Below are 144,179 nucleotides of genomic sequence, written 5' to 3' on the forward strand. Positions count from 1 at the left end.
GTGTAACACCTTTGTGAGACATTTTATTATTAAGAGTCTTTCAAATAGATTTGGATCTAAAATAAACCCTAAAATGGATGTAGTCTTGGTTGCAATTCTTGTTTAGGATGTGATCTAGAAACTGCTGAATTTTCTGAAGACTTCATATTGACTGTGTTGAGTTTTGATCAAATAGTTGCAGAACTGGCTCATATCCTGATTTTTGGTGCCCCTATTATTTGTATTCAACAAGAGATAGGCTGTGAAATTGATGAAGAGCTCTAGTTGCACATGCAAAACTAAAGGACACTTTTGGAATGTTGAATTTGGTGATAAATTCTTCCAAAAGCTTTGGCTCACACAAGGACTATCATGATTATTTTATTACTCAATGCCAGGTTTGCTATTCCCTTAGCCCATTTGATCTTAATGAGATCCACATTGCAAAAACCCCATGCAGTCTGTAGGGAATATATACAACCTTGCATGTTTATTTAATGTTGCTTACTTCAAGACCACTTAGGATAAGGAGAAAGAAGAAGGCTTGGTTCCTGCATGTGTAAAAGTAAAGGCAGATACAAGCTGTGTCAGGAAATTAGGGGCACACTTGGAATTAATTAGTTTCTGTATTGCTTTGAGAATATTATATGCTGGGCTTGAGGAGTGCTGCTGATGTCATCTGCCATGAAAGCACAGCTGGAGCACAGCGTGAAGGCAGCAAATCCCTGAGACAGAATCACACTCTTGGTATTTCAGCCACAGCCACGTGCAGTTTTCTGGGAACTGATGCTGTCTTACAGACAAGGAAGTCACTCTGGAAGCAGAGACGCAGTTCTGTCCCCATAGGCAGGAGGGATTCCTGCACAAAGGCAGGGCGGCCTTCAGAGCTGATGTGGCATTGCTGTCCACTAGTTTCCACACACTTGGCCAAGCCATGGTCATTTGTGTCTGCCTGCACTTGCACACTGACATCTGCATAAAAAATGAATACTTCTTGCATCAGGGTTACAGAGATGTCTGCATACCTGAGCAGTACAGAGGTCCCTGCAAAGTACCTGTGGCAATAGGATAAGGCTGGCAAAAGGCAAGAAGGTGAAGAATGAGAGTCCAGGTTTACAGACAGAAAGGGAAGGCTTTGATTTAAATTATATCACTCCAAGTCCTGCAGACTTCCTTGCAGATTGACTTGAATGACAGACTGGGAACTGAGCTTCAAGTGGTGGTCAAATCCCCACTCGGCATGTAAATCCTAAACCAAGCACCCTCTCTGTTAGAGTAGATCCTAACCAAAGAGTGAGAAATCCCTTGTTAAAACGAAGGCTCACTGTACTGATTTTCCTGATGCTGTCATAGTTTAAAACTTGGAAACAAAGAAAAAGGGGCCAGTTTTAGGTCAAGCAGAGCTCAGTATATATCAGAATTAAATAGGCTCTACATTTGTTCAGGGCAAAATTACAACTGTAGGTGCAGATCAGTTTTTCCCAGTGTTGCCTCACATCTTGTTGAACAGCATACACCTTTCCACTAACTCCCTTTTGTTGTGACACTACTATTTCCCAAGTTGCTGTCATGTGAATCCCATCTGTGTAAGACTGGATTTCTTCTAACCCCAATGCAAACAAGAAGCTCTTGCCCAGGATGCTATCCAGAATGAAGAGGTCTCTGCAGAAGTGGGGGCAATGTCCTTCTGCTCCAGCCTTTTTGTCTTCTGGATCTTGGGCTAAGCATTCTCCATACTATAAAGCAAAATGCTGTTAAATTCATGATATTGCAGCTGTGAAGCTTTCCCTTTCCCCATTCCTTAGTAAAAGAGCAGCATTTCACCTGCATGTACAGCTCAGTAAATGCAATGTCATCTTTCAGTTGAAATTTGGCTGCACTGTGAATTGTTTTGCTCTCTTTCCTTTCCTGCACAGCTGGAAATGAATCCCTCTCCAGTCGTTTTTGGGATGGAGTGAAGAGTGGAGAGAAAGGAAAAAAAAAAAAAATCTGGCAAGAAAATTGCTTGTTCTAGATAAAGTGAAGTAAGCTGAAATTAAACAAGGCAGTGTCACCTCTTCAGGGATAAGCTGACGCTTGCGTCAACTTTGGACGGGTGGAACAGCAGCTAAGGCAGGGGAAGCGTGAGTTAGAAATCTTCAGCAGTTTGGGGAGAAAGGGAGTGAAGGCTGACCAGTGGTTTGGGCACAGGTCTGTGAAACATGTATGTACTCTCAGCACCCTAAAGTGGGGGGACAGAGAGAAAGTGCCCTCGTGTTTCACGCAAACTACAGCTGACCCCTCATTTGCTTTCATTAGAGTGATGATGCTGTGTCTGGGTGCAGTAGTGCAGTCACTTTCCTCCCTCCCTGGGAAAAAGGAAAAAATTACAGCCCTTAAAAGGCATTTGGTACAACTGCAAATGATGAGAGCACGCCATTTGAAGTGAAGCTAAGATGCACAAGGCTTCTTCTGAACCACAGCCTGATACTGCAAACAACTCAGAGGGTGACTCAGACCCATGTCTCCTCCCCATCACCACCATTAGGTCTGCAGAACAGCTCTGCACAGGGCTGTAAACAGTCACCTTTCTCCCCCACATTTCATGATGCTTTCAGAGGAAGAAAGGTCAGACCATGAAGCCAGCAAGGTTTTGTTCGGGTTTTGCTTTTGGAAAGTATGCTGTGGGTTTCTGTCAGGCTGGAAGTTTTTCCACAAGTCATCTCAACAGCCTGCCTGCTGTCTACTTCCACCAGACTGCTCATTGCAGACTTCGGCTTGAACATGTATTCTGCTACCAGCTCAGGAAACCCAAAACTTCCTACAAGGGTTTTAAACCTACAAGCAGCAGAAGCCAAACCAGAAAGCCAGAAGCAGTGGCCTAACTATGCTGAGACTGCTTAGAGTAATGCTAAGTGACATCAGTTGTGAATCTTCATGAAGATTAACCACCCACCTCCCAAATACTTCACTCTCCCCACAAGGCAACTTACCTCAGTGAGGGCTAATAGAAAGCGGTGTGAGGAGCTACAAAGAAGGAAAGACAGGTGGAATTTCTTTTTAAACAACAAAAAGGGGAAAACCTGTAGTTTGTGCAAGGCAGGATACAGAAATTAATAGGAAATTCCTAAGGCTCTAGAGAGCCAAAAAAATGCCAACTCAGACTTCTAGATACCAAACCAGGCTATTTTATTCTGTTTGACAGTATACTACATTCTTATTGGGAGAAATGGTATCATATATGTACATAGTAAAAATGTTGATTTGAAGCTAAATAGGAAAGTGTATCACAGCTGTTCACTCATACAACAGCTCTTTAGGCTGGAATGGTTTTCCTTGCAGTGAACACTTGCTCTTGGATCATACACTCTTGCTGAATGTATGATGCTTCCAAAGCCTGTTGGAGGAGAATAACACAAGAAAAGAAGAGGAAAAGAACAGAGTATGAGCAAGAGTCAAACACAAAAGCCCGGTCTAAAAGTGCTGGGTTTTGCCCTGTCTCTCCTGTCCAGGCCATTTCAAGCAGTGAAGGGAGAATCAGAAAGTTTGTAAGTCAGAGGCTTTCCTTATTTAGACATTAGGATCTAAACTGATTTAACACTGTTTACTTAAAAACACCCACCAAGCAATACTGACACAGCTCTCTATGTGGACAAGACCTACAAAAAGAAGGAAGAATATGATAAGTATTAGTCTTTAATTAGGTTTCCCACAATACAAAATCCTTTAATAGTCAAAGAGGAGGGGAAATCAGAGAGATCTTGAAAAGGACTGAGATTCTTACTTCAGTTGACTAGGCTAACAGGATGTAATGTACTATACAATGTTTTCTTGTCCTTCTTTAGAGAATATGCCTCACTCCATCCCAATGGGCTCTTTAATACCCGCAGCTGAGCCATCTACTATTGATACAGCTACTAACTGTCATAGCATTTTAATAGCTTGCCTCACGTCCTTCAATATTTCTATGCCCAATTCTGCCTGTGCACCTCAATGGGAGTGACAGTAGGATAACCCTCACAAGGAAAGGGAGAGAGTTGCAGAGAGCTACCAGCACCTGCAACTTTACATCTACAGATGATCTCTTCACCCTGGGGTAGTGGTTTGCTAGAAGTTTCTTCTCTTAGTAACAGCCCCATTCTCTCATGTTGACTAACTTTACAGCATCATTCATAATTTCATCTACATTCTCACGTTTATGTTTTCCTCAATAGTTTTACTTCCTTCTTTCCCAAAGCTCTTCAAACAAACCGCTATCTCCCATTTGCAAGCAGATCAACATACCCACAAGCCAGTATAGTCACATAATGATAATCAGAACTTAGAAGAAATCTGGCAGTCACTAACAAGCTCTCTCCTGAGTGTCACCCCAGTAGGAAAGGATAGGTACTTTCATCAGTGACCCACATGCAGCTGACACATCTCTTATTTCGGGCCAAAAGAAACAAATTTACACTGCACCACAGAATGTAAAAATGGCACCGTGTGATGGGGTTTTTTAATTCTTTCCCCATGGTCTTAAAATCCTCGCTGTATTTGCAAGAGTGCTTCAGACTTAAAATTTCACAGACTATTTCAGTTCCTGTATTGTCACCCAAAAAGCAGTTTTACAGGTGAAACTGTTCAGCAGTCACAAAAGCAGAAAATAAGTGGCTTCACCCATATATGTGTAAGGAAATGTTTTTCTGGCAGTAACTGCATTTCCAATTTGCTGTCACTATATGAGTGCCACCAGGTTGATGTCCAGTAGAGGGCAGAAATCGACACAAGGTTCACTTAGTGCAAATTTGATGTATTTAGGTTTTGCCAGAGCTGCTCAACAGAGATGGACCCAGACCAAGATTTTGCATCTAAAGGAGATTTGAGAGAGTTCAGTGCTGTATATGAAACTAAAGTCAAAGTTCACTGCAGTAGCAGTGCTTTAAGGGAAAATTCTGCATTCATCCACCACCAGCCTTTGGGGGTATTGCAGTCTCAGTTTGAACTTGACCCCTGTCATTCAAGCCTCTCTCAGCTGTACAGTTTCTTGTTTCCAGAGATTGAAGCACACTTCTCATTACTTTAACATACTTTTAATTTTTTACACCTAATGCCAATATGTGGTCTGCATAGCATACTGTTCAATGGCCACCTTTGAGGGCTATGGTACTGGTAGCATCTAGATCATGATAAAACTCAAGAAATTAAAAAGAAATTGTATTTTGGAAAATAGTGCTTGTGCACAGTGAGCGATACAGGGGTGCAAGACTTTTTCATGCAAACAGCACCTCCCAGAAAGTGAAGTTACAATACATATGTGAGTTTAGGAGTTTTTCCTTCCCTTTCCCCATGGGATCTTTATCCCATGATCTTTGCTACCATCTCCTGTGTACTGGTGGTGATCCTGTCAGCCTTGCACCAGAAGGATAAAAAAGCCACACAGAAGATGATATTCCTACCTCCCAGGACTAGATGATGGCCTCAGAGAGGCCCAAGATACTCATAACATAGCTAATTCTCACTCCCTGTTCCCAGGAGCATTTCTGTTATAACCTGGTTGAAAAATATGCACAAAGGGGAACACTTAACTTGTAGATGCTACCTCAAGAAGCATGATTCTATAAATATTTTCCTACAGTTTATCACCATTTTCTAAAAGTTCAGCTGTTGTTCTTAATACTGTGTGTAATCTATAGTCCCTGTGGCCCTTGGTTTTACCTTCACTGTGACCTCAGCCTTGTAGGATTCTTTTTACAAGAGCACTCTCCTGTTTAGGCTTGGCAAAATATGGGATGAAAGACTAAACAATGCATTTGCTTTGCAGCTTTGATTTGGTGAAAATCTTAACTGCATCCGTTTAGCTGTTGTAATGGTGCCTAATGAGAAAATCATTAGCTGAATACTTTTAGCAGCTGAGGCAAGAAAATGCCTTCAGCCAGGAAGGAGAAAAAACAAACAAACAAACAAACAAAAAAACCCAAACAAATAAAACCTAAAATGTAGATGAGTGTCTAAAATATGAAGGAAAGGAACATTTTTCTGTTCCAGAGTATACACTGGATTCCTTGGGGAAAACAAGGAGGAAGCATCACACCCTTCAATAAAAATTCGTATTTCTTTACATTTATAATAGCTTTTTGTTTCTTGTACACACACACAGCTACTCAATGAGTACCAAAAGCAGTGATTACCGTCATGTATAAAGAGCAGAACTTTGGTTCAACAAGTCACCTCGGAAGGAAGACTGGGAAGAAGCTGTCCTTCAGCTGCGTTTCTACAGCCAAAACCTTATTTCTGACAAGCTTGATTGGCAGCGGTGTGCAGGCTAAGGACTGCCTCTTCTGAAATATTTTGCAGACCTATGGCCCTGGGGACATCTGCCTTTTGGAAGGGGCCCTGCACAGAGAGGCAGGGAAGGCACTGCTTCCTCACACCACAGCTCCACCCACAGCCTATAGCTCTCAGCAAATGCAATCTCCAATTTTAACAGGAAAACTGCTTGCCCTCCCACCAGGCCAAGCAAGTCAGAGGTGGGTGGGGAGGAACACTGCCCATATAGACTAATCTTTTTTTATTCTACTTGAGTGCATAGTTGAGAGCAAGGGTTCAAGGTTGCAGGTGCAAGCATGCCTGCCCTGAGAGGAGTGACCAACAGAAGCAACAGATACAGGAACAAGTAACTAACATGACCTGAGCTCTTGAGGACTCAGATGCACAAAGCTGCCTTGTGTGGTGCAAAGTCTCACGCTACAGTGTAGCTCTCTGTGTGGTAAGTCCACAGTGGCTTTGCAATAACCGTAAGCAATTGCTTGATCATATCTCATTTTGCAAATGAAAGCCATTTTTATTCCCTGGTGTTGGTAAGCAAATGAAATATCAGGTAATTTAGCAGGTGATGCTAGCACATTTGGAAACTCAAAATACAGAGTCTGAGAAAATGTAGAAAATTCATGAAATGTGACTAAAGGAGAGAGTTGTATGACATTATGTATCTCTTACTACTGAACTCAAAGTCTTCTTTCCTTCCTCTTGTGACTGTCAGTGCATTCTGTTATATATAAGGAGAGACCTCATCACTCTTTACAGCTCCCTGAAAGGACATTGTAGAGAGGTTGGTGCTGGTCCCGTCTCACAGGTGATTAGTGACAGAACAAGGGGGAATGGCTTTAAACTGCAACAGGGGAGGTTCAGACTGGACATTAGGAAAAATTTTTCAGAGGAAGAGTGGTCAGACAGTGGAATAGGCTGCCCAGGGAGGTGGTGGAGTCACCATCCCTGGATGTGTTTAAGGGTCGTTTAGATGAGCTGTTGGGGGATATGGTGTAGGGGAGAACTTTGTAGAGTAGGGCTGATGGTTGAACTCGATGATCCCAAGGGTCTTTTCCAGCCTGAATGATTCTATGATACCCTTAATATCCTATGCATACTTGCTTCCCTGGTTCACACCATGTGCTGAACTGGTCTGGTCCACTATTCACGCTTGAGTTGTGCTGCCTGCTCCCCTTGCTTCTCTGCCCCCACTTATGTATTTCACCCATCCTCTGGATTTTCTCCTGAACACAGATCTGAGTTCATGGCAGCCTCCACCTCAGCAGGATGTCCACTGGGGTTTGCTCCTACACCCATGGGCTGTCTACCTGGCTCTGGGAGTCTGCCAGCATAGATTATTTACAGGAGAGCAGCCTATTGTTTCAGGATTGCAGGAGCAAGCGAGAGCACTCATTTTCACTGTCACCTCCCACTTCCTAGGACAATTAGTACTACATTAATGACAGTTATAAGGGTGAGCTTCTTACAGTGCTGGAATGATCTTTAGTAGGGACAGACTTGATGACAGCAACCTCAAGAGGTCTGAAATACCACAGGGATCCTCTAATGGGATTCAGGAATGCCTTTATCCTCATTCACTGGCTGCAACTGGAAAGACATATGATTTTCATTTTAGCTAACTCTCCACCATTTCAGAGAGATATTTACAAGTGTGTAAACTGACAGAACAGCTCTGCAGAACAAAAGCTCATTGAAGTACCCCACAGCATAAAAAACCAAAATGCCACAATACAGGACGTACTAAATAACACCTGATGGAATAGACAAAACCAACCACAGAATGGTCTCATTCCTAATGCATGTGCTTTTGTGCATTTTTTTCTGGCTGTGTAAGTGGATTTGTGCCTCTTCAAGAAAAACCAGTGGAAGACAACTGCTGGGCTAAGGATCTACAAGTCTTTATTTAAAAAACAAAACAACAACAACAAAAAAACCCACAGATAAGTTGCTTTTCCTATGATCATTTTGTTGGATCCTACAACAGACTTCTAAATTATTTATATTTTTATTATCTTTCTTTTTCTGTTTTAACAGGTGTTCTCATAGGATTGCCATGGAATTTGAGCAGCATTTGTTATACTGAAGGAGACAGATGAAATAATATTCACATTTCATGTGGCCAAAGAAATGATAGGATATGTTGAGGAAAGTGACCCTACTATTGAGAACCTGAAGGTTTCCAAGTACAGTAATGAAAAGAACTAGAAAGTAAATTAGTAGGATTAAGAGGACGATCTCAGTTTGGAACAAATTAGGTTTATTGCATTAACAGAATGACTATGGTGATGTATCAGGAGGCCCAGGGACAATTTGGAATTGAAATAGCTCTCGGTGTCCAGAGCAACAAGGATAATAAATGCTTTGTGAGTTAGTCCTTTTAGCCAGTAGTAAGGCATGGAAGGAAAGAGCCTAAGTCCCATCAAATATTTTTCAAATTTTATTTAATTTTATTTTTGTAACTGGCTGTGTTTTGTCTATATAGCCAAAAGCTACAAAACTAGTCAAGATTGTTTTCAAATAATGTGTTGAAAGCACCAGTTAGGTCCCTCGCTGTAGGGGTTTCCAACCTTTCAGTCATGGCTGTTGCATCTGACTGTGTAAATATGGTATGGCTTGCTCGTTAGGGGCTAAAGTCTCTTGTTTTCTAAATAAATTCTGGATGCTCCAGACCTGACACTGGAGGAACCCAGAGCTCCACAGAGAAGGGAGGCTCAATCTGTAAGCTCACACTGGAGTTGGACAATACAGGACTTGGCCTCTGGCTGCTATCTTGCTGTTTGGAAAGACATTTAATTGTCCTTAAGCATTTTATTGTGAAGAATATCTTGAAATACTGTGATGGGAGAAGAAGAACATAGCAGGAGGAAACTTGATTCATGCATCCTTTCAGTAGCCCAGTGTTTTGGGAAAAAAAAAAAAAAAAAAAAAAAAAGGAAAGCACAGGGATAAAGGGGCTTTATTGGTCTTGAATTGCAAATAGCTCCTCTTCTATCCCCAAAGCCAGCTTGTCAGAACACAATTCTTTCTTATTTCATGCACAGACCTGGAAATAATACGAAAAGAAGTATCTATCAACCTTTGACACCTTTTCAACAGAGTACCATCCCATTCCAGGCCTGGCTACTGCAGCAAAACCTGACCTGATGCATGCTCGGTTGCTGAATGCTGTTGCAGTGGTCCTGAGTCAGTGCAGTACCTAAAGAAGATGACATGTGGATTGTACATGGGCAAGGCACTTCCCCACATCATGGACTTGTTAGGCAGGGCTTTTACTGCCCAGCACTCCTGCTCTTGCTTGTGTGGGAGGGGCAGTGGTACTGCTCCAGTGCTTGAGGGGTTGTGAAATGAGTGACATTACAGACTTAAAAACACTGATACCCTGCAGTGAAAGAGGTCACAGTGCTTCAGATAGGTCAGCTGAGCTGAAAATCTTAAGGGAAATCTTCCCTCTTAGAGACTGATAAGTACATGAATGGCTGCAATTTACTTAGAAATGTGCAGTACCTAAAGTAATATCCCTACCTAAAAAGCGGTGGACAAAACCACAAAATACTCTTTGATGTATGACATCACTTCTTAGCCCAGAGATGTACTCCCATGGGATGCTCACTGTGTGAGCATTGGTTATGCTTTTGTTTTGTTTGAATGTGGAGGTTGTGGATGTCCTGCTTTGTGCACACAGGTACACATGTGCATTCAGGAATATATACTTATGATTTGTCCAGCCTAGCCCATTCCCAGTAACCTGTTCAGCAGGAAGCATGTAAGTATAGCAGTGATGCTGGAGAATTTGCTTCCTGGAAGTACTGTGTTACTTTCGCTTCACATTTAGGCAAATTTATCTTCCCAAAGTGCTACTGGAAAAGTCAACAGAGGTGTCAGGGGTTGTATTAGCTTATGCTCTTTCAAAGCATTATTTGGCACAGCACAGCACCGAGCAGATAGTTGCCTTTCTGAGCCCAGCAGCACTGAATGTTGAACAGGAAAAGATAACTGAGGTTTACTGCATAGTTTTCTGTTTGCCATATTGGTAATACTTCTGTCAAGATAATGCTCTGTCTATCTCAGTGGTTAAATTGCCTTGTTAACTGAATACCAACCACTGTTAAAATAGTCAAAGTCACTTTAAGCTTTCGCCACCCAGAAGTGTTGATTTTAGCCGTAACAATCTGGTACCTAGTGAGACCATCAAGTGAAGGCACAATCATCAGCAGCTCCAGAGATATCTTTGCAGTACCCATGATAAGAGTTCACTGGGTGCAGGGAGCTGACTGCAGAACAGTCTCCTGCAGCATTTAATGGGTGGATTGCCAAAGGAGAGCACTGGGTAAAGAGCAGAAAAATAATATGAAGTTGCTCTTAAGGGTCCTTTCTCTGTGCCTGGCCAGAAAGCTGCAGGGCACAGTACTACCAGGGTCCTTTCTGCTGTCCCTGAAAGTCACTCAGAGGAGTTCATTTGTCTGAGACAGAAGGCACCTAGATCTAAAAGATAAGGAATGAATACTTGCACTGGCATGAATTTCCTTTGTAACCATGAGAAAGTGACTCAAGTCTCAATGAAGCAGTGTAGGATCTCATTAGAAAAATGTCATGGAGATAAGAAAGATCTCATGGAGAAAAAGCCCACTAGATGGTCAGGTGCTGTAGCAGTGGAAATGCAAAGTGAGAATCACAACAGGAATGGCCATGACTCATGAGAACAATGCCACCAAAGGATGGCAGATCTGGATCAAAGTAAGGGGGCAGTTGGAAAGCAAATCCCAATTTTAGATATAGTAATCCCTGAAAATGTTAACAAAGAATTTAAAAAACCTTTTCCATGCATTACCTCCACAGGAGCAGTGTTTATGGATAAAGCAGTATGTTTACAGCTTAGTGAAGTAGAAGCTACAGAGTGAGAATTAGACTGCAAGGGGATAATGGATCTCAGCTATCCTGAAGACTGTATCTATGAGCTTCTTCAGGGAGAAAATTATTGTTCCACAGGGTATGTGGATAGCACCCAGGAGACTGAAGCCTGGAGGCAGAGCAACAAGAGCTGTCCAGCTACCACTGACCACGGAACAGTTACATTTGTGAGGATAAGCACAAAACACAAAAGTTGGGGTAAACGTTGATCGGTCCTCCCTAGGAAAACAAAGCGTAACAATACAACCACTTGTGATAACACAAATCAATAATATTGATTAGACAACAAAAACCTCCTCTCATCTGGAAAAATATCCTTCTGTCCTCAGGCTCACTGCATGCTGAGCTTCTCACTAACAGATACACTGACACCCGTTTCCTTTTAGCAAAAGGGAAAGATACAGCTGTAAAAAGCTCAGTGATCCTTCTTAGTATTTAAAAGCTTCTAGGAATTTCATTGCTAAGATTCTTTTCCTTCTGAATATAAAATTATATTTCCTGGATATTTTTTTCATTATATAGCAGTATTGAGTAACTGTATTCATTCTGTTGTGTTCCCCAATTACTTTCTTCAGTAAAGATGTCTCAAAACATTTCTTCAGAAGTGAATCTCAGAATATATGTGGGACAAGCAACATTACCTTTCTCAGTGAAAAAATGAGGGTGTCATCACTTAGGGTATGGCTGGAATTAAGATTAATTTGCAGTTTGCAGAGGTCAGGGCTGTGAAGCAACAGTAACTGTGCCACTGCCAAGCAGATACACATTAAGTTTATGAGAGCAGCCACTAGATTTTGCAATTAAAAAATTAAAAATTTTGTTCCATACTGTATCGCTGGCTCTAGAACAAGCATAAATTTAGGAACAGAGTTCAGGAAACAGCAATCAGCATGCAGTCAGGAGATTGCACAGAACAAGCTCAGGAAAGTAACTGGTCTTACAGTAAAAAACAGAACCTATAGTAGGAACTCCCTTTGAAAGGTTCAGCATTAAGTTTAATGCTGTAGCAGAAGAGAGTGTGCCAAATAAACATAGTACAAAGCTGCTCAATTTCAAGACAGGAACTGCAGAAAATGAAGCAAACTGTAAAGCAAATTAAAACATCTAAGGCAGAAAAAAAAATATTAAAATTCTACAAGCAGCCAGGGAGCTTTTAAAAAATACTGTGTTAGAAGCCAAAGTAAATGGTGTGTCACAGCTCAAGAAGAAAACAAAGCAAACCAAGACCTTCATAGTTCACAGTCCATAGAAGTTAAGGAGCTTTCAAAAGGAAATTATAAGCATTTAAAAAATTGAAACGTTCCTTAAATGAAATTCAAAAAGAGATTGGAGCAGATTTACAGATGACAAGTCTGTCAGTGGGCTTTATAAGGCATAGGGAAGTGCTCTTGAATGTCCCCAACACAAGTGGGTGTACTGGTAGAGTAGTACAAGGGGAATGGGCTGCAAAGTGGAACCAGGCTTGCATGCTTTCCACAATTATGCTGCTATTCAGGACCAAAAACTCGGTTAGGTGAACCATTGACCTGAGATGGTAGCATATTCTTTATTTTCTTCTCTTACCCTAGTTTAGGTTTAATTTTCTCTGTATTAAAAACTACTGAATGTAATAAAAAACCCAACAGGAAATAAGTAGAGATATTTTTCCATGGTAGAAGTGCATCCCTAGGAATAATGCTGTCTCACTCTGATAACTAGTAAATTTGGGGTGAGAAAATTTGTTCCTTAAGGTAAAAGTTAAAGACAAACAGTAACAATGGCATTTTGAGATGCCCCCAAGCCTCACTCCCCCCCCCCCAAAAAAAAAAAAAAAGTCATTATAATTTTTTCCTAGAGTTTCTGAGAAACTTCTCTTAGTTTTCTGTCTGTGAATATGGACAAGGGTTAAGACAAAGGTTATATTCAGTGACACTGAAGGAAGGGGGTGTATTTGCTCTGGCATTCTAAGCTGCCCTGAGTAAATTTAGGTCAACAGCTGTTTGCTTTGTTGGCGATAAAATTGGGAATGTCATTTGATGGGTATCACTGAGGCAAGTCTGAGCCTAAACAAGGTGTTGGGTTTTAGTTAATGCTTGAGAAAGGCTTGCCAGTGGGAAGCAGACTTCAGATTAATTTAGGAAAAGGGCAATAGCTACAGGACTTCTCAGTGACAACATTAGGAAAGCCTTACCCACGAGGTTGCTAAATCTACTTTTGACCCAAGGATAGGGTAGGAGTGAGAGTGCAATCAAGCAGAAGTCTAAACTCTACAGGCAAATGATGGGTGGCATTTGCAAGTGTAGGCAGCAATAAATGTAGACTTCTGGCCTAAAGGTCCTTCAAGTAGAACAGTTAGATACTTAATTCTACTTCAACCTGTGCAATGCTGATTTTGGGATTAATTTTTTGATCTAGTACAGTGGGATCTAAAGAGCTATGGCATCAATGAGGAACAAACACTGAATTCAGGACAGTAGGTTTTAGCTTCCAAGAGACAGAAATACAAATTCCACTGGATATGATTGAGCTAAGTCCAAGTCCAGGGTTAGTCCAGGTACATTAAAGCGGAAGTAGAATAATGACAGTGAAGATGTTATGGGAAGGCAGACCTTTAGGTTAAGGGTTTGGAATGAGTGATAAAAGTGATCTATAGAGAAGAAATTACTCTGCAAAACTCATTTTGTTGACTAGTCTTCAAGCTACATTTAGAGTAGGTTTTTTCTTGGTATTGTAGGTTTGAATTTCAGTTTCCATTTGAGTTACAAAAAATGAAAGGTGTTCTGAGAAAACCATGAAGTTAAGCTGTGGCAGCTGCCAGGATGGTGTATTTATGTCTGAGAATGAGCTATTTGCCATAAATGATCCAGGAAAGAGAAAACTCACAAAATCCTCTTTTTAAAAACATGTCTGGGGCGCATGTGTTGCTGTGGAGCATCCCATGGACACAGTACGTACTCCCCATAAAGAAATCCCCATGCAGCTTTTCTAGGTCCTGAAGCAGTACTTTTAAACTGCAGTCAGAGGGATGGTGGTGCCTAACTCCACAAGGACAAAACTTGCCCTTAGTGAAGTACATCCTCAATAGTGAAAAAGGCTACACATCTTCATAATGGAAAAAAAGAGGGCGAAATTCCCAAAAGACCTGACTCTAGTGTTTGCTTTACATTTCCTAAAGTTGTCTTCTGCTCCAAAACAAACATGATTAACATGGTTATGATGCATGTCTGCACACAACTGGCAAGGCAAAATGCTTTCAGTTGCCTCTCTGCCAATCTGTGACTGCAGAAGATTACCTTACTTTTACATTTAGCTAAAACATGGTAGCTCTGTTGCACCTCTCTGAAAGCCAACCTTGTTATTTTTATAAGTGAAATGAAAGGAAAACCAAGATAACTCTAACATTCAGTATAGTTGTAGGTATACTAGAGGATAGGAATGCTTAGAGATTCATCATTTACCTTTATGGTTTGTATGAGTGGAGAGTACTGGTATTCTCGTCTTTAAATAGAGAGAAGCCTGGACAGGCCACACATTTCAGCATGCCACCTTTCCATACAGCCTTCTATTTTGACCTAAAAGTTCTGGTGTAGGCTTTGCATTTCTTCTGTACTTGTTTCCCATCACTTCATTTTAGTGTGACTGCAACAACGTGTTGAGATCCTTCTTGAAAGCACTGGTATCAAACCTGCAAAGATCTTAACTCTCTACTGGATTTATATACTCTCAAGAACTCTGCAAGCAATTATGTCCTTTACCATGTGACACAGCAGGTGAAAATCCCAGATTTTTAAATTCCTGAAGCCCTTATTTTCTCTCATTGTTTCGCTCCAGCAAAAAGTGGAAGTTTTAACCCCTTATCAACATCAGCATCATGAAACTGACCCATTCTCTTTAATTAATGCCTTTATTTGGCACAATTCCAGGGGTGTTTTGTTGAAAATTATTCTCCACTTGGCGGCATAGGGAATGTGAGTTGGATCTTCAATCAGTTTTTCTTGGTATTGAGGGAAAACTTCCATCTAGAAATTAGGATGAAGGGGCTGTATCTCCAGTTTAAGGAAGAGTTGCCCTGCTAGTTTGCCCTTAGTATCCACTTGAGTCCAGAGTAGTTCAAAGGTGGGCTGGTTTTGTAGAAGCTATTTCTGTTGAACAGGATCGTGCCATACATAAAGAGCAAAGGGATTTGAATAGAACAGATTTTTATTTTCTAAAAGAATCCCTTGTTTTTTGCAAAGGTTTTTGCAAAAGCGTCTGATGTGACTGGCACTCTGGCTATAAACTTTTAGGGCTAAATGGGGAGCAAGGAAAGATCCTAGAATGTATGAGTCACGAAGGTGCTCAGCTGTGGATTTTTAGTGGGTATATTGTGAGGTTGTTATTTTCATACTAACATTTTTCTTAGCACTCTCTCAGTGAAGCATTTCTTAGATAGAGGCTGCAACTACGTGCTCCTAGCATACCTCAGACTCTACAAGACTAATTTTGGAGGAAGAGAACCCAGGGAAGTAAAGAGAAATTTGGACTTCTAATAGGAAGAATAAACAGAATGCACTCAAAGGAGAGACCTCCCATGCTGGAAACCTGGAATTCTCCTAGGGGTTTCTGAATCTTTCTGAATAACTTCAAGATGAGGGTATGAAGACAGAGGGGGGAGTTGTTTCCATTAGATAGGAGCAATTTGTGCTTTCAGCCAAATTAGCCTTATAAAAAAGTCCAGCAAGGAAGTATTTGTATGCATCATCCCTAACCCATTTCCAGAGATTTAAAGAATCCTTAAGCATCTGGAGGCTTTAGTGCTTTTTCAACACAACTCAAATGTGTCAAGGCTGTAGATTACTCCAGGCCATACATAAATCTGTGCTGAAGTCAGAGGAAAGCCTGCTTTCACCTGTTGTGCAATTGCTGCATCTCCTCATTGAGCTATGCAGCAATGGGACATTAAATAGCATGAAAAGCACTTGTGAAACTGTGATTTGTTACACTTGTTACCTCTGACCTACTCGTAATTCAGTGCTGAAGGAATACAGCTCGCTCATGACCCTCCCATGAGTCTTCTCTGCTCTGTGTTTTGAATGCATGCATCTCTTTATTTTCTTAGTACTTCAAAATATTGTTGACCAGATGTAAAATATCAGAATATCACAGTCCCTACAAGACATCTTGTCACCTACTGAGGAGTCAGAGTCTGAAGATTGTCCCATCCTTTATTTGCTTGGAGTGTGTCTTACTTTGGAACATGAAAAATGTCACCTGCATTCCTCCCTGTTCAATTCCTCGTCTGAACTTGGGAGTTATGTCTGGATGCTTTAGCGACAAAACCATTATTTTTTATTGGCTCTCATTCTAGCCAGCACTCGAGGCATGTGGGGTAACTGAGAAGGAGCCATCTTCAATTATTTTCTCTGCTGCACAATAGAAGTAGTGTACATTAGCCAACACTTTGTTACTTTGCTCATGAAATCAATCCGATTCATACCAAAGTGACTGCATCATTGAGACAAACAATATCCTGAGAAACAGACTTCTAACCTTTTTTTGCATGAAAAAATTTGGGCTTGTTCTCCTCACTTCTGAGAATACTGAGACAACTTTGGCTAAGGTCATGCTCTTTGAAATACTACCTTTCTTAGCTGATGAAACAAAGAAAAATGAATGACTTCTTTGCTGGAGGAAAATGACACACGTCATAAGGAAGGATGTGTAGCATTCTGCTGGGTACAAGAGTTCTTCATGCTAACAAGTGGCAGCCTCTTCCTAACCTTCCCAGTTTTTGACTAAGGCATTTGGGCAGTTTTCATATTTTCCTGGTGTATTGGAACCCTGTTTCAATTCAGTCATGGCATGAAGTTACCTTGTGAAACTGTGTTGTGCAGAAGCAGCCTAGTCATGTGAGTACATAAGAAATAGTTATGCATGCATGCAATATGCAAAGCTTTGGTCTTTGAGCTGAAGATCAAGGAAGAAAGAAAGGAACAGCTTGCTTCTTCAAGAGACATAAAATAACTCCATGTACACATTATGTTCAGTGCAGAGTCATACTGGCAAAGAGTGTAGACTCCTGTGGTGCTGTTTGCATGAAGGACAAGCAGAAGAGATCTTTAAATGACTTCTGCTTGCAAAATAGAAGGAGTTTTTCCTTTGAGAAACAGTATTGGAAGATACAAGGACAGGCTGAGTGATTCAAAGCATATTCTGTTCTAAACAAGAGTTTCCTTCCGCTACTGACTGATTAAATACAATGGTTAAATATGGCAATCCAACTGCTTGAGGTTCTAAGGATTGCAAAGATTTAATTAAGTTTGGGATAATCAGTACTACAGCTGCAATGTGTAAGTGATAATTGGCCCTTGGCACAAAGCAGTGAAGCAAAGCAGGAGATGTTCCCTTTCTTTCTCCCTGTGATGGTTTTAAGCCCTGTCGGGACCAGAGACCACGTTGCTGTTGTCCCTCCCCCACCCTCGGACACAAGCAGGGCACAAACCCCGGGTTAAAGAAATTTAATACAACAGTGTAATAAACAATCTGAACAACAGCAGTAGCAATGATAACAACAATAAACAGTAATAGCAGTAAACAAGACAAAAGATATACAGAGAAATACTGCAATGGTTACAGACAGCCCCGTGCTCCCCGCGACCAAAGCCACAAAGGAAAATGTTCCCATGCCCGGACCTGACCTCAGCATGGTATGAATAACCCGGCTGGAGATCCCTTCCCCCTCTCTGCTGGGGAAACTTAACCCTATCCTAGCTGAACCAGGACACTCCCTCCGCAGCATAAACTTCCACAAAGTTACAAAACTCAAGGCCAAGGAAATATTCATTATGAAACTTGCTCACTTTTCCTTGTGATACCATGCTTGGCCCACTAAAGCCAATCTGTGGCTTATAGATATTGGCAATGCAAATGGTTGCAATGGCAGCTTTGCCTGTTGATTCAGGGCAAGCAGAGCTTGCGCTGGGAGGCACCGTCCCACTATTCCCTCAGTGTCTGCTGTCTGTATCACAACACACTGACAGAGGAAAAACATCCATCACAGCAGAACCACCCTCCATCCCAACTCCACACATTCACCACGTGTTTTCCTGCCTCACACTATGAAGACTCTACTGGGAGCATCTGAAAATGTTTCCTGTCCATGTTGGAGGAGGCAGCGGAGTCTCACATCCTTGAGTCACACTCTGCAAACTCTGCAAGAATCTCAACTGCTACTGACTTAGACCTCCAATGGTAAGCAGCACCAGCAGAAGGTTTGAGATAGCCTTTCTCCAAAAGTGTGGACCTTCTTATAACTGCCAGTGTGTTGATAAGGAGTTACCTATCCTGGTGCAATGAAGTGTTTGAAAAATGAATATGAGAGGCTGAGCATCACATCCCAAATCTGCTCTGGGGAATTACCAAAAAATCCAAATTATACCTTTCAAAATTGATGGGAAGAGGAGTATAAGATAGGTGCAAGAAAGCCTCCATGCCAATAGTGCTCTGCAGCCTAGCTGAATGAGAGTCGATGAAAGAGCCACCATGAAGGTATGGCAGCTCACCTGTCAGTTCTTTACGGTGAAGAAATCGGGGAGATGAGAGTGTCCTCAGGAGAAGCAGCAGACTGCCATCGTTTCTGACAGAGCAATGCAGACAACACAGTCAACTAACACCTACAATTTAAGTCTCATTTGTGTCTGGTAATATTTTATAAGCAGAAAATGAGTCTGCTATGTGAATACGGAGGAGTTACAGGACTCCCCACAAGGGCAGCAATATGGAGTGTGCTGCTGCCGTGAAATTAATACATCTGGCCTGCTGTCAGGTGCACAGAGAAAAAGAGGAGAGCAAGGATTAACTTTCGTGTGTTATTCTGGTGGTGGTCTGCCCCCAGATTTTCTCAGAGGCCTTTCAAAGCATTCAGACACTTAGTTCTGCACGTGTGACGGAGTCTGCTTGAGGTTGCACAGTAGTTTACACCCTTCCAGGAGCTACTGGATGTGTTAGACACATAAGATAATGTGTGATCACAGGTCACAGCCATGGAAAAACAGCTGTGTTCCATCACTGGCCAGAAAGGCTGGAAATTTTAATATGCTTATTTTTATATCTTCCAAATAGCAATCTATGGAGCCATCAAAACATGCAGCCTTTCTTCTTCTTCTGAGAACTTCTGATAACTTGGACACTGTGACACATAGTGGCAATGAGCTGCACCTAGGGACATATGTGCTATCAAAAGTGGAGAAGCAATGTCTCCTTGTAAATGATGTTGGTGCTCAGTCTCTTGTCTCTTTAGATTTGCTTCCTCCTTAGCTTCTGATTCTGTCTCTTCTGAATATAAGGAAAGGTATCTGTCCTCCCTGAGAAAACCTGCTTAAAGATTTCTGATACACACCCTTCTTTCCTTGGGCCTCTGGGAGGCAGCTATGTTAAGCTGAGTGAATACTGCAGATATCTTTCCCATTCTTAATTGCATATATTTCTTGTGTTTTCTGTTAGCTGTTACGGTACTACTGAGGTAAAATTTTTACCTTCTTGATGTTGCCTGCTAAGAAGCCAGTTTTTAAGGACATGCTCTTTGGCATAATTGAACCAAGCTTTGCTTGACCTGTTTTTTCTTTTTCAGGCATTCTGTTTTTATTCATTGTTCCTTGGAGGTGTTGTACAGTAGCATGTCAGCAATGAAGCCTCAGTTGTCTCAGCAACTATTGCCAAGCCACTCTCACCAGGATTTGTATTGTCAGGGCACACATTCATGGTCCATCCATGGCAAGTCGTAATATCAATGAAAGGGAAATGCAGCCATGTTTTGTAGGAGTGTTCATGCCAAATCATTATTTACTCTTTCTCTGATACAGCACTTCACTTTTCTCTTCCTTATTGTTATTAATAACAGCAAATGAGCTTCTCTAGGACCAAAAGACACTCCATAGCAAATATTTTTTCCAGCTATTTGGTGAGCTTTGAAAGGTAGTGGTTTGTTTTGCATACATCTACAACGGGCTAAGTGGATGTATCTGGCCTATAAAGTGCTGAGCCCATATCCAGGCTGTTCCCAAAACTTTGCTTGTTTTACCCCATGAGGTGCAACACTTGAAGAAAAATTTTCAGATTAAATACAGTTTATGACTCATTTCCAAATATTGTGGTTCCTGTGATCACATTTTGGAGCATTTTGACAACAATTCTGTGTTTCCAGTGTACTGGAGGGATTTCTTTTCTTTCTCAGGCATTATTGCTGAGCTCTGCCACGGTTTCTTTTAAGTGGTGGATGTCACATATCCCTGGCATTACTGCTAGGACTTTTCTGACTGCTGCTCTATTGTTTTTCATCTTCTCAATTGCAGGACTGAGACATTCCTGTTGGAGTGATATTAATGATATCTTGGCTAAGTTCCCATATTTCATTGGATGTTGTATTAAGGTGGAAGTAACTTTTTGGAAGTCCTGCATCTTTTACTTTTTTTAATCTTTTCTGTGTTGTTCTACCCAAACCTCAGAATGTTTTCCATCTTTGGTTTCAGTTGGCCCATTTCTTCTTTTGCAGATTATCACTTGGCAGAAGTCTCTGCATTTCCCCACTCTACTGCTGTTTCTGCTTCAATCATTAGATCTTCATTCACCTTTTTTTCAATGCTTTTCCCTGCTCTGACTGCTTCCTTGGGCACTTCCCCCTGCCTCCAGTTTTATACTGAGCTTTCCAGGAGTTCTTATTGCAGTGCTTTTCTTTCCTGAGAAGTTTTCCACGTGTCTCAGGTTCTCCAGTTCTTGCTCACTGGGTGTATCCAGTTGTTCCACATGCAGTTTGAATTGTGTGGTCTCTAGATAATGTCAATTATTCTTCCAATGTGCATTTTCTCCTTCCTCTCAAATCCATTCCTCAGTTAAGAAGGAACTTCTTGTAGCACTGTTTCCTTTCCAGTACATGTTCTGCCTTATGTTACTGCATCTACTCTGCCTTTTCCATGGTGTTTTCCCCCAGTCTCTAAAGGTTTATATCCTGTTTCAGAAGAAAAGTTGAGATTGTAAAGATGTATCCATACATTCAGTTAAGGATGTGGTTAGCATGGCATAGATCTGCTAGCACCTGCTTTCTTGCTGTGCCAAGCAGGTTAAGTTAGTGCCCTTTATACTGTAGGAACAAAAAGGTGTAACTTAGAATAAATCTGAATGTGGATACTGCATGTGATCAAGTATTTTCCATGGCTGTATCCTGTGGAGAATGTGGAGGTTAATTTCAGACTGGCCTGTACAGGTGAAATCCTCACACACTCATCGCTGTCTGGTGTGCTACTCCCAGCCCCCTCCAGATGAATTTTTAAAGACCAAATGGAGCCAGAGGATCTGACCCTCAAGGGTTTTTTCTGATTTTTATTTGCAGGAGCCTAGCTGCAGTGTTTGCTCAGCTCTCTCTACCATGCAAAACTGCTTAAAATAAAATCCCATATTTCTGAGAACTGACTGTTCCCCTTATTGTGACTGTAGGAACAACAGTGCAACATGATCTCCTTTGTCACAGAAATTATAATGCCTTCTGGCTGAAGGACAGGAGTTCTGTTTCTGCTTAATGGCTCCTCCTGCCAACTTTATTTGTGCTGAGTAGGGTCTTGCTTGGCAGATTCTGCTCTTGAAACCAAAAGAGGAACCTCAGAATGAGGAAGGGCAAAAGGATTGGTCCCACTGTTATATATTTATTCCTAAAGCTTTTGCTCAAAGTTCTGGACAATCTATGCAAACCGTTGTTTTGTTGGGGTTTTTTTAATAAAAATAAATAAATAAATAAATAAATAAATAAATAAATAAATAAGAAAAACAGCAACCACACCAGAAACCAGAAACCAGAGCACTGCATTAGGAATCTGTTCCATTAGGAACTCAGCAGGAAGGTGAAAAGTTTAAACAACTGAAAAACAGAGTAATAGACAACAGTTGGATATTGTGGTGCAGATGCATATGTACAAAAATATTAATGGGGTACATTGTCAAAGACATAATACCCTTAGTTCAGCTATATGTAAACAGGCATAACTCCAGGGGAATAAACCAAACTTCACCCACTTAAACTCTGAATTCGTCTTCATGTGTGTCTGTACACAGAATCTGGGTTTGAGAAATGAGGGATTTTACTTGAGCATGTTTCGATACATATGAAACATAAATCCTTTGGGTTTCTTTTCTAAGGTATATTTTTATTTCTTTCAATCAGGGCTGAAACAAGACTAGTTTCTTCATTCTTGCACTTGGTAGCTCCAGAGTCACATTTTCAATTCTTAGCTCTGACGGCTACTACATGCACAACTTTGAGCAAATCAATAAAACCCTCATTTCTTATTCTGGAATATAATTTTTTCTTCCCTCCTGCTCTCTGCAGGTCTTGCTTATTTAGATTGCAAGATACAGAGACTATGAGTTTCTGTTGTAGCATATAAGTATCTGGCACAATAGAGTCCTGATCCCCATGGATGGAGCCTGAGAAGCAAGAGAGAATAGGAGGTTCTGCTGCAGTAGAAATAATCTCCAGATCCACTAGTAAAGGACTACGATGCAGTGAAGGGTAAGCAAGCAGGTGAGCAAGAGACAAGCACTTGAGTAGCCATGAGTCACAAGAGCTTTCATGCAACCTATTGTTCACTTCAGCACTAGACAGTGCAACACAGTTTAAGATTAAACGATAGAACAGAGATGTGTAATTACTTCCTGGTGTTTTTTTTCAGCCTAGACACAAACCTTTAACTCTGCTAAGGCTTGGTTTTATTTATGCATTTATTTTTTGTAAAGGAATAATGGCTTTTCCACCCGTGCCAATGATGCTCCATGCTGGCCCGGTCAGTAGTAGATGCTTCTGTCCTGTGCACATTTCTCTAAGCGTTCTTGTTCTTGTCTGTAAACTACCTTGAAGAGCCTATTGCAGGCAGTATTCAGTATGACAGAGATGTTTATCAGATTCATCTTAGAAGTCATTTATACAGCCTAAACTGACTGGGATTTCTATGTAGACATAGATGAAGAGACAAAGGAGGGCAGTGACTATATGTACTTTAAAAGGAAAAGACACAAATGAGGAGGAGGAATGTGTCTCCTTGTGTGTGCACATTTCTGCTTCAAACAGTCACCTCAGCCTTTGAATGCCAGTTTGCTCTTTTTTCACTGAAATGCTCAGATACACTAATCATGTGTTAATCAAATCTTAACGTGAAATCTAAAATCAGACATAGCTATAGGAAAAAAACATGTCTTCTTACTGCTAGCAGGAGAGATGGGAGATTCTTTTCCAAATTTATGACATCACTGATGTCTCTAGTCTTTACAAAAAATGAAAGAGAAATATGCTTGTTTTTAAAACATTCATCTTAGAGGCGGTTTTCAGGTACCAGGAAAACTTTAAAAGAATTACAACTTATCTGTGCTTCCCCCTTATTCCTGTAGCATATAGATGACTGGAAGGTGGAGACAGCCACAGTCCTTGGACTAAATGGAAATTTTTTCTGTTGTCCAGATAACGTTATTTGCAAGAGGAAACAATGAAACCCATGGGATGATATTGCAGACAAAGGGCTTTTTATTATTATTTCATTATGCTAGATATTTGTTTTTGCAAAATTCAGTTTTCTTCCTGTCTTTTTATCAATTTCTATTTTATAAATTTAGAACATTATACAGCCTTCCAAGATTTCTGCTCTATGCCCATTTTTTTTGCTCTGTGTAATTCAGTCAGATGTATCTCCTTAGCACAGTTTTTCTGAATGGTGACAGCCAAATTAATGATGAGTTAGGGGAGTTAGAAAGATGGTGGAGTTAGATGACCAGGTCTGCATCTTTGGTGTTCCCAGTTCCCAGACTCAGGCTATCCATATCTCATGCAATTTGTGGACAAGAGGGATGTTTAAAGTGAGGCTGTTTTCAGATTTGCTGCAGGGTAGAAGGGGGGTTTTATGGGTTACAGCTGTGCTTATTTGATGGTTTCCTGGCTTTTTGCAGTTCTGCCACCCGCGAGCCATTGAGTCTGCCATTGCACAGCGGTGGGTGGAGCTTTTACAGAGCAGCTCCAAGCTGTGACATGAACATTTTAAAATCCTGTCATGGGCTTCATTTTGTTGTTGGAAATTGGCCTCCTTTTGTCACAGAGGCCCCTCTTTCACCCCCTTGTTCTGCACCCCTGAACCACACATATTGTCTTCCACATTGCTTGAAAGTCAGGTGCGAATTTCCAGTGACAGTTAGCAAAGTGAGGTGAGTCTTGTGGCTATGATGTCATCAAGGAGCTCTAATTCATGTCTGAAACATTATGGCAGTGAAATTCAAGTTTACACAGAGCTTAAGTGAAACCAGGACAATAACTACATCAATAGGAGAGGGTAGCATGGCATGTGGTTTGTAGTAATGACATCCAGTGACAGTTACCTTTTATGTCATTTGAAACTCAAATCCAGGAGTCACATGCTTCCAACAGCCCAAAATGTATAGGGTGGCAGTGTATCAACTGCATTTCTGGGTTTTTGGGGTTTTTTTTTAACTATAACACTCATGGGTTCCACTCAAAAATGGTGTTTTACTCTGCTAGAGACTGTCAAAACCTGGTCTCTGTCCCAAAGAATTTACTGTTCCTTTCACCAAGTTTTGAGTTGATGCTTTTAAATGGAGCATTTGAAAGTAGAATAAAAGACATTGTATCTTTTTCTGACTGCAGAGGTTAATTTCAGGGTTTTTCAAAGCTCCCCTCTGCACCCCATACCCTGAGGGACTCTGTTCTCAGTTTTAACTTCCTTGAAACCTCAGACCTTGATCTCCTCCAGAAATCCTGGGAGATGATCTGGATGGCAGCTGGTGCCCAGCTCATGGAGGGACTGCAATGTTGCACATGCCACACTCCTCCCTCGCTTCTCCTCCCTCCAGCCTTATCTCCATCACTTCTGGCTGATGGGAGATTCTAAGGATGGTGATTTCTTAGAATAAAGATGCTTTTTTTACAGGCAACCCTTCATTATCCACCTGAATATAATCTCCTCCAGATGAAATGCATGTGTGGGTAGAAAAGAAGCACATTTACTGTTCTTGGTAAACTCTGGGAGGCAGAGTGGAAACTAGAATTGGACGGGAGACAGAGATGCCTGTTCTCATCATGCTGAGGTTGCTAAAAGGAGTTCTTCCTGATCTGTAATGGGAGCATCCTTACTCTGAGAGAAAACCTGCTCTTTCTTCTACCCAGAGTCTACTTGTACTCCCAGCAAAGTTCAGTAAATAAATCCTTGGCGTAACAAAGCCCAAGCTCCTGACTCAGTAGGAAGCAGAATGAGGAAGTCCTGCTGCCTTTTATTCTTAAACCTCATCCCAGGGAGCATGGGTATTTGTTCTGCTGGATGAGCAGCGTGAGGAGGGTTGCAATTTGAGGAGCAGCACTGCGCTTGACTGACTGACCAAAAGAGCATCTGGAAACCACCTGCCCCAAGTCACAAGGAGTGCATTGCTCCAGGCTTCTCAGGAATGTGCTAAAATATGAGGGTGTATTCCTATTTTGAAGATGAGGAATTTTGTTGTGTCGCACTCCTTTCAAGTGCTAATGGGAGTGACAGTCTGTACTACCTAGGCATGCCGACAGTGGTGTGGACCACTTCATGTAAAGCTGCTTAACTTACGTTAGCTCTTTCCTGACACTGAGAACTTCATTTTAAACTCAACCACTAACTCATCATTACCTACATGACCTGTGTATTTTGGGGCTGTAACTGATTTCTGGAGTTCACAGAAGCTATGTGTGAATGACTTTATGGACGTCTTCTTGTTAGGTATTAGGTCTCCACAAAATGTAATCTTTCACTTACTGCAGTAAATAATAGCTTGCCTGAATCACACTAGGGACAAAGAACAGGTCACAGTTCAAAAGGCAAAAGAGAATTTTAGGGTCCAGAAGTGTTTGTTTAAGAATATATCCTTTAATGCAACAAATTTAAAAGCTATCCTAGCAAAGTTCATGAAGGTGTAATAAATCATGTTATTCAAAAAGCTTACTTAGCACATTATACAGATGGTTAGTTAACTTGTAGACACTACACATGATACCTCTCATAAATAGTTTTTATTAAGCATTTTGCCTCAGAATTTTTCAGATTTCTCACACAATAGGTAACTTCACTTACCTAGTGCTTAGGGGACCAGTAAACTCACCTTATCTGAGTTTCAAGAAAATTTGCTGCCAGACACCTGTGTTTATCCTTGGCTGTGAAGAATCCAGGGTGACAAGTGGATTTCACTTGGCTCATCTGGCTTGCACAACCACCTGTTCATAATGCTTAAATGTGCCTTGCAGAAGAAAGAGTGATTCTTGGCATTCTCATAAATGAAATCCTTCTTTCTCATCCTTGCAATCTGGTATTTTCAAACACACGTATATTTTACTGTGTGTAAGAAAGTAATGTTCGCTACTGGAATGAAAGATCTGTGACTAAAGCAAGTGCCTCATAATGGTACCTGGAAGAATTTGTCGGAAAAGTAGGTGGATTTCTGGTCTTTTTCAGGCTGTGAATCTTGTCCTGTAGTTCCCAGATGAATGGAAAGTGGCACAGTGACACTTCTGTTTCCAGTGATTCAAGTATTGTGCCACCTGAGTCAGGAGTCATTTCTATGACCAAGCGGTTGTGTCAAACTCTTGACTTAAGTAGTTCTTCCTGACTAGCAACAACCCCATGGCCTTTGGCAGAAAACAATATGGACAGGCCACATTTTAACAGGCCTCTACTTTAAGTAGCTTCAGTATGAGACAGCATGCATAATCTATTCAGCGGTAAGGCTCCCTGAATATAAAGTTGAACAGCCTTGCATCCTGACCTACTTTTTACTGCTCAACCTCAACATTTTACAACTTTTTTGAGAGTTTTTACTGTGAAGAAACCAACCAACCAACCAACCAAACCCCAAATAGTTTCAATGTATCCATGTAGACTGTAAGTGCTAAAGACCAAACTTCTGGTCAAGCATTCTGATGAAGTGCTTTTTCTAAGTCCATCTTCCTGTAGGGCAAATGCTCCTGCAATTCCCATTAACCTTCACTAGGTATATGGACCTACCTTAAAGAAAGAAAAAGTCTTTGTTTTCAGCTTTTATGCACAGCTGGTAAAATGGAGACTAAATTTTGGCTCAAGGTCTTTTATGAACAGGCTCCAGGACAATTCAAATAGATCAGCCTCAGGTGGTATGCTTATAGTTTTCCTGTTGCCTCTTATAAAGATATGTTTGTAAGTTGCATATTCCTTTCATTACATATACTATCAAATAATTTTAAAAATCACATTTCTAAAAAATTACCATTATTCAACTAATTTTAAGCTCAAATACTCAATTGCAGGTTGGTCTCCTAAATCCTATGGGGAGAAAATTAGTGCCTACTTTAATCACTCACTGTTAAATTTGCAATTGTTATTTCAATCCCCAAACTAGTGGGTACCTTTCTCTATTCTACTGTGTTGAATAGTAGTAGTAGTAGTAGTAGACAAAACCATTCAGCATGGCCTGTTTCTAATTACACTCTCATGTTTCCTCCTAATGAACAAAAAAATCTCCATTTCGTGCATTGCCTGTTAACCTCTGGAAAGGTCAGTACCTTGCTCCTGTAATGCAGCACACTTTTTTTCCCCTTCCATTTTAACACAGTTATTGCTTTCTGGAAGGCAGGATGTTTCTTGCCCAGTCTGATGTAGAATCAGGCTAGCCTTTTCATTCAACTTATATATTTGAAGGCTTAGGGAAAAGTAATTAAGTCTGACCTTAAGTGTAATGGCTGCCATAGACATTGCCTTGGCTACTTGTCCTTTGTGTGCAAAATTGATGACTGATAAAGCATGCTTTCCGTAAAAACACCTATATATTCTTGGCTTGAAGATCTTAAGCCATGGTAGAGCAAGGATTTGAATTTAGGTGTTTCTAGTCCTGAACAACCTGACATACATTACTTCGATCAACAGAACTATAGGAATCAGTAACCCATATTCTTCTGCTTACCAAACAGCTTCTTTCTGTCATGGGCCAAAACCCACAGTTTTGAGACAGGAAATTTCAACCAATTTAATTCATTTCTAATTAACAAGCTTCTAGTTACTGATTTTAGTATTAAGAAATAAAAACAAGTAAACAAACACTTAGAGAAACATCTCAGCTTTGCTCCTGACACATCTCCTCCTCTCTTTTTGCCCTCTTTACTCAGCCCCTTCAGTGATGTGATGGGTGGCAGAGGGGACTGGGTTAATTCACTGTTGTTCCTTTACTTTTGCTCTTCTCATTTCTGATTCTACTGCCTTATCATGGGGTCCTCCACGGGCCAGCATGCCCTCAGAGCTGTATGCCTGCCTGAGCCTCCTCCCTTCCCCTGCTTGGGCAACTCTTTGCTCCGCCCTAACTGGGAGGTTTTTCACTCCTGAAAGCAAAAATTAGAAACCAAAATCTGATGTGACCCCATGTTTGTTTTATCACATAGTTCAAAAGCCAGAACTGGAGCTATTACTGGTTTCTCTCAGTGCCGAGGAGGACACCATCAAGGCAGGCATGTCTCCAAAGATTTACCATGGAAATTACCAGGTCTTGCTCTGCACTTTGAACACCTTCTTCCTACTAAAAAGAAATGAGAACTGAGCATTCAGAAATCTTTGAAAACCACTATCTGAGCCAGCCAACTTCTGACAGCTGCTCAAAAAAGTAGATGTGACATCATGGAAGGTGTGATCATCTGTTAAAAATATGGGGTTAGACTTTCTTCAGATTTAAAGTGGCTTTAGTTGATGAGGTCAAGGGGTCTGTTCTCCCACTCCACTGGCATTAAACAAATAGCTTTCTACTTGTTTTTCATTGTAGCCCTTACTCTGCCTGCCCAGTGAAGGCAGCACAAAGGAACTACAAGAACATTTGCAAACAAATGCTGCAAATATTACGTCTGGGTTTGTAAACACAAGCAGTGATTCAACTCTAAATGGCAACAGATAGTGGCAGGCAAGTAGGCCTTCAATTATTAACTAACAAGGCTGAGCTGACCCCAAGACTTTCCTCCATGCTTGTGTGAGGCAGAGAGGGGGCATTTCACTGAGTGTGGAGCATCAGAAAGTGGTTTTGTGGCAGCCAGCCAGCAGAGTACTTGCAAGGCTACAGCAGGTGCATTTCTGGATTACGTGGGCTTTGCTCCCATGGAGGTGGGCAAAGCCTTGAGATGTCTTCATCACCTTGGCTCACTCTCCTTTGGCTGGAAACTGGATCCAGACCTACATGTCTGTTTCCATCTGGGATGCCCAAGGATGTCCTCTCCCTCCTATTCCCACAGCTCCCCTGTGCACCCCGTGCCTGCAAGCTGGGTCTTAGATACCCCACAGTGTCCCAGGTGGAACAACGAATGAGATGGTGGGGTGAATTCCATCCTCACAGCACACTTTCCAGGCTGGAGGTCAGGTCCTGACTTTAGTGTCCCTGAGACACAGTGCTGAAGTCCATGAGGAACAAACCACACAGAGCACCCCAGGAAAAACCTGTGCTCTAGTGAGGGAAAAGGGGTGCCTAGAGAAGTCTGCCAGCTCTGATACCTGATATCCCTGCCTCTCCCCATCCCAGCTTGCCTTTGTACTCCTGCATTCATGCTAAGGAGGGTGGACACCAAAATCTCCCTCTGCTTCCTGAGCTCTGCTTCTTTCTCAGTGTGGCCCTGCCCTAAAAAGCTGTATCAGAGATAATTAATGCCTACCAGCACCAGCAGAGGTTTGTGGAAGCTAGGTGAGAAAGGGGGCGGAGGGATCCCAAGGAACAGAAGAAAGCAGAGCGTGTCTCCAAGAGTCTTGTGAGCAGTCTGTATCCACATTCCTCTACTTTCCTTCTTTTTCTCCATTTATTTTATTTTTAGCTTGCTTAATGAGTACAACCTTAGAAGAACTGAAATTGGAATAAAAGAGAAATAAGAGACCTGACTTCATTTCTGGCCCTAGGGACTGGAGCCCCTCCAGCATCTCAAGGGCAGGTGTATAGCTGGAGCCCAGCCTTGGTAGGAAGTCTTTGCTCACTGCTAACCTAATATGATTTTTTTTTTTCTTTTTCCAGGCTCTCTGTTCAGACATGGGGATAGAGATGAGCCACAGAGGACAGAGGTATGTTTGTCACCTAAGTACACCAGGTCTGTATGTAACAAAGGGTGGCTGCAGAGTCACAGTGGAGATGCAGCCAGTGTTGGACTTAAGTGTTGGAGCTGAGTGCAAGTTTACAGAGGTGTGTAAACCAGAAAAATGAATGTGCCTGTGGTAACATACACAAGAATTGGATTCCTAGACTGCTCATTAATTAAACCTGTAGATCAGTAATAGGAATTATGTTTAATGAAGGAGGCATGTACTCTAGGGGAAGAGTGTATCTCCAGTGCCTGACAGTGTTCCTGTATCTTCACGTATCTGGAAGGAATTTCTCCCTATATACACACCCCTATGATTTTTTTTTGTCCTGTGTTTTCATCACTGGATAAACCCATTGACTCTAATGGAGTGTCACCTGGAATTAATTTTCCTGTCCCTCACAAGAATATATTGTCCATGGGTCCTGCATATATTATTTAAATGGCAGCACAAAGAAAACAGCATGAAATATATTCATCAGCCTGACTGCCAGAGGTGTTGCACACTTGCAGGTCTCATTTAAGGCCAGTGGAAAGTGGAGGATGAGAGGCATCTTCTCTTCTGCATTCTGAGGACTGAATAATTTATCGGAGGGTTATTGAAAGTTTTTAATGGTGCAATCAAATCATTATAAGCAAAAAGCTACAAAATCAAATTCAGAACAATGAAAGCATCAGTTCATTAATGGAACAGTTCCAGCCATCTGGCATTCATATGTTCTGCACTGGGGTTGTTATTGTGCAGACATAAATGACCCAATCTTACCTTCAAGCAAGAGCTTTCATTAACTAAATATATCCAAATTCTTTACTGTTCAGCTAATATTGCAAGTCCTGTCCTGTGTTTTGGAGGTGGGGTTTTTTTTTAGTTTTGTTCTGTTAAATCTTCAGTCCCACACCACTTCTCCTTTGGGGACATGCATGTTCCACCTCCCACTGTGGACATAGCACCTCTTGGAGAAGTTTTAGTGGTTCATGGTGCTGAAGCTTTGGAAGAGAGAGAAGGGGCAAATTATACTTCAGTGAAAATAACAACACTTAGACACTAATGATAAATACTGTCGCTTGAACGAAATGCAATTCTAATGTAGAACTGAGATTTTCACTTGCCATTATATTTTTTTTTCAAATGATAGCTCCAGTAACTCTTCAAAGATCTGACATTTAAAGAGACCAAACTATATGCAAAGTCATATACAGTACACAGGCATTCATCAGACTTTTTCTGAGCTTTTTTTTTTTTTAACCCTGTAAAGGAATATGGCATTCAATGTTTTGGTGCAAAAGTATCACTCAGTTCCAGGTGAAAGGGCAGAGACAGGATAAATTCTGTATTTTAGATGCTGTGTGTTAGCTAATGATCTCTGTTGGGGCAGGATTTTATACTTGCCAGACCTCACAGCTAGACCCAGAGGGCTGGGTGCTGGAGAGGCGTGTTAAAGCAGCGCACCCATCGGCTGCTGCTGCAGTAAAGCTCTCCCTTGTCTCCCTTCATCCTCATAAGAAGGGGAATTTCAGTCCTTTCATGCCAAACTGGGGCTCTATGCTTAATAAAGAGACAAATCAGAACAACACTCACCATCCAGTCTTCCCTCAACACCCTACAAACTATGTTGTTTCTTAGAGAACCTGGAAAACAAAATGCTGACCGAGTATCAATGTCCTGGAGGCTACTTGGGCTTTTAGGCATCTTGTATAAATGCGGCTTCCCCAAAACAGCAGCAGTGACCCAGCCCCAGGCTCCAGCCCAGGCACATCTTGGAGCCAAAGGACAGATGACACATGGGGCTGTTCAACGGTGCTGCCCTCCCGCTGGGGGATGTATGTCTCCAGCCTCCCACTGCGGCTTTCCCGGCATGGAACCTGCAGCCATCCCCATCCCTGTCTGTTGGGATTCTAGAGGGCTTTCTGTGAGAGAATGGACATGTGAGCAATCCTGCGTGAGAACAAGACTGATAAGAGCCCCAGCTGAGCAAGAATGCGATAAGGATGTGACCATGAATGAGGGGGGAGAAACTCAGAAAGGGTTGGGACAGAAGAGGAAGTTACACAAGGCAGGAAGCCTGGCAAGGCTGATGTGGCACTTTTTATCCAATCATAAGAAGGTTTAAAGCGCGGGCTAAGTTAACTGTCCAATCTTGAGGACTTGTACTGCATGTTACTCACGTGTGCGGGAGAACATTCTAAAAGGGCTTTCTTAGTTGTAATAAACGGGCATTGCTTGATCACATTGGTCGTGTGCGTGCTCAGCTCTCCTGCACCTGTCCTTATCCCAAAACATATAGCTCTCCCACTCTGTCTCACCTCCCTGGCAGTGGTAAAGCCACAGCAGTCAGCTTCCCAGCCTCGCCTCCCATAAGCCAGCCTCCCGCCCCCCATGTCACCCCCAAACAAGAACTGTACACTTCACACAGCCATCAACTTGTGTGCTCCAGCACATGATGCTACGTGGGTCGTAAGATTATTGACAGTAAAGCTGATGTTTATGGTTCTGTGAGTTTTTATTGAATTTGCCACTAATGCACTGAACTCCTTTGCACTTCTGACAGTAACTTTCCTGAAGTGTCTTACAAACCCTGGTGCAACCAGGACAACATGGACAGTGCAAGTGCCAGGACAAACCCAAAGATCCTTTCGCAAACAGCCAACATGCGGGTCTCTTGGACAGATGCTGCTCTCATCTCTGGCATTAGGCTGATCTAAACGGCCTGATCTATTCCAGACCTTGTCACGGAGATTATGGGGACCAACCATCTCCTCTGCTTTTTTGCGTACATCCCTAACCCTCAATATGCTCAAGGCACCCATGGGCACCCACTTTTCCTCCAGTCATGGCCTTGTAGTCCTGCTGTTAGGAGGCAGAAAGCCATGAAAAGCCAAAGCTTGACTTGCAGGAACAGTACAGTCATGCAACTTCTCAGCAACCAGCTATGCTGCAGATGGATTAGGATGAGCTCAGGTCCGAGCAGCATGAGGCCAAGCTAGGGAGAGAGAGACTCTGAATGATTAAAGCTGCTTTCTGCCTTGAGAGGTTTCCAAGTTTCAGAGCAGTTCATGGTTTGTAGAACGTTGTGCACTGCTGCTGTAAATACATAGCAGGAGGCCAGAAGAGACTGAACAAAGGCAGAAGCACTGCAATGGAACAAAGATGTCGTGGCTTTATATATAGGGCTGCGTTCTTTCTGTAGGACTTCTGATGTGTCTGAAGTTTCTCTGGAGAACAACGTGTTTTCCAACTGTGCGTAATGTTGCTGTTTGCTCAGATTCCTCTGCATCCTGTTCTGAACAGATACCCTACACTGGGCTTTGGATAGTCCGTATATAACAAATGAGCAAAAAGTCAAACTCCAGCACGCGCTTTATTCTGTGTGTATTGCTGGAGCTGTTCTTCGTAACATAACATGTGCTTTAGCAATGCACTACAGATGGTGATATTTTAGGAAACTGGAATATACTTAAAAGCTGATCAATAAAAAGTGTACACTGAAAATATTTTTCAAGTTCTCTAATCATTATTATCTCAGGTAATGCTGAAGCTTGCCATTCTTTTTCCCCCACCAAGATACTATTAATCATGGTCTCATCTAACACTTCCTTCAAAGCATCCAATGCCCTGAATGATTCGTGAAATTTCTAATCCAAAATCAAATTATCCACTGTTAAAAGAACACCACAGTATGCTGCATAGAGAAGTGACAGAGTGAAGAGACATCTTAACTGTAAATTCCCTGAATTTTTATTTTATAATTAAAAACACCAGAGGTACTTTCCAGGCCCAGACTGAAGAGGAATAAGATCTCTAACTGGGTCTGTATGACTAATCTTGCAGACACTGAGTTGAAACTGTATGAACACTGAGAATTAAATATAAATATATCAATGTGCATACATGTTAAGCATACTTATGATTTGAATTGATTCACAAAATTGAGCACATGCAACTTATGCATTTTGTTCTGGAAACAGACTTTTTCCAGACTGAAGGATGTGAAAACTGCTTTCCTATATAATGTGATTCAGTACATCTGTGTGTGATTACAGAAACACATTTCAGACTGTGGAGCAGCACAGTCAAGTCTCATAGAAGTTACATTCATTAAATTTTGTTGGTCCACATGATCTCCCCTGGACCTTCAATATTTGCCTGTTCCTAAGATTTACTGAAGATTTCCTATATTTTCTAGTTAGAGCAAGAGTGGAGGACTGAGAATTAATTATACTAGCCTTGAATAAATGACAAGTCACTGTTTCAGGGCTGAGCAAGCTTGCCTGAAGTCACTAACAGAAATCAAAGCAACTGACAAAACTTTGCTACTTTAACTACATTGGTTCACTGAAGGTAGACTCAGAAATCCTTTTTTTAAAACGTGTGTCATCATTTTGCCTTCATATAATTCCATCTCATGCACAGATCAGCCTTTCCCCATGAGCACAGGACTGCTATTTTCCTTCAAGCATCAGTAGCTAGAGTCACGCCTGAGAAGGTCCTAATGAGCAAATCTGAGTAACCATACTAGGTGGGGTGTTTCTATGGAGGCTAGGCAGTGGTAACTCCCAATTTGTGGATGCAGTAGCTCTTCCCTCCAAGTATCTTCATACCTGCACTATCCCACTGGCACACACTCCTGCATGCTTGGGGTAGTAGGTCTTGCCATGGAGATTTAAGTCCTACCAGCTCATCCTTTACCTGAAGCTTTGATTATTTTTAAGTAAATCTTGATTGTTACAGTCATATCTGGGCAACTGGCTGAGCATGAGACAGGAATTGTAGACACGTGCAGGCAGTTCCTGCCCCCAAAACCTAAGTAAAATATGGTTTATAATGCAGCTACATAAGAAAAACATATTGCCATAGCACTGGAGGAATCTTTTTCACGTTCTGAAGACCAGCTTTTCAACCAGTGGGTGATGAGAGTCATCCCAATTCTACCACCAGGAGAGGACACATGCAGTTTGAGCACACTGTTTCAAGCCTTCAGTTGTTGTCCAACCTGGATGCAGACTGCACATAGGTGTGAAACTATTAAGAACAGACACAGCGCTTAGTGTATGGATGCTGAACCAGTTTTTAGAGCTTATAACAGAACATGTTTCTGGCGAACGCTTGCAAACACTTGGTAGCTTGTTTTGGAAACAGAAGATGAAATCAAGAGTTTTCTGAAGTTAATGGATTGCTGAATACTTACCAGGACTTTTCAGCACGTTGAAGCCTAGTCTCTGTGCTAAATCACAGTGCTGAGTACAGAAACAAGATCTGGTGGTGTGTGGGGACAAAATATCTGTCTTCTTGAAATACATATGCATACACATACATAACTGGTTTGATAAAAAAAAAAAAAAAAAAAAAAAGTGTGCATCTGACTGCCTCTCCTAAAGGGAAAGAGCTCCTAAAAAGCCATGACAGCAAGAGATCTGCTCACACTCATTCTGAAAACCTTTCTAATGACACATTACCTGTGACTGATATAGCAGATATTGTCAGTAGCTGTGGAAGCCAGTGTCATCACTGTGTTGATGGTACAAAAGTGAAGATCTGACTAGAGGAGAATTCTCTCTGCGGCTTTCTGGCTCCTTAGGAAACACAATGAGTACTTTAAAGGGGCTTGGTCTTTCATTATAGGCTTTTGTATTGCTGGAGGCATTGCAGGCTTGTATAGCTGTAAGTAATCTCTGTAGAAACCTCTCTAGAGGGGTTAGAAACGCCTAGCCATTTCAGCCACGGAACACCAAGTGCTGCGCAGCATACACTGACTTTTCAGTTTGATGCATGCACATGCAAAATTGGCCTCTAGATGTTCCTGCAATCCAACTAAATCAGTCTGTTTCACGGTGAAAACTGATGGGGAGCGGGGCATGGAGAAGAAGTAACTTGAACCTGTTTTTATATAATAAAATAACTCTTCTAAGTCCGGAAAAGTATCCGTTGCGCAACTCTGCCCCTTTCCAGCTGTAAGGGCTTGATGAACCTACAGATTCTTCTCCAACTGGGGCTCCCGACGGGCTCCTGCCGCCGTCGGCAGGAGCTCCCAACACTTCTGCGAGAGGAGGAACGCGGCTGCTCCAGAAACGCCCGCGTGCCCCCGGCCCCGCAGCCCCTACCCCGGGCGGCCTTCGCCGCCGGCCAACCTCCGCTGCCAACACCGGGCAACCGCCAGCGCGCCGCTCCCCGCCACGGCCGGGAGGAGGGAGACCGGGCCCCCGGGGGCCGCCGGCCCCCCCGCACCGCCCCGTCCCCCCCGGCAGGGCAGTGGCGGGGTCCGGCAGGGCGGGGCGGGCGGAGCGGGGCGCACCTGGGCCCCCGCCCGGCGGAGGCGGGCGGAGAGGGGGCGGAGGGAGCCCGTCCCTCCCCGAGCCTCCCTCCCTCCCCCCATCCCTCCCGCCCTCTGTGCGCGCCGGCGGCGGCGCCGCGCTCCCTCCAGCCGCGCCCGCGCAGCCCCCGCAGGTAAGCGCCCCGCGGCCGGGGGTCCCGCCGTCCCCGCCCGGGAGGAGGTGTCCGCTTCCCTTTCCCCGGGGTCCGCGCCCGCGCCGCCTCTTCTTCCTCCACTTTCGGGGTGTTTTCTGGAGTATTTCTGAGACCGGTGCTGACTTCGGCGGGTGTGCGGCGCTGTAAGGGGGAGGCGCGCGTTTGCAAGCGGCGGGGTCCGACGGGGGCTCGTTAGGGACGGGCTTTAATGGGCTGTTGGCGTCGGGTCAGGCTGATATTTCTGCTGGACTAACATCTCTGAGGTTGGCCTGGAATAAGTAATGGATTAAGGGACACTAACAGCGCTGCCACTGTTCGCTTACTTAGGGCCCGTCCTGATTTTTTTTCTTTTTTTTTTTTTTTTTTCTTTTTTTTTTTTCCGTGAAGTCTCTTTGGATTTATTTATACCAAATTAAGGCAGTGGAAAAAGTCCTAACTAAAAAAAATGGTTTCCACCTCTCTCTCCTGACTTCCTCAGTCCTTTGGACGAAGAGCCTGCAAAAGTCAGATGGAGACTGTGTCCGTGTATCCGTGGTGCTTACAAAGGTAAAGGAAAAGGATAGGGAAAGGATGAATGACAAGAACAAGGGTATGGAGTATTAGAGAAGGACCGGGAGGGTGGGGAGCAGAAGGGAAGCTTTAGGACAAAAGCCGTTAGCAAACTGAAGTGAGAAGATAGAGGTGGAACCTGAGGGACCAAGTTTCTTCCTCTCACTCCTTTCTGCATGTTCTTTTTAAATAGCTTCACAATGGGACTCTCCCCCACCCCCCCCCCAAAAAAAAAAAAAAAAAAAGCTGCTTCCTATGGAAATGGGTGAAAAGTTTTCTGTATAGCCCTTTATCAGAAAAATGTTGGAATGTCAACTTTTTTTTTCTTACGGATTTCTCTGTAAAACAAACCCACACCTTTCCGATTTCAGTTGTCTGAATAAATTAGAAGTTGCTCAAATATCCCCTTGCAGTAGCCTCTGTAGGCAACTTGTGTTCCCAAAGTTGGGGAATTGAGGTAGCTGCAGCCTTTTACTACTAAAAACTGCTGCAACTGGTATCTTTTCAAAGAAAGTCTCTTGCATGCTAAGTCAGGTTTGGTGTGTTGTACCATTTGGTCTAAAATGAGTCACTCTCAGGTCTGAGAGTCATGTTTCAATTTGGCAGTCCCAACCGCGTGCCATGCAGCCTGTTACTCTTATGCGAGGATGGGGTATGCTGTAGTACTAAAATAATACGTTCTGGCAATTTAAGCAGTGGACTGAAGTGATACTCTATGTGCACAGGCGTTAAGTGAAGTTCTGTCCTGCAGCTTGCTAATACTGACTGTAGGCGTGCTGTATGTTTCTCCTTAACTGATAATGTGCTCAGGCTAACAAAGCAACTTGATAGGCCTGTGTTTTACTGTTATTTTTATTAAATATTAACTACACAAAATCAAATGCTTTCTGCAGAAAAGATTGACACTGTCTCATCCCATGGAGTTATACATGAGCTGTGGTTGTTCTGGCTTTTCAGCTGCGAATAACTAGGGAAATGTTATTTAGGAATTCTGGGAAACACTGTTTCATGCTCAGTATGGTGGTGTCCTTATCACACTGTATTACAGGTTACAGTAGTTAGACTCTGGGCTGCTAAAAACCCTGTTCTGGGAAGTTACCAGTAAGGGTGCTGGTTGGAGAGAGGAAAATACTGGCTGGTGTCTGCTTTCTTTTCTTCCCGTCTTCAAAACAAATATGAAGGGTGGAAAGGTTAAACAGCTTTTGAGACAAAACACATGGGAAATGCAAAATTGAAGTAATGCTATACTGTGTATGCAGCTTTAATTAAGTGAAATTAACATGTGGGTAACGGACAGTCTTACCATTGTGTGCAAAGATACTTAGGGCTGTGTGGTTTCCATCAGTAACTCTGGAAGATTGTAACTAAGATATAATTCCTTCTCTGCTAAAAAATAGGAGAACATAAAAATCTGTCTTTAAACTGTTCTTGAACTGTTACACAGTGAAACCCTGTGGAGAATCCAGGAGGGGGTGTTGAAGAAAGTGTTTTGCTCTGGAGCTGAAACTTAGGTAGGACTTATGTAGGGTTGGCTTTTACATTGCTGTGACGAGCCATTAATAACACCGTAATGAATAGTTAATTGTTTCTCAGTAGCCTCTCCATACTGAGCTTGCTTTGTCCGATATTCAGAGGTTTAAACCAAAAGGCGGGTATTTCTTCTGGAGTGGCTTTTGTGCTTGGGAGACCACCACCATCTTACCTTGGAGTATCCAGCAGTTTTGTGCATTAGCTCTTCGAGGTGAGCTACCTCCTCCAGATGTCTGAAGAGCTGGCTTTGAGCACCTCTAGGTGGTGACCTGGCAGCACTCGCTGAGCACTGTTACCATGTCATTTGCAGTGTATGTGGCTTCTTTATTGTGTGGGTGCAGGGGAAGACCAAGTGCAGCTCTGTCGCCAACAGGACTGGATGGGGAGCTCTCACAGCTGTTACTCATCGTCTTGGTGATGGTCCAAGGACACCTAGAATTTGAGAGCAAGAACAGGTTGTACCATGAGGCTGTTGTCCTTTTCAGTATCATTTCCCCCGCAAAATTAGAATCTGCTACATTCATGGGATTCCCTTGCTTTCATAAAGTGCATGTAACTTGAAGGATACTTAAATTCAGTTTAAATCCATCTAAATGGGTTGTCTGAAGTGCAACTGCTACAAGTAATGCTAGGGAAAAGAAGCGTACAACTGTTTTACTGAAATAAGGCTATTGCAAACAATATTTCATCCCTTCAGAATATTTACTTTGTGGATTATTTCTTTATATGTAGTGTATTTCACTGATTCTTCCTTCACAAAATGTTATATTCTCTTTTTTTTTAACAGTTCAGGAGTATAAAAATGAAACAAACTTTCAAAAAAGTAAACAGTATGGTTGCATGAAAAATAAAAACACAGGAGGTGCCAAAAGACAATGCTAATAGCTGGAAAAACTACTTGCACTCTTTTTTTTTTTTCTTTTTTTTTTTTTCCCTTCTTTTCTTCTTTAAGGTTGCTTTCCCTTCAGGTAAAGTCTCCATTTGAAGTCTTAGTATTTAATGATAATTTGAAGGGAGAACACTGCCCACTGCTCTCCAGAAAGATCCGATTGTGAGGGACTTGAGGGAGCAATGGCTTGAACTGGTAGTGATTATGTAGCATTCCATGTGTGTTTTTTGCTCTTCCATGCATCGCAAGGTGATATTGTATAAATGTGACACTCCTAAGTGGTGTAGCATTAGGGCTGAACTTGAACATCTTGTGTCCCTTAGTTTCCTTCATAGCTAACTGAGAAGCTTGAGGCTTCATCCATGGCCCATAGATGTCAATGGTAATATCTTTATCAGCATTGTATGGCTTTAGATCAGGCACAAGGCTGATAGGTTGCTTTGACAGACATACAAAATTATTCCTAGGGCAGAGGAAAGCTCTATCAAAGGAATAAGAGTGCCTGTTCTGCTTATATTTAAGGGAACTTGAATTTTGGTTTTCTTCATTTAGCATAGTCATGTAAAGCTTAGTTGCTTTAAAGCAAGTAGAAGCAAAGCCTTCATATTCTTGCACCTTCAGTGCCATACTGAGAAAATGATAATGAATATCTGAAGCAGGTTTGTTGCCTTGTTTCAATATCTAATGAAACTAAAGGAGAATTCTGAGATGTGCCTGCCTTTGTATATCCAGATCTCTCTTTTACTAATCTGTTGCTTGACTGTCTTCCCCTACACCCAAGCTGATCAGCAGCACACCAGGCTTGCAAATTCTTAGTCTCTGATTGGCTGAAGATTGCACTCTAGGAACAATTTTAATTTTTTAATGATTGGTGCCTTTTATTCTTGAAAATGTAGTTTATATTTCTGCAACATTTAGCACCAGTAGGGAAAAGAGCCTGTTTAGTGCCAGTTTGGGTAGTATCTGTGTGCCCCTGTCCCACATGGCACTCCATAATCATTACATTTCTCTAATGAGCTCTTGAAAAAGACCTTTTGAGGTGATTAAGGCATTGAATTTCTGTATAGAGGAACAGTAGCCTTGCTCAGATTAGTGCAAAGTCTCCAGAATTTCCTGACAGGCACAGCCTGGAGTAGTTTGTTAAACACATTTTTCTGTCCTGCATCTATTTCCTACTGGATCTGGCTCCTTCTTGACTCACATAATGTAGGCAATTACGTTAGTGTGCATAAACAGGTGAACACTGGTGCACTTACCCCCGGGTAGAGAAGTATTTCTTCTTAAAAAGAAAGCAAACCTTCCACTGCCTCTGACAGATGAAAACTGCCACAGACTTGCATGGCTGATGTGGTTCAAGGAGTCTGGGTGAGGCATGTGTCCCCCTGGCAGCAACACCACTGGGGCAGAGGAAACCATGTCCCTCCTCCTCAGGCCACTCCTGGGATAAATAGCCTGGACGATGTCCTTACAGTGTAGGGAGTGTTTTGCATTCCATGTGCCTTGAAGATTGTTGCTAATGGAGTAGGATAATGACCTGGCTGTTGTTCCTCCTTGGAACACAGTAGGTAAGCATTGCGCCTTGTCGTTTCCACCCATGGATAGTAGCATGTCTGCTGCTGAGGTGGTAATAAATGGTGTGGATTGGTGGCAGAAGAAATGCTTCCCATTGCAAGAATGGGAAGGCTGCTTATCTTTTTGGAGGAAACATGGTTTGGGAGTGCAGAAACTCTTTTGGTGAGAACTTCATTACAGTTTTGTGACGAATGGATTATTTTATTTTAATTTACTTTAACTTGAGAGGCATTGGAACTGCTTTTTTTTTTCGGCTTCCATGTGACTTATTCTAGATCAAATTTGGAGGTGCTTTCACCTTCTATTTAAAAATACAAACGTGCCAAGTATGCAAGCCTAATATTACCTTTTTGCTTTTGCTTCTGACTATGAATAACAGGCAAACAAACATCTTTTGAAGTAGATTTTTGAAACTGCTGGAAAAAGTGCTTATGAGTTTGGTCATATATGATGAACTTGAGCTCACTGTAATATGCCAGTATGAGGCCTACACACCATTTAGCTTTTTCTTTAGGAATTCACGTGCCACAGTGACCTTCTGATTAGGGTGAATTTCACAGGCACTCTCTAGACAGTACATCCATTTCTTTGCCAGCTCAAAAATATATTGCATACTGCAGTGCTTGCAGGAGCAAGCAAAAAAGTATTGGATTGACTTCAAAGGCAAGATCTTTCTGTACAAAAAGCTGGAGATTTTAAGAGTGGTAAAAATCTGGCAAAGAAAATGCATACTGTTTTTCATTGTAAGCCCCTTTCTCTCCCTGCTCTCCCCCCTTTTTAGGGTGTGTATGTCAAATACGAAATGGTGCCATTGTATTATTTATGGGTGCAGTTTGCAGAGACTTTTCTTAGAAGTTCTTTGGCCATTTCAGGATGATTGTTTTCAGCCTGGATGGGAAAATATATGTATAACTAGAACAGTATCCTTTTTTATTGTGAAGAATTCACCTGCAGCTTTGTTTAAATTTAAAAAAGGAAAAAAAAAGTGCTGGATGAGTATTGAATGCTTACTGCATAGAGAAATTTATATCTTCTTTGTGTGGGTGGGGTGATTATTTAAAAGCACTGAGTTTAACACGAATTCTAGCAAAGACTTCCTGGTATCTGAGAAGACAAGGGAGATGCTGTACAGGTCGCATCCATTTGTTAGATGGTTATGCTTCAGGTTGGTGTTTGCAGGAAAGGAGGAATCCTGCTCACTTCTCAGGAAGAAATAGCTACATACCTTGCAAGCATGGCAAGTGTTGTTTTGTCTGTTGCAGTGGGGCATTGGTAAGGGTCTGTAGCTGCTGGATTTCACTAAACGTTTCGTCACAGATAGTACAATCTGTTTCTGACCCATCATGGATATCAGACCTACAGGACGGTGTCCCAAAGCCTTGAGCCGCTGCTGGTGACGAAGTGAGGGAACCAGGGTGGCATTACAGAGCTGCAGCGTGTGAGGGGCAACATGCCTTCCCCTTGCCTTCCTGTCCCCAGCCAGGCTGAAGGTGTCACTTCTGGTGCAGAATAAAGCTCCAGTTTGTTTGCTGCTCATTTCTGAATCAGCTTCTCCAGCATCAAGCGAGGCGGAAGGGCTGATCCTGGGCCCGGGGATACTGCCAGTGCAGCAGCCACTGTCCCTTCAGCTCACAGCATAGCAACTTGTCAGGTGATGAGCACCACTGCTCTCCTGCTACTCTGGGGCAAGGAGAAGCAAATTGTTGAGCAGCAGTGCCAGCAACAGCTGCTGGCCCTCGACTGGCTGGCTGGAGGCAGGAGATCTCGGTGGAGGACTGCAGGTTAATATCTCAAGCCAACAACTGTGTTGGGAGGTCAGCTTGCCCCTCGAAGAAGTTGCCTTGCACTGGGAGGGATTGTGGTGGTAGTTATTGGAGTCAAGACATGGTATTTCTTTGGTTCTCGTGCCTGCAGGGAGTACTCACTGATTTACTTGATGGGATCTGTTTTCATGTGGCTACTGTGTTTTCACTGTGCAGCTGTGATGTCACTTCTTGGGTCCTAGCACCTTTAAGAATTGGTTGTTACTTTACTAATCATTTTCACAGTTACTTGTAACCAAATATGAAATACTAGCAAAGGCTGGGAGGGTGTGTGTATGTGTGTTTGTGTTTGCTTTTTCATTGACACTCCAGCTAGTAGAAGTAAATTACGCACTTTCTGTGTAATTGCTGTTTCCATGCTTATTGCGACAGGTTTATTTTCAGTGATTCCCTGTAGAGACTGGGTCAGTAGTTTTACAAGATATGTACAGTCCTGAGATGAGCTGCAGTGGAAAGATGTTGCTTTGATGTGGTAATCACACTGTAATGTAGGATGTAAAGGGGCAATTTGACTACTTTGCCTCAGGTTGTGCTTATAGGATTAAACTTCGTAGTACATTTCTATTATTTGCCTGCTAGTTTTGAACACATCAAACTAATTACTGAAGTACAAAAGTGTTTGGGAAATTGACAGGGGGATGTGCAGTGGACCAGAATAGATCCAGACTGATGACAATAAGCCCATAAATCCCAAAGGAGAATGCTGCATCATAAATTCTGTATTAATACTGTGTTACATGTCATTGACTATTGCACTTGGAAGATGTCTTTGCAAATGTATACACAGCTCTGCTGAAGTGTCCGATTTGGCAAATTATTAGTACAGGAGAATAACTTGAATATTCCCTGGATCTGTGCCAAGAATGTCCCTGGGCACTCCTGTCTCATCAGACAGAATCAGCTAAGGTACTGACAGTATGTTGTCCTGTATGCCATGGTAACACGTAGGATGTGCTAGGAGTCACATTTGAGCATGTGTTTACCATCCACATAATCATCAGATTCAGTCAAGGAGCATAGCCTTAACTTTCAGTGAAGGATTCTCTGGGGCATTCAGATGTTTCTGTCAACATGGCCCCTCCCTTTACAGCTATACTCTTGCAGGCACAAGGCCAGTGCTCTAACAGGGTCACTGCTCCTCTTGTCAAAGAAATGGGATTCAATGATTGTTTTTCCAAGATGTTGTAGTGGGGTAACCAACCTAGGCAAATTGATGTCTGGATTGGTATGTTCATGGAATAACATCTAGGATGTGATGTGTTGTACTTGAATGATACTGTTATAAATGCCTATCAAGTTTAGTGGTCTTCCCTTTTGCTGACGGTCCCAAAATGTGGCAGACATGGAGAGCAAAGCTGTGGAGATGAGCCATTTGACTTTCCCTGAGCATGGTTTCTGTGCGGGGCTTTGAGAGCTGTCCCGATGTGGCTGGCAATGCATCAGGTTCATTTTGTTCCTCCTAAAGCTTTGGATGGAACTGGTGAAAACTTATTCTCAGAGCAGTGCATTTCCCCATACATAAACCTTGCAAACTACAGAAGGCTCTTCTGAATTAATCTGTTTAGTCCTGTAGTCTTTCAGTTTATTGTTTACAGCAGTTGCAGTGTCCTATTTCAAACACCCCATGCAAGTGAGGCTGGAAGCTGACTGAGACTTCAGGGTATTACTGTGATCAAAGCAATGCTGGTAATTGGTTAATAGACTTAAAACAGGTCTCTAGAATTATTGCAGTTTTGCAAACAGTTGATAGGAATAGCATAGCTTAGTGCCTGTTTCTCCAAGAAGTATGATATTTTTCTGTTACCTGCCTTGGGTTTCTTAAGCTTTACATGCATCCTAAGAGGTTCAGCCTACAGAAAAAAATGGAGGGAGAGATGTGCAAGCTGATGAGAACCCAAAGACAGGAGGGAATTACATGATTATAGAACACATAAATGCCTTAAAACTAATATGCCTGAACAAACATTCCTGCTGTGGTCCTGCATATATCTGTCCTCAGCATCTTCTCCACAATGCTTCTTACGAACAGAAGCCAGTTGTCCAGATTTTAATGGCAAAGTTCTGGTCAAGTGACCTGTTTATCACTTTTTCAGTTGTCCTCTCTAAATTTTTTTTCAATATGATGTGAAGACTGTGAAGGAACTCTTGCTCCAATTATTGTGGGAAAGCAGTTGCTTTTTCCTTCAGGAGAGTGACACAAATCTTCAGGAAGGGCTTTGGCGTTGAAGCCACACCCTGTTCCTTTGTGCTTCAGCATTGGCAGGCATGTGGAAGAGGAGGGAGAGAAAATACTGACTCTCCCTGGAGCTACCAAGATGAGGTGGTTGTTTCTTGGTCAGTAGCAAACTCAAACGCAAAGCTGCTATGCATTTGCCTCCTGTAGTGATGCCAGAAGTCATCCTGTGCCCTGTATCTCCCCCTGACCATTCCATCTGTGGTTTGATTAACTTCTCTACCCACGAGACCCTGAAGTGGGACTCTTGCTTGTATAAGCTGCATCTCCACTAGAGGGGGATGCCAGTATAGCTATACTGGGAAGCTTTTGAGGACTGGGTTAGTTATGTTTTACTCTTCCCCCTGGCAGTGTTGTGTGTTGTGTTAAGTGGAACATCCTTTGAAGGATGCTACTGCGGAACCAAAGGTAGCTGGGACCCAGCAGTGGCCTTACGTAGCAGCTGACAGAGTAGCAGGCGTTGGGTTTCTCCAAAACAGTGTAAATTCTGCCAGCGTGCCATTTGTTTGTCTAGAATCATAGAATGGTTTGGGTTGGAAGGGACTTTTAAAGATCATCTAGTTCCACTCCCCCTGCCACGGGCAAGGACGCCTTCCACTAGCCCCAGTTGCTCAAAGCCCTGTCCAGCCTGGCCTGGAACACTGCCGGGGAGGGGGCAGCCACAGCCCCTCTGGGCAACCTGTGCCAGTGTCTCACCACCTTCACAGTAATGAATTTCCTCCTTATATCTAATCTAAATCTGCCCTCTTTCAGTTCAGAGACGTTACCCCTTGTCCTATCACTCCACTCCCTGATGCAGAGCCCCTCCCCATCTTTCCTGTAGCCCCCTTTCAGCACTGGAAGGCCGCTATAAGGTTTCCCTGGAGCCTTCTCTTCTCCAGGCTGAACACCCCCAACTCTCTCAGCCTGACCTCACAGGGGAGGTGCTCCAGCCCCCTCATCATTTTCATGATCCTCCTCTGGATGTGCTTGAGCAGGTCCATGTCCTTCCTATGTTGGGGGCCCCAGACCTGGACACAGCACTGCAGGTAGGGTCTTGTGAGAATGGAGTAGAGGGGGAGTATAAGGTTGGCCAACCCAGGAGGGGGCTGCACAGCAGTAGGAGAGACCAAAAATCAGACCCACCATGCCTAAGTGGGCTTTGTCAGGGTTCAGAGGAGCTTTGCATGGGCCTTTGGCTTTGGTGGGGTGCAATTGCAGGATGCCTAAAAAATCTGTTTTGTGGGTGTATTTCAGTACATTCTTGTTTTGTGGCCTGGATGCTTTGGACTGCTTAGTTTATTTGTGTAGCTGAAAAAAAAAGAGTCTTAGTGGTTCCTGAGTAATGCTTTATGGCTTATACTTTTGTTACAGAAAGTCTTAAGGAGGCTTTGAAGTGTATGTGCTTTTAATGTTTGTACCCATGCTGATGTGCGCTGAGTTTCAAGGGGAGTTTGAGGCAAACTACTACTTAGTTTTGTTTTTCTTTTTTAAGAATAATCCATTCCTATTCAGTTGCGCTTTTCTCCAGTAGGGTTGTTTTTTCTCCTTTCTTGCTCTTCAAAAGATGTGTAAAAGGAGTGTATCTCAACAGTGGGGAGACAGACTAGATAGTGCTTGTACACTCTTCTGTCATTGTATACAATAGAAATCTTTTTTTTTTTTCTGGTTTTACACTGATTGCATTCTGCCTCCTGACTTTTCATTTTCCACTTGAAGTCTTGGTATCTCCTAAATATTCCAATTGAAATATTTGTTTCTGTTGGGCAGTATGTATGTTGAGGACTTACTCAGCGAAGTTGAGTAATCACTGAAGTATGAGGTGAATTTACAACAACCTACTTAATTCATGTGGTCTCTTGTATGCACTAAAAGCTTGTCTGCTAAACACAACGCAGAGTTAATCCAAATCAATACTTAAAGTGAAATAGTCAAGCTGCATGCTAATCCTCTGAATTTACCTGCTTATTCAGATAAGCAGCAGCCTAAGTTCCATTAAACTTCAGTTGATAATTGAGAGGGGGAGGGTTGTAGGGAAAGGTGGTGAAATCTTGGTGTTTTGTTCATCTGTCTCCTTTCAGGGCATATTTCAGAACTGCTTTGTGTTCATAAATCTTGAATTGATGGAATGATCAGCATGAGCTACCTGAGGCCAAAACCCAGTACTCTGCAGCAGCCCTGTACTAAACACCCCTGACAGCTGCTGCGGCTCTCAGGATATTTTGGAGATTGTGTTACTTCCTGATCATTCCTAACAGTTGTTCCTCAAAAAACCCAACTGGTTGAGCTGGGATGCTGTAGATGGTAGGGAATATGGTGCAGACTGTGGGATAAGGAAGCACTTTCAATCTCTGCCAGGAAGCTAGTAACCAGCCCTGATTTTACAGCATGGGCTCAAATTCTGGGTGTATTGTCCTGAGCACACCAAAGACTCTTGGTGGGCAAGAAGTAATTACCTTTCATTTGTCAACATTAGGATTTTTGTTGTCTTGTGCTACTGGGTTTGTTCTCCCTCCATCGTGGCAAGATCAAAGGTGAGATCTTATTTCTGGGTCACTGCTGTCCATCAGATAAGTTTGTTTGTGGCCTTGGGAAAAAGCAGTGACGTGAGAATAGGGAATTTAAACCCTGTCATTAAGATAATTCTTTCTTATTGTCAATTTCTTTCAAACTTCATTCAGCTTAACTGCAAAATACAGCACTGCAGAAATCGCCTGGAGAACAGTCAGTTGAAGTGATGCAGATGTTACAAAAATATTTCTGAAGCAGCATGACTGTTATTTCTAGTTTGAGGGATTTATAAACAGTTACTATGTCTGCATTGGTGATGACCTGAACCATGTTAAGCTGATGCCTTGCAGTTTTTAATGTACTTTTTTTTGTGGGGGTGGTTGCCCAATTTCTATTTCAGATAAACTTAATTAAACTTCTGTTTGTGCACCATTGGTCAGGGTCTGTGTAGATCTATATTAGGATAGTACATTTTGCAATTTGGGGTTTGGGGTTTGGCATGTTTAATTGTGGACTTCCTTGGTTTTAGCATTTCCAGATTATTGTATTTTGTGGTGCTTCATTCTGCCTGAAGATTGAACATCTGCTTTGTAGATGCTGGGTGAAAAGAAGTATTTGCTTTAATGCTGGCCCCCCTCAAAGCTGTTTAGAGAATTGTGACATTCTGTTATCATCCAGATGTTTTTTATCTAGTGAAAGGAATATTGACTGAATGTTTAAATACAATCTTGCTTAAGAAGTATGCCAACATACTACTACTTTTCTGAGTTTCATACAAAAGGTATATCATGTCAGGTAGGGTTAGCAAATGGAGACTCCAATGCTCCTCCATTGCATTGGAAGCATTGAATTGTATCACTTTTTTTCTTCTCTGAAATAAACCTTGAATGTCTGTTTGTAAATTGTTGAGAAGATAAGATCTTACTCCTTTTCCTGCTGAGGAGCGATAGCTGGAAAAAAACAACCTAATATCTTATATGGTGATTTATACCTTGATACAAGTGACTTTGCCTGCTATTGTCTCTTTAATGATACTGATTGGTAAGTGATGAGAATGCACCGGGAGTTAAATTCTGTCAACTATAAGTGTGAGGCAATGCATCCATCTTGGCTCTGTGTTGTTAAAACTGCTTCTTGCAATCGCACTGTTCAGAATAATTTTAATGATGGAGGAGGACAAAAGCATGCACCATACTTGCTGCTTTTACACACACACACACGCATATGCACACACGATGCTGGCCACAGTTAATGATGCATCTTAAATGATGAGCTATCCATGGTGACTTTGATCTTTTCTCCCTGTTAGTTAACTTCTCCAAATTTAATGTCTGTCAGTAGATATAAACCATTTTAAAAGAGTTTGAAACGTGTTTTGAAATTACTTACTTCAGAAGTATTCAGTACTTTAGAAGTCATTATGATGAAAGTGCAGATTATGAAAACATTGTCATATGACAGCAGCTTCCTTGTGCTTGTGCTATAAGAGACCATCCACATTGTATTAACTTGTTTACATAAGCCTGAGCAGATTGGTGTTATTTTCCAGCAGTCAGTGTCTAGCTGTATTTTTCCCCTTTATTTTCTGGCAATTCTTTCTTGAAGTTTAGAGTAGTGAGATAATATTGAAATTAGATGATGTCATGAATTATTCCTCTGTAGTCTTCCTAGTTCACATTGCTTTTACTCGAAACAGAGAAACCAGAAATTCACTTTCAGGGATATCTTATTGTTCCAGAACTCACTAATTAAAAAAAACCCCAGTGGAGCCGCTGCTGCAGTTGTTTCTTGAAGCTAGTTGCTGTGGTTAGTGCAGATACTTTTAAAGGAATTTTTGTGTGTGGCTTGGTTGTTTTATCTTATGCTGACTTGATCATTCTGTTGAAGAAGCTCCTAATACACCTGAAGAATCATGCATGTACCAGACAGCACCCCTTGCATTAAGGCAGATGCTCACTCACTCCCCCAAGTTAGAGTAGGAAGAGGTTCTCCAGCCTTGCTGAGTGGCAAAGGAACAATCACCTCTAAGCAATCCTTAACAATTAAACATTAATGGAGGTCATTAGGAGAAGCTATGTTCCTGATAGATAATGGTTGAAATAAGTCTAGAGGTTCTGGATGGTAATGGGAAGGCAACCTGATGTGTTGGCTTTAAAGGAGGAACTGCAGGAATATGAGAAAACTGAGAAAGCCATGAGAATTTTTTTGACTTTTCAGACAAATGTCAGAAGAAGCTTTTCAGAGAACTAGGAGGCTTCAAGAGAAGATGAAGTATCATTTTGGGTTTAAAAAACAGCAAGAAAATGCTGCCCAAGAGATGGGTGTGGAATAGATAAAACATGGAAATAATCAGGAAAGGAGGTGGAGCAAGTGAGAGAATTGCACTGGATGGTGCGAACTGACCTAGGTCAGGGAAGTACAGAAAGGATTATTTAAAAGGACAAATACGCAAACTAAATGGAAGTTTTGTCCCATGGTAAATATGATTTCAAGTCTCTCTGTGTAGCAGAGAGAAGATATCCTATGTTTAATGAGGAAAAGGACCATGATTCAGTTGTGGACAGCATGGTGGTGGCACTTTTAGCAAAAATGTTGAGAGCTGAACAGAAAATGATGAGTGCCTCTTGATTTTATTTTGGTTTTAATCTCATCTGAGCAGTGTGCAGAGAAACCCAGAGTGCTGCTGCATGCCTTTTAGATTAGCCTGCTACTAATGTGAGTCCAGTTTGTACTATAACTGACATGACTTGGGGTGAGTGTGTTCATGATTTCATATTACAATGCCAAATACTGTGGCTTGTCCTTTCAAAATGTGTTTTCTATTTATTAGTAAAATGTTGCATTTTCTTCTGCTAGAAGTCAAAAAAGCGAAGATACAAATCCCCTTGAATATTCTGAGAGAAAGGAGTTAATTGTTTTGGACACAGAAGACTAGAAAGGCAGAGAAAAATCTTTTCCTTTTGTAACAGGATATTTATGTGCCTTAGAAAAGACCTCTTAAGTGAGCATCTTTCTACCACTGACACAGAGGAGGGAAGACTTTTATTTCCCCTTCAAGATGATCTTGGTTATTTCCATTAATCGGAAAAGAAGTATCATGATGGGCCAAATGAGAATCCGTTTTGTTTCCGTCAATGATGTAACATCATATCCTCAAATACCTTTTGCCATGAGTAACCAACAATAGGAAATCATGAGGGTACATGTTGCACAGAGAGCGGTGAAGAGGGTCTTTGGCTTCAGTGGGGTTGGACCTGTAGCAAATGCTTGGAGAAGTGGGAGTCCTCCAGCCTTCCTTGGCTGCCATTGAGGTCATCAACAAAATGCATTTGAACTTCATGGGCACAGAATCAGACTCTTGGTTTGTCAGAATAAGCAAAACAAAAGAAACAAAGCAACAACAAAACAAAAACCAAAAAACCCAAACCAACACAAAACACAACACCAAGACAAAAACAATTCCATAAAGAATTAACAGCTTGTAATTTTGGGAATAGTCTACTCACCAGTGAGCTTTCACGGTGGCCACAGCAAAACATCTGAATGTCCCTTCTGGGGATAAACATCAGAGCAGGTAAAAGGGAAAGGCAGACTTGTTACAGACGCTTGAACTGTCTGCCCTTTGGTGGAACCCAGTGCGTAACTGTGGTCAGCCTGCTTTTGTCATCCTCAAAAGGGGTGTAAGGCATGGTGACAGGCAAAATAGTGGCACACGGACAAGACTTCCCTGCAAGATAAATGCTTCAGGGTAGTATGCTATCTACTGATTTACTGATTTTTTTTTTTTTTTCATTGAAAATCTGCGAGTAGAGATTTTCTTTTTTTCTTCTTTTTTTTCTGCTTTTTGAGGAGGGATAGGCAGGGGCTCTGATCTTGCCCTGGTGGGATGACTGGGAAGATATCTCTCCTGACCCATGTGTTCTCTGTGAGAGTAGATGATTTCTCACAGGCAGCACCACTGCATAGCGGTACTATTGTTGTACATTAGTTCAGTGCATGGGAAATGAATAAGGGTACAGATTGTCTCTGTAATCTTGCAGTGATGAGGAAGGTACGGTTTCACACAACACTGCCTCTGCAAAGCTCTTGAAACTGTTTAGCTTGGGTAGGAAGGCTCCACCTGGCACATCTTTGCTAAACTCCTTGCAGGCTGTATTCTGTCATGGGACGATTTAGCAGCAGTTGTGTAGTACTCATATTATTAATTATTGAGGCCAGAACAATGATCTTTCCCTGATTAGCTACAGAGCTCCTATTCAGAAAGGTTTGACTGATGTCATTTTTTTTTTTTTTTTTGGAAGTACAGGCCGTGCTGTGAATGCAAACAACATAGATTTGAGACCCTCTGTTGATTATTGTCTTGTGGAAGAGTCCTACTGAATGCAGGGACTTTTTTTTTTTTTTTTTTTTCCAATTTGTGTTGAAATCATTGTTTTCTGGCCTCGAATTACTGCTGAAAACTTCATCATTTTTCCCTATGTAAGGAGGGCTAGCAGCTGTATTGTGCTTCTGAAAGTGAAGACTGAGGCAGTGGAAAATGTAAGTCTCTTCTGGCTTCAGGAAGTTGCAGATTTCCCTGGAGCGCCTTTTAAAAACTCCTAGAGGTGTACAGGTGTGAGTTGGCTGAAGGCAGAAGAGAAAGTAGGAAAAATTAGTTCATTTTTTTTGGTTTAGTGGTAGACTTTTGGACATTGTTTTTTTCATTTTTATTTGACCTCATTAAGTTATCTCTTGTTCCTGAAATTATTTTTTTTTTTTTTTTCCCTAAAATGCTTTTCAGGTGGCTGGGCAAGTTGAGGTTAAACTTCCCAAGATATTGTACGTTATTATTTTGATTTGGTTTGGCTTAAGTAAAAGCCAAATGCTCTGGACAGCCGTTGCTGTTCTCAGTAAAGCAATCTGAAAGGTGATAAACAGCTAAACATGCTGCTGTCCTGCTTTTGATGCTGTTAGCGACTAAGAAGCGATCACGCTATATATTATGTGGATTATATGATTTGGCTGACAAAGTGAAATCAAAACAGACATCATACAAACATAGAAGCTGATGTATTACTTATGTGGGACCATAGCAATAATAAAATCTCTGATTCTGTGGTGTATCTTTGTGACACTGAATCACTTCCAAGACGTTTGGGATATTGTTGCTCTGAAGTTGGAGCAGCAGTAGTGCAGGCACTACATGCATTGACATGTTCAGTGACTGGGTTAGATATGATCTGGGAAAGTTTTTGTCTTGCTTTTGTGGTTGCTGAGGTCACAAGTGCTCAGATGAAAAAAATCCCCACAAAAAACCCTAACAAACAGAAACCTGAGAAAGCCAGAAAGCAGATGATGCACATGTGGTAAAGGGAGGGTGTTTTTCAACAGCTGGAAGAGGGGATCTCCACTCTTGTAATCTAATTTGTTGGGGTATCCATGTTCTTTTACCCAGAGGTTTTGAGGCGGGTCAGACAGCGTGCTGGAGATCATATGGCGGGTAGCAATGGCCCTTGCTCTCCAGAGGTCTTGCTGGAGACTGTTGTCCTGCTTTCTCTCAGTGCTTAGGCAGGAGGCTGTCACAGCCTTCCACGCTGCCAACCCTTTTGCAGGCGTTTGTAAGCCTTCCCCTTTGCATGGGACATCCTGTAAACATATCTCTGCTAGTGTTTCTGCAGCTCCACATGTTAGGATGCAGCCCCCAGCTTGTTGGATGGAATATTACAAAATCTGATCACATTACCGTATAGCCAAAGAGTAATGGCAGGAGAGAGGGGTTCGTACCAACTGATTCTGGTTTTTGGGCTCACCAACTCAACTGTCCACTGTAGTTGCCAGCTTATTTATTATTAACAAGTTATTTGTTGGTGACAGTGAAACACTTTAAAATAACTCAGTTATACTTTTAGCATGTCTCTCTCCCTCCTTCCTCCCCTTTTAAGCCTTAATGATATTTTTTAGCCAGTTTCTTTGTGTCACATTGGAAAAATATGCTTTTTTAAATTGCTCTGGAAATGTTTGTGCTCAAACAGTGCATTACTTCACCAATAACGGAAGATCTGTAAGCAGAACTTATATGGATAGAAATCGATGCTGTTGGATTAACCCACTCAGCCTACAAATGTAAAGGTCTGATCTCTTAAACAATGTCTGCAAAGAACTGACAGTTACTGTCAAAGTGAATTAAACATTGATTACTGCAGAGAAATGACATTTCTCCACAAGGACAGGGATTTGATGGAAAAATGTTTCTGGATGGATTAACTTCCATTTGCAGTTTGGCCAAGTGTGTGTGCTGTATTTTGGGGGTGAGGTGTTATTTTCATAAGCATCTTTTACTCTGCGTAGATATTGCCTGTCTTGGTGCATGTGGAAAATTATTTTTTGCCCCTGTGTGATATGCTAGTGTAACAGCAGCATGAAAAATTCACCTTGTTTCCTGTGAGGATCTCAATTTATTCTGCAGAAGTGAATGAGTAGCTCAGTTTTATTGCGTCTTCAGTCTGTCATTGATCTCACTTCTCAGACTGAAAAATCTGACCAGTTTCTTAGGGCTGGTTGTAACTTTTGTGGTACTCACTCTTGCTAGTGGGAAAGGGCAGACACCATCAAGTATGTGTTACTCTGGGTTTTGGGGTTGGGTTGGTTTTTATTTTCCAATATTTGCAAGATAAAGATTTCCTATTGCTGTGTCTGAATCTTTCCATATGTTAGAAAATTCCAGTAAAATCTATTTTTCTAGACAGTGAAGTTGGCCTCCAGAAATGTCTGTTTTTACCAGCAGAGGCTGTTTTCAGGGGGATGATGGTTCTACAGCCAAAACAGGAAATGAAGTGATATTGTCCCTTTCCTCTGGCACTCCCTTTCCAGACTTTACCGCCCCTCAGTAAAACCTCACAAATCCATTTCCACGTTCATTCTTACAAAGAGCTTCCAAAATGCTCGAGATGCTATAGCTCCCTAGCTCTTTAAAGCAGTCTGTTCAGCGACTAGAATCAACAGACAGGAAGGCTTTGGGAGGAGTCATGTTTGTACAACAGGTCTTCACCTGGACAATGGAGGATAGTGTCGTATGTGGTGTCATAACAAGTGTAACTTGTGAGTTTGTTAGTTTGAAGGCATGTCGAGTAGTTGCACCCACTTCCTTCTACAAGGTTGTATATGAACAATGGTACCACCCAGTCAGCACTTGCATCAGTCCCTGTGACATCAGAAATAGATAATTGTCTTCCATACTATTATTGGCAAAATAATTTCCAACTCCAGCAATGTAATTTCTGATTGACTGCTGTTAAATCTGTTTAATCAGTACCATATATTAGATCTGTTCTGATACTTACTGCTATAGTAATAGATGGTGGATGTGACGACAGCCTTTATCCTGCTTTCTGGAGAGGGGTGTCAGGTGAAAGAGCCAGGCTGATACCAACCAAGCTGTAGAATTTGTACAGTAAAATGTGTGCATTCAAATACACACAGTATCAACAAAGTTTGACAGGGACAGTTACTTTTGCGCTAGCTTCCAAACTGTATTGATTCATCTGCTAAGGCAAGAGAAGGGCAGGTCTCTTTTCTGAGACATCTGAAATTTGACAGTAGGGAAAGAGTGTCATTAAGTGGAAAAAGGCTTGTTACTGTTGTTCAGAAGGACTTTAAGGCAAGAGCACAACAATGGGCCACACCATCTGTCTGGAAATCTCCTTTATTTTCTGCTTCTTTTGCCCAATATTGAATCACAGCTGTTAACTTATTGAAGTTCTTTTAATTGCTGAGCAAGTTAATGCAGGGCGCAGGAAGTTATCTTCATTTGTAGGCAGAACACACCCTGGAACAGAGGGGGCAGAATTGCAAGGAAATATGGATTGTAGAGAACATAACCACTTAAATCGGTTCAGCTTGTCCTTATGTTTAGGCGGGTCATCCAGTAAAGTTTCACATGCGTTATACAGCTCATTCTGGTTTGTCAAAGTACAGCACGTACCAAACTCACTTCAAGATTCAGCAGTCTGGTCCCTGACACAAAACAAGATGTTTGCTGAAATATCACTCCAGACACGCCATGTGCGGGAAGAGAAGGAAGGTCCTGAAGTGACAGGACAAAGAGCTGGTATGTGGTTTTTCCCCTCATTTTAACCAGCAGCAAACAGATGAATGAAAAAAAAAAAAAAAAAACAAAAACAAAAAAACCCAGAGTGCAATGTTCATGCAAACGATTGCTGAAACTAACTGAGAGAAGTCAATAATGACATCAGAGTTTGGATCACCTTTCAATTTCAGGGAGACCAAGAGCTTATCTGCATTTCTGTGCCGTGGTTTTCTCTTTGACGGTCTACAGCAGCTATCGTTTCACAGTTGCAGGTGTCTCTGCTCACCTATGAAATCACATTGACAGACCCGGGGTGTTTTAGGATTTTTTTATTAATTGCTTTAAATATATGTCAAGAGAAGTTTCAGTGTTTGAAGAGTCACTATAAAATAACTTTTTCTGAACAGTTTTTAGCTAGTGAATGGCTTTTGCATAAGTGTATCTGTACATCTACTGTTCAGAGTGACATCAGAGGTGGTAAAGGCTTTACCTAAAATAAGGACTCAAAAGAGGCAATATCTTTCTGTTAGGAATAGGATCTAGTGTTCTGTAACTTGCAAAAGAATATCCAAATTTTTGCAATAGTTCCTAGCAGTCACTGTAGTAAAGGAAGGATTAACAGGAAGGCCTCTCCTCTTTTCTTAGCAGCATGAAATTGAAACCAGTTTTTCTGCCTTTCACATTTCATTTCTTGTGTGCTAGAAAGTGTATCTGTAGTTCCTCTTTTATTAACGGAGTTGTTACTGGAGAGCAGAAAAACACCTCCATGAGTCCTTAGTAGGTAACTAAAAATTCATGTTTTCACCATCACTTTAACAAGTGACAAAATGAAGCAGTAGACAGGTCAAGTTGTTGCTGTTGGTTTTCCCTGAACGGTGTTCGTTTGCCTTTTTGCCTTGTATGGCTGCGACAGTGGGGTCATGCTTTTACTTGTGCGTTGAACAAACTAATGCTTACAAGCAGCCATTGTTTAGTGAAGTCTGCTCCTGGGGATGAGTGATGCAAATGATTACTTTTGGATGCAAGACTTCAGATGCCCCATGAAATCTAGAATGTCTCTGAAGTGACATCTGGAAGAAGTACCTTTATGTAAGAATTTTTTCTTACTTTCTCACCTTTTTTCATATTGTTCGAATGTTTTACTTTCCTTGATGGGTTTATGGGTCTTAACCATCTGAGATCAATTAAGACTTAAAACTGTACTCTGAGAAAACGTACTGAGATCAATTAAGACTTAAAACTGTCCTCTGAGAAAACGTAAGTTAGGCTTTTTATTCACCAGAGTTGTGCAGGGAGGGTAGCTTTGTTTAGCTAAATCACATTTAACAGCTTCAAGGTCATATGAAATCAGCATCTTCAGAGCTGTGTAATCCAGAAACTTGAAGTCTTTGAAGTCAAACTGTGGTACCAAAAGATGCTTTGATGGGGTGCAGGAAACCAAAGATGAAAGACAGCAACAATGCAGGACACCTGATATTGTCTGACACGGGAGACAGGCACGGATTATGAAAACCCAGTTTGCCTTTCAGTCCCATCACCTTACTCCAGCAGAAGCACTGTGTATTTGTGGGCCCAGATGAGATACATGGTGATGCAGAAGATTTTTGGTTATGCTGTATCTCTCCAAAATTGCAGAGACCATGGTGTACTGTGCAAGAAACTCAGGAGCAATAAGGATAATAATTTTTGTCATCGTAATGGATTTTTAGGAATCAGTTCCTTCAAGATGATGTTTTTGTGAGAAATTATTACATTTCTCTTAACTACTGACAGAATTGCATGGTTCTTCTTTTCTGTGGTCTCAGACAGCTGATCCAGAAGTCATGATGCTTAATCATAGCATATCAGAGAGCAGTGTATTTTGTTTGGTTAGGATGTGATCCTGCTCCGCATGTTAGATATGCACTACTCTGCCGAGTGTTGACTGATTGTTTTTATTCTCAGTTAACCTGAAACTCAAATGTGTTACCATAATGACTTTCTAAATGTTGTAGTTTATGGTGAAACATCATTTCTGAGAGGTGTGTCGCCTTCACAGAGGGTAAGAAATTCTGTAATCCGTAATATTTTTTTACAAATTTTAGATATAGATCCAAGGTGTTTCTCTAGTTTGCTATTCTCTATCTTGTGTCTATCAAAACAAGAGTACATAGAGTGGTATGTGCCTGTGACACCTGCAGTTTCAGTGTTTGGGAATGATATGTGTGAATCCGCTTCTAAATTTGGGTTTTTTTTCAACGCTTTGTAGTGCAGCAAGCCATCAAAATCTTATTAGTAAAAAGCCTCTCCTGTGCTTTTGTGTTTCAGATTTTGTTTTTAATAGAGACTACATTTTCTGTCATAATGCCCTTTAGTGAAGTTCATTTGAGGATCCTGTTCCCCTTATTTGCAGTTCTTGAAAAACATGGGGCTGCTCCCTGAACTCACACGGGTATTAAGTTAGGAGCCACCTTTGTTTGCTTGAATGGAGTCAGCCTGGTTTTGCACTGCTGTGAAAGCACAGTCCCCTCTGTACTTTATTATTGCTGAAGAAGATGAGGCGGGTTGGGAGCAGGGGTAGAGTACAATCCAACCTGTTTTCAGCTGGAATGCTTTTAGGAGCCTAACCAGTTGGCAGAAAATCTTAATCATTGTGTATGTCGTGCTCAGGAAGTTGAGAAGCAAGAGTTTGCAGAAGAACCTTCCTTTTCTTAGCCAAATGGAGGGATCAATACAATATAAGCAATAAAAATGCAGCTAGGTGCAGCGGGGGAAATGTGAAATGGCCGTAGGCTTAGGAACTTTTTACTAATTCTGCATTTTCTATTTTTTGGAGAGATGGTAAAATATTACTATAGGCATATTTCTCCTCATCTTCACTGAAGTGCTTGTTGGACTTTATAAAGTTAAGCTTTTTCTGACATTTGTGTTCTAACTGGAGTATACAGAGCTAGCTAAAGGCAAACAGACTTAAAATTTTTTTTCTTAGTTTTCCTTTTCTGCTCTGTGATGCTCCTTACTAAATATTACCATTTTCTCTCCTTTTTTTATGTGACAAACAGGGTTTTAAACATACCTCTGGTTCTGGTCTAGATAGTCTTCCCTAAAGTCTGCTTCATCTGTAAGTTTTTTTCCCCATCTTCATTATCCAAGAGTGGCAGCATTTCAGGATTAAGACAAGAGAAAATAAACTTTAAAAGAAACTAACAATGAGCTTCTGTAAAGTAGGTGTGGTGACAGCAGTGTCTTAAGTGTGTTTTGAGAAGAACAGAAACATAGGTTTTCTGAGATCTTGTTTAAGTTACATTTGTGACAGCTCACGAGAATGTGATGAAATGTACTGGTTGAGGATTTTGAGGCTGTTGACGGAGTTTTACTGAAAATCACTCTCTTGGTCAAATAGGAAATCTTCCCTTAGTCAGAAGAGCAGTAGTTTCAAGTTGACGCTGTTTTCTTCATCTGCCATGCACAGTGGAAATATCAGTGAATTTCAGAAACAGGCAAAACTCTGTTTCTGAAAAGAAAACAGGAAGCCTGAAGGATGTGTAGCTTGGTTCTTTGACTTCCAGTGAAGGCTTTCCTGGAGGAATACTAAATCTCCATTTTCTGTCCTCTCCATGAGTATAGTAGTAGAAATTTGGATCAAGGAGTGGAAAGAATGAAAGGTTACTAGCAAGAAATTAGTAGGAAAGAATAGGGGTCACTGGAAAGCTCTATAAAGATGGAAAAAGTGATCTTAGAGCTTGGAAGATGAGACAGCTACATGTGACGTAAGGCATGAGGGGATGTGTTGAAATGTGAAGCAGGCATTTCAAGATGATGCTTTTTAAGAAGGAGAAATCATTTCCACAGTGGCGTGCAAAGGCTGAGATTAAATGAACAAGACAAAAAAAAAAAAAAGACATAACTGACTCAGAAAAGCATGTGGAGTGCAACTTTCCTATGGCACTTATCTGTTCTTTCTTGGCTTGTTAAGTAAGTTTTGCCTTTGAAAAAATGAAACAGTGGCCAGGAAAGTTACTAGCATTGTACGTATGATTACACTGTGGTCTCAGTTTGAAAAATACCAGTTAGGTTTGGGGTCATTTTTGGTATATTTGTTGGATGCTGAACACACTTAGCGTGAGTGCTTTTCCACTGTGACTTAGAGAAGAGGAATTAGTAGATGCAGAGAGCAATAGGTGTCTCTCCAAAATTCTTTCTGTAGTGGCTAATATGTGGGTTGTGTTGTATATGACTGGCCTTATTGGCGGGGAAAAAGCTGCAGTACCCTTAGTCTGGAATTTTTAAAAGGCATTAATTTATTTGCCTTTTACATTTTTCTCCCCTTTTGTTTGGCTTTCTTTGTGCAAAGGAATAGAAACGTGGGGGAGCTGATCTAACTTTGACAAACATAGTTATGAAAATAATTTCATTCTGTTTGATCATCTGATCAAACTTTACATGGCAATTCAGTATATTCACCTACAGCAAATCTGCCTGTGTGTGTGGGGGTGGGGGTGGGGGGGGGACGACTATGGTCCAAATACACTAAGGATAAGAATGTCATAATGTTTATGTTAATTTCCTAACACAGAAGAAAAGTTCATGTGATCACCAAACTGTAAAGCTGTAATTGTTGAGGAAATAAATGTATCCTAAATTCCTGCAAGAATTCAGAGTACTCTTCTGTGAGGGTTTGGGAGAGTTTTCTGGTGTGACAAAAACCCAAAAACACAGTTCCAGTGCTCTGTAGGTGACCATCATTCCTTGCAAATGTCTACATGGTCTGTTCATTAGCCTTCTTGCTGAATTCTAGTTTGTGTGGTCAAGTGAATTGTTCGGCTGTTCTGGACCAAATACCAATGTGCCCTTCTCCTGCAAATCTGTTGTGAATGGTCACATAAGCAAGTTGTGTTGTGCAAACTCACAGTCTGGTTTTGTAGCAGCTGAGGGGCTTGGGAGTTGACTGCATACCCAGTTCTCTTGTTATTCTCAACAACTTTTTTCCTTTCCTACTAGGAGCAAATGCCAGCATGACTGAGGTCTGAGAAACGTGCTCCTGTGTTCCTGCCACGGGTTTGCAGGTGCAGAAGAAGGGTGCAAGGACAGCGGGGACATTTTGAGATACCATGGATATCCCCACCGATTTGGTGCCATCCTCCATGATGTCGCAACCTGAGGTGATTGAGGTGAGTAGACCATGATGAAACTGGCAGCTACACTGACTGAACCTTTTTCTTATTTCTTCATTGAATCCTATCTTTTTCTCCTGTCTCTCTTCTGAATTTTTCCTGAAATATTGTTAAGAATGTTTTTATACTTTGAGATATGACATTTCTGTGTTATACTACTATTTGGAGAAGAAAATATATGGCAAAATACAGATAAAGATAACTAAATCATAGAATCACAGAATCATCTAGGTTGGAAAAGACCATGAAGATCATCCAGTCCAACCACTAACCTAACACTGACAGTTCCCAACGACACCAGATCCCTCAGCACTATGTTGACCCGACTCTTAAATCCCTCCAGGGATGGGGACTCCACCACCTCCCTGGGCAGCCCATGCCAACACCCAACAACCCCTTCTGGAAAGAAATGCTTCCTAATATCCAGTCTAAACCTTCCCTGGTGCAACTTGAGGCCATTCCCTCTTGTCCTATCATTGTTACTTGGTTAAAGAGACTCATCCCCAGCTCTCTGCACCCTCCTTTCAGGCAGCTGTAGAGGGCGATGAGGTCTCCTCTCAGCCTCCTCCTCTCCAGACTAAACACCCCCAGTTCCCTCAGCCGCTCCCCATCAGACCTGTGCTCCATACGATCCCTACTGATTCCATGCAGGTGGTCCCTGCAGTATGGTTTGATTTTTACTGTGCCTAATGAACACAAAGTAGAAGGTCATAATGTGGTTCAGTTGGAATAATACCACAGGAAATTTCAGGTTCACTGTTCTTATCAGAAACCTAAAGTTTTAAGCCAAAAGCAGCAATAAAATTAATTATATACTTAAAATTACTAACAAACTAATCTTGCTTTTGGGAACAAAAGTGTATTAGTATTTATAAATATCTGATTTATTCAGTTCCATGTACTGAACACTAAGTACTTCTGTTTGTAGTATTTACTTCACAAGAAAACAAAAAAAGATGTTAATAACAGTCATTCCATCTCAGACAAGCATTATCAACATCCCTTTGACTTCACATAGACCCAAGTGTCTGTTACAATTTAAAACTTTTAAGGACATATATTTTTTACTGATGAGGGCACCACAGCTGATTAAGGCGCATGTCAGAAAATTGCAGATCTAATGTTTATTTTGTTTGTTTGTTTGTTTGCTGAAGATTCTTTGGCTCAGGAGACTGCATCTCTTAGCAGTATGCTCTGAGAAGGGCAATAGTTCAGAGATCCCTGGACCCTGTGAAGTTTCAAAAAAAGTGTCCACTAATAGGTGGTGATGTGAAACAAGCTGAATCCAAAATCTGCTTTGGAGAAGCTTCTTTGTGCTCTTCTCCCTCCTGTGTTTCAACTGGAGAACTAGTATATCTTAAAAGTATTTTTGTTGCTTTTAAATTCTCTGTCCCTGTTAGGGTCAGAGAAGAATTTTGTGTCTTTATAGCAGAACAGAATACCTGGAAGGAGGTGGATGCTACATGCTTGTGTCTTAGGCTGCTTGGCTGTTGCTGGACTCTTCTCCCTTTCTGGAGAAAGACTGCCGCAGGCCACCTCCTTGCATACTGTGAAAGGCACTTGCACCCCTGTCTCCATGGGTTCTCTCTTCAGACCCTTATGTATGAGAAATTTGTTTATCTAAGGATTGTTATTCAGGGTAAATGCCTTCTCGAAGGGAAAATAAGATCAACTGTGGTGCAAGAATGAGTGGAAGAAAAGCGATCACTTGTAAAGGACATGATGATCAGCATAGTCACCATTCTGTTGTATTTAGGGATGAATAAATACACATCCTGCTCTGCAGAGTTTCTGCTGAATAAATCCTGCCCTAGACTTGCATCACTTGACAAAAGACTAGAGATAAGTGGATGATTCTGGTCATTGACTACTAATCCAGACAGCTCTCCCCCCACACTTGGGTTTTAGAAACTGCACTTCAATGAAATTTGTTTTGGGAGCCAAAAAGAAATAGCATTAGGAAGCAGAGGAAAGACTGGTATCTCAGTGTGGGAGATTATGGTAGAAAATAGCATTCTCTCAATCTCATGTTTTCAGAGGGGACTTAAATTTGATATCCCTATGGGCAGACTTACATGAATGCATAAATTCCCACAGGTTTCAGTAAACCATTGTAGATCTGATGGTTGATACAAGTCTTCAATCCTATGTAAAGGAGTAATAGCTCCAAACAATCAGCTGCAAGCCACGTATATGTTTCTGAGGGTAAGGAAGTGCTTTTTAACAGGCAAGGACATAGCGAGATGCATAGCTAAAGAAACAAATAACTAGAATTAAATTACATTGAGGTAAAGCACTTTTCAGACTGGGATTGCATGGTCTTGCCTTTCATGTTTGTGTTGATATACAAATCGATTTTGGATATAGTTCAGAAAACTATATCCATTAAAGTGCTGCTTTTTTTTTTTTTGGGGGAGGACATTATTTTGCCTTTCAAAACTGAGCTGCAGTGGGCTGCAGAAGAGATTTAGACACTAATGTTTTAGGGAAAGATTTATTTTTTTTAAAAAACTTGGAAGTAGACTTGCATGCCTTCTACATGAGCTAGATGGCATCTCAGTTACAAAAAGTGTTTTGCTACTTTACTTTAAAATGTCTTTATCTGTAATCTTTTTGTATCTTTTATCTTTAAACTTTCCTTTAGCATTGCCAGAATAGTTGGTTTCCTTCATGTTTGGTCAATACAGTCTTAGAAGTAATTATCTATTTTGTATACACAGGTATGTATATGTGTGTGTATACATCTCAGTAATAAATATTCCTCTGCTTATTGTCAGTCCTTTAATTGCACAGGGCAAACAAAAATAGACTCTTATTTACCATGGGGGCGAATCCCAGAGACCTCAGCAGGACCTTTTGCAGTCCGAAGCCCACCCTGACAGGTTTTATAAATCCTGCTGATGCTTGTTGTGGCACCGCAATGAGGGAAGCTCCTGCTCATTTAATTGAAAATGGTATCTCTTTCAAGATTTGTCTTCTGAGGTAACAAAAGATAGACATTTTGAAAAAGTTTTTGAAAGTCACTTCTTGATACCAGGTGTGAAACTGTTAGTTTTAAAGTATTCTTTTTGCTAATGTGTCAACACAGGAACTGCTTTTGGTGCTCTCTATACAACCCTTTACTGAAGTAACACATTTTCAATAGTCATGTCTCTTCATACCTCCTCTATGCACTGATCTGTCTGAAGCTCTCTGCTCCAATCTTCTTTCCCCCCTAGCACCCTGTTACCAGACATAAGTAGTGAATAAGAATACAAATTTAAGCCATTTTAGTCATGTTTAAATGTGAAGGATAAGTAAATTTTCAGGGTAGTTTAGCTATCCATAGCTGAAATCTGGAATAGAAAACAGTTCTGGGACACCATTCACAATATGTCAAAGAAGTCAATGAAATAAAGCATATTCTGAAAATTTTTCGAATTTTTGGCAATGGGGTTTTATTGTAAGGCAGAATCTAGTGATTTTAGGTTAGATAAGCCATTCGGCTCTTAGAGAGAAACAAAACACAGTGGAACTTCTTGATTTTTAAGCAGGGGTTATTTTGTGGTACATGTGACAACTCCATACCTCAGCTATGTATAAACAACATTGTATCATAGAAACCTGATTAGTCTGATAATGCAGTAAGTGGAAAGTTAAATAATTCTGTAAGAAACATTTAGCATCCCAGAGGGCTTTGCTGTTTGCAAAAAGGAAACATAACAAGTGGTGATCTAAACTGATTAACGTACTCTGTGGAGTGATTAGTATCTTCTCTATTTGTGAATGGCATGAGATGAATTTTGCAGTAAAAGCTTTGAAGAAATGATTTGAGCTCCAGTTGCCTAATGAACCAGGGACTTCCAACAGTGCTTCAGAAATTCTTTACACAAGAAAACAACAAAAATTCATCATTCTCTCTTTCCTTTTGCCAGAAGTGGCTCCTACCAGCCAAATACTAAAAGTAAATGAGTACATTTAAATAACTGCCTTGCAGCTGTTCCAAAGAGAAATCCAGAGCATTTTCCATTATAGTGGCCTCTCATGGCTGTGTGGTTACCAGAGCCAAAAAGCATTTCTCCCACTCTGTGCCACTTCATAATTCTCTATTTTCCCTTCTTTTTGATTGAACTAGAGTGGAAGAGATTTAAACTATCCTTGCCACAGAATGGTCATCCTCAGTAGCTTTTTCTTCTTCATAATGATGCTTGAGAACAGACTCCTGTGGGGTGGCGCAGCTGTTCTCACCCCTTTCCCCCACAAAGCCCAACACAATTTGCATTTTGGATTTGGTGCCCAAATTTTTGCAGCCAACAAATGTGCTGATTTTTTTTCTTCCCTTCTAGGTAAGTAAATGAATTAACCTCTTTACTAAAACAGACCTCTGGTGGTAAATAAGGTCAACAAGAGAATAAAATGAAATGGTGAGGCTGGAAAAAACAGTTTGGGTTAGTAGTATATCCACCCAGTTAGAGGCATCAAAGGGGAAACTTAGATACCAGTGTGCTTTTATTTTAATATTCTTAGACTAGACAAGATTACCAGGAGTTCAAAATACATCTTTGTTTTGTTCAAGTAAGCATTATAGGCAGCTGCTTAGTACTGTATGAACAAGTTACTGATAGTGAAACCATTGTTGCCAGAGCCTTGAGATTTTTTTCTGTATTCTGTTTATATATTTCACAAAACGGTGCATCAAAGCAGAAGAAACCCAAACTCTCTGTTGTATATTTCAAGAAAAAAATGTATTTGTCATGATAAACAGAGGATAATCTTATTTCCATTTGGAAATCTCAATTTCCAGCTCAAAATGAAATTTGCTATGCTCATTAGCATAGTTTTGAATAAGCATTTTGCTTGTAGGCTAAAGTCTCCCAAATGCTCACTTTGCTGGTTTGCTTGATGAGGAGTGATGGAAGGTGTGCCCTGGAGATGGAAGTAGCTCCAATAGCTTACAGCATTTTTTCAGCATAAAATGCCAGTCTTTCAGCTGCTGGAGCCAAAACTTAATTTCCAGCTTGGCTCACTGAGCACCAAACTGGATCCAAAGGATGCATGTTGTAATTCATTATGGATGGAAACTCACTCAGGATGTTAGAGATGCAGATTATAGTGGGTTTTTTTCTTCTGTTTCTTGCATTCTGATGGCTTCTGAAGTGATACAGATAGGGGATTGTGTGCTGCACTTCTCTCCAGAAAGCTCTTCCCAGGACTGGGGTCTTTGGGGAAGGTCTGTCCTGCGCTGCACTCATCCTGCACAGCAACCTTCAGGGACTCACAACAAGTCAGATGTCTGGGTATGATGCTCAGGTTAAGGATAAAACAGGTAGCAACCAAGGAGTGAACTGGGCAAGATAATAGGGAAGCCTAGTCTGCATCATGACACAGACTATTTTTGAAGGTGTAAAAGGTGCCATATTTCAGTCATTAAATTAGATGATGGAATATAATTGCGTTCCTGTGTGTCTCACAAAGCCAGGAAGTATTGAGTCTATACCTGTGTTTGGCTAATGTTTGTGAAGCTCGGCTTGTCAGGAAAGCTCCCCCAGAAGAAAATGAAACTTCAAGAGCTTTACAGAAACACTTTTTACACTCTGTATGGGACATGTGGGCTCAATACGCGCGATCATGTCTCTCCTAGTGGCAAAGCCAATTAGCTTTTTTTTGCAATACCTCCACACTGTAGTGGTGGCCTCCCTTTGAGAAGCGGTTGGAAGACAGAGGTGGGACAGCAGAGAAGTGCTGTGTCATCTTGGAGCAAATCTTTAATAATCAAAGCGTTTAAGCCATCCTAGCAACATAAGGGGGGGGGGGGGGGGGGGGATGTGATGATGTAGAACTATGCCCTGATTCAAACAGTCTTCATTTCCTTCTTACTGAACTGAAAAGCATTCATCAGAACATGTAGGTAATGCTTGCGAGGGATGCAACTCATCTGACAATGGATCTGTGGAAAAGGAGCAACAATACAGCAGTGTTTGAATTATTGGGTAGGTTGCTGGAGGGACAATGTCACTCTCTGTCTTTTCTTGGATATTTCTTCCAATTCTTCTAGCCTTTTAATTTCCTAAATCTCCTTTTTCTTGTAGAATTCTGCAGTGAAATATACTTGATGTGTGCATACATGCTTCCTTACTGCAGCAGTAGAAAGTACAAGAAGTTGAAACCACAGAGCTGGCAACCTGGGGCCCTATTGGGCCAGCTCAGTATGCTCCTGACCATCACTGCTCTTCACTAATGCTCTTGTGTTTGAATAGTGAATTGCATGGCTCCTGATTTATCTATCCTGAAAATCTGTAGGTCCAAGTCGACATATTGAAGACTATAGTTAGCATCTTCCAGTAGAAAAGCATTTTCAAAGTTATCTGGACTTCCTGCTCTCACCCATTCCTTTTTCAGCCCATGGAAGCTATTTTTGAATTTGCTTTTGTAGTAGCTGACAAAGAATAAGCACTAAGGAAGGTCAACACCCTCCCTGGTTTTAGAGTCAGTCTGTAGAGGTCATAATCATAGCTTCCAACAGGATCTGTGCCACTTGTGAATTATACCTTCTAGCAGTAAAATTGCTTCTTTTTCTAGCATTGCTGGTGACTAGATCTCTTCGGTACACCAAGTGTCTAGATATCTTAGGTTGCCCTTTTCAGGTATAAATTGTAGCATACAGTGAACTTCTCAGTTCAGGTTCTAATGGTTGGGACATATCTTAGCTCTGAGAATCTGTAGTAATACAGTCTACTACGGAAGCATCCTTAAAATTACTGGATATGCTAGCTATTGCTTCATGATCCATAAGTAACGTTATGCTTTATCATGTTATAGCAGAGTTAAAGGGATCCCTTTGCAAAGAGGTTCATTTCCTCCTGTCTTGTGAAGGGCAAAATGAGTCTAGTGAAATGAAGAGGTGCTGTGACTGAACCGCCACATCTTATTTTACAAGGGTTTTTTTTAAGTCCATTGAACAATTACTTTGGGATATGCAGTTCTGAAAAGGGTATGTGAGAAGCAGTTGTATCTTGGTGGTAGGGTTTCATACTTCCATTGTACAGATGAAATTATATCTGTACATAAGACATAGTAGGCATAAGACTGTAATGAACCAGGACCCTTGTCTTGAGACTTTTTGATTTTTTGACCTAGATTTTAGGTAGATGGGTAGATGCCTACTCAGCTTCTACTTTTATCTTTAAAGGAAACATTGTCTTTTCTCCTTTATTTTTAAACCCCTTGTTTCTTTTGCATTCTGCAGTTTGAAGAATAGTTTGTGGTTTTCATTAGTGATGGAGAAATTTTTGTTGCAAATGGGTATTTTTTCTCATCTGTTACAACTTTACTTTCATAAACCCCATGGTTTTGCAGTTGTGGGTTGAGAAAGTATTTACATATTGATTCAATTATTTCTATACTTACTTGCTTATGCTTATTTTAAATATATTCTTAATTGATACCCTTATTTGGTGATTTTGAAGTTGGCAGTTCCCCAGACTTTTTCCTGTCTAGGCTTCCTGGTATGTTGGTAAACTTCAGAGTATTTGCCTAAACTGAAATCAGCGCTACTGCTTTACCATTCACTGATGCAGTAAATGTAAAGCTGTAAGACACCTATTGCTGTTTTGGAGTCTAGTCTACCATTCATGATTCTGCATTTCCTCTGATGTTTTCTGCATTTCTGGGCAGCACTGAGAATGATAAATACTATTTTGAGGATCCAAGGGTAGGTACCTTAGAATTAAAAGCTCATCCTGTATAGAATGAGTCTTCTCAGTCTCACAAACTTTAAGGAGACTGAATGCAAGTTGCATGACTTGTGCAAAATTGAGGTCTCTGGTTTGTACTTGGCATTTCATTGTATGCAAAATTGTCATCTTCCTCCGACTTCCTTGCCAAATAAATTGCTTTTCATCTTGTCCCTGTGTTCTGGGTAAGAAAACAACAGCATGTTGTGGTTAATTCAGTAAAGGGGGGAAAAAACCTGAGGAGCAGACTGTGTTCGGAAAGCTTAGGGTTAAAATATTCTTCAGAGTTTTCTTGGATATGGAATCATTTTTGTGGCTTCCAAGTTTTAAAAGCTCTGTAAAAGTCAGACCTTAGTATTCTAAGAATGTTCAGCTCTGTTTCGCTGAGACAAATAAATGCACTCATGCATACTGGGGGGGGCGGGTGTCTTTTTTATTTTATTTTTGTTAGGTGGACAGAGGAACTCTGCAAACTCTCAGGTTGCAGTGGAGTTTGTAAACTGATCCTTTACCCCTCAGGCACCTTGTGCTAACTAATGCTTCGTTTAGACAGTATCAATCAGTGATGTTTGAAAACTTTTCCACCCTAAACATCTCGCCATGCACAGTCCTCACCAGGTGGGCTGTCATCCTCCACCCAGCTGGCAGGATCCGGAGATGACTTCTCACCTTTCTGCTTCAGGCAGCCAGTGCCTTCTCCACTCTGGTCTCTTCCCTGAGAGGGGAAGGTGGTAATGGTCTGCTCACTCAAGGGCATCCCGTGGGCAAGCTGCTCCATGCCTTGGATCCAAATCCTCACCCCAGTCTTTAAGCTGTGATGGAGAGGTGGGGCAGCAGCAAGATAAATCAAGCACAAAACACTGGAAAGCTGTGTACATGGACTCTTCTTCCCAGTCTTCCTACTGATGTGGTCTCATACCATCAGGGGAGAGGAGACAAGAGGACAAGTATAGCAAATAGTGGCTGGAAAGGCCAGTGCAAGGGGACGTTCTGGCCACTGGATGACTAGGTGTTGACTGCAGAAGCAGAGTGAGTTTTAATTGTTAAGTCCTAGTGCCAAATTTCCTGGTCTATGTGTGCTGTGTTGTGGTTATAACTACGTCTCATGATATTAAGGGATTTAACTCCATGTACTCAGGATTTTCTCATTCTTTGGTTTGGGATAACTGTCTTGAGTATGAAATCAACCTCAGTTGGTTAGAGGAGGCTTTGCTTTTAGCCTGCTATTACTCCTTTTTGCCTTATCTATCTTGTTGGTTTGTAATTCAGACGTTTTCTTTTTGTACACAGATATGTCCTAGAGGTTTAGTTAACATGGGCAATTTGCAGTTCAGTTTGTTTTAAACTTCTGTTGAGATATACTAAATGGATGAGGTAAATCTCAGGGCACTGTACATCTGGCTTACCCAAGCAATGAAACACACTGAGTGAAACTTCAGGAAATTAAAATATAAACTTCCCTGCCCCTTTTCCTGCAGGGGTAGGAGAGGGATGGGTCTGCCTGCTTGCATATGCCATTATGGCATGTTAACGCTTTCGGTACTCAGAGATACGTTGTATTTACCTCCTGCTTGAGACTTTCCGGTCAGATAGAAGTATCACGGCTACATGGGATGCCTTGGGATTTATAGGCTTGTGACCTGTGAGGTCAGAACTTTCCTATAAGATATGTGCTGGCATTTGAGAAGGCTGATCATCTGGAAGTCCCCTGTTTGAACTTTTGTCAGGAAACTGTCTCTTCTTTTGCACTTCTTGCCTTGGGACTGAAAAGATTCCTTTCAAAGGAGATCCCAGGTTTTAGATTAGCATGGCCTAAAAACAAAAGTACTCCAAAATCCCTTATGTGAAGACAGTGTTTTGTTCCTATGTCTTCAAAACGAGAGAAGCCAGTGAGCTTCATGCTATTCCTCTGAATCGCTCAAGTGCTGTCATGCTTTAAAATTTAACAAATCTGACTTTTTAACATTTTACATACTCCTATGTATGTGGCATACCTTCAGTCCTGGCATGGCATTTTGTGACTAAGACAATTTTTTCTTATTGTTCCTTTTTTCAGACTTCATGTGAAAAAGCTCAGGAGGATATTACAAAATCAGGGAATAATTCACATTCTAAGCCAGTGCAAAATAAAGCCACAAAAAAATTTAAAAAAAAAAAAAAAAGAAGTGTTATCTACCACATCTTAAATTTCTGATATAAAAATACATATTCAGCCAGGTCTAGCTGGCCTCTCTCCATGGGAGTAACAGTGGAGCAGAAATTGTAACATATGGGCAGCATCCATCTGGAAGAAAAATTTAGATCAAGAAATATATAAACAAAGAGAAAATTTATTCAGGATTGCAAAAGTCCACTAGATCCTGGAGTCCTGACCTCCTCTGTAATTCAAAGTGTAAGACTGTATCTAGATATTCCTACAGAGAGTAAAAAACCAAGGCATTCATGTAATTAATGCAGATGTTGGCAAGCTTTTATAAGGGCCACTAATTCATTCGTATGACTTCCTCTCTCCCTCAAGGGTTCTTATACTTGACCTGTTATTACTACACAGTCTTTAAGCAAAGAATTAAAGCCAGATGTCTTGTAGCTAGGTTTCTCTTTGTTAAGTATCCCTTATAAATAGGGGTTTTTCTATACAACAGAGAGATCCTACATGAGAACTTCTTAAAATTCTTAAATAATGAAGGCTGAAAGGTTTCTAACCTAAGAGTTGATGTATCCTAGAGGAACAATAAAAGTTTTATAATCACTGTGCTGAGAAATACTATTTACTCTAGCTTTTTATTATCCTGGGTCTGCAAATATTTCTGATCAATGTTTAGGTTGGAGGTAAAATCGTTCTAAAAAGACCTTTTTCTTTAACATAAATCTAAATGTCATGTAATGCGTTTGGGATATAGGTGGAAAGTTTTGTATGTTGCTTTATTGGAATTAGCTTCATTGTGTTGACAAACAGGGAAATGAAAGGAAACAGAAGTAGCTTTGGGTAATACTAAAGAAATCTTTATCAGATACTATCTACACTCAAGTCCAATTATTACTACTGTTTCACAATTCTGTACATTTTTAATTTCAACATGAAGGTTAGGTTAGCTGTAGTATTCCTTGCAGAATGGCTGGAACTGTCCAGAACAGAGTTTTATTTGCATGTTTTAACAGGAAGATACTCTCATCTTTTAGTGTTGTTGGTCTGTTCTTTGATTTGACATTCTCCAGTTTCTTGCTAAAACTGCTCCTATTTTTCGCAAAAATTGAAGTTTAGTCAGTAGAGTTTCACATCCATAAAAGCGTGGTGTTAGGGCCACGTCTCCTGGGTCTCTTTAAAAAGAGACTTTTTTTGACGTGAGTTTCTTGGTTTGTTTTTTTTAATTATTGTTTGTACATTCTCATTGTTAAGCCATGCTAAACAAGGAACCACGATGTTATTCAGAGGGGTTTCTTTTTCTAGGATTTGCCTTTTGGGAATTGCACCTTGAGTAATTGATTATAACTGGGGAAGGAAACTCATTAAGCATTTTCTTGTTAGCTGCCAGTTTTACACAAAATCCATACATTCTGGTGGAGTATGGGGCTTGTTTGTTGCACCCATAGCTGTGCTCAGCTCAGTACTCTGCAAGGAAAATTAATCATGTATTCCCTGACATAGCCATAACAATAATGCAAGAAATAAGGTTTGACGCTTTTAACTCTCGTTAAGTCAAATATTGCTTTTCTGATTTCTTGCTTCACACCTTCTATTCTAAATTGGAATAAGCCAGTTCAGATGACTTATACTTAAAAGCATGGTGTATTACAAACCTTGTTTAGAAACATGTCTGATGGAAAAAGAACACTCATAGAAATACAGTGGCATGCTTCTTTTATTGTTTATAAATGCACTTCATGCTTTATGGACAGACATAGCCCCTGGCCCTGGCAATTTGCCATCTCAGAGCACATTGATGATTTTAATTTAGGGTGTTCTCCCCAGTTTTTAAGACAGGACAAAAATGAATGCCCCTGATGAAGACCTGAATGAGTTAAAACTTGCTGGGAAATGTAATCCACTTTTCCACCTCTTTGAGGAGCTCTTCTTTTAACAATGCTACAGCCAAACAACAGTTTTATGCACTGCTAATGTAAATAAGGTATCCTGTAACAGAGTTAACTTTTCTTAATTATGAATCGCATGCCCTTATCTTTAAGTGAATTTTTCAGCAGGTCTGCTTGGCCAGAAGCTCATGTGCTGTGCAGTTTACAACTACGTCAGAAATCATGCTAGGTCCCAGAGCAGTTGAAAGCATTTCTGGTTGTTTCTAATCTGGTTGCTGTTATAGACTCCTCAGAGCAATTGTTTGTGAATTGTGGAATGCCATTTGGTCTGTGAAAAAAAAAAAAAAATTGTTCTGAAGCATGTTTCTTTCCTGTCCCCCTCCCCACTCTCTGTGCATGTTTTGTCCATGGAGGCAATCATATGTTTTCAGTTTTGATGTCATTCTTCTTTTTTCTCTCTCTTTTTTTTTTTTCCCCTTTTCTTTCAGTCCACGGCCATGAGCGAACCACAGTGCTACTACAATGAAACTATTGCCTTCTTTTATAACCGAAGTGGAAAATACCTAGCCACTGAATGGAACACTGTCAGCAAGCTTGTAATGGGACTGGGGATTACCGTCTGCATCTTCATAATGCTGGCCAACCTCTTAGTTATGGTGGCTATTTATGTCAACCGCCGATTCCACTTTCCTATTTATTACTTAATGGCCAACTTAGCCGCTGCGGACTTTTTTGCAGGACTGGCCTACTTTTACTTAATGTTCAACACAGGACCCAATACTAGAAGATTGACTGTAAGCACCTGGCTTCTCCGTCAGGGTCTCATTGACACTAGCCTGACGGCCTCTGTAGCCAATTTGTTGGCCATTGCTATTGAGCGGCACATTACAGTTTTCCGAATGCAGCTACATACTCGGATGAGCAACCGGCGAGTGGTGGTTGTAATTGTTGTTATCTGGACTATGGCCATCGTCATGGGCGCCATACCAAGTGTCGGATGGAACTGTATTTGTGATATCACTCACTGCTCCAACATGGCACCACTTTATAGTGACTCCTACCTGGTCTTCTGGGCTATTTTCAACCTGGTCACTTTTGTGGTCATGGTGGTCCTATATGCTCATATTTTTGGGTACGTCCGCCAAAGGACTATGAGAATGTCCAGACACAGTTCTGGACCCCGCAGGAATCGGGACACCATGATGAGCCTCCTGAAGACTGTGGTCATTGTGCTTGGTAAGTGCTTAATTTGCCTCTCCTGTTCAACCCCCTCTGTTCGTTATCAGGTGATTTCAGTAATGCATGTGCAGATTCTGGGAGGTTGGCAGCATTTGGAAGACACTAGAAGCAGTAGCAACAATAAAAAACACCAGCATTCATTACTGTGTTGGGACTATCAAGCTTGTTTATAGAATTCCATATATAAGAGATTTGGTCACTCTGCCCTGTAACATGAAACTGATGAAAATCTAGGACCGTGAGATGTGAGGTGATGTTTTTTTTGCAGCAATGCAGGCTTAAAACCTGTTGTAGCAGCCTATCCTGTGCAGTGTTCACCCTTCTGCCTTTGAATATGCCGAATGGCTATAGCCTTAAAACGTACAGGGAAGGCTCAATCTTCCACTGAAGTACTTCATCTTCTTTTTGCCACCCAAAAGGTATTGTGTGTATTCAGCCAGTATTCCCATGTCTGGAGAACAGTGAGGAGCTACATACAGGCTATTGCTTGAAAGATTTTGTGTGTTAAGCAGGGCAACATGTACAGTTCACTCAGGTCTATAATATTGGGCACATCTGAGTATCTGCCAATTTGCTAATACAGAAAATTAGCATGTGAGGCACTGGTGTGCTTAAGCACACTGCTCAGGACGTGCCTAAGTTTCAAGGCTTGGAAAAGAGGCAAACATGAGGCAAATATCATGACACACTTTGGAGTCAGAAGGTTCCTGTCATTTTGTGACTGGCTGTATTTGGCTTTTGTCTGGGGCTCTCAGTTTCCTTACATAAAAGCACAGCCTAGATACTGGGTACCATTCCCTGCTCATGTTCTTTGCAGTTTGTTCTGCTCTTTGTTGCTGCAGATGATAGTGAGCTGCAGGCAGACAGAGATGGTGTCAGTTGTCATCTTGTCCCAACCTGTGTTCCCACTCACAAGGTCCTCCAACATGGTACACAGGTCTTGCTTTGACATCCTGATTTCCATGGTCTTACTATAAGACTTGTGCTTTCTAGCAGTTACTGTCTACACACACATGGCAGAATAGTTGCAGATATTTACTGAGTCACTATGTCAACTCACATTAGTTTAAGAACATACATGTTGCTCTCAGACATAGTGTTTAGCGTTGTAACCAGAATATGAACTGTGTAGTTGGCTAGCCTGTCCAGCCATTGATGTCTTATTCCTCCATATTCCACTGATCTCTTCAGGAAAAGAATCCGTAAGTTTTGTGAGGGAGGCTGTAGTGGTGGGCAAAACCTCTCTTGATTGCCACCTCTCCACCTCCATGATCCTCCTTGAAGAAGGCAAGATGAGATTAAGAACACAAAGAAAATTCAGAGTTTGCAGTTGTCATTTTAAGAAATAGATCCTTGTTTTACCTCCTGAAGGAGTTGCTATTCACACAGCAGTGATTTCCTGTGATGTGAAAGACTGGCTCAGACTTTTTTTAAAAAAAAAAAAAAGTGAGAAATAGTAAGCGCTTATACCAGTGCAATGCAGAGTTGTAGGAATGAATAAATAAATAAATAGCACATGGCAGCTAATCCCAAGCATGTATGTGACTAGAGGTGTGTATGCAGCTGGAAGGCTAGGTAGTGACTGCGCTCTCCACCATTCTCCTATGAGCAGGGGTCACAGCGAAGATGTACAGGCCACCCAGTGTGGCTGCAACAGTAGAGGCGTACAAGGAATATAAAGCAGCTTTTTTTTTTTCTTTATCAAGTACCTTATTTTTTCCAGGTATGGTTCTGGTAACAGTGGAACTCCAGAGGTTAAGTAGCATTAGCCAAACCGAAGGTGACTCAAATTTAGTTGCTGATGTAGTTCAGTAATATCTCTGATTCCTTATTGGAGCTATTTGGATTAAGACTTTTCAGGACTGGAGGTAGCACAAGTGGAAGCTTTCTTCAAAACAGGACTTTTTCTTGTTGGTGGTGCAGTTAAATTCATTCAGTGTTGTGCACACACTCTGCTTTAACACCTTTTCTAATCTGCATAAAACACCATTTACAGAGAGAGGCCACATATTATTTTATTAAATCTGTTTGAAGAAAAGAAAGGGAACCCCAAGCTGTGGCTCTCTTCATCCTGTATTTGGATCTTCCACGTGATTTTGAAAAGGGGTTTTTGTTTGATTCTGGTTTTTGGGTTTTTGTTTTTTTTTTAAAGCAGTGTGGTTTCTTTGGTTGGAGGAGGTCAATCATACGGCTATAGTGTAAAGAAGCAGCAATGCTTTCACCTCCTTACCACGTGAGACACGGTTGCAAGATAAAGTTGTCTAGGAAACCACTGTGGGTTTGGGGTGTTTTTAATTAAAAACTAAAAGTAATTTTTAAAAAATTAACAAATTAAAAAAAAAAAAAAAAAGCCTGGAGCTAAGAAACAGGCCTAGGGGCAACCACAGAGACTTTTGGGAAGTTACAAGTTTGTGCATTGAGGTGTTAAGCAGAATTCTACATGAACTATGAGAAATGTTCATTAGTTGCCATAAACTGTCCATATCACTGAATTTGCACTTCCAATGGAGTATTGTTTTGTGGTTCTAAAGAAAAACAGCTGATCATCACTTCGAAGCACTGGTTAGGTGGTGTTTCAGTTTGGAGTAGGCGGTGTGGTCAGCCTGTTGATCAGGCAGGCATCCTGGTGTTCTGGCACTGCTTGCAGTCTGCTTGCAATTCTGGCTTAAAATTTACACAAGTAGATGATGTAATTTCAAGTGTTGTACTTCCTGAGTGCCTTCTTGTAAAGGCAGTCAATGCATAGTACTGCAAGTTTATCTTCTTCAGTTTTGGGAAAGGCAAAAAAGGTGGTTATCTTACGCTGCCTGAACCAACTTTCTGGATGCTTATCTCATGCAATCTGGCTTTTTCTGCATCTGTGAACAGCAATAGTGCAGAGGAAGAGACCCCCTGCCTTTCTTAACGGTACAGATGGGAGTAATGCATTGCTGTTTCAGGCATAAACTAACTTTTTGCTGGAGGTGGAGAGGAGAAAGGAAGGGTTTCAGTTTATTTTTAGGATTCCTCTTCCTCCTTTTCTGCCCCACAGCTGAGTGGGGAAGGAAGTTGGTGTGTGACAGCCCACTTACCCAGGAGGAGGCAATTAATTTTGGAGGTGGGGGAGAGTGCCTTGGGAACCAAGGAAAAACAGCTGAGAGTATGAGTAACCCGATGAGCACTGGCAGATAGAATCAAACCAGTCCTCGTTTTAGGATCTTTGTTAAAATGCTGCTCAGCCATAAGTAACCCCCTTGTGATTTGGGTAGCAATGAACTGTTCATTTGACTTTTAAACTTTCATAAGCGGGTCTCCCCGAAGTTGTCCTGCTGGCTGTACTCCCAGCAAAGGCCTTGCTTCTGCAAGCAGAAGATCGTCTTTTCCACTGTCCCCATCCACACTGCGTTTTGGGGGGCAGGAGGAGGAGGAGGGAATTAACACAAGAGCTGCTTGTTTGCTAGCTGCCTAACACGGCCAGCCCTCCTCCCGCCTTGCTGCATTGCTCCAGAGGGAGAAGGTGCAGTCCTCCCGGCCGCGATGCTGTCAGCATGTGTGGGGCGGCCGCCAGCCACCTCTGACAAGAGGGTGATTGTGTGGGGAGGGCTACGGCTGCTTGACGCGCTGGCTGGAGCGGTCGGGATCTGGCACACTGCGTCATCCCACAGAGCGGGTGGGATACTGCATCCTAGGAACCAGTCAAAAGCAGAGAACAGATTATTTTCTTTTTCCTTTTCATGCCCTTTTGTTGTGTGGGTTTTTTTTTTTTCCTTGTGTAAAATATTTTAAACAGAAGGAAGTGATTTCATAGTTGAGTCTTTTTTTTCTTTTAACAAGGCTGCTTTTGAAATCTTTCGAAAGTAACAAGGAACATAAAGCTCTTTCTGTAGAGCATGCCTTTCCTTTGCGCTGGAGCTAAGGCAGGGCTGATCTGTGTACTACACATAGTCGTAAAATCAGGTCTGGTTTGGCTTGCAGCTCAAGGACACTGCCTTTCTCCACCACCATGTGTTACATTTAAATGAGCAATCAAGGGAACAGGCAGAAACTTAGCAGTAGCTACAGCTGAAATTTGGCATCCTCCCTTCCATCCTCTACATTTTCTTATCTTACATTTAAGGACAAAGCTAAACTGTTTTTTCTGGTGGAGGCCATAGTTAGACTCTGAATTCATTTGACTGGGCCGAATGGAAGTTTGGACCAAACAGGGATGACAATGTCTAACTGCTATTTTAAGAAGCAGTGAAAGCACCAAAAAATTGTAACAGAGCTCAGGACTGGAAAAACTACCTCTGCTCTGGATTTCTGTGGACTGGAAAAAGTAATTAAAGGCTAGGGTCTTTTAGGGGTTCTTATGTAGCCACATTTGTAGATAACTACCAGCTTAGAATGTTGCTGTTGATAGGTTAGCCTATATGTTCTTCTGCCTAAATACTGATTAAACACCCATACTTATTTTGTCAGTTCTTGTTTATACAGTGTGGATAACTCTTCCCTATACCTCCATACACATCTTTAGACATTCTTCTCCGTTTAGAAGTTAGACTTGAAGATTATGATATTGAGGTTTTATACATGAATTTTAAATAGCCATAATAGCAACAACCCTTCTTATGTGTATTTTACCAATCCTGCCAATTAGCCTTCTGTGTTGGGTGAGTTCTCAGTGGTGTTTGGCTAAAATTATGCATGCCTGTTGAGCAAAGCACCACATCAAGCCCCCAGGATGTAGGGAGAGCAAACAATTAATTCACAATTGCTTACCTGTTATGTTCCTGGAAACTGAAAGGACACTTAGGTCTCTTCCGCTTCTAAGACCATCTACTTTGTTTCGAGGAATGTGGTTTACTCTGTAAGATTTGGAAGCTAATGTGACAGATAAATAAGTAAAGGTTCTTTTTGGATAAACTGTTGACATTTAAAGGAGTCTCACTGTGTTTGAAGACAGTCCCTTACTTATAACGAAGCAATAAATGCAAGGAAAACATCTGGAAGTTCAGCATAAACATCTGGAAAGGGTGGAAATGCTCAGCAACATTTTTTTCCTGCCCTCTCTTTCTACCATAATTATGAATTCCATGGAGACTTATTTTTGTACTTCTGTAGCTTTTCTTTCACAACTAGGTACCAAATAGAGATGGAAAGCAGCAAAAGCTGTGGTAATGCATCTGAGTGTCAACATATGCTGTAGCCAGACAGTTAAAGCAAACAAAGTGCATTATTGATAACTTTTAACTTTTCTGGGTGATTGATTGATATGCAGGATTTCATTCCAAGATCAAAACCATAAAGTTCTGTGGGGGCACATTTTCTAAAAGATGTTTTCAATAACTATGTTGTCTCTCCTGGCATGCAGTCTGCATCTTTTCTGGCTTCCTCCACTCATGCAGCAAGAGCACTTGATTTTCAGTAGAAAATAAAAAGACCCTGAAATACTGCTACAACCTGAATGCCAGCACCCCATGTTTTGCAGAGGCATGTCTTTATATGCATACCCCTCGTGCAGTGTCAGGTGGTTAACTGGGGTGGCTTATCTTCATTGGCCCCTAAATCATAAGACTTTGACCTACCTAAGCCTTATTAACTAACTGTATTTCACCAGTTATAAAGTAAGTGGTTCTGGGCTGAGATGAAGATGATCTTGTCTAGACAGATCTTGGTTATGGCATCGCTTGTAGTTCAGCAGACCTTCCCTGCCCATGAGAAGTTATTCTGGTGGGCCAAAGCAAACGTCAACCCTGGCAGCACGATGAAACGGATAAGAGGATCTTTCAGAGAAGCCAGGGTTTAATCCTGAGCCCTGTGACTGGCAGAAGACAACTTCACCTGTTCACCTCCTCCCTTGGAGTCCTGCTGGCATGAAGAGAACTGAGCTCTCCAGCAGTGTTTTCCCTGAGATGACTGGAAATAAGGATGTCATCTTAGCTTGGAGATGTATTTTCATCAGGTAGCAAGAGATGCATTTTGAGAGCAGCATCCAGCTGGGTTTTTTCCTTGACGTTATTGCACTTTCCTTAGAAAGCTGAGCTGGTCAGTGAGATCAGGCTGAAGTTCAGATGAGAGCAGCGCATTTCACAGCTTATTCTCTGGAAGTGGGGGAGTGTAAAGCCGTAAATACTGGGTTACCCTGTGGCAAGCAAGGGGGGCTCGTTCAGAGTCACCAACCCTGCCTGATCCTTGCATCACAGTAATGTCGCTTGTGTATTGATTTAGTCCTGATGGAAAAACAGGGCAATAAACTCTGGAACTGGCGCTGGTAATATAAGCCTGAGCATCAATGACTTTCTGTTCTAGCACACAGGGTGCAGTTATGTGTGGTCCCAGTGTTTTTAGATAAGTATATTTTTAAAGTGCATAAACTGTGAATTTAACCCACAGTCGAGTAAATTGGGAAATTGTGGCTGATGGTTGTAGTCTAAATGGAGCGCTCCTCATCGACTTTATAAGATTAATTATTACTACCATTATATGGAGAGGAAAGATTTATAAGAAGTCCTTTTAGAACTGCAGTGTGACAGCAATACTTTCAAGCTGTATCATCAAATATTTGCATGAAGATCTGAAATGTTAATTAAATTTTTTCTATAAGGGTTTTTTTATAGCATACCTTATCCTACAGGATTTTGGATATCCTCTTCTTTTCTTAGTGAAAGTCCTTAAGAGTAGTTGTGATTGCTTGGACGAAAATAACACATAAAGTTTGGGGTGGGGGTGGTTTCCAGGGCTTGTTGTTACTACTTATAATGTTGGGGTGGTTTGTTTTTTTTTTTTTTGGGGGGGGGGGGGGAGGGTTGACCCATGCATCTTCATGTCATTTTGGTATTGACTTAAAGTGTGCATTCAGCTTGCAAGTAGGTGAAGCAGAATGGAAGTCTTCATATTATTGCTTATATTTGTTAGAAGATTGCATTGTGAAATCATTCAGATTTAATAACAAAATATAGAATTTTCATTATGTCTGTTATCCATAATGAGTGAACTAATATTTTTATGTTCATACATGTAACTGTCCATATTCTTATTTTCTTGGTAAATGCCGCTTGATTACTATATTAGACAGATCTAGCACTGTTTATAAAAGACAGATTTTCACAAAGAACTATTAAAAATCAGTTGCATTTCATCAGCAAAATGGGTTTCTGCTTTCAGTTAAAATAATGGAGGCATGAAAACTTGCTAAGGGTCTAAGCTGTAATCTGTACGTAATTATGCAGTGATTGGAGTGTGTCTTAAATTTTAAGACCCTTTGAACTTGCATAGGATGTCTCTTGCCTGCTTGTTTTTTTCATGCTTCTAGTAAAAGCAATACTACGTGTGCTCTCTGACAATCTGTCTCTAAATCTCACTCACTGATCATTTTTATTGTCATTTACAGTCTTGCAAATTAATTCCAGTTGATCTTTCCAAATTTTGTCTAGTAGACCCAAACCAAATCTCTTCCCAGTACTGCTTGACTGGTGAGGATATTGAAAGGAAAAAGAATAAGGGAGCACAGCATCTGGAAATTACACTGTGGTCATTTTGTATTGTAAACTTCGTAAGTAGCTTTCTTTTCAAAACAAGCCCATGGAAGCTTTCCTTGCTGAAGCAGAAGTTATTGGTGCCTTGGATCCAGGTGGCTCTCTCTCTGAACCCAGAGCATGATCGGGTGTGTTGGGAGTCTTCCTTCTAAATGTTTTGCTTAATTTCTTCACTGACTCTCCCAAATAAATTTACTGCATGCCAACTAAAGCTGATATGTCCCTGGTAACTGTCTTTTCTCTAAAGTATGTCAGGTATCCCTGTGTAATTCATTGCTTCACCCTGGGGAAACCATTTGGAAGTTTCCCCCTTCTTTCCCCCTTCAGTTAAGAATAAGTATTATTTATTTTCATTTGGGATCCTTTGAAACTGTGCTTTGAGGAACTTCCATCATTTCCCAAGGCAGGAATGTGGTTTTATTTTACTTTATTTCTAAGGGGGAAAATCCCTCTAGTAAATCCATTCCTTTACATACGATGGAAATGAGGCCTTGTTTAATAAAAGTCGTTCCCCTGACTTCAGTATAATTTATTACCTTTTCAGGGAAGAAATAAATTTAAAGGGCAAAGGAAAACCTTCTAAAAAAGGCCAGAGAGGGGTAAATCTGGAGTAGTTCTTGGTTTCTACTCATGTTCAGCTTTTGATTTAAAAATAAAAAGATAAAGAAAATTATAATTGCTTGCATAGGTTTTCTGGTTTCCAAAAGGCTTCTAAATATGAATTGCAATGGCAAAAGTAGGTATTCTTCTCAACAAGGCTAAGGGAATTGATTTTTTTTTTCTTTTTTTTCTTTGCTATTAATAGGATTTGGAAATCTCACCCTTACCCCCAAGCAATAGAATCCAACCTTTCTGTCAGATCCAGGTGAAATAACAAACTGATGGCTAAGGAGTGAAATTCACTTAATGAAAATCCACACTAAACCAAAATGAATTAGTACCATATCTCATTCTGCTGCCTGGCTCCACTCAGCAGTGCTACATCCATGAGTGAGTACTCATCAACCTGAATTCCTCCAAAATTGTGGAGATGGGGATGTGTTGTGGGATATTTGCTCTAACACAGAGGTCTTGGTAAACTCTGAGAAAAGCTGAAGGTCCAGGGTATAAATTGTTAGCAAGGAAAAAATTTGAAAATCAGCTTGTGCAGGAAGATGTTACATGTAAAATGTCAGCACGTGATCAAGACCTACCTATCTCGAACTTTTTGAGCTGTATTTTTTGAAACAGAAGATGGGAATCCATCTCATAGAAGAGGCAACAATAATGCTTTTACAAAATGGCTGCTTGCAAGATAATATTTTTGTCCTTTAAAAAGCACATAATTGCATGGGGACTTTGGTTCTAAATGTTTTGCTTAATTTCTTCACTGACTCTCTGGGTTAAATTTCTTGCATCCTCAGCCAAAACTGATACATCTCTGGTAAGTGTTAAAGCAAAGCATTTGCATTCTGGAAGATCAGGAGTAATGTCCATGTCCAGCTTCTGGCTTGTATTTTCATCTTTGAGATACCATTTGTCCTTCCCATGTTTCAGTGAAAACCGCTCAAATGCTAAGCCAAATTTACAGCTAGATCTCAGCTGGAGAAACTACCTGAATAAAAATGCCAGCTGTTAACTTGTCACATTGCAAAACTGCATTCAGTGAGGCACTGAACAATCATTTGTTTCCACCAGTGGAAAACACTGAGAACAAGAGACTGTTTTGTGGAGAGAAGTGGTGCTCCTTCTTATGTGTTGCTTCATTGCACATGAGCAGTGCGAGTATTCTGGATTGCTTCTTTTTCTGGGGTAATCTGTGAAAACTGATGAATACAATTTTCAACTCCAAATTAGTTTTGCCTTTCTAATTTCAATGACACTGCAGCTCTTCACATCAAAACACAAAGTTATTGCCATGGAAAGGCTTGCAGAGACATCTGAGGGTACAGCAGCTGGTCAGTGGGGTGGGAAATGGTTGGCAGTGAGTGATAGCCTTCAGACAACAGCCTTTGTGCCTTCCCTCCTCCTAGTCTCAGTATGAAAAGCATATTCAAGGAAAAGGCTTCGTTTCTGCATTTTTTTAATAAATGTATTTTGAACCTGAATGTGAAAGAAAAATGTGATTCTGACCTTTTCTGGTTCTGGCTTTATTAGCAGAACAGCTTTCTATTTTCGTGTTTCATACACCTGGGGATGCTGTTGCAGAGCTCACAGGTGGACTTTTTTTTCTTTCAGACAATGGTCTTTTTTCTCTGTCTTTTTTTTTTATTTTTTCAGCTCTTCCATGAGTAAGCTTCTGTCACACTCGTATACATTTGATGCCCTTCTGCAAAACTGGAAGTAACAACAGCAACAGAAAATTCACATGCTTTCTGTGGTTCTCTTTTGGGAAACCTTTGCATGCCACCCATTTTGCTCAACCTAAAAAAGTCTCCTGAAGTTCATTTTCTTTGTATCTACATGGAGAAACACTGATAATACATTCAAGTGTGCTTCTTGTGTATGTGACAGGTCCACTGGCTGACACATCCTTTCCCATCAGTGCCTGGAGATCAAGTAGGACTCAGAGCTTGCATGGAAGGTCATGAGACTTCAGAAACCATGACATCCTTTGTTAAGTCTGAAGCATTTCTTTTCCATGATCAAGTGTTGTCCATCAGTCTGTGCCACTTCATAGAATAATACAATGCCAGGTTGGAAGGATCTCAAGGATCACCTGGTCCAAGCCTTGGCAAAATCATGGCCTAGACAAGATGATCCAGCACCCTGTCTAGCTGCATCTTAAGTGTCAAGTGTTGGGGAATCCACCACTTTTCCTGCAGAGATTATTCCAGTGACTAATTGTTCTCATGGTGAAAAATTGTCCTCTTGTGTCCAATTGGAATTTCATCGAGGCTAATTTGTACCCATGAGACAAGGGGTGTCTCTTCCATGTGACTCCTTGTAGAAAGGAGTCTCCGTCTTCTTTGTAGCCACCCTTTAAATACTGGAACATGGTGATGAGGTCTCCCCTAAGCCTTCTCTTCTCAGGGCTTAACAAACCCAGTCTTTCCTCATACACAGGCTTCCCAGTCCTTTGATCATCTTTGTGGCCCTCCTCTGGACCCCTCCAGACTGTCTACATCTTTTTTGTATAGCAGGGACCAAAACTGAACACAGTATTCCAGGTGTGATCTGACATGTGCTGAGTAGAGTGGGATAATGATTTATTTATCTATCTCTGCTGGTGATGCCCTTGTTGATGCAGCCCAGCATCCTGTTGGCTTTCTTTGCCACTGCAGCACACTGTTCACTCATGCTGAGCTTGTTGACCACCAGGACACCCTGATACCTCTCCACAGAGCTGCCCCCAGCTGGATAGATCCCACCCTGTGCTGTATTCCTGGATTGTTTATGCAAGTGGAAGACCTTACACTTGGCCTTGTTGAACTGCATAAGATTCCTGTTAGCCCACTCTTCCAGCCTACCCAGGTCTTCCTGCAGAGTGGTTCTCCCTTCCCAGGTGACCACTTTGGGACTCAGTTTGGTATTATCAGCAAACTTCATCGGTACACTTGATCCCATCACCCAGATCACTTATGAAGATATTAAACAAGGTTGGACCCAATACCCATCTGTGGAGGACCCCACGTGTCACAGGTTGCTAGCTTGAAAAGGAGCCATTTCCCACCGCCTTCTTAGAGCAGCCTGTCAGGCAGTTCCCCACCCACCGCACAGACCACTTGTCTAGACCATAACGCATCAGTTTCTCCAGGAGGAAGCTGTGGGGAACCGTATCAAAAAACCTGGAGAAATTCAGGCAGACAATGTCTGTCACTCACCCCACACCAACCATGCGGGTTACTTTGTTGTAGAAGGTGATCAGGTTTGTCAAGCACGATTTGCCCTTAATGAAGTAGTGGAGCAAGGGGAACTACAATAAGTGAAAATGCTTGGCTTCTAGGCCCACCAACAAAGAGGAGGTGTTCAAACGCTCAGGAATGATAGCTTTGAAGTTTTTGGGCAGGGTGACCTTAAGTTCTGCAACAGAGGAAGTGAGAATTTAGTCTGTAAAACTGTCCCAGACATACCTGACACAGGGCTGGCCATCTGCTGCTGTGGACTGATGTGACGAAAGCAGCCTCTGTGTGTTGTAGGTTGAAATAGTAATTTCTTTATGTTAGCACTAAAAGTCTATGAGGTTACTTTAAAAAAAAAAAAAAAAAAAAAAAGGGGTCAGATAAGCTTGAGGGGAGTGAGAAGACAATTCTGTTGCATTTCTTTCTGTTGGAGTAAGAGTTATCTGCTTAGGTCTTTCTGCTTTCAGTAAAGTACTTACTATCTGAGTATGAATTTGCTAATATAACGATAGATATGCAAGGACAGTTACAGTTTTTGAAATATCCTTCATGAAAGAAGTCCTCTGAAGATGAGGGAGGGAATTTAGCTGTTACAAGCAAAAAAAGCTGCTGAGCTCCTACATATATCTTCTTTTCATGGAAATAGTTTCCTCTGACTCTGGACTCGCTACCTTCCTTGTTCTCCTAAAAGCAGTTCTGGGAGCTGTTTCCCATCTTCTGATATTGATGTAACCTCAGAAAGAACTTGTTCTGACATATGGCATTGATAATTCTTGTCTTTCTTTCTTTGAAGTTGCTGCTAAGTGCCCACTTACTCTTTTAGAAGTACAAGGAGTAACATAGAGATTAATTTTCTAAGCAGAAGCTGTATATATAGAGAAAGAAAAAAGCTGTGTAAATCTATTGCGTATTTGTAGAATGGTTGCTGCTTTCTTCTGTTTAACTAAAATTGAAAACTAGTTCATAAAAGGTAAACTGAAGGAAATTCCTAAAAATATATTAAATGAGATCAGATATGTGAATGGATTTCCTTGATGATGTGTTGGTTTTTCTTAAAGTTGGTTACCTTTATTAATTAACAAAATAAACATATTTAATGACATATTTTCTAAAATAACTGCATCTGGCTTATACATGAGAAAAGGGTGCAGTAGAAATTATGTTCATTCTTCTTAACTTGTAGCGGTTGTACAAACACCCCAAAACAGGCCCGGGTACCACACCAGGGACCAAGTGTCACCTGCTGCTCTCCCATGTGACACGCTGCCCCTCACAGCCTGCCTCCTTCAGGGCTGATGCTGTTGCACATGCATTTCAGTTAGCTCCCATGAATTGGGAGGAAAAACTTCTACATAATTACTAAAGAAAAAAATGCTTCATTTCAAACCTTGAATATACAAGGAACAGGCTGGGGTTTTATTTATCTCTTCAGCTGGCAGGCAGAATGAAGACTCTGAATAACTGCTAAAAAGTCAATCATATTGTGCCTATTAATCAGCAGCTGGTACTACAAGATATGGTTTTGATACAGGCAGGTTACAATTAAAAACTTACTAGCATAGCCATGAGTTTGGGTACATACTTTAAGCAATGAGGTGTCTACTTTCAGGTTACAACCATTTAATGGGGAAATAATTTCTTTCAATACGTAGTAAGAAACTGTCAATTTTAAATGACATGTAATACAACTCTTCACTCTCAGTTAATTGGGAAAGGGGCTACAAAGAGTCACTTCAGACTGTGAAAAGCCTCATGGATGGGGAAGGACACAAGCTGAAGGTGTAAAGTCATGTTTTTTCTGCAAATAGAAATGCATAACAACTCCCATCTGCTTGTACCATGCTGTAGAAAGCAGGGTGGGAACAATGTGTGGTTTCTAACCCCTGCTTGCACAAGTTAAAACAGAAATTTATGATAAAAAAGTTGTTTGTCTTGAGCTGGCAGACCTGCAAAGTGTGTCTGATAGTGTTTGATGTTCAAAGTCGTGTCAGCAGGGCAACCATGTTTTGGTTCCTCCTCTGGAGGCAAGTAGTGAAATGGAGTTCAGTACTGACCGGTTCATTTTACAGGAGATCCCTTGCCTTTACCATGTGTGTGCCCAAGGCAGATAAAAAGAGTAGGGATTGCACGGAAGACGAAGAATATGACTATACACTTTATTATAAAGAGTCAAGTATTTTTGGTTTAGAATAGGTAATTTCTGAGGTAATGACAATGCAGAGAGCTCCTTGGCTCTTTAATTTCTGAATCAAAAGCCTTTGCTTTGTCTTAATTTCCTACTGACATTATCCAGTTTCCCCTCCCCAGCAGCTCTCTTGTTTACATGATGCTGCACACAAAAGCAACTGCTATGTATTTCTTGGACTTCTCATTGGAACCACCTTTTGAGCTTTCCAGTCACCTATTAAGAGTTTGCAACTTCAAAACTGCGCTCTTCCTGCTCCCTGGAGTAGTGGAGTGCGTTGGAGAAGCCCACAGGCTACTCTTCTATCTAAGGCAAGAGGTGAACGTAGTATCTTGTGGTCCTGCTGCCATCCTCAGGTGTTTCAGTCTCATCTTACACGTGAGAATGAACAATTCTATCATGTCTAAATGTGAAGGAGATGAAGAGGTCATGGTACACATTTTAGATAGTTCAGAGTTAAGCCTCTGTTTTTTGTATCTACTGCTTCACTTCAAGCATATGGTGTGTCAGCTGGATATGGAGGAGTTTTATATAATTTCACAATAGCAAAAGCCTTGCTTGGTCAGCTACTCTTCTGCTATAAGCTCTCAAGCATGTACCTCAGTTACAGGTGTGAGTGTTGAAAACAGAAAGAGGTTTGCATTGAGATGGATGTACCTTTCAGGAACATGGAAGATACTTTGTGAAGATGCCAGAAATCACCTGAAGTGTAGGTTGCACAGCTAGAAGCCGCACATATGATGGGTTACTGTAAGGTTTTCACATCTTAATGTGCAGGATGGATGTGGTGGGGTGGTGCACAACCTTTAAAGGCTAAAAAAGAAGTCTATAAGGTTGACAGTAACTGAAAGACTTAAATTCAGGCAAGATGAACAGGTAAATTGGTTGAATTTTAATTTCTGTTTTATTTTGTTTCAGAGATTGACTACCTATAAGGTTAATGTGAAGCATGCAGTTGGAAGGTGCTTACTTTTTTTTTTCCCCTTGTATGCCAGTTCATACCAAGCCACCTTTAGGAAACTGAAGAATCATATCCCAAGATAATGTGCTGACTAAAATTCCTGTTCTGACAAGTCAATAATTCATATTAGAGAAAATGAAGTAACTTACTTTTAGGGGAGAGTGGAAGAGATGCAGTACCTTGGTCAACTGAAGCTGATACTCTGTGTATGTTGTGAAATACAGAAGAAATTGGCATTTCTGCTAATGCCTGGCATAGTTTCTGGAACTTGTGTGAGTGCTCCATGGTGATTTATGAATTTATTTCAACAACGCATCTTTTGGAAGTATTTTTTGTAGTATACAGTAGTGGAATATATTCCTTGTTCCTCAGAGATCCCAATTTTTTTTACTACTACTTCAATATACATGCTTGTTACATAACATAGCAAAATGGGAAATTAAGTATACTGGCTTTTGGCTTGCTCTGGTACCAGAATGTAGGGTGATCTGCAGACTTTAGCTCTCAAATTGTGCCGATCTGGGTGTTTCTTCATTTTTCAGGCACACTACAGGCTTAATGAGATCTCTGTTAAGAAAACCTGCCAGCCCCAGATGCAGAGAGAAGATAGAGACTCCCTGAGAGAGCTGTTAATCCAGCAGCTGGTGCTGGTCCCTCCTCCCTAGGTTTTGTCCTGTCCACAACATTCCCATCCCCAGGGAGGGTGCTCACCTCTGTACTGCAAGGACAAGAGATGTACAAAATGGCCACCTTCAAAAACTCCCTCTCCTGCTTGGTCCCTTGTCATCGCTCTGCATGGCCCTGTTGTGCATTTTTTCATTTTGCAGCCCATTTCCTGGAAAGCCTTTGCCCCAGGTATAAGCAGTGTTATGGGACGTAGGTGCAGGGTGCTGGGCGCTGAGGGATCACTGCTTGCTGCTTGTTTGCTGCCTGATGCTCAGCCTTGTCGTCAGGCTTTGCCTTCCAATTACATTTGGGATTTACTCCCTTCAATAACGAGAGAGTAATACCAGAGTGTGTTATACCTTAATGTCCTTCCTATTGTTGTCACAAAAAAAAAAAAAAAAAGGTGAAGGGAATGCATACTGATTAATAGGCTAGCTGGCTTCTGTAGACCGCAGGAAATAAAAATGGTCCTTCACTGAAGATAATCAACATCTAATCCTTGGCTGTTTAGCCAGTGTTCTGCATGAAATGAGTTGTGCTGGTTTCTGTTTTTCCAGCAGAAAAGCTTGGCTTGGTTCAGCCTAGAGTGAGGAGGAGTCAATTTAAATAAACAAAGCAAACTAATTAACTGGAAATAATTAACGTAGCATTCTTTATATGAACACATTAGCTTTCAGTCTATTAATCCACCAAATTCCAGAGTGTTACATTCACTGTGTGCTGCTGTGTGGAGGTGTTAAAAGTGCAGAAGGCTTTCAGATTCACAGCGCTGGCCTTGCTTGAACCCCCAAGGAATCATGAGAGGTGTGTATAAAACCGTCTGCACTCAAGAAATCTGACCTTTTAAGCACATTCCAGAGAAGCAGTGATTGATGCAGTTTCCCGTGAGATTTTCCTTTTATTTAAATTTTTTTGATTCTTCACCCACCCTCCCTCTCCCCTCCCTTTCTTCCCATCTCTCCACTCCCTTTCTTTATTTATAACTTTATCTTTGTGGCTTTGCTCATGTTCAGCTGGCAGGCAGGAGCAGCACCTCTGAGAGCCAGCCCAGCTGCTGGGAAGGTACATGGGAGTGTGAGCTGTGGGAGGATGTCGCAGGGTCATGGCAGCCCAGACCACCCTGTCTGGCACCACCAGTGGTCCTATCTCAGGTGCCTCTGAGCAGGACTGGGCTGCAGGGCTCTCCTGGCTCGTGGTGTGGCAGAGAAAAGTAATTCCAGGCCTATTTCCAGAAAATAAAGTGTAGACAGCAACCAAACCATTGTCATGGGCATAGAGATTTACTCCTGGAGGAAGAGCAAAATTTTTTTTCCTGAGTTTTGGAATCAGGCTGTGAAATGGAACAAGCATTTGTTGTATTTTTACTCTGCTAGTGGCAATATCATATATTTTTCAGTATGCATTAAAAATAGATGTATTTAAACTGTAAGAGTAGATATAATCAAACATTGTTATTGGTAACATGCATGGAGGATTTAACCTCTTATATTTCTTTGATGCCTATGGATGTTGATTTTACAAGCAAACATGATTTAATTAACAAGAAGCTCTTAATTCACTATGCTTTTGCAGTTTTGTTTGAATTTTCTCTTGTTTTTGCTGAAATTGCCTGTTTCGCACCTTGCAGCTCATGTGCAAGTTGCTTACATTTAGAAGAAAATTTGAGTTTCTAAGAATTAAAAATCAATAAATAAAGTCCTCCATTAATTTTGGCTACAGAACTTTGACATTTTTTCCTTGGAAGGTTTAGAAAATCATACAACTAAATATTGACTCCTCTGGTTGATTTCTCTCTGATGGAGAGAACTACCTCAGCAGGGTACCAAGTACCTTGCCTGCAGAGCTGGGTAGGCAGTCATTTGCTTCCCAGCTTCCCTGGCTAGGGAGGTCCAAGGGAGCAGAGCAACAGAGCCCACTGCCTCGGCAACTGGCTGTCACAGGTCCTTTTACTGTTGTTGCTGAGATTTTGGGGTTTCCTGCCTCGAGTAGCTCCCTCTAGGTCTAGCAGAGCCCACAGAAACCAAGCAGGGCTGGGGCACATTCCTCTGCACGATAGTGGTTAGAGGTGCAGAGGATACATTTTCTTCCAGGCTCCCCAAAATTTTGCTTGTTGGGGGAAGACTATAACCCCTCCTCAGTGCTATGGAAACTCAATACCAAAATTTATTTTATTTTAACCTAGTTGTCACATACTTTAAGTTCCTAAACTCAGGACGTGATTGAGCATCAGTAATTGGAAAAGGAGATTACACAGAGATAATGACCAGTCAAGGCTTGATCTAGAAAGAAATTATGTCTGTTTATGCATTTCCCTTCAGGAGGGATGTTCAGCTGCAGATGTAGCAATTTTCCAGGATATAGTGCATATAACAGTGCCTCAAATTTCTAACATCATCTTCTCCATTTAAAATGAGTGGAGAGAGCTGGATCGAGAGCTGGATCCAGAGCTGGCTGAAGCACAAGATCTCCATTTGGCTGTGTTAACGCCAGGATTTCACTGTGAATGTTGGTGAAACCTTAGCAGGGCCATGAACTAAAACCTGGCCTTGACCTTAAAAAATGGTAATGAAATGTATTAAAACTCTGAGCATGATCCATTCGTAATTTTTGTACCTTATAAACTTCACTTTGAAACAATATGCTTTTCTCCCAAAAGTTTTAAGAGTAGTCTCCAGCGTGCACAGGCTAACTATAAAAAGTTACCCTTGACTCATACCTTAGAGGGAATCTTGCAAAGTGTCAGTTATGGGATGTGTCCATTGCATATTGCACTGCTGAGTGCAGATCTCCCAAAAAATAACAGAAATTACTAAAGAAAATATTATACTTGCCAGAAGTTTTATCAGAGAAGTTTTGACATCCTTCTTTTCATTTGAAGTTTAAGTTCACTGCCTCTTTTTGCTGCTGTTGCTTTCAAACAGGAAATCGAGAAACATCTGTTGGATGCAGCAATTTCACTGAGCATCTCGTCATATGTATGTAAGAAAGCAGAAACCACAACAAACAAGCCAAGTCAGGATAAGCAGAAGGCTTCTAATAGTGTTTTAAAGAGTTAACTTTTTTTGTTGTTAGAAAAGTAGTCAGTACAGTGCATAGAAAAGGCACTAGTATCCTGATATAATTGCCTGTAAAGCTGCACGGATGCAACTTTGCAGGCAGCATTTTGCAATAGTGTGATATGGTGGAGTTCTGTGTGTGCTGAAATCTGTGATAATAAGAAATGTATGTTGCCACATCTTGAAACCATCTCCTCCACTTCCTTGACATGGACTGACCACTTTCAAAAAAAAAAAAAAAAATAGTCCACATGCTTGGAAGCTTGGAAGTATATTTTCTTTGTTTAAACACCTCTGTCTTTCATGCCTCAGGAAAATAAAACACAAAGTCCTTGGAAAAGACAGGCATGTTGCCAGCACTTTAAAGAGCTGTGAGAGAAGAGTTGCTAGGCTAGTGATAGGTTCAGAAACTTCTTGAACCAGCATGAGAGATATCAGTAACAGAAACATTTGGAAATATTTAATTATTTGGTAGTCCACTTCATGTATGAATTTTTCTTTAATTTGGCTGGAGAGGACTTGTATTAGATTATTTTAATCATTTGAGTTTGAAGTGCATATATGTGTATTGCAATTTGTGCCCTTGGTGTGAGGTTATTCCAGAGGATCCCTTATTGCTGTGACCACAGCTTCCCTTTTTGTGGCAGTGTCAGCTCTGGCTCCAGGACTTGCTTGGAGTTCTTGAGCACTCAAGAGCTGATAAACATGCCTTTGGTCTGCACATGATGCATGGGCAGGAACTGCCTCCAGTTGTGTCCTGTCCCTGAGTTACTACAAATGCTTGAGAAAAAAACATTGGCATAGGTGGTGAGTCTGCACTGGGAAGATAAGCCTTCTAATTCTGGTCATAGTAGTTGCCTCTGAACCCTAATAGATGGCTGGGGTGGGGAATTTGGGTTGGGACTGCCTCCGATGAGCGAGGTTTTGGCTCACTGGCAATGCCATGACATCAGGGAGCACTACAGAGGGTGGCCATGACTCTCCTTGGAGGACCACTGTAAACTGCTTGGCCCTTTTTGCTGAGGAAGCCACAAGCAGAGGCTGCCCTGGCTCCTCCTCATCATCCCTCCAGGGCATCTTCCAGCAAGGACTACCAGAGAGTCCCATCACTTTATTTGGCATGGAGGTGCACCAGTGGTTTTGCTTTCACCACTGCTCAAAACAAACAAACAAAAAAAAAATCCCAAACCAGCTAGATGTCCTGGAAACCAGGCAACACAAACATAATGCCACAGTGTCATTACATAATTTCTAGCCCTGTGATAACAACAAGCTTTTGAAAAGCCACGCAGTGCTAAGTGAGCCAGAGAGACATCAGTACTATTCCCTAATTAGCATTTCTTTCCTTCTCCCTGCTTAGCATGTTGCAGATTGCTTTAAGTATTAATGTTCCCAGAAAAATTACCTAAGAATTGTGGCAAGGAAGGGTTTTGTCAGCAAATTTGTGCTGCTGGTTATTCTGCACAGGAAGGAGACAGCTCATGCTGTTGTGATGCCAGCTTCATGGGACAACTTTCCATAGTATCATGAAATTCAGAAAGCACAGCTAGGGAGAAGGATGGAGAGGTGGCAGGTCACATATGGCTCTCTTCTGTAGTAAACAACTTTTGGGTTGTCTCTTTTCATCTGTTTTATGTGTGTCTTGATAGAACACTTCTGGAAAAAAGATTGGTTTAAACTACATCTGTATACATTTACATGCATCTGTTGCAGTGGTGTGCAACGCTCTTACAGGCATTGGTGTTCTTTCCTCTGCCTTTCCCTGTGCTCATTGTACTGTATGTGTTTATCTTGCTGCTTATCTCAAAGACTCCTGACAGTGTACACGCATTTTGCGGACAAACTCATTTCCTTGCTTTTTGATGTGTTTGCTCTTGCCTGCACCCTGCACCATCCACTGTGAATGACTGAATTTTCCACTCAAAACACTTGCATTGCAGCAACATTCAAGCTCAGACCTGCTGCTAGCAGCAGTGTTTGACAGCCACAACTGAACTCTGGGAGACTTCTGCATTCTACCCTTTCCCATCAGCTCTGAACTCCTGGCCAAAATGACCCTGATCAATACAGGTATTCTTCTGAGATGCAGAATAAGGAGAAGGAGGTGAGGAATATCCAGGCTGTGGATTGCTACAGGCACCTTTTTTTCTTCTCTTTTATGAATGTGATCTATAAGCCAGTTGCAGTAACATACAGGGCATTCAATGCCAGTGGACAGTCACAGCAACAGGCAACAGTAACAGGCTTTAATCTCAAGGCAGCTTCCCTGGCCAATTTGGTAAAAAAACAAGAGCCAGCACTATCTTGAGAGAGATGCTGTTAATGACTTGCTTGGGAAAAGCTCTCCTGGCTTTGGAAGGGCAAGAGGGGAAGCGGGGTCCAGCAGTGCTCATGCACCTCCCCATTCTTGCTATTCCCTTCCTCAGGCATGCACAGCCTGGGTTTTGCAAAACTTTCAGGCACTTTCAGGCACTAATGCGGGGTTCTCCAGCTGTGGGTCAGGTAGGAGGAGAGCAAACTCCGCACTTAAGATGTGTCAATAGGGGAGGAGGGTGGCTGAATCACAACCAGGAACAGCATCTTGTGCACTGGAGCATAAGGCTCACCAACCCAAGCAGCTCAGAGGGGATCGCAACGCTGCAGGTTTTGCAAAGCACTCAGTTGGCTTCAAACATAACATCAGCCAAACGCTGATGAAACGAGCAGCGAGTGAAGGTTCTGTCCTGACCAGACCACATTACGTGCCCTGCACCCATAGCCATGTTTAGCCTTATTGTATACGCCAACAAGTGTTAGAGCTGGTGAAACTTGCATGTGCCTTCTCTGATAAATGCTGTTTAAGGCAGATGTGTAGTCATTGATAAGTATAAACAGTGAGTGTTTTCAGAAAAATATGTGCTGGAAATACCATGGAATCATCAAAATTTCAGTAGGTCAGTCTGGAAAACCTGCCTGGTCACTATCCTATTTGCTGCCACGTATTAATGAAGTAACAAGCAATAGGACAAGATAATAATGGCCTCAAGTTGCACTAGGGAAGGTTTAGACTGGGTATTAGGAAGCATTTCTTTCCACAACAGGTTGTTAGCTTTTGGGATGGGCTGTCCAGAGGGCACTGGTAGAGTCCCCATCCCTGGAGGTGTTTAAGAGTCAGGTTAACATAGTGCTGAGGGATCTGGTGTAGGTGAGAACTATCAGTGTTAGGTGAATGGTTGGACTAGATGATCTTTAGGGTCTTTTCCAGCCTTAATGATTCTGTGATTCTGTATTGTCCTGCACATAGACAGAGAATTAATGAACACAATTATAATACCACAGTTTAGATTACCCTGTTCCCAGCCATGTATTCTAATGTACATATGTAGAGCATTAATGAACACAGTTACAATACCAAGGTTTAGATGGCAGGACAGCAGAGACAGCACTGGTCCCAAGTAGAAATGCTTGTGGTGGCACCAGGCAACTAAGGAAACTGAATGCCAATTAATTTTGGAGGAGGAACAAGTGGACTGATCCTCTGTTGCACCTCCAAGAAGTTACCAGAGACAGAAAATCTGTACCCTTAGCCTCCCCTACAGTTTACAGAACAGCTAGTAAAAACCCAGCAGTTATGAAGCTTGTTGTGCTGGTTAGTTTGGGTCTTTTTTATTTGAGACACAGCTGTGATCAATCTCCAGGCTACAAAGCCTGCATAATATAAAGACAAGCAGCTGGAGGCATGGGCTTTTCCTGCAGTACTGAAATGGCCTCTCTGCCTTGCTGCATTCAACCCTAATTTTGCTAGCCTGTTATTGTTACAGCCACTGCTCTGAGCTCTGCAGAAAAATGGCGGGAAGTCAGCAAATATCACCAGGAACTTTAAATGAAGGCCAGCAAAGGTTGATTTGAGTTTGCATCAGCGCTCCTCCTTCATGCACCTCCCTTACCCACTGCTGCTGTGTTGGAGCTTACCTCAATGTTGCCTCAATATTCCTTTCATTGTTAAAACATTTTAAAAGAAAATAAGGTCAGCTCTGATTGGCTTCCTTCAGTGTGTTGCTGAATAGTTAAGAGGTTTTGTTCTTTTCTGAAGAAATAAAGCTGTGTATTTCATTTAGAGATGTAGAGTACTTCTTGGAAGCAATTATTTTGCTGAGAAGGATTTTGCAAGTGATTTGCTTACAATGTACTAATTGCTTTTCTGCCTTTTTTATTTCTTTTAACACAAAATTCCCTCAGTGGAGGGCCTTTTGCCTCAGAAGTCTCAGTTTATCTCATGCAGCTTCCCATTTGCTTTAGGTGCAAACCCATGAACATGTGCTAAAAAAACAACTGCAGAAGTCTTGTGAATTCATACGTAAGTGGGTCTGTCTCAATATAATCTGATTTAAACTACTGTGAGCAGTGTTGAATTAAACCATCTGCATGATCCTGCAGGCAGTATTTTGGGTGTGTGTTAAAGGAGGAGTACTCACTGTAGGTGCACTGCAATAAAACATAGTTTCTGTGTCCCCGGATTCCTCTCGGACATGTGCTGGTACCATTGAGCAATGCTGATAGGCACAACCTGTATGCTTGGTGCTGTAGATTTTTTAATACCAAGCAATTCAGAAGCTGGCAGCAGGAATTTGAGGAGGTGTGTTGTTTAATCATCACGGCCCTGTTTCACCCCTTCTGCTAATCTGTCAATTTGCTGCTTCCTCAGCCCCATAGGTGAGCTGCAGACCTGTGCAGCTGCTGAAGGTAATCCAGCTGGAAATTGCCTTTATGATTTGGTAGCAGTCTTGGTCTTTCAGTTCCTGTTTCATCAGGGAACAACAGCTGGTGTTAGGCTAGTTACGTTTTCTATTTTGCAACCTGTACCCATGATTGTAACCCTGTATTGTTTAAAGCAGAGGGATGCAACATAGTAGATGTCCTTGACGTACTAAGACCTTCTTTTAAGGACTGTTAATCATGCAGAAACTTCTTGTGGTTTTCCACAGAGAGAGTATGGAGGAGCCTTTCATTTTTCTTTTAGAGGCCTGCTTTCAATGAGACCGTTTCTACAACTGCTTCTGGAAGTCAGTCAAGTTGCAGTTTCTTTGACATCTGGCTCCCTGTTTATAAACTGTCCCCTTTCTTGTAGCAGATACCTCAATCCTGCATCTAGAACCTGTTCCCATGGAGAGATCAAAGCAGCATGCTGTACAGATGTGGCTGGTGAGCATAGAGTGAGGGAGCAATCGGAGGGGATTAGATGGATCTAAGGGCCATTCAGAGCATGCAGAACAAATTAGGCTTGCCTTTTGGATGTCCCTGCTTTGTCATTCTCTGCATGTAGTATCAGGCTTTCCAAGTGTGAAGCAAATGCTTTCACAGGTATCTTCAGACATTGGTGTGGCCTGTGCTGTACAGAGCTGATCTGCCACATCTGATTGAATGGTTATTAGTAGTTATTTTAAAAAATAAAGTAAGGTGATGTGAATTATTACCAGATCAGCTCAGTCCATATCTCAGAGAATTGTTTAAAATGTCTTCTGTATTTTGAAATCTTCTAGACTGTTTCATTTTCAGCTGCCAAAGAGTTTACACTGGATGGCATTTAAATCCTTTATCCCTTGAGAACTGAAGTCCCTGGCAAGCAGACAGTGCTAAAAAATGAAGAATTTCCAAGTTCTCGCCCTGCAGAAGCAGTGCACTCCCCAGCCGGGAGCTTGCTGAGCACAGCCACAAGCTCTGCCCCAGCAGTAGTGTGCCTTCTCTGTGTCACTGTGAGAGGTGAGCTGGCTTTGCCCTTAGTCCGGAGACAGGTGACAGTAGAAAATAATTTCTGTCGTCTTTGGCAGTCTCATTAGAAAGGCCAAGAGTTCAGTAGGAACAGAGACAGCTTTTTCATGCCCAGCAGCAGAAGACTCAGGACAAAGCCGAGCTGTGATCAAGGCATGCTACAGAGAAAGCAGCGATGTTAACACCTCTTCCTTCCTTGCTTCATAGATAGAGGCTGGATTTAAATGACCTTTGTCTGGCACTCCTCATGAAGACCCCTGAAAGAGATGAAGGTGGCTGGGAATCAGCCCAGTTTTGGCATTGAAAGTATTTCAGTATTCTGCTGCAATACAATTGCTCTTTCATGAGTAGGTGGGAGTAAGTGAACTGAAAGAGAAGACTTCGTGCTTTTTTTTTTTTTCTTCATTATTGTTGTTCCTTTTTATCATAGCCAAAATCTACAGTCTTTTATGGAGACACAAGCAAACTGTGTGCCAGTGGTCAAAGGAGTCACATCCTCAGAAACATGCAGATTGAGCAACCTTAAAAATACTGTGATAGTGTGCTTTTTTGTCATTTCAGAGGCTACTTATACAGAAATCTTTAAGCCACAGTGATGCAGGATGTGGTGCTAACACAGTAACTGAAAGACAACACTTTTAGGTGCCGTACTTTGCTTATCAGGGGTTAAATTTAGAACAAGAGAGCAGACTGCCAAATGTAGAGCACTGCTCCTGAAAACCAGCTGAAACACCATGATGAGTTCAGTATGCCAAATCAAACTCACATCTCCAATAAATGCATGAAATGTGGGAAAACTCAGTGATAGTGAGAGGACACATCACTTCTCTAACCCGGAAGTGGTTTTAATGGCTAACCCTTTAAGTGGATGAGAGTGGGTTTCCCTGGTTTGTTGTGTTGACGGTGTCTAATGCATTCTGAATTTTTCCCTTGCTTTTTTTTCTGCTTGTCCTGACCTAATGACATAAAACAGAATTGTGCAAAGCATCCCTCCCCCAGTAGCTGCATTCCCAAGGGTGTTCCACAGCTGTGTACTGGGGAGAGAAAGGCCTAGCTGAAGATGCACCTTTTTTTCCCCAGTATAATGCATGGTTTGGCAATGTGATTCTTGAAGCTATGAGTTGAAATAAAGGCTAAATTTTATCAGTACTGTCTTCTGTGTTTGCCTGAAGACCTTAAATCTATATAGATTCTGTAATGGTAAATGCAAAGGAAATCACAGAGAAACTGCCACTGGAATCCAGGTATTTACCATGAGCAATGAAACATTTCCAGACTTGTTCACTGTATTTCCCATTTTAAGTATGGGAAATACTGTCATTACCACAGTAAAATTATATGCTGCAGGATAGTAAACACCCTTTTGACAGGGAAAAAATTACATACTGTACAATGTTGCAGTGCTTCTTTCTGCATGAAAGTATTTTTAATGAATCCAGAGACTAGCTTCATAGAAGTTGATAAAATACTAATCTTTCATTCTCCCTGACACCTAGGACAGAAGTTACAGTATGATGGCATCTTGTGCAGACAGGGAAAATTAGATGTTCCAAGGGAATTCAGAGGCATCTGTGAGTACCAAGAGGTAGCTGCATCCCTTTAAACCATGTCTCCTGTATAGAAATACAGACCAAAAGCTGTATTTTCTGCCTAAGTTACATCTAGGTAGGTTTAAATGCTAAGTGCTAAAATCTGAAATTTACCCTTCTGTCAGTATATACTACTACAAGCAAAATGTGGGTGGTTTTTCACTCAGTGTTTCTCTTGTGAAGTGCAATGCTATGTCTGTCTGCTGTCCCCCTGTTTTGTCACTGCCATTTATAGACACTTTGCTGATAGTCTGATAGCCCAAGCAACATCCATACAGCCTTGACACTTCTTGGGTGGTGAGGTGCACAGGTGACTTACTATAGCGCCATTGTTCATGTACCCTCTGTCCAAGGCTGCTTCTGCTTTAAGGCAGTATTTTCATTTGTTAACATTCAGATGAGGAGTAAAGGTGTTTTGGGGAAGGAGGCTATCCTATCATATCCAAAAGACAGACTCATTTTCCAGGAAGATTTATTCTGGAGTGACAACCCCTTAATCAAGAGGGCTTTTCCCCTGTTGTCCACTTAACTCTGGAGCTTGTGCTCTTCATTTTCCCAGAGGATCACAGCTGTCACAGTAGATGCTGCTTCTTAAAACAGTTTTTTTGTAAGTGGTCTTAATGCAGTTCCCTCAAGGGGTGTCTACCACATCTTAAACAACTATAATCGGATTAATTGCAGTATGGCTGTATAAAAACAAAAGCATACACAGTTTTCTTGCAGTTGAGGTAGAACTGGTATATAATACAGTCATTTTAAGTGTCTCTACCTTTTTGTAACACTTTCTCCTATTCACAGTCTGGTACTAACATGGAAGAAACAAATTTTATTCCTATTAAGGAAGCAGAGAGAGACTAATATTTTTCTTCTAATATTATTAGTTTCATCTTATGTAAGAATCAAAGCAGTCCTTTACACATTAAATTGCATCCACCCATGCTTCATTTGGAAACGTGTGTTGCAACTGGAGCTTATCCAAACATAATACCAGTAACACTTAATGTCCTTAACAACAAAAGAAAATACAATTAAACAATCTCTTGTACCAAAGTTGTTTGAAATCTGCTAAACAAACTGTATTGTTTGAGTGTAGCATTGTGACCATCCCTGGGAAAGTACCAGAGTACTGCAGGGGGTATATGGACTTCCAAAGGAAAAGTGGGTAAACCAGGTTTTTTTCAACATGGCCGTGAATGATTTTTCTGTGATTGAAAACTGTAGGTGCTAGACAAGTGGTGAAACACCCAAGTCCCAAGCATGCTAAATATACCTTGCAGAGGCAAGCAGAACAGAGTCCGGTTTGTAAGCCCTGCCTGAAGGGTGCCAGCTGTCCCGATCCCGCCTCAGATGACCTCCTGTGGCGAGCCTTCACATTTGCGTAGGCACGTTCAAGTTGCCACCAGACCTGGGCACTTCCAGCTGCCTCACATCCAGGACCTGAAAGCTTCACCCGGACCCCTGGTACAGGGTCCTCTTGCCAATCAGGGACAGGTCTGTCCCCCACTCAGTACTCCAAGTCATGACCACAAGCAATCAGTGCCCCTAAATTGGATCCTGGGTGAGTTTGGACTGGAGGATGCTAGTGGGTTGCCAGGTATGGACTGAAAGGCAGTTTATTGCTTCTAATTTTCCCCAGACATCTGTTGCCCGTTTTCCTTTGTTCTATGTCACGGTGACCCAGGGAGACCAGTACCACGAGCTTCAGGAGCCTCTTACCAGCTGGGTTTTTGTGCTTCTTTTCCAGCCAAGCTACCACCACTGATTTGGGACTGTAGGAGTATTTGTGTCCATAATAGAGCATAAAGGGTTGTCTAGAATGCCTGAAAGTTGAAAAAGATACCAAAATTTCCTCTGTGTGTCAGGTTTTTGGCAACAGTGAAACTCCACGAGGACTACTGTTTGTCTTTGCACAGAGATAAATACTCAGATTGCTTTGGCAACAGCCAGGCTTTTATTCAGAGATTAGCTTCACATATCTTTATGAATTTAGAAACCAGTTGGAATCCTGACCATAGGCATTTAATGACTTCCTGTTTTTGTCTAAAATGCTTTTTATAGATAAAAGGCTTACTTTCTTGTTTTGTGGGAGGCAGTGGGGGGAGGACCATTTCTCTCCTGCAGTCACTAGATCAGTGGCAAATTCCATCTTTCCTTAACAGCCTTTTGATTTCAGGGATTTAAGTGGACATAGATAAATTGTCATGGGTTAAGGCTTTTGCTTTTCTTCTTAGAAAATGGTTTGCACATGCCATTTTTGCAGGGTGTTCTTTAAGACCTTGATAAGCATACATTTGAAACAAGGAGGTATTAGAACACCTTTGTTTTGCAAGTGTCAGTTGAAAAACAGTCCTGGTCTCTACCGTTGGATTAGCACTTGATTTCTCCTTCAGAGATGTCAGCCAAGGAATACTTGGGGGCAGCTGAATCGTCTGACTGGAGACCAGCAAACTCATTTTGCAGGACTGCAAGCAGCAGGCAGAGAATGACACCAAGCAAATGTTAACCTGAGTTTAACGAGTACCCATGAAATAAACGGGTCAGTTCTGACAAGTTGCTCCTGCCCACATCTCATTTTCTCTTCCCTTTGTTTTTTCTGTTATCGATCATCCCCAGACTTTTCTGTCTGTTACTGTCTCAAACTTCAAAAACTTCAAATACTACAGAGATACGTAAGGTCTTGGAGACCCATGTGGTTTCTGAAACATCTGCAGCTGGTGCAAGGCTCTGTGGAAAGACTACCCAGGGTCCAGGTGGTAAGGCACCCAGCAGATAGGACCTCCAGAAGGAAAGCCAGGAGGCCAAGTGTTAGTGTACCCTGCTTCAAGCTCCGAGTAGCAAGCACTCAGGGGCAGTGATTGCAAAATGCAGAGGAGAACAAGCTCATGAGGACTCCCGCAGTTGCCATTTATGAGTCTTACTGAGGGAAACCTCCAATTTATTACCTCTGATCTGGGTTTGCAAACTGCAGCAGGAGGAGAAAACCAAAGGTGCTGGCCACTGCAACAGACAGAAGGGCATAATGGCTGTAGATGCAGCCCCACCAGCCACAGGTGTTTTCTGTCTGAGCATCTCCATGCTCAGAGACAGTGGTGGTGCAGCTAGTAGTGCCAGTGGTGTTGTTGGTTAATGGTTGTTGTCAGCACCTTGTGAAACACCACAGTGGGTCAAGTGTATCTTCTGTTGGCCCTACATCCAGCAGGTATAGATGCAGAAATGTGTCTGGTCTAAAAGGAGGGCTTTGACCTAAAGACTTCACCAAGAAATTTGTAACAATGAATATTTAAATTGTCAGGAGCAATATGGGGATGTGAGCATTGGAAGACAACAGGGAGAGCAGAGGCCAGCCCATAGTAAAGGAGTCTGTATGCCAGCAGGAGTATCAGCTGTGGTCAAGATTGTATGTCCATTTAGGAAGAGGTTTTTACTTTATTTTTTCTGAAAAGAAAGAAATTGATGAGGATTAAAGGGATGAACAGACACAGGTAAAATACTAAATGCTAGGGCCCAGAACGAGGTGATGCTAACATACACGGAAACTTCACTCTTTGTGGGTAAGGTTTGCTGGTCCTCCCAGCCCAGCTAGAGCACAGGCAGAGCCCCAAGGAAGTTTCATATTAAGTCATTAGCATATTTTAAACGGTATAAATAGTTTAAGAGGGAAGCACCTAGGTTCCTGAGAGATGAGGTGATTTGTTGACAAAGATAGCCATAAATTCTGTGCACAGGAGTTCAAAGGTGAAGGCAGATGCTTTAAGCAGAAACACACTGTATTCCTGCTGGGAAGGGGAAATATGTTTTGGAGCAAGACATGATTTCTGTGTTCCTGCACTCTCCAGCCATTGTTTTGTGCAAAGTCTAACCAAATTCAGCAGCTCAAAATCCCAGAACAGAATTCATGAAGAGGTTGGAGTGTGTGTGTGCATATAGCTGTGGTAGGAAATTGGGGAATGGATGCAGTACTAGCAGAAACAGTTTATATTTTAAATGCCTTTGCAAACTGTGAGTGCAGCAGACTGAAAAATCTGGCAAACCTGTCAGCTTTTAACATGGAGTTCAGAGACTTGGAAAAGCTGGGGTCAGGATTTTATCTATAACCTGCATGTTCGCAGCTGTTCAGTTCATGGGAGACTAGAATGGAGAACCCCAGGGATGACTCTTCATAGCGTTGTAAAAGACAAGCTGATAGCTCATACCACCCAGTTCCTTCCATATGCCCCCTAGTTGGGTATTTTCTCTTACTTGCTTGGGTCCTCTTGTTCCAAATCAGTTCCTGAGAAGTACGTGCAAGATACTGTTGCATGAATATGAATGTAGATCTTATTTAGCTTTGCTTTGTTTCTCATTTCCTATTTTACACTGCTGGAGATATCCCCCCTCCCTTTCACACACAGTCCCACCAGAGAAATGTTTGGCTTGAAACCCGAAGGGGCCATTATGTCACCATCTCCCAGACACATGTCAGAGAAAGCAGAATTTTGCACTCAATCAAAAACTGCAGGAGTATGCTATGAATCTCTCATTCAGCATTCATACAGCTTCCTTAAATAAAGACACCTTAAATAAATGAAGGGGTTTTGATATCACCCTTTTCAACAAGACCATTCTTACTGGCACGCTGCATGCTGCTCTCCCCGGCCTGGGATATTTTTCAAGCACTGTCTCTCACTGTCACCCTCCCCAAGCCTTTTGAAGTCTGTGGATGGAGAGGCAAGCCTTTCATATCTGAAATTCTGCAGAATTTGCCAAATTCAGCATAGGATTTTTTACATCTGTTAATCTGGTCCATATGTCATAGTCACATTTTATATTTTCATGGAAACATTTCACGCGCGGAAGCAAACCATACCCCAGTGTTGACTATTTTCAGCAGAAACTACAAAAAAAAAGCAACAACTTTGTTTTCATCCACCAAGAACTATAAGCTATAGTGTAGTAATGTTGTGGCAAAATTGGGGAAAATTATGTCAGACTAGAATTAGAAGAATTACTCCTACACTCTGTATGTTTACAGCATAATAAATGATCTTCATGGATCTTTTGCATATATGTGAATTCAGCATTCATTTAGATTTCATTCTCTAATATTTTTGTTTGGGGAAAACAATACATAGCTATAAATAAGCACTATTTCATGCAGTACTTATCTCTATTCATGCTATGCACAAGATAATACTCAGTGTGATAAGGAGTGTTATTGATAGAGCTTACAGATGGCTAGGGCATAAAGAAGTGCAGTTGTGTTGCAGCTGAAGAGCTTGCTCCTCAGCTAGCATAGCAAGTGGATTTCCCTACTGAGAGTGGGATTGTATCGTGACATGGAAAATGCCAGGCATTTCTGTGTCCCTTTTTGGCTATGGTTTTGTTAAATAAAACAAATCATCTCCCTTTAGCATTGCTTTCAGCCTGCAGAAATTGCAGCAAGACCCTTCTCTCTGTTGGTAAATGTCAGTGATGCTCAACGTCCTTTCCTCTTGGTCACCATTGTCCCAGTGGAAGACATGGTGTAGCTGCCCATCACAAGTGCCACTCTGAGAACAGGAGGGGACTTGGAGAGGCCAGTGGATGGACAAGGGGAGGTGGGCAACAGCGGCAGAACATAAATGTCCCAGAAGTTCATCTGGAGTGGGTCTTTTCTGTCTTTGACAGGGTAGTGCCTTATCCTGTTTCTGTAATCTTAACAAAACTGCAAGCACAAGTGAGATCTTTTTTCCCCATTCTCTCCTCACACTCCCTAAAAGAGGCCCTTTCTATATTTTTCCCTTCCATATGGACTTCTCTGTATGAGGAATTTGCAGGGTGGGTGTGAGCCCATCCATGCCAGAGATCAGAAAAGTTAGGGTGGAAACTAAAGATGGGTGGAAGGCGGCATATGAAAGGGATACAATATGGTTAAGCAGGAGAACAGGGGTGTTTCAGAATAGGTGTGCATTGACAAGACCCACATCCCACTGAAGCCTCCAAGGGACTGCAGTGTGTGACTTGGCAGGAGCAGAAGTTCTTTTATTTTGCTGTTGTGAGTTAGAGGAAAATAAATATTCATGGAATAAATGTAGACTTACACTGTCCAAGGCAAAAGGAAAAAAATAAAAGTGCTTCTTAGGAAATGCTTCACCTGCTAACCTAAGAAGTTTCATGAATAGCCATCCAGTGTAGTATTCTCGTTATGAATGACTAGTTCATTGGTGTTTATTCTCATGTAGCTTGTTTCTTTTCTGCTGGTGGCTTTTTGGAGTTGTTTTCTCTTTTGTTTTTTTGGTCACTCATTTTTGTGTGATTTATCATGGTTGACATGCCTACTGCCCACAACCATTTTTACTCTCTTGCAATCAGATCTTGCTTTGAGGCCATGCCATGCTTATCCAGCAGTTTTCAAGCATCCAACTACCATGAAAATACAGTCTGCACTGGTGCATGAGACAAGGGTTCAAGACAGATGTAATGTAGTCATATAACAGTCATTGGAAAACCCCCAGTGGACTTCTGCCACAGCAGAGCAAGACAGACTATGCAGAAGAAGTTGGAGGTTCAGCCCTGGGTGAGAGGTGTCACATAGCAACAACAAATGAGATTAGTGTCATGCTTTGTTGTAACTCAGATTTCCTGCTGTAAAACATGCTTCTCAGTTTATAAGGACCCTTCCCCTCTTGTCTCCTTGAATCTTTTTAAAAGATGCGGTGCCATTTCTCCAGTTCCCTTGAGCTTTCCTGTCTCACGGCTAGCCATTCACCCCTCAACCTGATGGGCATTTCCTCCTCATCCAGACCTCTTTTGACAGACCTGCAGGACAGACCTTGGCCATGCACCATAGGGGCGTTCCTCCAGCTGTAATTGAACAGCTTGGTCAGCTTCATGCAGTGCCAGCGCCTCTAAGGAACTTCCAGGGTTGGAGGTGTCACACCAAGGTGCTATCTGTCCAGACAACAGTGCTCTTCAGCTACCCAAAGACATAACAATCTGCAATTTTATTCATGCATGCTGACTTGCTGTGTCATGGCATGACAATGACGTAACCACAAAGATGAGCATATTTGATTCACTGAATGCAATAGATCTGCTTTATATGTCATTATAATGTGAGTTTGACTGGGTTTGTAAAATATTAAGATGCACCTGGAAATTACACTGTGCTTTGAGCTGCTCTCAGTTGTGTTTCTGAGGAGAAAAATATATCAAGATTTTGGTGTATGCTTAAGGCTTTTTAGTGTATTGCAGTAGGAAGCTTTTGGTTCACATTGTATTATTAGATGTGATATTTTTAGGTCTTCATTCTTGGTGAAATCAATGCACAACAGCTTTCTGGAAAGGGAAGAATTTAACCTCACTTTTAGCTTACTATCACTTTACTTTGACAAATATTCCAATTAAGAAGTAGAAAAAATAAACTTCAAGCTTTTTTTTTTTTCTTCCAGGGAAAGAATTCAGTGTTTAATAGATTATATTCCTAAATCTAAAGTAATAGGAGCCTGACATTTTTATGTTCCTTGCATTGTACCTAACTCAAACATGCCTTACTATGAGCAATGTTTTTCAGTATTTTCCAGGGCACTGACAGTTAAATAACAAGTGAGAAAACCGGAGACATTGTTTGTGTCACCATTTGCAAGCACTTCACTTAATTAGCTGCAGGAGCTATTAGCATGGTGGGAAGTTTTACTAGGAAAATCCCAGGGGCTAAAGTAAAACAAAACCCTAGACTGAATGGGGCTGGCTTCAACAACATTTACTTCCCAGTAACAAATGAGCTGTCTGTTCAGAAGCTTGAAGCTAGCCTCGTTTGTGCAAAGGTGCGGTCCTGGATGCTGCATGCTCCTCTGCCACCACTGCTGCCTGCAGAGGAACCAGGTTGGAAGGTCGGCCTGCTCTGCGGCTGCAGGACAGGGCAGCAGAAAGCCTGCATTACCCGAACGGGTCTGGAGCTGGGCAACATGGATTTCATCTCCTTCCGACACTCTGGCTGCCAGTGCATCACTGACCTAGCTCCAGGCCTGGCATAAGCAGCAGGGTGACATTGCAGACTAATGACTTCCATTCTCTTCCAGAGCTGGGTGGGAAGACGACCGTTTGTTTTTATCCTTTTTCAGTGTGGCATGAACTGCACAGTGCATTTAGTTGTTTGCTCAACTACAGTCCACTTTTTCTTGAGTGCAACCATGTCAAGCCTCAGTGTATAGGTTATTGGACCTATCTGGAATACTGGGGAGCAGAGAGGGGCACAGAAATTCCATCTAAGACCACTGTTCAGTGCAGTGAGCTGCATGTGGACTTTTGTCAAAGATTTTGGGGCTTTCTCCGAGGCAAATTGCCTACCTCCCCCACCATACTGCTTCTTGTTATTGCTGCTTTTAACATACACAAAAATTATAGCAGCAGAATGTTCTGTTTGGCATATTTCGTTTCTCAACAACAGAATTGAAAAAAAAAAAAAAACCCACACAAAAAATTGTTGGAAAATTGGAAGCTTTCAATTGCAACTTTGAACAACTCCAGGAGAACTTTCCTGTCAGCTTCATTGTTCCAATATTGGACTTTTCTGCTACAGGCCTGATGAGGATGCTGTCATCATCTTTTGTCCTTGACTGTAGATCCCATGACTTGCAGTGTTCCCGTCTCTGATGTTGTTCTCCCAAGGCAGCCTGTAATGAAGAAAATACATGCTCAAGCTGGAACAAAGTCTACCACTGCCTCACTAGCTAGGAGGTTGAACACAATACGCAAAGTTTCAGCAGTGAGTGGTTGAATTTGAGAGATTATCTTGGTTTCTGCAGAAACCAGCTCAGCAGAGCTTCTCCATGCAGAGTGCAGTCTCTGTATTAATGCTGACAATCCTGCAAATAGATGCAGTTTTCTACTCTTCTGGGAACAAGGTACAAGGAAGGGATAAAAGACTTTAGTCCTTTGCATGGGTTTCAAGTACTCCTTTCTAGGACCGCTGGAATCCAAAAGAGCAGCAGACAAAAGCTATGAAGTGGATTCATGTGTTTGATGCCACCTCAGCGTGGGAGAGTTTCATTCCTATACTGTAAAATTGCTGCCAGCCCCTAACAAAGTCATTTGGCGAAAGACATAGCTGCTTTGCACTGACAGCTGGCAGTTTGCCCCCCAGCTTCTGTACCGTTGTGAGCTTTGTTGGTCGGCGAAGTGATAGGCATTGAGTGGCACCATACATTGCAAGCAAGCTCAGTTTAGGGATGCTTTTTGGTACGTAGGAAGCCTGTGTGTGGTTGCCTGGTTGGCAACCAGTGTCTGTGGCCTGGCACACCCTGCATGTTTGCAAAACCCTTTGGAAAATGTTCTTCTGTTTGATCTAGGTGGGTTTGGTATCCAAACAGAAAGGTGTCTGCATGGTTTACAGCCACCACTGCCCAAGCTGGAAATAGCAGTCACTTTCTTGGCAGGCGCAGCAAAATGTCTGCATGCCGTGGAAACTGGCTGTAGTCAGCTGCTAGACCTGCAGAAAGCATCTCTGCAGAAAAAACAGGGGCAGTATGTTAGCAAATAAATACCACAGTGACAGGAGAACAGCACTCACCGGATAGTACTGGGAAGCCCTTATTGCTGCTGCCTGCACTAAGCCTGCCCGCTGATGATAAGACCTTGGTTTCCACCTCAGTCAAGCATTTCAGCCTGGAAAATCTCAGGAGCACCATCTTCGTTGTGACATGATTGGTGTGTAAGGGCTTCTCCAGCGGTGCTTGTATTTAAAACCTCTTTAACCTTTCAAGGAGCTAGCATCTTCATTTAACGCAGTACTCCCAATAAAGTGCAAGGCATTTGATTCCATTTCTGCACTGAACTCTGAATTTTGTTCTGGGCTTTGTTCCCCTCAGAGCTTTGTAAAGCAGAGAAAGGAGGGGGAAGCATTTTAATCAGGGTAAGGCTCTTTGGCATTTACACTATTGAAGCCCGAGGAGCCTCTGAATTTCTATTGAATGGAGCCCTAAGAAAAGAAGTAGATCTGTTGAAGGACGGCATTTCAGTGCAAGAAGGGTGTGTGTTTAGGACTTTCCATTACATAATGGGGCTGAAATGGATTAACAAGACCCAGGCTTTCTTTTTCTTGAGAACTGCTGCCTGCACCACTCTTTTTCTATTACTGATGCTTCAGTCACAGCACTTACAGAAAGGTTTCCTTTGTTGTTATTAGTTTGAGAAGTAAATTGCAGCATTGTTTCTCCCGATCAAGAGATTGATTAGTCAGAGGTCTCTAGCTGAAGGGAAAAAAATGTTCCTCATTATCAAGTTTAAATGCAAATGTATTTGCCAAGCAGAGTTTCAGATGGTGAGTGTGGGGGGGAATGACTTGCTCTTTTGATGTGCTGCCCATAACCATTTACAGATCTTTGAAAGGCATCCCTCTCATCAGGTCAGTGAAGAAATAGTGTGGGAAAGATATTCTTGAGAGAGAAAATTAACCGTTGCCATTTCCAGTTGTATGGTTCTCACAGTATTTTGATGAGTAATGGTGCATTAGTGTATTTATGAGTTTTGTTGTGTTTTGTCCTCTCTTTCTCTTCCTAGGTGCTTTCATAATCTGCTGGACCCCAGGATTAGTCTTGCTGCTCCTCGATGTTTGCTGTCCCCAGTGCAATGTCCTGGCCTATGAAAAATTCTTCCTGCTCCTGGCAGAGTTCAACTCCGCCATGAACCCCATCATCTACTCCTACCGGGACAAGGAGATGAGCGCAACCTTCAAGCAGATCCTCTGCTGCCAGCGCAGCGAGAGCGCCAATGGCCCCACTGAAGGCTCAGACCGGTCAGCATCCTCGCTCAACCACACCATCTTGGCTGGCGTCCACAGCAACGACCACTCAGTGGTGTAAAACCGCAACCAGCTGCGAGGCCGATGAAGAGCAGCAGGCTATGTCACAGAGCGGGGTGGGCGCACAGCCCTGGGGAAGGTAACCCACTCACAAGGTTTTCTCAAACACTAATGGACTACAAGTGCTTCTTTTCCAGGGAGCCCAACACACTGGCGCAGTCCACTCCATCCAGAAGACTGGCCATGCTGCAAGGCCTTTGATTTCTACTTTCAGAAAGTAGGAGGCAGATGCTTTGTGGCAGAGGTCATCGATAGCCCATGGAGAGCCTCGCTGAGACTTTGTCGGACTTCGCTGCATCTTGGTGCCAGTCTGAATCAACTCTGATTAATTAAGCTTATACCTGCTTCACTGCATTTACATGTAGCCACTTAGTCTTTTTAAAAAGGGAGTAAAGGGGATAAAAGTATGCCTATCATTTAATAGACATGTAATATTTATCACCATCAGCATGCTTGTGATGAACATTTTCTGTGCAGGGAGTAAAATTGTGCTCTAGTCTTCGTATCCTTAGCCACACTGCCATAACTACAGTAAAAACAAAAGTATTTTTTTCTAATACAAGCAACAAGAAGATGATGGAAACTGACTCTTCTTACCTTCATTACTGGTGTTAGAGAGCATGCATGTTCTGTGTGTATGCAGATTGTTTTAATTATGAAAAAAAAAAAAAGAAGCTCGTTGTAAAGTCTGCAGGAAAGTAGAAAAGCATAGACTGTATTCCAGTGTTTGTTTAGATTATGAAATAAACAGTACTCTAGTCACAAGGTATTTAAAGTTCTTCTTTGAAGTGCGGTATGAAAAGTGTAACATGTGAGGGGTCCCAAGCTTTTCATGGACAAGTTCTTAAAGTAGGACACATCCCTAAGGCTCTTAAAGGGCTAAAGTCAGATTGGTAGATTTTAAAAAATAAGTATTGTGTTGGAATGCTTTTCTTGTTCATGGCAAAAAGCAAAGGGATTTTTAGTGTGAAAAAATGTATATATTTTTATGGAACCTTTCTTGTCATGGAAAACAAAACACCTTCTGCATTTTTGGACTAAGAAATATTTGTGGGGTGTCTTTTAAATGATGTATCAGTCATTTCAAAAGCAGTGGGCTACTAAGAACCAAGGTAAAATTTATTTTGTAAAGTCAAGACAACATAGGTAGTTGTCTATTGCAAATGACTGGACCATGGTACATATAATAGCCACACGTGCACATTGTTATGAATAGCTAAGCTAACAGATGGATTTTTTTCATATATGGCTGTTTTGATGATAAATGCCACTCTTGTGAATCTCAGTGACATTAATCAAAACTCCTGGACAGAGGTAAATGTGAGCAAAAATGGGATCTTGCTGATAAAAAACTTGGGACCTTTCTCTGGGAAACTGTGTGTTCTCCTAACAGTGTAAAATATATCAACAGTAAATTCCTGGGGCCATTGTCCTCATTGTAATTTGCCTCTATAACAAAAAAAATAATAATAATCAGAGCTGTATCCTTCAATATACCATACTGGAATGTAACACAGGCACAATATTCTCCCATTTGGGCAGGTAAGAAATGGAGGGGAAAGGGTCAGCCCAGCAAAGAGCAGAGGTTTTAGCATCTCTTGCATGGAAGAGAGGCTTGGATTTTATGCTTCCAAGCATAAAATTGCTTTGAAAAGGCAGTTCCTTGCTGAGGGAGGGAAGACCAGCAAGTGAGAAAAACCTGTCACCTCTGAATAAAGTGAGAGTTTGCTTTCCATAAACTGAAATTCACCTGTAATGTCAAGCCAAATTTCTGTGGACACAGTGGAAGATGGAGTGGGCAGGGGGGATAGACACAAGATTATTTGCCAGTTGACCAAGGTATTGAATGTTGCACTTGCTTTGGACAAAACAGTTCTTTTTTCTGACCATCTTTGAGAGCAAGTAAATGATGATTTCTTTTTTATCTACATAACTGTACTGAGAGGGAGAAAAACAGGCTGTGTGAACTTTTTCATTTAAAAGCATCTGCTTGCTAAGCCACTCATAAATTTTTCTTAGTGCCTGCATGATGTTTGAAGTATGCAGGTAAGCAGAAGAAACAGGGTCAGTGCCTCCAAAGACAGAGGACATCTGACTGAAAAACAATTTATTTTTCTCAAGAGTGCTGAGTTGCTTTCTTCCCTGGATCCAGGGAGGGCACTTTTTCCCATTGTCAACTTTCCCACAAAAGAAGGACATCATGGAGGGGGGGGGTTGCCCTTTTCAAATGTCCTTTTTACTGCTGTTTCCATGCTCTTTATTGAATCTCTCCTGGATAGAGTGGGAGGATGGTGTTAAGAAATAGCAGCAAATCAGTCATCCTGGTTTACAGTGCTGAAAGTGTGGTTGTTTTGGAGAAGCCATAAGTGAATAATTTTAAACCAGGGGTGCAATCATTCATGACGCGGGTGAGCCCAGAGGCCCCTTGTGAAGGCGACTGCCCAAGGAGGCTTTGCTTTTCTCATTGTAGTTGCAACAGGTGGTAGTTGCTATCCAGGTACATCTTTCAGCCCTTCTCCAAGGAGGCACTCAACAATTCAAGAAGCTGGACCTTTTGAACTCTAATAGCAGTTAAATTTCAGTTGTGGGGTGGATTAATCCAGGAGCACTTCTGGCAGCAGGTGCCTTTTTCTTCTAATAGGTGAAGTGCAATGCTTTAGATCAACGGCAGCAGGATTCAGACATTGGCTTGGTGGTTCCACTAGACAAAATCACTAAGCATGTGGATGCTGTTTAAAAATTTAATTAGTGCTTTGTTTTGTTGATATGATCTCCCTATATCCTTGAGAAATCTGATCTGTGGATGGAGTGTTACATTGCAAGCTAATGAAATTAAATCTGCTGTGAGCAAAGAGAATAAAAACCAGAGCTTGGAATAGAAGGATTCATTTGCTCTCTTCTTCAGAGTGGTTCCCATGCCGCTTGGTTTTGTCTCAGATTTTTTTTTTAACTTTTGTTTCTCTGTCCAGCTTCATTGTGCAGTTGTAGAACTCACTTCTGCTATGTGAAAACATGGTGCAAAGTACTTAGGGAAAAAAAATTGCTCCACTTATTTTTACTTATCTCAAATCCTTCAAAAGGTTTTAGAAGACTTCTTAAAATACCAACGATCCTCCCACAGTCATTAAAATTCTTCTGTTGCTGGCTGCCTCTGGTCCAAGTAAATCCTCTTGAAGTTCAAATGTAGTGGTGTTTGTTTCAGCAATTGTAGTAGTGGGGAGTTGTGTATTAAAAGGAATATGGTTGATTAAATCATTTGCAGGTCAAAGAAAATGTTTTTCCTACTTTGTTTTTTCAGTGACAGCACAAGTCTGAAAACTCGTTGGAAAGATCTCCTTTGAATAAAGGATTATTAAGTAGAATTTTAACTCCCTGTTGCTATGACATTTAGAAAGGCTAGGAGACCCATTGGTCCGCAGACCTGTCAATCACAGCACTTACATGAAAAGTTGAAAATACGTTCTGTGTTTGACACACATTGCATTTCTTGTCAACCCCTTTTTTGCTCCATGTTCTCCGAGATGCCTTGGTAGCTTCAGGCTGGCTGCTAACCTGGATGCTGGGCAGATAGCTGACAAAGGAGAAAGGGCAGACCAATCTAGAGCTTTTTCAGTGATTCCTAAAACAAAACACACCTGTCTGTCTGTAGTGCACCAGTAAGGGGATTTTCTTAAATAATTGCCTCAAGATCCACCACTGTTTTTTTTAACTCTACCTTTCCCAACTAGTCACAGCTGTGGCACTGCTTGAGCAAGCTGGCAGTGAAGGTTGCTTGTATGCCACTTGGTGGAGAAGAAAGGGCAGTCATACTATGTTTGTGGTGCAAACTAAGCCTGGGTAATGGGTATCAAAGAGGAAAGCACATATTTTTTATGTGCAGTATCTTAGTTCTGGTTCCCCTCCAAAGTAACCTTTTAATATCAGCATAAATTTCTCAGTATGGCATTGCACTGAGATGAAACTTTTCGGGTCATTCCAAGGAGTATGTCTTTTGGTCTGTACCTCTGTGGTGGCCCGGTGGGGGTTGGCCATGGCCAGTCTGGGTCCCAGTCTGTTACGGGAAACTCAAGTGGGCTCTGCTTCTGAAGTAGATTTTATAGCTTCTACTGACCTCTGTGTTGCCCTAGAAGTATGCTACCGGATACCAGGCTTAGCTACTGTAAAGCCAGGGGGGTTCCTCTCTGTGATGCTGCCACCACTAGCTCTGTCTGTTCTCTACTGCAGTAGGTGTCCCTGGACTAAAAACATGGTGCTTTTTCTGTGAAAGAGATAAAAGCCCACCCAGCAGATTGTTCTCCCCAGGCAGGATTAAAAAGAACACCACCAGAGAGCCTTTAATGCAAACACCCATAGCCTGTCATTCAATCATTGTGAATCAAGGCTATGCAAAGCAGATCTGGCAAAGGCATTTCTCTAGTGCCCCGTCCCCACCCCACACTGAGTCATGACTCTGTCCACATTGTACCTGTTGTTCCTTTGGGTCCCTTCTGACCATGAGATGGGATGGAGCTGGCAGAGGTCAGCCTTGGGAGAATGGCTCTTCTCCACCTGCTGCAGAAGTAATGTAACCCAAATATACAGGCTTTTCCTTTCTCATTCTCTTAAGGGTTTTACTGTTGAGCAATTTGGAATTGCAAGTCTACCTATCCTGTCCTTTCCAATCAGTTCTTGCCATTAGCAATCCGTCTGTGCTATACACTCATGTCTGAATGGAGAGGCTTGCGAAGCCTCTCATTGCAATCTCATTTGTTCAGCTGAATTGCCCAGGCTTTACCGTTTGATTGGAAGGCCACTTCCAATAGACAGATAGCTTAAAGAGTATAACTCTCATACCTGTCCAGCCATGCCTCCTCAAGAAAAAGTTTTTCTTTCTCCCATTTTCTTCTCTTAGAGGATTTTACAGAAGTTATTCACCCAGCTCCAGTTTTCTACATCTACCAAGGACAAAAAAAAGAGGTTGATATAAAATAAACAAACAAACAAGGATATTAAACTATGCTGCTGTCTTCTGTGGTATATGGAAATCCAACCCGCTGATAAGCTGCCAGCATTTTAACAAGAGCCTCCATGAAATGCTACTTGCCTGTAATGAATTTTTGATAACCAGAAGTATATGTGGGAGACTCAGGAATCTGTTAATTTGTTTTTCTGTTTAAACAAAACCATGTTTATAACTCACAAGTATGGAGAGAGCCAATGAGGTTTGGCAAACAATTTTGCTATTAAGTGCACTTACTGTAAATGTTTAGAGGTTGTATCTAGTACAATAAAGTATTTAGCATGTGTAATTTGGAGTGTGCAAGAAATACCCTTTGTTGGGAGAGCTGGTATTTTGGATGTGGAGGGGAATAATTCAAACAGCATGTCTGTGTGGAGGTACGGGCTGGTCTGTTCCAGGAGATAGCATAGGGCTGAAACTCAGGGACAATGAAGGGGTGCATAATTTCACGTATATCACTTAATAATCTGTTCCTGATTTCTACTTGCCCACCTTCCTTCCTTTCAATTCCACATTTGTGCCTTTTAACCTCAGGCCTCCTCTTGTTGCTATATAGAAAAGTTTTCTTGCACTGAGAAAACAAACCTGCTGCTTCTCTTCCCTCTCCCTCTTCTTTCCTTTTTCCCTCTCCCTTTTCCCTTTTCCTTCCTTTCCTTTTTTGCTGTGCATGGACATGTTTGTACTAGAATGTGTCCCCAATTTAACCACAGAAGGTCATAAATTGACTAAACGAAAGCTGGTTGCCTTATATATAGAAATGAATGTGTCCACACACAGATTTGCAAAGCCACAGGAGGAAAAACTGGAAAAAAAACCCAAACCCAAACTATTATTTCAATGCTGTTTGAGCATAGCTGATTTAAGACTCTATTTTTATGCTAATTCCTATTTCACATTTTGAAGAAAAGGGATCTTAGGTAAAAGGTTGATTAACCCCCTGCCTTTTGTTAGAGAAGCTAATCACTTGTATACTGAGAGGAACTAAATGTCTGATTCAGCAAAATAGCTTAACATAAAGTTGGTGGTCCTAAGGTAAAATTGCAGTACTAATCACTCCGGCCATTATTAAGTACAAAAATATAAAACGGGAAGAATTTTATTTTTTCCTCTCCCCAAACCCTGGTGATTCATGACTAATACCCTGGTGCTGGGCTTTCCATAACATGGCATGTGTGATGTAAAGCAGCCCCATAGAGCTTGCTTGCTGGACATAACGAGCAGAAAGCCAAAATACACAGTTACTAAATAAATCACGCCTCATGAAAACACAGTGCAAGGCCTCTGGGATTTTTTGTTTTAAGCCCTGGATCACCATTTGCTGGCAAAGTCAGACTGTTTATGTGGCAATCTGTTAACATTAAATACACAACACGTGCAGTGACACAGGACGCAGCATCAATGTGCAGTAGGCGACAAGCAGAGCGGGAGCATGGAAAGCCAGCATGGTTGGGATGATGATGCCCAGAGCCTGCAGCACACTCCCCCACATCACATGGGCCATCCTCCATAACCTGCTCTGTGCCTTTTGAGATCTGCCCTTTCAGGCCAGTCGTGGCTGGGAGGACAGGACTGCTGCAGATGAGCTGGTCCTAGCAGGAGCAGATGCAAATTAGCCTCTTCCACTTTTGTCTAAAGTCTTCCTCTTCTTAACTGCTTAGCCTTCACGTGGCTATGGATCTGCCACTCCCTCCTCTTATTTGTTGCGTACCCAACCTCTTGCCAAACTCTTCTCAACCCTTCAAAAAGCCCTTGAAGTTCCTCATTTTTGTTGCTTTTCTCTGCACCTCCTCCAGGTAGTCTAAAGCATCTCTAAATCAAGCTGCAAGGTAAACACCAGGTGCTTTCCACCACAGCTACAGTTTCTTTGTAATTCCCTGGGGGATGAAGTGGGAATGGAGTTAAATCCAGTCAGCAGCAAGTCACGGGTGGTGTTCACCAGGGCTCAATATTGGGGCCTGTTCTGTTTAATACCTTTATCAATGATCTGGATCAAGTGCACCCTCAGTAAGTTTGCAGGAGACATGAAGTTGGGCATGAATGTTGGTCTGCTTGAGGGCAGGAAGGGTCTACAGAGGGATCTGGTCAGGCTGGATCATTGGGCTGAGGCCAACTGTATGGAGTTCAAGGCTCAGTGCCAGGTCCTGCCCTTGGGTCACAACAACCCTGTGCAGCAATGCTACAGGCTTGGGGAGGAGTGGCTGGAGAGCTGACCAGCAGAAAAGGACCTGGGGGTGTTGGTCAACCACTGGCTAAATATGAGCCAGCAGTGTGCCCAGGGGGCCAAGAAGGCCAATGGCATCCTGGCTTGTGTCAGCACTAGCGTGGCCAGCAGGGACAGGGAAGGGATCTGACCCCTGTACTCGGCACTGGTGAGGCCGCACCTCGATGTCTGGGTTCAGTTTTGGGCCCCTCACTACAAGACAGACATTGAGGTACTGGATCATGTCCAAAGAAGAGCAATGCAGCTGGTGAAGGGTCTAGAGTGCAAGTCTTATGAGGAGCAGCTGAGGGAACTGGGGCTGTTTATCCTGGAAAAAGGAGTCTCAGGGGAAATCTTACTGCTCTCTACAGCTACCTGAAAGGAGGTTGTAGCTTGGTGAGTGTCAGTCTCATTTCCCAAGTAGCAAGTCACAGGACAAGAGTAAATGACTTCAAGTTGTGCCAGGGGAGGTTTTTATGGGATATTAGGAAAAATTTCACCAGAAGTGTTGTCAAGTTTTGGAACGGGCTGCCCAAGGAAGTGGTTGAGTCCCCATCATAGGGTCTAGTGGTGGACTTGGCAGTGTGAGGTTCATGGTTAGACTTGATGATCTTAAAGGTCTTTTTCAATCTGAATGATTCTATGATGCTATGGGAAAATAAAAATAATACATAGAGAACAGGGAAGTGAAAATTGCAGGCAAGGAGGGACAACATGGGACAGAACCCCCTACCTTCTGAACAGGATTTGGTTTATGATCCTTTCAAAGGCTTTCTGGAGAGTTCAGGAAAGGATTTTGGGTTGTGGGGTTTTTTTCTATTGGAAAGAATAATACCCTTTCCATGGGTTTTTTTTGGGTTTGGTTTTTTTTTTTTTCTGATGGAAGACTTTGTTGTTTTAGGTGTATTTCATTTATTAAGAGCTCAAAAGGCCAACTGAAACAAGGAGAAGCCTTCCCATTTCCCACCCACACTCAACACAAAATTAAACTGTTTTTATATAAATGGTGTTTTACCGCTAAAAGATTGAAGGATGCTTCAAGAACTGACATAGGTTATTTTTTTTCCATTTCTCTGTTTTTCCAAGGTTCATGATAACTGGATATTTTAATGCCTGTTCTGCCACAGATTTTGAAGTTTGTACATTCTTCTTGTCCTCAAGTGTCTCTTTGCAATCCTGCTCTTCCAAAATATGTAAACACTCCTTGGTTCAAGGGAGTTACTCAAAAATGTGCCTGATTAGAGCTAGTCCAGCTGTTATTGCCTTCCAGACCCCTTCTGATGTTTGCTCACAGTGAGGTCTGATTTTGAGACACAACTAGATGCTAGCAAGTGACAATTATTTTGTTTAGAAATTCTTGTGTCAGGGGAGATGCCAATATCATATATATGTCCTTACAGCCAATGCAATATGCTGCAGGCAAGCTGGCTACCCCTATGGCATTTCTTAGAGGCACATCAGTAAAACAGACTTTTCTGAGCTGGGTTAAGGATTTGAAAAAGATGACTGACCTTTGTTTTATTTTTGAAACATCATTCCTACGTCTTTGCATGAACATGCTTAGGGGTGAGCTGCTGTTTAGTCTTCAGATCACCTGTCCTTTCTCCTGATGTTCAGAGATACACACAGTCCTGTCCATGGCCCTGCTCCCCACAGCAGTGTCGGTGGAAACAGTGGTGCGACAAGGACACTCGACCTGGGACAGGCACAGTGTCAGAATGAGGAGAGGGTCTGTCACTGGGCGAGGAATGATCCAGAACTGGCCAGCCCAGGCTTGCACTGTCCCACTGGTGTCAGCAGTGCCCTGTGGGCTCCTGGATGACAAGACTGGCAGTGCCAACCACTCATTTTGGAGGTGGACAACACATTGGGGAGGAGAAGAAGGAGTAAAAAGAAGAGGAGGAGGGGGAGGAAAGTTCCCAGACCAAACCTGAGGAAGTGAAATGTGAAATCATGCTTCTGTAGGCATCTACAGAAATCTGATTTTTGGCATTGTTTTTACTTGTGGCTGCTTTGCTCTTCCCAAGTCACTTATTTTACCGTGGATGCCCAGGTGGGGACATCCCTCCGGGAGTGTAAAGTACCCAGCCAACAGGGGCCCAGCAGCAAACACAAGCAGGGATGGTGATGGCACCCATCCAGGAAACAGCGACCTGGCATGTCCATGCCCTCTTCCCTCCTTGGTCAGGAGAGAGAGAGATGACCCATGTTTCGGAGGAGGAAAGATTGTTCTGAGCTCCCAGGTGCCGGAGCTTGGAGGGACTGGTGCGGTTGGGCTGGCGACTTCAGCACACGCCTGTGAGGGAGGGCAGCATTGTGCCTGGGGAAGGGGTGGCTGGAATGGGGCGTCTGGGCATAACTACAACAAGATCTCACAGCAGCAGGGGAGCACACTGGAAATGGCAGGTGCTGGTGGTTCAGAAGCACCAGTCTTCCTTGTGGATTATCATTCCTCAAAAGCATAGCTCAGGGGTAAAAAAAAAAAAAAAAAAGAGAAAAGTTGCTAATTTTCTGTGAAGTGGAAATCCTGCTTTCCAGTCCATGCAGTTAAAAGCATGAGCCATCCACGCCTGTTCTACCAGAGGGAGCGCACATGAAGGTAAAGTGGGAACTGGGGCCCTTGACTGTCAGACCTCTTTTCTTGTCAGCTGGACACATGCTTAGTGTCTGTGCTGTGATGCCTATTTTGGCCCAGGAACACCAGGCATGTTTAATGACTTATTCTAAGTGCACAAATAAAACACAATTGCAACACAGGCAATGATTTTGCTTAGACGAACTCCATAAAATCTTACAAAATTAGAAAACTTTCACTTAAAATGGTGTATTTTTTATTATTAGTTTATATTTTATGCAGAAAACTGACAGACACTGAGCATCGTTACTCTATTTTTTTTTTTTAAGCAGAACACACCCTGAATCTAAGCGCTCCAGAATCCTGGAAAAGCACAAAGAGCAACTGTAAAAAGACAAATTATGATTTTTTTCATCACCATCCATAGATGACAGCTTCCTTTTTTAAACAAACTATCTAAACCTAGCTGCTGTAGAAGGATTGCCGTCCTTGAAAACTGTCCTCACTGGCTTCTGAATCTGACCTGCTCCCAGTGAGCTCAGGGAAGAGGATGCAATCAGGAAAATTTTATTCACCCTTCCCAGTTTCTGCCCTGCCATGGCTGCAGCGTTGCAGAGAGAGGCAGGGACCACAGGGTCTGTGGAGTGGAGGGGGGGACCCTCATGTCTCTCTAGGGGGGAGGAGTCAGCCCAGGCAAGCGGCTGTGCCAGAGGAACCTTGCCAGGAGCAGCAGCTGCAGGTAAGCTACATGGCTGTGTTGCAAGTGGGACATAGCAAAAAACGTTTGCGAGTAGTGATATGAAATGGAGCCAGATGGGACTACCTTCTGCCCGGCCTTTAGCATTTTGTGAAGAGGTGGAATCTGTGTTGGGATACAGTGGAACAGCATTATACCGGGAATGATATGGTTATAATCAACCCATAATGTGGATTATAATGATTGCAGACCTGGCTCAAAGAGCAAGGATGTAAATTTTGTCTGGGCCAAGGCTTTAAGGGTTGTTGTCAGGAGATGTCAATTGCAGTGCTCCACATCCAGATGGGCTCCACGCCACTGGCTTTAACTCATCCTCCATGGCTAGAACTCAGCCAAGAAGGACATGTCAAAGAACATATATGGCTACGTTGATATGAGGGGGCCCTTCCAGAAGTGTGGAAAAAATGACAGCCTGATGGCCACTCTGCCTCTCCAGTGGCTCCCAGCCAGTGGGCATTTCTGGCTTGCATTGCCTGGCTTGGAGGTTGAGCTGTAGCAGCAGAATCCATCCCACAGCAGATACTAACAGCAGGATGTGTTGTCTTGCAGCAGGGTTTGGGATTTTCTTTCTCTCCAGCATTTGAATATCATTTTGGAGGTTTCCTGCAGCACAGCTGTAGCCAAGCTAGATGTTTTAATAGTGAGCAGGCATCAGGCACTGGTGTAAGAAGAAACAAGTAATTAATCTATGCAAAATTCAAGTTCCTGCTTTTGCTACCCATTTTCCAGTGCACAGTGGTATTAAAAAAAAAAAAAAAAAAAAAAAAAAAGCGCCTTTGTGGCACAAATTTTTCTTTTTTTTTTAATGTTAGTGGTCTGTCCCTTTACTTGCAAGGCTAACATTTCCCAAAGCATTTGCGTAGCTGAAGAAGCATAAAGTTTCGGTAGAGTACTTTGGCTGAAAATCAAAAGGATTTTTCTTCCCAACTGCTCTAAGTCACTCACAAATGTGGCTGCATTCATTTTGCTGAGTACAGTGGAAGAGACACGACTCCACTTGCATCAATACACCTGTACTTGTCTACCATTGTTTGTGCCAGTCCAGGTTATTCTGGTTCAAGAACAAAGAGAAACTGCACTGGTAAAAGGCACCTTTGTACCAATGCCTTGTACTACTGTGTGAAGGTGCAGCCGTTGAAGGAAAAATATCACATCCAGTCCAGCATGCACCAGTGAAATTTTTCTGGTGTAGGCCATGGACTTCTAAGTGGCTCAGACACTTCTGAAAATATTACTCTTCATCCAAATAAAGTAAAAGAACAGCCAATGTTCAGATAAGTGGCTTTGCTAGTAATGTTACTTAAAGCAACCTCCCACATGCTTCCACCTTCAGTGAGTTACTCCATAACTGAAAAGTCTGGAGATGCTCCAAACAAAACAGTGTGTTTTCATTAAGAGTGGAAAAAAATTATACTGTGTATAAATTTACTATGAAGCCGTGGTTTTCACTATGATCTAACAGTGGCATACGTGTGATTTTAATAAAGAAAACCATGCTTTCATTAGTTAACACTGTGTGCAAGTCAAGCATGCATTGAAAAACAAAGCAGATCCAGTCATTCATAACAGAATTGTTCATCAATAAGGCTACATGAGTCTTTGCAATCGGACCACCAGGCTGGGTGGGCTTCTTCCTCCTCCTTCTTCCCTAACTGTCCCCAGCCCATTCATGGTTGGATTTGCCCCTGCAGCTGGCAGTGGAGTGCTGTGCTGAGAAGGGCTGTGGCTGTGGTCCCAGTGCATGCCCCTTGCCCAGGCCTCAGTGCCCACGCAAGAGGCCACCGCATGATATGATGTGGCAGTCCAGTCACTGTACCATCCCATGCCTTCCCTTCTGGTCCTGCCTCTAACCCAGAGACCCAGGGCACACTCAACAAATGCAAGGAATAATCAAAAGAGGAAACACAGCCAGCTGAGTAAAATAATGTGTGTGCCAAGAGTCCAGAAATAGAAATTATGCCTGTCTCTGTCACAGGCTATATATGACAAGGCAATTTCCCCTCGGTGTTTAAGATTTCTGTTTCAGTTAGGGATAATAGCTTTATTCTCTCTGCTCCATTTCCACTGTGAATTCCACTGTATGGGGAATGCCTCTTTGTAATGTGTTTTTGCAGAACCTAGACCAATAAATGAACTTCTCCATGGGAAGAGCATTTCCACCAGGAAATGAGGCCATTTCTGGTGCAGGAGTCGAGTCCCTCAGTTGAGCGACTCAGTCACCCAGCTGACTCACTGTCAACTCAGACATGAGCTGGTTAGTAATGTACTTACCTCATTCTTGGAGAAGAGTTTGGACAGGAAAGCAGAAAGAGGGAATTACATCAGAATGCAGTTGAAGACCAAAAACTAGTAATGAAGGAAGAAGGCAAAATATATGTTCAGTGATGATAAACCAAGAGAAATATAGAAAAAGGTAAATGGATTAAATGTAAAGTTGAAAAACAACTTGTGGTTAAGCTTTGCTGGACCACAGTCAGAAAACTAATGAGACTGCAAGGCTTGCTTTCCTGTAGAACTGGAGATGAGGAAGCCATCAAAGGACCTGCTGAAAAGTTGGATGCTGAAGTAGTATCCAGCCGGAAATGTCTGTATTTCCTGAAAGCCTGGAAGGCTTTATCAGGTCAGCAGGTTTATCATCTAAGCAAACCTAGATGCATTCAGCTGCTGAGGAGGGTTATGGAAAATTAGTGGGACCACGTGGACCTGTGTTAAAGGTGAGCCTGTGGTGTTTGGGAGGAGAGAGGAGGAATTGGCTTTGCCTGGGAAACAAGGAGCAGAGCCATTCAGCTCCAAAAGATGACTACAGAACAGAACAGCATTTGTTAGAGCAAACTGATGTGACAACAAGAGATCCATTGTGGAGGATCTTGGCTGGAACCTACAGCATCAAACTCACTAGTGGGTGAGTTGTATGGGAGCATGAATCCACTACGCCTTGTGGAAAAACATGGCCTGGCTTTTACCTGGCCATTTTCCCTGGTTTTGCCTCCTGGATCTATGGTCCTTTCATGCATGGTAATTCCAAAGGGGCAACTAAGAGATTTTATTCATAAATACCAAGATGAAAAAATGTCTAATCCAGGGAGGAGAAGTGCTCAGGTGACCATGTTGAACTGACCCTCTGTGGGCCAGCTGCCAGCTTGCTGGGACTGATTTCCATTGGACTTTGTGCAGGATGGAGCCCAAGCTGTCCAGCTGCCAGCCTCTCTGTTTCCTGTTGTGTTGAGTTTAGTTGGGCTTATTTCTTTCCTCCCCTTTGTGATGGCTGGAAACATATTCCTGGTTTCCCTCACCTGAGACAAGGCCATGGCCATAGCCATGATTTGTTGAAACAGTCAGCCTGACAGTCTCTTGCTGAATTTTGTTGTATCAAGTACAGGCAAGCTTAAGGAAGGTAGTACAGTGGCCCAAATTCAGCCTCATGGCAGAGTGCTCATGTTTTTGTGTAGAGACAGAAAGACAGCATGGATTTTCTCCTCCAAGTGTGAGCATAACTGAACGGAAATATGGCATCCGAAAGTGACAAGGTTGGTGCCATCAGAATGGATTTGTTTCTAGGATAACTGAAGTTATGGGGTGCTAACAGGGCACATGCAAGCCTTTTCAGTTAAGTTGTTTTAAAAAATTGTTGCATGCAGAGGTCTGCTGCTTTCTCCCAGGCTGCTGAAGGTGATGGAAAGAAAGCCTTGCTGACTTCAGACAGGTTTGGGTGGGAACATGGAACATCCCTGCTATGGAGGGAAATGTGAGTCTCACCCATGGTCCCAGGGACTTGAGCCAGCACAGTTTCCTACACTGCTCAGCAGCACCCCTCAGGGTGAGCTGCTGCAAATGACAATATCTGCTCAGTCCTTGGACATCTCCTTGGAGGCAGAAAAGAAGGTGCAACACCAGTGGTTTAACTGGAATGCACAATGGCAACCATTTGTGTCCATTTCATAACGGCATTTGTCCATTAGAGCAAACAAAGGCTCTTCAGACAGGCCGGTGGCCATTCTTAGAAAGGAAACAACATCCCTTTTTCATGAATTCTCCATCAGGTTTGCTGCAGTGTTTAATACGCTGGTGGTATCTACTTCTGCAATATGTATTTGTAGGTGGCATAACCTGGAAAAATCAGTTGTTGCAGGTTAACGGCTTTAAAATCTTACTAAAATAGATCATTTAAACTGTTTTCAGAACCACATGAGAAGAAATACAGAAAGTGGTGTTACTGTTATCCATACAGTCATGATCTTGTCTCATTTTTCTGTAAATGCCAGATGATCCTACTGCAATCAGAAAAGCAACTCCAGATGTATGTCTATAAAACTAGGATCAAAACCTGGGCACTGCTTTTACTCTTTTCCAAATGGGAGCTAAATCTGCCTTTGACAATATGTAATCCCTGAAAACTCAAGAAAATAAAAACAAAGGCTAAACTCCATATTAATGTTCAGGTCAGGAGCAACGTTCCCCTGTGATGAGAACTGGTATTAAGTTTCTGAGCTGTCTCAGCAACAGCAAGTGATCAGGGCATGGAAGGCTACAAGTGTGACTGTGGAACACTGATAATACTTGGGTAAGCACTGGCTTTGAACCTGGATTTCCTGCTGTCCTTATCATTATCCTTATAACACTTTTGGTTTTTTTTTTTAAGGGAAAGATTAAGTTCTTAGTTTGAAATCATACTGAGACAATGGCCAAGATCTCCAGAGAAAAACGTTCCACATATTGTGAACATACGAGATAGAATTAGTGCTAATGATGGGGAAAAATAAAATCTTCTTCACAACTGGTGAGAATTGTAAACTGACTCTTGTCAATGTGTTTCTGAGAAACATTGCCATCCAACTTCACCATCTCCTACAAACCTGCCACCACCATTTGTGGACCATTCATGTCATATATATTTTGGAGGCTTTCCAGAGTCAGGAGTAAGAAAATTTTCTGGTTGTTTATAAATTGGAGCTCTATTCAGGTAATGATACACATCCAATAGGGGAAATACCTGTTCCCTGGCACATTATCCTCCCTGGAGAAGCCAATGTGGATGCCTGGATACCCAGTAACATGATGTCAAGCTTGGAAAGAGACAGGGAGCTTGTTTGTATTACCAAAGGCAGGTTTCAGAGTAAGCAGAGCAACCTGCTTTTCCTGCAGCTCCTTTTAAACATTGTGAACATTTAAAAACTCATGTTACTGGAAGCTAACTACTGAAATCCATTTACCTTTCAATTTTTCAAAGCTGTTTCACTATCAATTGTTCTTCTCAGAATCAAAAAAAGAGCTGAGGATAAAACCAATTACCATTTAGTTTGATATTCACTGGTTTTACCTGCTACCCAGCTGGTATCCGGCTACACTAAATTTTACAATAGTGGGTAAAGTTATTTTCTTTAGGATATTTCTTTTTCAGCAAATAAGTTGACATCTAAAGGAAAGTGAAAAGGAGGACAACCAGAAATACAGGTGCAGCGTTTGGCCTGTAAGTCCTTATTTCACCTGTTAAAAAAAGCCTCCAGTTTGGCTCCGTGGTGGTTTGTTCTCAGGAAGTGTTCACAAAGCTTGTACATCTGCCTAAGGGCAACTCACTCCCTCATGCAAAAATCCTCACTGTGTTGTGATGTTTATCATAAACATAGATCACGGGATCGTGTGGTGAGTGGAAAGCCTAGGGAATGTATAGGTGACTGGCTGAAGGATGCTTTTGGTGTGTGTTTTATTAGGCAAAAGGGAAGATTTTAAGCAGCTGGGGAGTGCTCACAGCTCCAGCCACAAAGACAGGGCCACCTTTAGAAAATACCTAGCATTTTTGACCTCCAAGGACTATTTCTGGGAGTTGCAAGGCAGAGCCCAATATATCATCAGCCCTTACAAATCTGAGAAAGTGCATCTCCCACTTCCAGCTGCAACAAGAGGGCTGAGGAGCCAGAGCCACTCTGTGACCACTTGCCATTAGCAAACTCTGAAGAAACAAACACCAAACTCTGACAGAGTGAACAGAAAATAACAGTTGAATAAGGATGGCCTGCTGGAGGTCTTTCCAAAAAATGATCTATCATGCATTAGCACAGACACATTAGGAGTACTGACTTCATTTCCTATTATTTTTTGAATGAGCACTAGTACCTGATGTGGGAATACTAGAAATGAGCTGAATTATGGCTCTAGGAAAGGGATGGCATTACAACATCCACAGTATGGAGAGGTGTTAACAGCAGGAAGGGAGAAAGGGTTGGAAAAAGGAAGTGTGGGGGCTGTAAAGAGGAAATGGAAACTGAAAGCAGAGTCTGCACAGACAGAGGGTTTTCTGTCTGTGTGATGCAGGGAGTGGTGTCACTACAAACTGGTTTGAGAACTATTCCCTTGGATATTCCAAATCAGTGCATACACTGTTTGCACCCAGGTACATGTCTCTGTCATATAGTTGTTTAAAACAACTTCCTCGTGATTCCAGAGCTGTCTTTTTTTTTTTTTTTTTTTTTTTTTTCATAGCATTTGGCACTTTCCTGTCTGTGAAATTGATGCTAAAATTCACAGTGGCTTCAGAAAGATGAGTGATGCCCATGACTGGGCAGTTCTCAAACTTCCGTCCTCCATGCTCTTACTAGCTGTAGCCAGTGACATGCTATGACTCTGTAGACTTCAGTCTTAGTCAGAAGAGCAGGATTTCATTAATGTAAATCCAAACAACAGCAAAAATACTGTTATACACTTGCTGGCCCATTCCCTCTTGGTTTGCCAAAGAATAACTGATGTCCCCTCAAAATTCTACTCAAAGCCAGTCTTTCAGTAGAAGGTCAGCAGATAAGTACAAGCAGCTTTAGCATGAGGGGACCAACCAGTGTCAAAAATTAATAGCTCCAGTTTGCTAAAAACTGTAATTCATCTTCCTGCTTCATGCACACCTCTCTTATGCTACGCTACTTCTATGCATCCCTCCTAAGTCTTGGTGATCTTTAGGCAGATCCTGTCCTGTGTGTCAGTGCTGTCTGTCAGTACTGATCCTTTGTCAGTAAACAAAGTTTTGACGTTGCTTCTTGAGCTCAAACAATACATTGGGACAAACATCCTGTTGGTAACCTCAGCTGATGGGATAACTCACCTTAAAGTGTTATGTGTTTGTATGTAACTCTACACCTAGCTGATTTGAAAAGTATTATGTGATCATTGCCTAGAGGAGATCATTTGAGCAGCACATTATTTTGCAAAGGCTAAATTAAAGAAAAAGTTGTCAAATAGAAGAAAAAAGAAGCAGCCAATACTGATTGTGCCATCGGTTTGACTTTTCAGGAATAATTGGGGGGGTTTTGTCTCATTAACTGTATTTTCTAATGGTTGATGACAGAGTAATCCCTTTCAGATTCATGCCAATTGTCAGGGTTTGGCTGGACAAAGAGCTTTTGGTGACTAAAAGGCAGATAAACCCGGTAGCACCTGGAGAGCTGGAAGATTCATACATCAATGTGGGTGACCCAGAGGCATTTCTGGGAACCATGTGAGCCACCATTCACAGGTCTCCTGATGCCCCTGTGGGTGGAAGCGCTAGAGTTGTGGTACAGTTGGTTGGATGCTGTGTTCCCAGGGGCTGATCTCTCTGCTCAAGGAGAGAGTCCCAGGAGCTCACCAGCTGGACCCTCCTTGCTCCAGCTCTGCCATGCCAGGTCATGCAGCAAGGCTATGTCATGAGGCTGTGGCCATACCAGCTGGCACTGTGCAGGAGGAACAAGAGGGTTTAAGGGTATAGGCCAAAGATCCAACCCTTTTTGCAAGCCAGAAACACGAAGATTGACATGTTAAAGCATGGAAACAACCTGTCAGCCGTGTTTCCCTAGAAGCAATGCCAGTTTCCACTACAGGAAGTGAAAACAGAAAAAAACAGTAGAAAGACCTTTTTTTCCCTTTTTTAAAAGTATCATTCATTGGCTGCTGTGGGATGGAAATAGCTTTTAACTCCTGTGCTTACACAACCCAAACACCAGTAGTCAGGAAATGCTTGTAATCCCACTTGAAACCTGAGCTACGGGCAGACCCAAGAGGGAGAAAGTCAAGCAGTCAGCTGTCCTGAGGCACCTGAGAGGAAAAAACAAACATCAGTGCAGCAAGAACAAAGTGTCACCATCTTCACCTGAGAAGTCCTCACACCCCAGAGGGGCCCAAAGCACTTTACAGACCATGTGCCTAGATGCCATCCCTCTGGGATGGTAATGACTGTGGACCTTGGGTGGAACAGCCCAAACCTTGTGTGTTGGTGCAGAGGGTGTCTTCATCCACAGCTGTTGTCTCTCTGTGGTGAAACGGAAATCTGGAAATATATTCACATTCCATATCTTAGCTCACTATCCAGAACAGGCAGATTAATCATCTAGTCTATCTTCTAAATTATCTGAAAGTGAATCAAAACATGTGCTTCTGCGGAAATTCTGCAAAGCACCACAGGCATGTGAGCTGTGCTGTAAAATGCTGTCCCAGGGTTTGGGACTGCTCACCTTAACAAGTCTCTTCCTGCAGCTGGAAAATCCATACTTCAGCAATGCGATGGCCAAGAGATTATTGGAAATTCTTGTGGGATGGATTCTTGCAAGAAGGGGCGTTATTAAGTGACCTTTTCTCCCATAAAATTCTAGAGGTGATCTGGAAAAATCTAACTGCCTGGAGGAATCTCAAGGCAACTAAAAGGTAGCTTTACCACTGCAGATGCAAAGTGTCCTCCTTTAAAACAGAGAATTCCTCATTTTCCACCAGCTGAAGATGCTGATTGCTTCAATTCTGTTGCCACAGGGCCCTTTCCGCTCCACCTCACCTTCTCCTTATGACTCTTTGACCATACTTCTCATCTCCCAAGTGCTTCCTGACTCAGTGATGCTCTGCTAGTCAGTTCTGCTCCCAAGCCAGTTGCATTACCTGACCAGTGCTCCCTGTTGCATTGCTTTGACCAATGCTCCTCCAGGTTTCTTTCAGTTAGCATATTTCTTCCATTTCCAATTCACATCATCTGCAAGAGCAGGACCTGAAGATGAAACAATACTCAATATTCCTGTTTTTCAGAACTTCCACTTAAGGTACATCTCTGTCCATTTTGAGCTCACTTCTCAGTCTTGTGGGAAGAGATGTCAACTGTAGCTCTGGATGTCCCAAGCATAATTCCTTGGGAAGATCCAGTGTCAGCATCTCTTTGTGTCTAAGTGCCAGAAAAAGAGCAAAAGCAGTTTTCATGATCTAGGAAGAAACATATCCACAGAAGGTTGACTTCTGATGGCATCTCTCAACAAGTTAGATGCACTTGTCTACATGAAAATGTGTTTATATTTCTATCTTACTCTCTTCTCTCTCTCCCTGCCCTCTTGTTTCCCCAGCCTGTTGCACGTTGTCATAGCTGTGGGGCAAAAACATCTTCTTTCCTGTATGCTTCTGCAGCACCTAGCAAAATAAAGTCCTCATTTTACAGAGAGCCCCTATGCACCACCAAGAATTCTGCATCAAATTTAGACCTGCTGGGTTGGGGTCAAGGGATATGTCTTGAAGATTTGCTCCAACAGGAAGAAATAAAAGTTTTGAGTCTTGCACATGTCTAAGGATCATAGTGAAATTACACTGAATTTTTCTAAATGAGCCCACCCTATAGAAAGAAATATCTGGGAGGTTCTGGTCTGCCTATCCTTGCATATTAAAGCAAGGGAAGAAGTCTGCTGTCAGTGAAATACTAAACTCATGACCTGCACACTTGTGGTGTGGAGTGCCGCGCATGAAGTTCTGTCTCAATCTGTTGCTAAGGCCTTTAAAATGCTGTTGTACAAATATACAGTTACTCCTCCAAGGACACTGATTCAATTATAAAACTGTCTATTGGGTCAGTGACTATGAACAGGCAAGATGTTTTCTGATGGTCTCAGGATTCCACAACTTGAAATAATCTTGCTGGAAAAAACAAAGTCAGGACTGTGGGGAGTTAACAGGAGTTTGAGAAGATACATGACAGAGGTGTATTTCCTGGCCATTTTTTTCCCCCTTGTTTCACAGTGCTGTGTTCATTTTATTCATGCACACCATCATTTCTCCCTTTTCTATTTCATACGTTTTCCTCTTCTGTAGCTGTATGCCATTAACAAAGAAGCAGCAGCAGAAGAAAAAATAGCTGTGTAAATGGTAATATAAATATCTTCCCATTTATCACACTCGTTTCACCTGGTCATCTGCGGCAGCCTGTTGTACTGGTTTTAGTGGGACTCAGTGACCAGGTTAAGTGTGACCTGGCTGAGAAGACCCAGCTTGTGGCTGTATGGAGTCACTCCTGCAGTCCCAGGCAGAAGAAGGGTGACTGTGTGTACACAGCGACTGTTCAAATAATATGGAAAATTTAGGGTTTACCTCATACAATTCATTCAAGACTATTCCCAGCCCACGTCCTATCATCAGTCTGGTTAATGAATCAAAACTCTTTGAGCTAGCAACTGTTTTCTGCAAAACTGTTCTTGGGAGGAATTTCTGACTAGTTACACAGGCCCTTTAGTCAGAAATAAATTTTCTGAGCGAAGAACTGGTATGGGAATTTTATCATGTTGCAGTGGTACAGCTGTATGCAAGATGAAAAATTGTTCCCAAAGTGACTCTAAAGAAAGGAAAAAACTGGAATGACCCCATACCAAGTCCCTCCTTACAGCCCCATGCCTTAAAATTAAAACTTTAGGAAATCATTAGCAGGTTTACTAATCACCTCCATTACTTGTAATGAAAAACTGCTACAGGGCTACAGTCACAATTCCTGTAAATCAGCACAGACCCCATCAGTCACTCTTCAGTTTCCCAAACCTGATGTACCACCCTGAAGTAGATTATAGGAAAGGCAGATCATCTTATGTCATCCTAGTGGCATAGGTCTGTTCTGCAGGGCACTTGAAGTATCTATCCAGATAGAAAGAGCACCATGCAGTGCAGAAAATCTTCAGTCACAACTTGTGTGAAAGTTCTGCTGGAAAAGGTTTAGTATAGTTTAACGCAACATTTTAAATATTTCATGCCTAATGTGTGTCATGGTATATTTCACCTAACGGAAATAATTGATGGCTAGAGGCAACACATTGCCCTTTGGACTCCTTAAAAATTGATTGCCAGTCACTAAGGTAATCTATTAAGCATCTATGAACAACCTTTTGTAAGTTATTTACATATAAACCTCAATGAAAACTATGACCTACATTAAATTTCTAAACCTTCTTCATCTGCAGAACTCCCTTCCTCTATTTGGAGCTCATGGTACAATTCACCAAAGGAACTGTTTTCCAAGGAAAGTAACAATTTACACGGATCGAGGAAGGCAAAATCTATCTCACAACCCCTGTTACTCCAAAAGAGGGAGAAAATTGGCTGCATATTCATGAGAAAATAGCAAGTAGGAGATGTTTTCAGCCAGTTGCAATGCAGAAGACAGAGTCAGGATGGGTGAGGCACTGTGTCTGCCAGGCACTGAGGCAGGAGAAGATACATGCTCCTCCAGATGACAAAACCACCTGCTCTGCCCCTGGAAAATGCATCTGCACTCTGACTAACTCATTAAACCTACCCTGCCTTGTCGTTACTCCTCTGCAGTAAAGTAAAAGCAGCCTGTCCCTCTTTGGGGAAGGAAAGAACATAAAAGAAGTCAACAAGGTAGCTTTAATAGCTTGGCTCAGGAAGCTAGGAAAAAAGCCAGCACTCAATTAGGAAATCAGATTTTCTACACATCAGTTCAGATTATTAGAAAACACTCTATGGAAAGCTCATGAAGAGGTGTTCGGGGGTAGACTAGTTTCCATCTTCTTCTTTACACAGCTGGGTGCACTACAACTTTTTAAGGACTAACCAACTTGAATTAGCACAGCAGTACACCAAGGATGCAGCTGGCCAGGGAGGCCCTTAAGAGACAGACTATGGAAAGGGAGGAGTTAATAGCAAGGCTGACACAGGGGTATCCGTTTGTGAGGAGAGGTGTTCTTGGGGCTCTTCCAGGAGCACAAAAGGGAAGTTTTTTTTCTCCAACTCGTCTTGTGTTCAAATGTAGGCTGAAGAAAGAAGCTCCTGTTTTGTTATGTCACTTTTTCTCAGTTAAAATTCCTCTTCAGAAAGGCACTGGGGTTTTTCCCACTTCTGTTTCCTATTCCTTTGTTTGTTTACAGTCCCTTGCATGAAAGCCCAGGTGCACTGGGTGGGGGCATTGCTGAGAAAGAGTCCTAAAGTTGCACAGTGTGGTTTTTCTCAAGTTCTACATGAGGCTTGATGCATTTTTTTCAGGTGCAACCTGCCTTTCATCCCCTCTCTGCTCTTGGACCCCTCCACTGTGTGTCTCTCGTCATCCACAGCTGGGCAGTCTGTGCATCCAGACCTTGAAAAGTGAGCCTCTGGAGTGCTGGCTTCACACTGTCCCTGCCCATTTCCCCCAGCCCAAAGTGGGCACATGTCACCCTTCAGTCTTCATGAGTGTCTTACGCACCAGCACCTGGAAATCATGGGGATACATGAGACCATTACCTTCCACATTGGGTTTCGATGACCGTTTTTGTTTCCAGTCGGATTTTTCCCAGTAAAGTTTTTCAGGACTTGGAGAACTTGGAAATGGCAGTGCTTTCTTTCCTCTCACTTCTTTCCCCATATATACTGCTCCATCCAAATGCGTCCCAATCAGCAGGCAAATGATGCAGCCTGATGTGACTTATGTCTTGTGAGAGCTGGGATTTGGCCAATGAGCCACTTTCTAAATCTTTTGGGTAGAGATTTAGTTGGCATCATGCTTAAATGCCATGTGCTAGCATATTTTCCCTCACTGTCAGAAATTGAACTAAACAGCAAAAGCAACAGGAGGAAACTTGAAGAAGGGGAAAAAAAAGCTTTTTATAGACAAGGCCAAGGAGTGTGAAGCACTGGGCTGCCCAGGACAGATGATCCAGCCCTTGCATGTGATTTTCTTGTAGTAAAATAATAGAGATCCTGAGCCATTTGTCATGTCACAGAGCCTAGTGGAACAGCACCGCCCTTCCATTTGGCCTTTCAGGATCTTTCTGCTCCAATAATTTTCCATAACTTGCCTCTCCTTGCTTTTATTTCTGGATTTTGCTTCCCTCTCTTATTTCATTTTTTTAATTGCACATGAAAAAGCATGGTGCAAAGCAAAACGATGGCTTTGGCTCATTCCCATGCAACCCAGTCAGGCTACAGTAAAGTTGCTGGCTTTCATGGGGGGAGATATGTGTCGGGGGGTTTTTTTGGAAAACATGTGGTAAGTTCCTGCGAGGAGTTTGCCAGTCATGAAGTTTCCCAAGCTGCTTAATACATTCCTATTATTTTGTAACAGTCTTCAAAACTTTCCCTGGCTGGCTTTACTGACTCCCCTATCATTTAAGTCAGACTTTCTGGATAAAGGATGTCTGTGTTTTATGCCACTGAAAGACAGAGCAGGGATCCATTTGTTAGTTGGATCATTGTGTTCTTTTGGCCTTAGGCAAGAGACAGAGAAGGGAAAAAGGAATATATTGGTTTGTATGTGTGCACAGACTTTCAACCATTTTCCATTTTCACCAGGAAATGTCATGCTATTTTTCACGTATCTCAGGACTCCTGCCATGGATTTGCTTGTTCACAGTTAATAAAGATAAAATAAAACGCCTTCTTTTTAAGTAGCAACAGGACTGAGTCCAATGCCCTTAAAGTCATGTCTGGACCAGTCCCTTTTGCTGAAATAAGGACCCTTCTGGCACTGCACCAATATTTTCAGCTTCCTCAGATCTGCACTACATGCAGGATCAAAAGTAGTCAGCTGCTACTTTTTCTTTTTTTTTTTTTTTTTCCCCTTAATTTTCTAGGCTTGCTTATGGCTAAGACTAGAAGTTGATGGAATGAAATGATGTGAGAGAGTAGATTTCTGTGATATTCCTAGCTTGCATGAAGCCAGAAGTCACACACACACACCAAGGATCAAGCACAATAATTTCTGTACATTTCTGGAAAGAATAGTTTAAACTCTTCAAGGTTTTCTGCAGTAGCCTTAACAATTTCTTTCATACCTGGTGCTTTTACATTGTTTCATTTTAACCGAATTGTTCAAATAAACCCAGCAATTTAAGTCTTCTTTGAGCCTGTGACCTTGTTACATCTTTTGAAATCATTTAGCATATTAAAGTTTTATGTGAAGTTAATATTATTTCTGAATCACTTAATCCTCTGGCAAGAAAATAAATGTGCACTCCTGTGTTCATATTGATGGCTGTTCTGACGTGACTCTTTGTATGTTATGAATCATTGTGTAACAGTATTATGTGTACCATGAGATATTCAAAAATCGTGTGAAGGAAATCATGGAGACATTAAAAATCTGTGGTGTGAAACTCAGCATTAAAACCCTGCAGTGTGCAACTGCATCTGTGGTTAAATGTCAGAGGTTTGATGTGGGAGCACAGCCTCTGAGCAACAAAGACCATGCTTGTTACACATAATATTTTTGGAAGAGCTGGGTTTGAATGCACTGCTTTGGTATCAAAGCTTAGTGGTAATTTTAAACTCAAACATCCACAAGTCATGAAATTGCAATAAAATCCATGAATATTTAAAACCATACCTTTAGGGCACTTTTGCTTGCTGGTTGTTCCTTCTCCAAGTATTCTAGTATTTTTCCAGCGTTTTCCTATCAGCTACAGGAAGGTTCAGAACTCATGTCTGGACTCGAAAAAATGCTGGGATCTATCCCAGGCATATCTGGGATGCAGACTTTAAGACTTAAACATGACTATTTGCTGAATTTGCAATCTGAAATCGAATTAACTGGGAGCTTTGTGTTTGAAACCAGATGGGGAGGTTACTTTGGGTTATTTTTTCACCTGCTCTGTGCTCTACCCCTAGTAATCACTGCTCACTCAGACCCCCTGTAGTCTGCAGAGATAGGTGGTCAGGTTTTGCAGGCTGCCTTGAAAACCCTTATCTGTACTTTTAAACTGAGTTCATTGCACTATCCTGCGTCAATGGTGTCTCTGCGGTAGTCTGCAGACTCAGATAGAAGAATCTCCCTGACCCAACTCATGCCTTCACAGACCTGTTTATGGACAAACTATCTTTGCCCTTGCATTGCTGGGGTTTGTTATGGAACAGCAAAGAAGGTTCTCCTAAAGTCCTGGCTTAGTGCAGCCTCACTCTGCATCTTTCAGATATTACTATTTTCTCAAGGTAATGGCAGCAAAGCTTTTAAATTTGCAGTTAACAGCATCACCAAAGCTTTCCTCTCCTCTCTTTGGAGGCATGAACATAGCTTGCAGTAGTGTGTGGTCCTGAACACTGTGAGAGGTGAAGAGGTGTCTATTACTTTAAAAGAATCTTTTTTGACCTCTGGTCTCTGAAAAAAATGCTTTCTTCAGGACCTGAACACCAAAGCAGTAACACTACAGAAGTAGATAAACTGAAGGAAACTCTTGTTTAGCATGGAGGCTGCTGACTTATTGTTGCTCCTTGGGATTTATTTTGGCTCAGCTCACGCTCAATCCTCCAACGTCCTGAACATCTCCTGCCAGGGATCGGGCCTTGTTTTGTTTTCAGCTGACCACAATGTTTTACAGAACTCCTGGAAAATTTTCCCCCAACAATATTGTTTAATTGTTTATTCGCAAGCCTCCCTTGGCCAGCGGCTAGGGAGCTGAGGAACGAAGGGTGTCCAGGGCTGCAAACACAAGCAACTCGGCAGCCAAAGCTTTGTAACAGCTTCCATCTTCTGTGGGGTGAGACACAATACACGTTCCCCTCCGGGAGATGTACTTCCTCTGCACAAAAGACATTGTTTGAGGCATGTCATGTCTCAAAGGCTGTGACCCTCCTCTCAACATCATGGCCACCACTTGGCCACACGTAGGACCTGCTGAGCAAGGATTGCAAGGCCTTGTGCTTCTTATAGTGGTGCCTGCAGAAGCTCCAGTGCTTTATGCATTGGGCAGGGAGAGGAACTTCTTTTTTGCACTGAATAATGCAGGAATATCTTGTCTGCTTTTCAGTGACAGCTCCTCTGCCACCTGTAGCAGGAGCTGAGCTGGAAACTTCAGTGGCAGCTTCGATGAAAATAAAGGAGTGGGGAAGAACTTGACCAGGTACATGTGAATGAAAGGGTAGGTTGGGGACATACAGTTTTTGCTTGCTGACAAAGACACTGTATAAGTTACATACACACAGATGATGCTGTAATGAAAACATGTTTCAGAAACATACGACACACCCTAGGAGATGTGTCTTAAACAAATGTTTTAAACAAATCCTACAGTGCCTCTATACTCTGAAGATATGATTTAATTAGGGGAAAAGCACTGGTGGAAAACTAGTTATTTTCTGGGTTTTATTCCATTTGGGGAAGTCAGTGCATGTTACTGATGCAGAAAGGAGTGAGGCTTGAGTGACAACAGGCTGTCCTCTAAGGACTCTTATCTCTACCCTGTCTATTTTTAGTCCTTTAATAAAACTAATCCAGTACAAATACAGCCTTAAACAGAATATTTACCGTGGTTTCTGACACTTGCTGTGTCATGTGAAAGTTTTAAATTCACCCTAAATTCACCAGCAGGCATTCCTCCTCCAGAGACCAGGCAGGAAAGCATTTTTGCAAAGTCCAGGCACACAGTATTGCCAATAAGTTCATGGTCCCACTGCTTCGCTGCAGGGAAAGCGGAGGAGATCTAGCCAAAAGCTGCACAAAAGCTTCCTGGAGTGCTGGGGAACCAAATGGGCAGAGAGACACATTTCAGCTCCCATTTTCTGTTAAAGAGAAGAGCTTGATCCCTCACATGCTGAGCGATTCTCATGGAGTGCTAGAGCAAATTCCTAGCTCTGTAAAAGCCGGTGGGGAAAGCCTTGCTGGGTTCCCCGGTGCTGGGGTGTTGCAGCAGTCCCTGTGGAGATTGGTGTCAACCAGGGAATTAAAGCTCTTACTGCTCCAGCAAAGCATCTGTGTGCATGGTTGAAATTAAACATGCATTTCTGTGTTTTGCTGAGTAGGGAAGGGCAGTAGAATTAAGGCCAGTGATAAGGAAAAGGTGATACTTTTAAGTCACAGAGTGAGTTAAACAGCTTTTTCTTCCTTTCAGAAAGGCATTTTTATTTACATGTGATTAGGACAAACATGAGTATGCATTTGGAAAGCCTGTAGTCCCAGAGCCCTTTGATAAATCCAGTTTTGCCCTGCTTATTTTGTGTAGATTCTGACAGAGTACTGAAACTAGGCTGTGTCTCTTCAAGGAAGTGCATATCTTGCTTACAGGTATTTCTTGGTTTTGCAAAATATCTGTTGCGTTCACTATGGCTCTTCAGAACTTTTCTGAGACATATGTTTTTCTCCTTCATATATTTAGTTTTATCTTTCTCTGTCTCTGCAAGAACACTGCAAATGCAGAAGACACTGGAAAAAGACCTGCCATTCTACACTTCAAAAGACTGAGTCCCCACCAAAAATGGTGGTATTTTTTTCTCTGTCACTCAGAAAAAAAAAGAGTAAGTCTAGTGAGTCTTTGCATGCTGTGGCATTGATTTTTGCAAAATATTTTGAGCTTTTTTATCTTAATTATACTCCATTATTTTTGCCACATTTAAATTTATCTCCAAAATCAGTTATCATATTTGTAGATCATTAGTCCCCTGCCCTTTGTATTTTATAGTATGAGGCACATCAAGAGTTGTGAAAAGAACATGCTGCAGTCTGACTCATCATACAGCATCTTCTGTTTTTCTCCTGGAGACTCCTGACCTCCCACAGACCAATAATTAGCAGTCTCTATAATTTACCACCAGATCAGAGCAAGAAGCCTGTGCACACAGCTTTTGAAAGGAAGATTTCAGTGGGGAAGCGAGGGTCTGACACATCCTCACGACTCCTGTCCAGGCTGGAGGGACTGATGCCATTGGAGATGGGGAACTGCATGCCATCACTCCAGCTGTGTTAGGACTCAGCCCTGCAGATGATCACCTCTGCAGCATCTGGTAGGACAGTAGAGCTGTTGGTGCCAGGTTTTTTGTGAGTTGCCACAGGGGTAATTAGCATGGGCAGGATCAGGTACATTATGGACATCTATGGCAAAAAACTCATGTACCTCTGTTCTTGTTGCATCAGACACCCTGAAGACACTGGTCATCTCTCCATCTCGTCTCGCTGGGCATCAGTCTTTCATCTGATCACTGGTGCAGTAAGTGTGTACATTGCTCTTCACTCACAGCAGGCTGGGGAGGGGAAGAATGATGAAGCTTTGCAAATTCCTCAGGGTGGATGTGGCAGTATAAATTAAGCAAGAACCAGGATTTTCAGCCTCCACTGGCAGAGTCCCTTTGTTCCCAGCACACCTTGAAAGGTCTTCAATACCTTGAGTTCCTGTGCCTTGCAAGAGCCACAAGGAAACTTAACAAAGCTGTTTCTGTTACCAGTTTTTAATGTAGCTGACAGCTGAAAGCCAAAACAACCAGCAAAAAGAGCAGGACGTGTGAGTCTTTCTGCATAGACCCAAAAATGTGCAGAAGTACTGACCAAAACAGTCATAAGCCATGGCTTAAGACACGTAGTTACGCTACAAAGTGAGTGGCCAGTGGATAATATAAACAAAGAGGCTGTGCTCCCATGCCATCATTGCATGACTCCCATGCCCCACAGCTCTGTTAAACCGAGTGCTAGAAAAACACAGAGTAAGAAGCAGCCTCTCTCCAAGAAATCTTGCCTTCAATGCCTCATCCCACAGTTAAATCTATGTGGATAGATCCTTGTGTGCTCCAGAGTTATACCTGGAGCATTGCATAAGGGAAGGTGACCCAAAATAGGTCAGTCAGAACAAGGCCTATGCTAATGCCACATGCTGGACCAAAAGGCACGTTAACCAACAGCAGGAGAAGAGAAACACCTGGAAATGGAGCGATGGACCTTAGTTCCATGCATTATCCACAGGCCTCAGGCTTTTCTACATCTGACAAAGCTGTGGACTTCTGACCAAACCAGAAGCTCCAAGTCCCCTCAATCCCTACTGCTTAGCTTCCCGCAGAGCAGTCCCATCCATACTCGCAGACCTTTGGGTCCTGCTGACATTTGGGTCCTGCTGGTGTCTCATATGGATTAGATAAGGGAAATTGAGATGATCTGTATCAACCCTCTCATTTCCTCACATGCTGAAGTATCTCACTGTCCTGGTTCACCTGGGATAGGGTTAAGTTTCCCCAGCAGAGAGAGAGGGGGAAGGGATCTCCAGCCGGGTTATTCATACCATGCTGACCTCAGGTCTGGCGTGGCAGCGTGGGAAGCTTTTTCCTTTGTGGCTTTGGTATCGGGGAGCACGGGGCTGTCTGTATCCATTGCGGTATTTCTCTGTATATATTTTGTCTTGTTTACTGTCATTGCTGTTTATTGTTGTTATCATTGCTACTGTTGTTGTTCAGATTGTTTATTACACTGTTGTATTAAATTTTCTTCTTCTTTAAACCCGGGGTTTGTGCCCTACTTGTGTCCAAGGGTGGGGGAGGGACAACGGCAACGTGTCTCCGGTCCCAGCAGGGCTTAAACCATCACAGCCCTTTTTGGCGCCCAATGTGGGGCACAAGAGGGTTGAAATAAGAATCAAAAAGGAACAGACCCTGGCCAGAGTGTGCTAGAGCAATCTGTTGGATGTAATTTTTCTGTTTGTATGTATTTGTTTGATAAGAAAATATTTGCAATGCTGGCACACTTGTTTGTGTGGTGGGGCTGGATTATTCCTTATATCCACTGTGTGTTCCCAGTGCTGGTGTTTGTTATCAGTGGAAAATGTGTAAAGGGTCTTATTGTGCTCTACTGGTTACTGACGGCTTATAATGTGTTTGTATCGCTGGGGGGGTGGGGGCGGGCCGGTACCTGTTTGCCGTTTGGGCTTTAGTTAGGGGTCTCACCCCCTCTATGGGCGAGCCAGGGGAAGAGATCCTCTCGGCTTTGGGGAGTTTCAATTATCCTTGGAGCCTGCAGGCCAGTGTGATTGCGACACAATGCCTTCTGAATGCCTGCCTGATTTCGGTTTTGGCCATGCGGCACTTCTCTAACAACAGCAGTGCCCAGAAACCTGCCCCGAGGTCAGATAATAGTGAGTGGCAAGGGGTGTGGGAAAAGATGGGCAAAGGCCTGAGTCAGTGGGCACCTCCAATGCTTTGTAATTTCACTCCTGAGCAAATGCAGAGCCCTGATAAGCTGATGGAGTGCTTAGAAAGGGTGTGTTACCAAGCGGGCAAAACCCAGGAGACACAAATCACTGCAATGTGTTGGGAACTTGCCCAGGCATACCGTGTCCTCTTTAATACCACCCACTGCCCTCAAGGGGGAGAAAGGACACAGAATCTGAGCGTGAAGTTAATGGTACAGTATCTGGGCCAGTGGGACATGCAGAGCCAGTCTCAGTCGCCTCCACCAGCACAGCAGCTGAGCCAGAGAGCCAGCCAGTGCTGGTGTCAATCGCCCTGATACACAAAACCAAATATACCAGAAAGTCAGTTCACAAAGTGGGGGATGGGGATGAGCCAGGCCCAGCTCGGGAACAGGAGGAAGGGCCAGTGGTGATCATCTGATCTCTATCCCCAACTGAGCTGCGAGATATGCGGAGAGATTTCGGCCGCCTGGGAGGCGAGCAGATTGGCACCTGGCTGCTCCGATGCTGGGACAATGGAGCCAGTGCTTTTGAGATGGAGGGGAGAGAGGCCAGGCAGCTGGGATCTTTGGCCAAGGATGCTGGCATTGATAGGGAAATAGGGAAACAGACTCAAACCCTCATCCTTTGGAAGCGACTCCTGCTCAGTGTAAGGGAGAGGCACCCCTACAAGGATGATATCCTATGTCAGCTAGGCAAATGGACCAGCATTGAGAAAGGCATCCAGAACCTCAGGGAACTGGCTGTGTTTGAGATGATCTATGGTGATCTGAATGATGAGCAGTCACCCATGGACACAGATCAGGCCCCTTGCACCCACCTGATGTGGCAAAAGTTCCTGAAGAGCGCACCAGAAGCACACTCGAAAGCATTGGCAATAGTGTCCTGGTGGACAGACACCCACAATCTGACAGTGGATGGAGTGGTTGGCAATCTCCAGCAACATGAGGGAAATCTCCCTTCATCCCACCATTCCTGGGTCTCAGCTGTGGAGGAACTGTCTCAGAGGGTCCAGAAAATGGAAGAGGACATGTCCTACGTTCCACCTGCATGGGCTGATGTCTCAGCCATTAGAAGTAAACGTTTCCCCACCCAAGAGAAAGGCAGCAGAAGGCACACACCACGAGGCACCCTGTGGTTTTTCCTCCTCGACCATGGAGAAAACATGAGGAGGTGGGATGGACAGCCCACTGCCGCCCTAGCTGCATGAGTAGAGCAGCTGAAAGGGAAGACCATCACAAAAGGGGAGTCCTCCAAGAGGAGCACAGCTCCAGTGTCCAGTCAGAAATCCCCCAGGCAGAACAGAATGGCCAATGTTATGTCTGACCCTCTTGAGGGGACCAGTAAACCATTCTTGCAAGAAGTGAGTGATGATGAGCAGGATTAGAGGGGCCCTGCCTCCAGCCAAGGAGAGGAAAGGGATAATCGGATTTACTGGACAGTGTGGATCCGATGGCCTGGCACGTCAGACCCACAAGAGTACAAGGCTTTGGTGGACACTGGCGCACAGTGCACCCTGATGCCATTGAGCTACAGTGGGGTTGAATCCATCTGCATCTCCGGAGTGACAGGGGGATGCCAACAGCTGACCCTGCTGGAAGCTGAAGTGAGCCTGACTGGGAAGGACTGGCATAAGCACCCCATTGCGACTGGCCCAGATGCCCCGTGCATCCTGGGCATAGACTATCTCAGGAGAGGGGACTTCAGAGACCCAAAAGGGTACCGGTGGGCTTTTGGTGTAGCTGCCCCGGAGGAGGTTGAACAGTTGTCCACCTTACCCGGCCTCTCAGAGGATCCCTCAGTGGTGGGGCGGCTTAAGGTTGAGGAGCAGCGAGTGACGATTGCTGCCAGGACGGTGCACCGGCGGCAGTACCGCACCAACCGGGATTCCCTGGTCCCCATCCATCGGCTGATCCGTCAACTAGAAAGCCGGAAGGTGATCAGCAAAACTCACTCACCCTTCAACAGCCCTGTATGGCCAGTGAGAAAGCCCAATGGCGAATGGAGGCTGACTGTGGACTACCGTGGCCTGAATGAAGTTACGCCAGCAATGAGTGCTGCAGTGCCGGACATGCTGGAGCTCCAGTATGAACTGGAGTCGAAGGCAGCCAAGTGGTACGCCACGCCTGACATTGCTAACGCGTTCTTCTCCATTCCGATAGCGCCAGAGTGCAGGCCACAGTTTGCGTTCACTTGGAGAGGCATCCAGTACACCTGGAATCGATTGCCCCGGGGGTGGAACCACAGCTCCACCATTTGCCATGGACTGGTCCATACTGCACTGGAGAAAGGTGGGGCTCCAGAACACCTGCAGCACATTGATGACATCATTGTATGGGGGGACACAGCCGAGGAGGTCTTTGAGAAAGGGAAGAAGATAATTGAAATCCCCCTGAAGGCCGGCTTTGCCATTAAGCAAAAGAAAGTCAAGGGGCCTGCAAGGGAAATTCAATTCCTAGGAATAAAATGGCAAGATGGGCGTTGCCACATCCCAATGGAGGTGATAAACAAGATCACAGCCATGGCCCCACCAACCTCTAAAAAGGAGACTCAGTCTTTCCTGGGCGCTGTGGGGTTCTGGAGGATGCACAGCCCGAACTACAGCCTGATTGTGAGCCCTCTCTACCACATAACCCGTAAGAAGAACGATTTTGAATGGGGCCCTGAGCAACAACAATTCTTTGAACAGATGGAGCGGGAGATTGCCCAGGCAGTAGCCCTCGGGCCAGTCCGGGAAGGGCAGGAGGTTAAGAACATGCTCTACACCGCAGCCGGGGAGAATGGCCCTACCTGGAGCATCTGGCAGAGAGCACCTGGGGAAACCCGAGGCCGACCTCTGGGCTTTTGGAGCCGGGGATACAAAGGCTCTGAAGCTAATTACACACCAACTGAGAAGGAGATACTGGCAGCGTACGAAGGAGTTCAGGCTTCCTCAGAAGTGGTCGGCACTGAAACACAGCTCCTCCTGGCACCCCGACTGCCGGTGCTGGGGTGGATGTTCAAAGGAAAGGCCTCCTCCACGCATCATGCCACCGATGCCACGTGGAGTAAATGGGTTGCGTTGATAACACAACGGGCTTGAATAGGGAACCCCAGCCGCCCAGGGATACTAGAGGTGATTACGAACTGGCCAGAGAGCAAAGATTCCGGAATGTCACCAGAACAGGAGGTGACACGT

At 42.3% G+C, this 144,179-nt stretch overlaps 1 protein-coding gene across 3 annotated transcripts; it reads left to right on the plus strand.

Annotated features, from left to right (window-relative positions):
* Positions 1–36,589: 36,589 nt before the first annotated feature.
* On the plus strand, positions 36,590–113,891 carry LPAR1 (lysophosphatidic acid receptor 1). 3 transcript variants are annotated; one of them, XM_074932682.1, is made up of 5 exons: positions 36,638–36,704; positions 37,113–37,271; positions 60,857–61,026; positions 73,262–74,009; positions 110,053–113,891. In XM_074932682.1, the coding sequence occupies exons 3-5, from the start codon at positions 60,967–60,969 to the stop codon at positions 110,352–110,354; spliced, it is 1,110 nt and encodes a 369-aa protein (XP_074788783.1). In that variant the 5' UTR covers positions 36,638–36,704; positions 37,113–37,271; positions 60,857–60,966; the 3' UTR covers positions 110,355–113,891. The 3 variants fall into 3 exon arrangements, with proteins under 3 accessions (XP_074788784.1, XP_074788783.1, XP_074788785.1); XM_074932683.1 differs by lacking the exon at positions 37,113–37,271 and having other exon boundaries at positions 36,590–36,704; XM_074932684.1 differs by lacking the exon at positions 36,638–36,704 and having other exon boundaries at positions 37,089–37,271.
* Positions 113,892–144,179: the final 30,288 nt, after the last annotated feature.

Source organism: Athene noctua, chromosome Z (genome assembly GCF_965140245.1).
Source record: "Athene noctua chromosome Z, bAthNoc1.hap1.1, whole genome shotgun sequence".
In the NCBI taxonomy this organism is placed as follows: Eukaryota; Metazoa; Chordata; class Aves; order Strigiformes; family Strigidae; genus Athene; species Athene noctua.

Bases quoted from the DNA above. Each gene is read 5' to 3' on its own strand.
- LPAR1 (XM_074932683.1), top strand. From the start codon at position 60,967: ATGGATATCCCCACCGATTTGGTGCCATCCTCCATGATGTCGCAACCT. The intron at 61,027-73,261 runs GTGAGTAGACCA...CTTTTCTTTCAG, and splicing joins CGCAACCTGAGGTGATTGAG to TCCACGGCCATGAGCGAACC. The intron at 74,010-110,052 runs GTAAGTGCTTAA...TTCTCTTCCTAG, and splicing joins GACTGTGGTCATTGTGCTTG to GTGCTTTCATAATCTGCTGG.